The 115,723-nt window shown below is 34.9% G+C and overlaps 8 protein-coding genes and 1 long non-coding RNA gene across 13 annotated transcripts; 4 read left to right on the forward strand and 5 right to left on the reverse strand.

Annotated features, from left to right (window-relative positions):
• Positions 1-5,301: 5,301 nt before the first annotated feature.
• Positions 5,302-21,246, reverse strand: LOC136815834 (E3 ubiquitin-protein ligase RNF14-like). 3 transcript variants are annotated; one of them, XM_067072283.1, is made up of 4 exons: positions 21,126-21,246; positions 11,615-11,806; positions 8,507-8,669; positions 5,302-7,450 (listed from the first exon to the last, which is right to left on the reverse strand). In XM_067072283.1, the coding sequence occupies exons 2-4, from the start codon at positions 11,788-11,790 to the stop codon at positions 6,386-6,388; spliced, it is 1,404 nt and encodes a 467-aa protein (XP_066928384.1). In that variant the 5' UTR covers positions 11,791-11,806; positions 21,126-21,246; the 3' UTR covers positions 5,302-6,385. The 3 variants fall into 3 exon arrangements, with proteins under 3 accessions (XP_066928384.1, XP_066928385.1, XP_066928383.1); XM_067072284.1 differs by having other exon boundaries at positions 21,104-21,246; XM_067072282.1 differs by having other exon boundaries at positions 21,100-21,246.
• Positions 21,247-21,429: 183 nt separating this feature from the next.
• Positions 21,430-26,915, forward strand: LOC136815836 (large ribosomal subunit protein eL21-like). The gene is made up of 7 exons (XM_067072285.1): positions 21,430-21,535; positions 21,637-21,726; positions 23,784-23,845; positions 24,953-25,065; positions 25,529-25,606; positions 25,863-25,935; positions 26,806-26,915. Exons 2-7 carry the CDS (start codon positions 21,660-21,662, stop codon positions 26,893-26,895), a joined length of 483 nt encoding a protein of 160 aa, XP_066928386.1. The 5' UTR covers positions 21,430-21,535; positions 21,637-21,659; the 3' UTR covers positions 26,896-26,915.
• Positions 26,916-30,690: 3,775 nt separating this feature from the next.
• LOC136815837 (uncharacterized) lies at positions 30,691-32,039 on the reverse strand. Its single transcript, XM_067072286.1, has 3 exons — positions 31,895-32,039; positions 31,128-31,229; positions 30,691-30,955 (listed from the first exon to the last, which is right to left on the reverse strand). The coding sequence occupies exons 1-3, from the start codon at positions 31,998-32,000 to the stop codon at positions 30,756-30,758; spliced, it is 408 nt and encodes a 135-aa protein (XP_066928387.1). The 5' UTR covers positions 32,001-32,039; the 3' UTR covers positions 30,691-30,755.
• A 1,139-nt stretch (positions 32,040-33,178) lies between these two features.
• Positions 33,179-38,121, reverse strand: LOC136815838 (uncharacterized). 2 transcript variants are annotated; one of them, XM_067072288.1, is made up of 4 exons: positions 38,015-38,121; positions 35,836-35,992; positions 34,724-34,865; positions 33,179-34,154 (listed from the first exon to the last, which is right to left on the reverse strand). In XM_067072288.1, the coding sequence occupies exons 1-4, from the start codon at positions 38,049-38,051 to the stop codon at positions 34,062-34,064; spliced, it is 429 nt and encodes a 142-aa protein (XP_066928389.1). In that variant the 5' UTR covers positions 38,052-38,121; the 3' UTR covers positions 33,179-34,061. The 2 variants fall into 2 exon arrangements, with proteins under 2 accessions (XP_066928389.1, XP_066928390.1); XM_067072289.1 differs by lacking the exon at positions 38,015-38,121 and adding an exon at positions 37,350-37,515.
• Positions 38,122-39,794: 1,673 nt separating this feature from the next.
• Positions 39,795-46,538, reverse strand: LOC136815839 (apoptosis-inducing factor 1, mitochondrial-like). Of its 2 annotated transcripts, XM_067072291.1 has the most exons (17): positions 46,383-46,538; positions 46,170-46,267; positions 45,686-45,763; positions 45,283-45,341; positions 45,146-45,222; positions 44,881-44,996; positions 44,450-44,580; positions 43,515-43,602; positions 43,143-43,227; positions 42,940-43,010; positions 42,685-42,793; positions 41,947-42,054; positions 41,657-41,745; positions 41,122-41,262; positions 40,766-40,908; positions 40,459-40,621; positions 39,795-40,230 (listed from the first exon to the last, which is right to left on the reverse strand). In XM_067072291.1, the coding sequence occupies exons 1-17, from the start codon at positions 46,522-46,524 to the stop codon at positions 40,003-40,005; spliced, it is 1,926 nt and encodes a 641-aa protein (XP_066928392.1). In that variant the 5' UTR covers positions 46,525-46,538; the 3' UTR covers positions 39,795-40,002. The 2 variants fall into 2 exon arrangements, with proteins under 2 accessions (XP_066928392.1, XP_066928391.1); XM_067072290.1 differs by having other exon boundaries at positions 45,146-45,341.
• A 96-nt stretch (positions 46,539-46,634) lies between these two features.
• LOC136815840 (probable methyltransferase TARBP1) lies at positions 46,635-52,895 on the reverse strand. The gene is made up of 7 exons (XM_067072292.1): positions 52,271-52,895; positions 51,839-52,183; positions 51,487-51,541; positions 51,016-51,332; positions 48,368-50,870; positions 47,603-48,082; positions 46,635-47,482 (listed from the first exon to the last, which is right to left on the reverse strand). Exons 1-7 carry the CDS (start codon positions 52,394-52,396, stop codon positions 47,310-47,312), a joined length of 3,999 nt encoding a protein of 1,332 aa, XP_066928393.1. The 5' UTR covers positions 52,397-52,895; the 3' UTR covers positions 46,635-47,309.
• A 6,782-nt stretch (positions 52,896-59,677) lies between these two features.
• Positions 59,678-60,853, forward strand: LOC136815841 (uncharacterized). The gene is made up of 2 exons (XR_010847769.1): positions 59,678-60,420; positions 60,672-60,853. It is a non-coding gene; the product is annotated as an uncharacterized lncRNA (long non-coding RNA).
• Positions 60,854-68,935: 8,082 nt separating this feature from the next.
• Positions 68,936-98,811, forward strand: LOC136815842 (THO complex subunit 2-like). Its single transcript, XM_067072293.1, has 43 exons — positions 68,936-69,138; positions 76,353-76,417; positions 84,984-85,069; positions 85,288-85,339; positions 87,085-87,155; positions 87,275-87,396; positions 87,553-87,686; positions 88,060-88,226; positions 88,418-88,513; positions 88,854-88,949; positions 89,140-89,190; positions 89,292-89,464; positions 89,614-89,803; positions 90,164-90,199; positions 90,354-90,484; positions 90,608-90,709; positions 90,824-90,908; positions 91,138-91,231; positions 91,374-91,454; positions 91,720-91,816; positions 91,989-92,106; positions 92,280-92,459; positions 92,608-92,772; positions 92,903-92,956; positions 93,096-93,205; positions 93,480-93,606; positions 93,704-93,848; positions 94,279-94,436; positions 94,587-94,647; positions 95,560-95,627; positions 95,819-95,941; positions 96,091-96,275; positions 96,457-96,526; positions 96,639-96,686; positions 96,798-96,825; positions 96,919-96,976; positions 97,140-97,241; positions 97,496-97,647; positions 97,738-97,796; positions 97,980-98,021; positions 98,232-98,283; positions 98,475-98,526; positions 98,683-98,811. The coding sequence occupies exons 1-42, from the start codon at positions 69,110-69,112 to the stop codon at positions 98,504-98,506; spliced, it is 4,095 nt and encodes a 1,364-aa protein (XP_066928394.1). The 5' UTR covers positions 68,936-69,109; the 3' UTR covers positions 98,507-98,526; positions 98,683-98,811.
• An 80-nt stretch (positions 98,812-98,891) lies between these two features.
• Positions 98,892-115,150, forward strand: LOC136815843 (cleavage stimulation factor subunit 3-like). Its single transcript, XM_067072294.1, is given in 25 exon segments — positions 98,892-98,976; positions 99,152-99,265; positions 99,378-99,473; positions 99,576-99,608; positions 99,760-99,857; positions 99,993-100,059; positions 101,090-101,124; positions 101,279-101,339; positions 101,496-101,639; positions 108,019-108,181; positions 108,484-108,593; positions 108,961-109,077; positions 109,361-109,432; positions 109,583-109,684; positions 109,846-109,887; positions 110,010-110,051; positions 112,104-112,164; positions 112,311-112,374; positions 112,510-112,603; positions 112,762-112,866; positions 113,149-113,296; positions 113,455-113,549; positions 114,390-114,462; positions 114,933-115,022; positions 115,025-115,150. Coding segments are annotated over 25 exon segments (2,100 nt in total). The 5' UTR covers positions 98,892-98,952; the 3' UTR covers positions 115,075-115,150.
• The last annotated feature ends 573 nt before the right edge of the window (positions 115,151-115,723 follow it).

The following is a 115,723-nucleotide window of genomic DNA, read 5'->3' on the forward strand; positions in this document are numbered from 1 at the left end:
TCTAACGGTACCAAGAACTATGCAGAAATTTTTTCAAGGTTGACTCTTTTATTTCATAATCAGCCACTAGTAGTTTTTTATTCAAAAGTCTTATTTTATTTGTGACGTAACGTCAAAAAGAAGATGCTCAATTGTTATTAAACTCGTTGTGTGACGTCAATTTTTGAAATATGTAGCCTCCATGGAAGCTATATATTCGAAAATATTGGGCAGCAAAGAAACCAATCAAATGTCGCTATTTACGCGCGTCGGATAATAAATAGTTATGGCAAAAAGAATCACTGGTTTCTAAAATCCTCTAAATAGTAAAGTAAATAGCCAAAACTTGTTTTTTACCTTAGAAAAAATAAGAACAAATAAGAAAAATTCAACTCAAAGCAAAAAATAAGAACAGCCGAGCTCACAAAAATTTACTGTTTCTTTAAAAAAAGTGTATCCCTGAAACTGAGCATGACTGGGACAGCACCAAAAATAACAAAAGGACATTTTCGGCATGATTTGGCATTAAAATACCAAATTTGAGCTATTTGGACATAAAATGATATAAAAAGCAAAATCTTGAAGTTGCTTGGCATTTTTGGCTCAAAATCCTTAAATAAATTTTTGGTAAAGTCCGGAAATTTCCTAGCAACTCCCGAGCCAAAATTTGGGTTGCTGTAAAAAAAGGTGTGATATAGGGGTGGTATGTTAAATTCTCGTCCGGTGTTTTTTTAGTTTAGAAACTTGATAGCTTGATTTATAAGTTAGGAGAATTTTTATTATTAAAATTTTTGAAAAAATAATAATTAGATTACTGGGCCTTTATAAATTTAGCAGTTACCCCCAACTAGAATACTCTGGGACAGAAAAACGATACGCATCCCCTATAAAAAAACAATCTGATGGGGGCGGCGGTGCCGTCTTGGGGCTATGATACAAGACTGTTATCAAACCCGATCAAACCGATCAAACCCTATCAACGTTGCTTTTTTAAGGCTTTCCTCGCAACTAAGGGTGAAGCTCTTTCCAAACCAGTAAGATTTAAAATTGGTCGGAAACAATTTGAAGCACATTCATTCTACAAAGGGAAGTTTTTCCCCAACATTTTTTTTTCGCAAAAGGTTATCGTGTGACAAAGAAAAGTCTAAAAACAAAGAGAAGAGTTTTTTCTCCTTTTAAATCAGGACACCTCCAAATAATTCATATCAGTTTTATTGTGAGGGTCGAATTTATTTTAGATTTCTAAAAATTATTAGGGCATTCGACTTCATCGCGGATTATCGTGAGTATTGTATTGCTTAATTAAATACATGCAAATAAAGATTTTGATCACGGAGGCCCGGGAGGGTCACACCCTGTTATGACAGGTGCGCCGCTGAGGATGGAAATCCGAATTGACGAGTGAATCAGGATGATAAATTGAAAACTTAAGTTACGCCGAGTTTGTAATTTTAGGCCAGCCTTTTCGTGGTGCTATGTTCGTTTACGAAGCACAGAGGTTTTATTTGGAAGAAAGGGCTTGTGAAAATTGTAAAAATCACGAAAAATGGTGGTCAATCAATAATCATTCGACTACACGCTTTTTTTTTATAGGAATACACTTTATAAAAGTCCATGGAAATGCCCAAAAAATTAAGAATATGGTAGAATAACCATCAGGAATTTAGCTGAACTTAGATGCATTTTTAGATTTAACCTGTAGATTACCAATTTCGATCTTAACCTAAGAATACCGTAAGAATATTTTTGGATAATTTTCGTTAAAAAGTTAAGAATATCCATGATGAAATGAAAAAACACCATTCTTATAAAAAGAAAAGCGTGTATTGCTATCTGCTCGCTTCATATCGCTTAGGTTTTTTTTTTCCTTTATTTTACTCATCATTGCTGTTTAAATGAAACAACTTCCAAAAAAGACAGTTCTTTTTATTAAAATCAAAAAATCATTGACGTCATCGCAGTCTTTTGTTTATTAAGAAAACATTCTATTGATACTTGATATCTTTATTCGTTTATCAAAGAAGCAAAATTTTCTCACGCGCATTCTTTCTTTACATATTTTATATAAAGATAGCCATTTAAAACTAAAATTTTTCCGATTTGTTCTGAAGTAGTTTTTCACTAGAAATGATGATGTTTGTGACGAGACAGGGTATAATAAGGTCATCTAACGTGCTCTGGTTGTCTAGGTACCCTACAAAGCTTCAGAACCTCTTTTGTAGAGAAAAAAAACAGAAAACACATTATATTAAAGTTTATCTTGCCGTAAAGATGATTTCCTGGATTTCAGAACACACCTAAACATAAAGTAATTATAACTTTAGAGACTGTAGTGCAATATAAGTTTCTAGAAAATAGAACACATCATTGGTATGAAAAACTGAAGATCATACATGTGTCTCCTAAAGATTGAACACATATTTCTAAAAAATTGCTTCGTCATGCTTCGGAGATTAGCATTAGAACCTAAGAATACAATTCTTAGAGCATTTTTAACTGTAAATAATTGCCTCCCATACCCCAGTAATGTCCAGTAATAAGGCTCATCATACTTTCACAAAAATGCAATTTTATGCTTAGGTGCCCCGGGGGGGGGTGGGTACTAGCAAATGGTGCCGTTATGTGTAGCCAAGTAGTCTCTCAAAGGGGTACAATTCAAAGGTTAGTCTCTGAAAGGGTCCAAAAATCACGAAAATAAAAAATTTCTCACTCAAAGGGTCATGATTTCCAAATATTTTGACCAAAATTTGGAAAAAATGCATGGACCAAAATTTAGGAAAAGTCTCTCAAAGGGTCCCAAAATCACCAAAATTTTGTCTCTCAAAGGGTCGATTTTCGATTTTCGGCTCGGACATACCCGTCACCTCGCAAACCTAGTACCCCCCCCCCTACCTGGTGATCAAAATCAGATAAAAATAGGACAAATAGCAAGAGAGTAAGAAAGTGTAATGAGCAGCTTAAATATGGCACTTTTCTGCCCAAATTTGCTCAAAAAATTATTTTTTCGAAAATCAGGCTCCATCAGAAATTAAATATTACCATTTTATAGCACTATGCAAAAAATAAGAAAAAAAACCAAGCCATCTCGACAAATGCTCATTTTCCTAAATATGACAAAAGTTTTTCCCCAATAGAAAAGCCGATTTTTACAGCCAAAAATTTTTTTCCAGAAAAAACAGCTTGAGTTACGTTTTAGAGATACTTGCCTTTTATCTTTGTCCAAAAGATTTGAAAAAACTAATGAAGCAATTTCACACAAAGTCCAGAAAACCCCATTTTTAGGCACATTTTTGCCCAATTAATTTGCCCAAAAAAATTATTTTGAAAATCGGACTTCATCAGATTTTAAATATTAATTACATCAAAGTACAAAAAATCTGAAAAAATATCGATCGCCAGAAACGCTCTTTTTCCCTAAAAATGACATAAGGGAATTTCCCCAAATAAGAAAAACCGATTTTTACGGCCAAAAAAAATTTTCCGAAAAAAACTGCTTTAGTCACTTTTTACAGAACCTTGCTCTCCATCTTTCTGCCAAAAAACAGGAAAAACTTATGAAGCAGTTTTGCATCAAGTCCAAAAAATACTTATTTTTAGGTAGTTTTTAGGCCAAACTTGCGAAAATCCGTATTTTACGACGAAAAAAACTTTTCCGAGAAAAATTACTTCAGCCACATTTTAGGGTACCTTCTTGCACTCTATCTTTCTGTCAAAAATCAGGAAAGACTAATGAAGCAATTTTGCACAAAGTCCAAAAAACCTTATTTTTAGGTAGTTCTTGGCCCAAATTTGCCCCCCAAAAATATTTTTTCAAAAATCGGGCTCCGTCACTTTTCAGGCATTGCTATTTTGTATCACTGTGCAAAAAATTACAAAAAACTAATGAGCCAATCCCGAGAAAGCTTGTAACAGGCGAACGGACAACGGTCAAATTAAAGGACCTCCCGGTAGGTCCAAAAACCTAATTTCTTTTGACATTTAAGAAATTTTGAATCCACCACCACGGAGTATAAGTATTTAGACAGTAGACAAAAGGCCCTTTAAATTTCAAGTACACCCCCTTCTCACAGACTAACTGGAAAAATTGGCCTAAATATCGTCCCGGTGGATAATGAACCTCCCATTTTTATCCCCACTGTAAATAATCAAATAAACCAATCCTCACTGCAAAATACTATGCTATCTTTCCCACCCCCACTGAATTTTCTGACTTGAAAACAAAAAGAATTGAAATCCCTAGCCATGAAAAATATGGGAAATCAATCACATGGAGTTTCAGTCCGTTATTTTTATCCCCAATGGCTAGAAAAATCCTCCCAGGCGGTCTGTGAGAAGGGGCTGTTCAACTAAAATGTACAGCCCCACAAATGTAAAATTTATTTTTATCGAAAGTTTTGCCTGCCTGATCTAAACGCGATTTTAACACAGGTTTACAGAGAGAATCTCAGTTATTTTCACTATAAGAAGAAAGAATACTACACAGACGTGCATACAAGAGGAAGTAACCCAGCCCCTCAGTAAGAGACCAGAAACAAGTTTGGTTTCTTTGTTTACCTATTTCTTGTTTTTTTTTTCTTCTCAATTTGGCTACAGCGTACAGGTAAAAGTTGCATTTCCTTTCTGATAATTTTGTGCGAACTATTGAATAAATTGAAATATAGGATGAGATATAATATTCACATCAATAAGAAGATCCCTTTCAGTTCTCTTTTCTCAGGACAAAGGGGTAAAAATCCCCTGCGAGGTAATAATCTAAAGAAGGCATGAAAAACGGGAAACTTTTTTTAAAACCAACAGTAGGTTTCAATTTGCAAAATACCGCTTAAATTAAACGGAAAAGATTTTGCAAAGAAGAAAGTTAACTACCCCTAAAACCCAAAACATTTTATATCTATACAAGGGAGCGGGTGGACGAACATTTCCAGGGGGTTATCGGAGAAGAAATTCAAGGGAGTCTAAAGGAGTTTTTTCATTTTTCTAGAGGGTAAAAATATAATTCTAAAATTCCCAGGTTGTAAAGACTGATTATAGCTCTATCCTCACTTTTAAAGGTATGAGAATAATTTTTGTAAGGGTTTTTTGCGAACTTTGCCATTTCCAGGGGTCACTAAAACAGACGTGTTCATTTTAAAAGTGAACGTTTATACCCAATACATGCGAAACTGCTGAGCAATAACATTTCGCATTTTATAAGACCGTCAAAATACAACTTTTTTCGAGGGAGACCCTTGATAACCTCTAATCAAACTAAAGGACCTCCTCTTTCATGCTGCAGAAACAGCCTATTCAAACGCCACCCTCAGAAATACAAAACTATAGTAGTAAAATTAATATTCTTTGTCTTTGTCTTTGAAAATGGTTATTTCAAAATTTAAAAAGAGCATCGTACCTTAAATTTAAGACACACGTGGCCTTTGTTCGTGGAAATACGGTATAGACAGGTTGGAAGTCGAAAATATATACCAGATATAGGCCCTAGACCACCCATTTTCGCTCGGGCTTTTCGATTCCGTCCGTCAACTATTTTCCGAAACTTAAAAATTAAACGATGGTTAAGTCATTGGGAATTAATTCTAATCTACATATAATAATAATATCATTGAAATCTTAGTTATACAAATGGCTATATAATAAATATATCAAAATATAAATTTCTATCAAATGTAGTTTATAAGGGCACATCATCAGTTAAAATTTTCTTCATTCACTTTCTTTAACAATCATACTGTCCTTGCCTTCCCTAGATCATAATTTCTTAGTGAATCTGTTTAGCTATTATATTGAGAGTCTGCTAAATTCTTATTTCAAATTCAGAGTTTATAAAACTGCTATATTAGAGCACTCTATGAGAAGAAGATAAAAACCTTGCAAGTATTGGGCTATTCCAAAAAAAAATTGTGGAGGGTTTTTTTTTCCAACTCCCCTGAAAATTTTGGATATCAAAATATCCCCTGGAAATTAGGGATCGACACCATTGAGTTTAAAGCCCAAAGGGCTAGAGTTCAATCTCTACCCTTTCTCAGGCAAGAAAAAATGAAGCCTTAAAAAATGCACCGCATTTTTGACGACAGATTGAATCTAGCAATTCCTTTGTTTACGATTGATATTTTTTTCGAAATTTAGCGGTAAATTTTAGTTTCAATCTGTCATTTGTGTAAAAACCAGGTCAGTTTAGGAGAAGAGAACCCTCTGGAAACCTTTAATAACCCCCTTGGAAAATCTGAAAACCCCTTGCAAAATCAAGGCTCAGACCCCCCTGGAGTTCGTCAATACCCTTGTGTGGTTTAAAAATGGAATAGCCTATTAGTTAAGGTAAAAATGAAATTTGTATCATCGATAACCCAGCGAGCAATAGGTAAAAAAGATATAACAGGTGAAACAACCTAAACTACTTTAAAAATTTACATCAGAGGAATTGAATCCATCCATCCTCGTCCTCTTCTCCATCTTCAAACCCTCTAAAGTCTTGTTCAATCCCTTCAAACAATTTATTGTAACATTTCGTCTTTGGGTTATTAAAATGTGTGTACGGATTCAGTTGATTCAAAAACGCGTTGCAAAGCCAACAAAAGTTCGTGCGACACTGGAAACATGTCATTTTATTGCAACCATCTATTTTCTGTATACCGGCTTTACATTTGGGACATTTTTGCGAGAAACGTTCGAGCCAAGCTTCACTGTAACCTTCTTCGATCATTCGTTGGAAAACCTTTTTACCATATTTTTTAATCAACTCCTCTTTTTCTTCTTCAGTTCCATTGATATAAGTTTCCCTCAGTTTTTTCATCTCTTCAGAAGAAAGAGGACACTTTGCACGACCGTGATATGTGTTATGACACAAAATACAAAACACAAAGTGACAAGTTGGACACCGTGCCATGTCTAAGTCTTCCTCTCTCAAAACTGGAGCTTGGCATGCCTTCCGTGGACAGTACGTTATATCAGACATACATTCCAAAGTCCTTTGCAGCAATAATTTATCATATCTTTCAAACAACTCGCTATCAACCAACGATTTCACCATTGCAGGGTCAGCTTGCGTTTCACACTTCCCCTCAGGGCAAATCAGAGCTTTGACTGATCCATCATTTATCTGGACGGTAAAATATTCCGCCATACATTGTTTACAAAACACGTGTTTACACTGATGAAATTGAACACACATCGAACCAAATTTCTCGTTGAAACAAACACCGCATAAAATGTAAGAAGTCTTAAATAAGCGAGTCTCCTCCGATTGGTTATAGTCGATCAAATAGGATACCAGACCTGCCATATTGGCTATGTCTTGCACTGACCTTCCATCGACTCCATTTTTGGTGTTGTCCCGTGCAACCTCTAACACTAAACTTCCAGAGATCTCCAGAATGTCACATGTTTGTTCTGATAAGATGGTCGTCCATTCGTAAAGAATTTCGTTTCCATCTCCTTCAACGAATGCTTCATCTAACGCTTTGCAAAGTATTGAAATCTAAAAAGATAAATATTCGTTTTGAAAAAGTACACGAAGGTGAAGTAAAGATACTTTTCAACAGTTCTCTGACACCGCTAATGATCGAAGCCACCATTGAAAAATAAAATGTGTGTTTAGCCATAAACTGCTTCAAAAATTAATACAAGATACTAGCCGTCGTCGCAATTAGATTTGTTGCTGATCTAAGATTGAAGTTTCATTTTTGTGAAAATATAACAATAGCGTTCAGTTTGAGGTTGTTGTTGTTATTTTCTGCCCGCGGAGTTTGATTATTCGCCCGATAGTGTCATTTGGGAAAAATGGCACTAGAGGGCTAATAATCAAACTGCAAGGGCAGAATTGATGACAACAACGAACGAAAACTTAACGCTACTACTATTATTATCCATATCGGACATTCAAACAACGTTTTTTTCTAGCGTCAACCAAGTCTTTTCACTTCAATGCAATGTCTTCAACAAATTTTTAGCACCTTGCGAGCGGGCCGCAAATGACCAAAAAGTGTTTTTTTCTGACGTTAGTTTAGTCTCTTCGCTTCAATGCAACGACTTCAATCCAATTACGAGCGAGCCGCAAATAACGTTATTGCCCTATACCCGGGCGGTTAATAATATTTCAGCCCTCTGAAGCCTGGCGCTTTAGTTTCCTCAGCGCGGGTATGACAATTTGAGTCACAAAACCTTTCAATACCGCCCACCGATTGAATCTTTAATGGCTTACTTAATGACCGCTGTATGGATAATAATGGTAATTATAGCGCTACTCTACAAGAAGTTCATTTTTTTCTTCGTTTTTCTTCACTTTCTTGAACAAATTTTGAAAAACAAATTAGTGGAAGCCCATTCAAATATCTTTCCAACGATACCAACCTTTTTATTATATGACAAATGCTTGGAAACACTACACATTGCACACCTTTTTGACACGGACGTTAATATGTAGATTGTTAAATAAATTCGAAAAGTTAAACGAAAAGGTGAAATATGCCAATAAGAAATTCTAATTTTTCTTGTAGTCAATTCTAAGAAAAAACGATGAGATTAAAACTTTTACCTTTTGAACAGGTAGCCATTTACAAGATAAAGTGAATTCAGGAATTACTTTTGAAGGATAATTAGGTGGTAAATCAAAATTAAGAACAATGGGTGGAAGATGCTTGATGCCCAACTTTTGATGGTTTGCTCGTTCATCACTTGTCGACGCTTTCTCTTCGTCCCTTTACAAACAATTAGATAGTAAAATAAGTAAGCTTCACAAAATTGGCATTCATTAAATATCGCCAGTCTAATTAAAGTGATTACCTATCAGCCCCTAAGTGCCACTGCATCATTTGATATTACTCGATCTTTACAGTCCTGTACTAGTAGATCTAGACCTATATAAGAGCATGAGTCTGGTAATGTCACCCAAATAGGTGAAAAAATTTGGAAAAAATAAAGTTTTGAATTTCACTTTTATTCCTGGATAATTCTTTTATTAATGACTTCAATTTTCAGAAAACATAAGTATCAGGGCTTAATCAAACTGGCTTGGTCCATAAATTTAACCTAGAGTAGTTATAATCAGACAAATTTGGCAAAAAACTCTTTGTAGTTTACACTTTATTTGAGATAAAATATGCATTATCTAATACTTGTCTTAGATTTCAGTTCATGGCTAATATATTAAGCTGCATTGAAAAGCAATTTTTACCCTCCAGTATGGCATATTTTTCAAATTCTGACACTTTTTTCAAAATAAAATCTAAAATACTAAAAAATATTCCCATAAAGTTTGACTTAATGAAAAGAAAACTGGCTATGGTCAGGTAATTTCATTCTAGATTTGAAGGACTCATCACAAGGCTTCCAAAAAACCAAAAGTTTGCTATATTTCAGTTAGCCAATAAAAATTAGAAAATGAAACTTTGTTGGTTGCGGACATAACTTTTTGTTAAATTTGATTTAAAATCTGCAATAAACATTAAATTGAGTTATTATTTGGCTTTTAATACTTTGCTGTACTTGAACCAAAACTTAATCATTGAAATTTGTTGTCTTGAAAGGTCTTTGTAACTATGATTTCCTGAAAATTGAAGATTTATTTGTAAAAGAGAATCCAATCATACATAATTATTTGTTAAAATCTAATCTTAAAAGTTAAGATTTGAGCTTGACATCAACTGTTGTACATTTTCATAATCATTAAATATGATTTTTCCTTGAGAGTCACTAAACTTTTTCAATAGAATGGGTTAAATGTATAATAATGCTGTGTTGCGGACATAACTTTTTCTTCTTAGGGTAGAACCATAGAACATTATACATCATTAATTAAAGATTTTGGAGTGTCTTTTTCTATTGCCAAAATTTAAGGAATATTATAGAGACTAAATCTGACTAAATCAATATAAAACCAAAAGATTTGGTTTGGTTTGATTTCAGTTTTATTACATGTTTTTCTTTGAAAAGAATAAAAGAAGACTTATCAATGATATTAGAACTTTCTCATATTTCTAATAGAAGAACGACCCTCTAGAGGACACAAAAAATTAAAAAAACAAGGAAATGCATGGTTTTTACAAATGTAACTCTTTAGTATTGTCAAAGTGTTAGCATAACTGCTTAAGGGGGTCAAAAATCTGATAAAATACTTTAATAGTTATGTCCGCAACATACAATTTGCTACAGAATATGACTCTGTTTTGAACTATTGGAGCAATTCTAACCAGTCTGTAAGTGAATGTGTAGTAGATTATGTTGTGTGAACACTACACAATGAATTTAATATGCAAATTAATGCATGATTTATCCTTTATTCAAGCTCGCAGGCTCAGAACCATCATTTTCAAAGAAACAAAAAGGTTATTTTTCTGTTAAAATTTTAATTTTGGACCTCAACTTGGCATCAGAGTATTTGTTTTCTATTTCTAATAGCCTAAGCATTACTTCCATATAATAAAACATCATGCCAGCTTGCAAATACACTTTATCAGCAACATTTTAGATGAAATAGTTATGTCCGCAACATGAAATACATAGATATGAGGTGAAAAAACTGAAATCTTGCCAATAGAAAATTATCAGACTTTTTTCTGGTTTTAACCAACTTATAATGACCTCAAATGCAATAATTTGTCAAAGAAACCTAAAAATGGTGTTTGGGGGCTGAGAAAACTTCATGATTTGTTGCGGACATAACTTTTTGTTGCGGACATAACTTTTTGTTGCGGACATAACTAATTTTTGGAGAAACTATTTTGTTTCACCGTCTCCCAACAAATAGCCTTTGGGACTTCAAATTTGTATAAAATGACCCCAAATATGACCCTTGATATAGAAAAATGATTCAGTTGAGTAAGAATAACTCCTTTGAAAATTTAAAGGATAAAATAATGTGCGGACATAACTCAAAATTGTGAACGGAAATCGTACCCTGTTCACTTCAAAATGGAATATTTTTCAATGAAGGACAACTGGTATTTTAGTGTTACTTGGTTTGGTTCTCTAATGGATGGGAAGGGTTAAAAATCAAATAACTATAGATATTAACACTTTCACTTCTCTAGCAAATCAATTGTGTGCGGACATAACTTTGTGAACGGAAAAAGTTATGTCCGCAACTTTTTGCATTTATTCTGGGAAAAACTTCATTTTGAAAAATCTTTTTGTAGATTTTGTTTTTCATATCCCTTGGCTGTAATAAAAAGAAAAATTAAGTATGATCAGACATGATTGGCCTAGATTATTAAATAATGAACTTAGACAATTTGCTAAAAACCTCATTTTCCGTTCACATTCTGATGTAAAAAGCTGTCCTGAAAAAATTGTGTACTTTGTAAAGTGAAAAAAATGACTGTTTAAGCTTGCCAGTATCAAGACTGATAAAAAACATCAGCTGGTATCATTATTGCATGCACCTAGATTTTTCACTGGAGCCTTAAAGTTGAAAAGTTAACAAAACCGAAAATGGGTGACATTAGCAGACTCATGCTCATAAGTGCTACCCATGCCATTCTGCTTTTCACCCTGCCCAAATAAAAAAACTCAAATTTTCTTAGTTGAGACGCGCATAGAAATACTTTACTTTAAGGAACTAGACTTGATCTCCTTTTAAATTAGAATTGATTGATAGTGGAATTTTCCAAGGCAAGAAGCATTTTCAAGAAAAGGCATTACTTACCGACTTCTTGCATTTTTTATCTCTGGATAGAAAAATGAGCATTCCTCTGGGAAATTGACAGAAACAGATAGTTGGCCGCCAAAACCTTCTGCTGCTCTTATAAACAATCTTTCATCATCGAAAATGGATTCCAAAGCAGCTAACTCGTTTTCCTGACGTTCTCTGTCCTCACTCATATTGCATGTCTTTCACCTGCATGAATAAAACAAAGAAAAAAATTAAAGAAATAATAAAATCAAAAGCAATAATTCTTTAGACATTACTAACCACATCGCAGTTATAGAATGTACTCAACCCACAATTAAATGAGCTATCTCGTGGAGAGATCTTTACTGAATGGATATCCATAGTTCTAGTCTTCCAAGTCTAGCTGTAAAACTCAGAATTAAAGCTCTACACTTCAAACCTAAGTTAGAGTGCCTCCAAATTGTTTGTAGCTACAAGATTTTGTGGTAATTTCCCTTTTTTTCTCAAAATATTACTACCTTGATTGCATTGATTGTAGACCTTATTTTCAGAAATGACTTATTTTTCCACGAGGATTCCAATGATATAGGTTTCGGAGTAATTTGGGATGAAATATTCCAGAAAATCAAGATTTTCTGATTTCTACTATAACAACTTTTTAAAACGGTTTTATTTTCTAAACCCTTCTGAAACCCATTGTTGATACCATAAGTTTTCAAATTTAAAATTAAGGAGTAATTTTCTATTTTGGGTGACATAAAAAGTGGAATATTTCATCCTATGCCACTCTTTGAGTGAATGTATTGCTACTTTCTGAAAGAAACACTCTTTACTATTTACACTCATGTAATTTTCATCCTCAAAGCAATATCCATTAGTTAGTAAAACATTCTTTTGGACAACCCGTTTTTTATCAATATTTTTGGAATCTCATCCTTTTCTACTTCTTTCGTCGTTTTTCTTACATTTTCTAATAATTTACATGGTACACCATTTAAAAGTACAATTTCGAGACGGCATCTTTTATAGATGAGGAGTAATTAACTGTGGAATTTTTCATCCTAACTCCTAATTTTGTCCTTAAATTGTAGCTGTTCAACTCATCCAATCAAAGCCTGACTAAAAAAATCGGAATATTTCATCCTATCTCTTTTTCTCAAAATATTGAAAACTCGTGTAAAAGTTTTCATTAAGAAAAGTTGTCTTAAACAGGACATATCCAAAAAAGACAATTTGGTACATTCCAAAAAAAATACCAACAAGTGCACTTTAATATTTTTGATTCCCATTGAAGAATCATATTCTGGCTTTCATGCTATTAGATGCTGTTTTAGGGCTTTAGAGCTAGCATGTCAGTTGGGTGTTTAAGATAGAAACGATAGAAAAGCGCTGTCTTTATAAGGGCAAAGATGTCAAAGGTGTTTGAATAATGTAAAATTATATTGTGGGAAAGATTTTCGGATCTTTAAAAGTGATTTTTTCAATTTTTCATTGCTCAATAACATGAAAAGTTCTGAAATGAAATAAGAAGATCCTGCATCGATGCCGAAACACAGCTAGGAGAAAACAGAACCCCTGTTGTAAGTTTGTTTACATATGACTCGATTTTGCTAGTCTGCATTCTGACAGAAACCAGTTAAAAACAAAAATAAACGAGGCAAAGTGGGCCCACTAATTGTAAGGGTGTCTATTACTACGTGTTAGATAATAAAATCAACTTTTCTTTCCAAAAACGGCAAAAATTATTGAAAACAGCAATTTTCATTTATCTATTTTTTTTACTTTTCTGCTGGTTTCAGCATGTTATCATTGAAAAAATTGCAGTTTTTCCCTCCTCTATTTTCGACACCCTTATTAGGAAAGAAAATCCAAGGTTTTCCCATAAAAAATCTTGAATGTTACGGAAATCCTGAAGTTTTCAAAAGTAATAAATTGTTACAGAAAATCCATGTCGTCCACATGGGGGTAACAGACTATAACTTGAACTATAACTATAACCGAAACCTTGATTTCCTAAGTGTGTCCTAGTATACTGTCATATTATTCCTAACTCTAAAGAAGGGAGTCGGAATTAGAAGAGGGATGTCAATATTAGACCAACTTACGGTAGTTGCCGAAAAGAGAAATAATTGAAGTTTTTATCTTAAACATTTAACTGCCTGTGAGGTACCGTGAAAGGCCCTAAATCCGACAGCCCTGCCTAAATCCGACCCCCAAATAGCTGCTATGAAAAAAAATTATATGTTTACAAACATTCCTTCTCCAAGTTGAACAATAAACTATTGCAAGAGCTCTTGAAATAAAACACTTAACAAGATTACTATAATGCCAATATGTAAATTAATGTGATAAAAAAAGTGTGAGTTGTAAAAATAATTACCTCTATTTCTAATTATTCTGAATCTGTTATTTGTGTTTAAAACGTTAACAATTTTGTAATAAGGAATTATGTTTTGTATGAGAAGCAATTATTGTTATTTGGTTCAATAGACCTTTTCGCCTTTCCATTCGCAATCTTGAATTGTATGCAAAAATACAGGAACGAAAATGCCGTAGTTGGATAGTTGGAAAATATGTAAAACATATGCAAGTTTACACAAAGATTAAAAAGACAAGAAAGCATCTTATAAAGAAATATCATAATCATTAGTAGAACAATAAAAGATGGAATTTCTCAATCCAAAAAGAAATATTTACAGAAGAACAAAAGCCTTTTAGAAATTTGTTCTTAAAGACATAGCATATTTTGTTTTCATGCCATTAAAAAACTCCACAAAGACGGAGTACACACATCAAACTTTCAAAACACGCAAACTGAAAGAGCAGTAATTATGACGTCACACATCATCAATGTTCGATTTGATCATTTGGCGGCTCTATTCCCAGGAGAATAATTTACTGTCAGCCAAATAAGGATTATTTTTTACCTTCGCAGGTGATTTTTCAGTTTGAGTTTATGTCTAATGTTATGGTCTTTTGAAGTGCTTGTTCTACGAGATGGGTGAACATAATTATTTCTAGTTTTCAAAAGAAGCAAATTTAATCTTTCTTCTACAAAATTACACTTTAATATAAAATGCCAATTATGCATGTAAGTTTTATATTTATACTTTCTTTTTGCATATGTTTTGCATACTTTCTAAGGAAATTTCACCACCGCAATTTGGTCACCATAATTTTTGCATACAATTCAATATGGCGGATGAATTCAATAAGGCGAAAAGGTCTATTGGTTCAGTGTATCAAATCTCTCAGTTTAGTTGACACTTTGGTATCTTCATTGCGTCACATCACAGCAAAAGGTTTGTTTTTATTTTAGTTTGTATCTTTGAAAGACCCCATCGGATTTAGGCAGGGCTGTCGGATTTAGGACCACTCACGGTACTGTAAGTTGGTCTAATGCCCATTATGGGCATAATGTCAACATCCCTTTTCTAATTCCAAATTCCAACACCCCCATGGAATGGTAGATAATGGTAGACAGGAACCCGTCTGCGTATTTTTTTTTAATCTGATGAATACTTGACAGGTCAGAGCTGTGAGTCCGATTTTGGACTCAAAAAAATTATAGTGGGAAATTTGAATTTAGCGCTGTCCTCGCTTACTAAAATAAAAACCAAATTTCGGAACTTGGGCTTTCTTTAAGAAAGTGTGACCAGTGAAACAATAACAGGATTTGATTGGCTGTGTTTTCAACCGTTATTAGGATATGGGAAATTCAAACTGTCAGCCCATACCATGCTATATATTTCGCCATCAGTATATAGAATAAGAAATCATATCATGGATCTCAAGGCTAGGATGATGGAAGGTCGGAATCGCTGATAGAAAGTTTTTTAATTTGCTTACTTTATGGTTCAGAGTGATTAATATACTTGTTAATATTTTTCTGGATTTTTCAGGTGTTGAACATCTCTCCACTTATTTGAAGGTTTACAAAGTTGGTGATATTGTTGATGTTAAGGTAAACAACTTAAACATGTTTGTTAGCTTTCAAATGAACCCCATTATTATTACCTTAAAGGAAGAAATTTTGGCGGGAATTTAATTTGGCGGATGGCCGAAAAAGTTTTTTAGATGGAATTTAATTTGGCGGATGGACGAAAAAACTAAATTTGGCGGGAATTTAATTTGGTGTTTGTTGAAAATTTTATCCTTAAAATAGCGTAAAAACAGCAAAAACAATGCAAAAACACCTTAAAAGAGATCATATTTTCAAAAAGTTTAATTTGGCGGGAATTTAATTTGGCGGATGGCGGAAAAAAGAAATTTTGGCGGGAACTTAATTTGGCGGATTCTGGCCAAATCCGCCAAATCCGCCGAATTTTCTTTCCGCCAAAATTTCTTCCTTTAAGGTAGGCCTTTTGGGGGTTCCTACTCTCAAGGAGTTAGTTTCCACCATCCTTGTATAAATTTTGATCTAGGAAAGCTATGGACTTGAAACTTGGGCAGAAAATTTTCTCTACCATAAAAGGAAATCATAGAAAAAAATAGGTTATGACTTCATCACAAAGTTTCACAATCACCCCTCACCAATGAAAGCTGATTTAAGTTGAACAAATAAAGATTCTTTAACATATTTGACGGTTTTTATTAATATATATGCTAAAATTGACATTTAAAATCCAAATCATTTTTGAATAACTCTGACTTTTAGTAAAATCTTATTAAGAGAACTTGTGTAAATCTTTAAAGGGGAAGTTAAGTCATTTCTAGAGTACCCATTTTTTGCTGTTATCATCATTATATGACAATATCATGAGCCTCAGGTTACTTTTTATTCGTTCGAAACACTTTTTTCTACGAGATATAGCTCCCTCTTTTTTGCAATAAAAGTGAGTTTTTAAAGAGAACGCGTTTTTTAAAGAGGAATGGCACGAGCATCTGTTCTGACGTAATTTGCTCCAAAAGACGAACAGAAATTTTTCTTTTAAACAAAATCTGTACTGATAAACAGTGTTTTGTAAAGAGATTCTGCTAGACCTGGCTAGACATTTATTCGTTTTTTCAAGATTTCTTCACGTTTCTTCAATCCTATACTTTCTCATTCTTTCTAGCTACAAGATTAGTAAGTCCTTGACCTTTTGTGATAACTTTAGTTTGATGAAGCAACCGTAAATGCTAGATTTGTAGATGCGGAAAAAGCTTCGGCTCTCCAGGGGATAATGTGTCCACGAATAGTCCTCATCCCGATTGGGTAAATCGCTAATTCCGCTTGAATTTTGTGGCTGAAAATGATTCCATCGAGAAAAAAAAAGAATTGACATATCCCATTTAAAAGTCTCTTATTTTGACTTTGACTTTACTGAATGCGAGATTCAAAAGTTCCCTAGAAGATTCTCCTTCCTTTACTTCTCCTAGAATTTAGAAAAATATATATTTAACCCAGTTGCTTTCAGACTTCAATTTCCCACTGGATTAGCTAGCCTTTAGAAAAACCTACTGGTAAAAACAAGTTCTAGACTTAAGATATAGGGCGCACAACGTACGTTAGCATTAACTCACTAACGTTGACTTGTCATGAAATAGGAATTATTTAGCAACATTTTTCTCTTTAAAGAGCGAGGAATGGTCTAAATACAATTTTTATATCTCTTGTCTTTCGTGTTTCATAACTATAACTTTACTTACACCCTCTTCACATGGAAAGAAGTCCAAAACTTACTAAGCTTACTGGACCTTACTGAAAACACAAAGATTCTTTCACATACTTAGATATTGTGGCTACCATTGAATTTCTATTGAAAAAAACAAGGTTTTTGGATTCTAGTATGGTTAGACCGTATAAAACATCAAGTAATGAAATATTGAAAAAATCAGGGGTTGAAAAAAGTTTTGATCAGTTATGATACAGCTCTTTTCTACTACAAAATCGTTTAAAAAAGATTCTTTCTGGAGCAAATGACGTCACACGAAAGAGAGATTAGAAGAAATTTTAAACAAAAAGGGGGTCTTTTAAACACCGGTTTTTGCGTCTAAAAGAGTATGTGTTTATGAAAGATATATCGATGTTTAGACATTGAAGTTGAGATTTTCATGAATTCTATGATGTTAGGATTGGTTTTCAGGGAAAAAACATATACCTTAAAAATCACTTAACTTCCCCTTTAAGGGTCATAGGTCTTCTAGATCAGGTTATCAGGTTTTATGACTTGACTGTAAGACGTGACATAATACCCAGCTGTAATAGCTTAAAACTCAAAATTTTAAAATGCTGATAATTTCTGTACTATTTATCCAATCATATTCAAATTTTGACATGCAACGGGTATTGACAATGTTAATTAAAAAAAAAATTGAAAATGATTGATGACAAAATTGACTCATCTTCAGCATAGATTTTACAAAAAGTCTTAAATGGAAAATAAGGGGAGCCGACCATATTCATTTGACAACGCAAAACGTCAAATTGACGTTATTGAGGGGGTGGGGGGGTTTCAAAATTTAGGTTTGGCGTTATAAAAAATCAAAGGTATACCTTTTTGTGACAATCGCGGATACTTGTAACCACCAACCACACTATACTTTATAAGCTTTCCAAAACATAGTAGTTTATGAAATACATGAAAATTTGCTGCTCGCATAATCCCATTGGTTCGCGCTATGTTATCATTACATCATATTTTCATTGTTTGCGCGATCGAGCCAACCACATCGCACAAGTTGGCAAAGAAGGTGGTACGCCTAAAACACGGCACGGACCTAGCGCCAAGTGGAGCTTTTAATTTCTTTTTAAATAAAGATCATTAGTTAAAAGAACACATACACGCATGGGTACAATCAAGTACGGACTTTGCGAGGGAACGGGAAAACTTTGATGAAAAATGGCTACAATCTTTGGTAGACATCAGTACATCGCTTGACGTTATCTGTGGGGGGTGGGGGGGCTCAGAGGATAACGTCAATTTGACGGTTTGCGTTGTCAAATAAATATGGGCGGGTCCCCTAAAAGAAACTGGCAATTATGTTAAAGAAACAACTTTCAAGAATCTTTAAACAGAATCCAAATATATTTTTCGGCTATCGAATGCTGCCCCTCCTGAATTAACTAAAGTTTTGCTTAAGACAGCCTTTTTAGTGGAAAAAACAGTAGAAAAAGTGCCTTTTTGACCACTAACAGACGCTCAAAGCTATGCTCAACCGTTATTAGGATATGGGAAATTCAAACTGTCAGCCCATACCATGCTATAGATTTCGCCATCAGTATATAGAATAAGAAATCATATCATGGATCTCCAGGCTAGGATAATGGAAGGTCGGAATCGCTGATAGAAAGTTTTTTAATTTGCTTACTCTGTACCGTGAGAGGTCCTAAAGCCCAGCCTAAGCCTAAAGCCTAAAGCCGATGGGGTCTTTCAAAGATACAAACTAAAATAAAAACAAACCTTTCGCTGTGACGCAACGAAGATACCAAAGTGTCAACTAAACTGAGAGATTTGATACACTGAACCAATTGAACCAAATAACAATAATTGCTTCTTATAACAAAACATATTTTTTTATTGCAATATGCACAACGTCATAAATGACAACAGTAGTAACAGCATCATAAAAAGTAACGAGATGTTTTGATTTTCCAAAGCACACGAGCGTGCTCATTTTGAAACGTTACGTAATCAATCCTGGTTTCTATTACTTTACACTGGCACTTGGCTTGATTGCAGGGTTAGGACTTTGTGTAAGGATACATATAGACGACGTATATTACGTTATAATTATATTATAGATTACATGATAAGAATACTAATAGACAACGTATATTACAATTATTATGTATTACATGACACCTTGCTCCTATTCTAGTAAAGATAATATATGTCGTCAAAGAGTACACTTAAATGAAGAGCCATCCGATTGCGGGCCTTCCGTAAATCAGTCAGGACCTCTTTGGTCTTTTTTAACATTAGTTCGGATAGAATAAAAACATACCTGATCAACACAACCAAACCTTCTGTCTTGCGTTTACTCTTTCCTTCCCAACAACTTTCGTTTTTGCTTATGTAAGGTTTTAAAATCATCAAGTAATGAACCTCTTATAGCTTTATCTGAATAAATCTGGTTGAAGCCTTCTGTCAGGTTTCATTCCGTACGTTTTTTATCCACGTGGTGAACCGGTTTCCCCGATTTCCTGATAATTAAAAATTGGAACTTTCCCGTGGGCGCGATTGGGCGTACCGCCATCGCGAAATATTTTTCGTGAAAATTTACCGTATTCTAACGCTAATATAATCTAGATAGGAAACAAATATTAAATTTGATCTTTTTTTGTTCGTATTTCTAAATTTCAAGATAAAAGGAACTATCTACGAATTATTTTCTTTAACGGGCGTTGAATCGACATTGACATGTTTAATGATGTCATAATCAATGCCATGCATATTTTGTCAGCCTCGTGCATATTTTGTCAACATCCTTTTCATTGGATAAATACCACTAAAATATACAAGATAAGTAAACATAAATTTATCGCCCGCGAGCACGGCTTAGCTAAGCGCACCTCTCTTATTCATTATCTAAGAATTGAAGCGGGCAAAGATTACCGCGCGGCTGATAGCGGACGAAGGGTTTTTTGAAGATATTTTCAGTTATAATCCAAGGTAGAACAAACTAAACATAGAAAGGGGGTATTTTTTAGTGCTCTATACGATGATCGGTACTTTTTTTGAATTCTATGTTTAGATTTTTCTACCCAGCCCCGTTTCTATGTACGCGCGCCCTGTTGCTAAGACCTTTGCTTGAAATCGAAAGCGAAACCAAGATTATTTAGCGCACACTGCCGTTTGCGTAATATCGATAAAGTGAAATGAGGTCCTGACTGCCGTAAATAAACATCCGGACTTATAGGTGGTAAAAAGGGCGTTGATAGTTGCCGCCTCATTGATTCGATGTTTGTTATTCAAATTAGTGCTACCACATCCGCCCTTTTTTCAACTTTGCGCCATTTTTACAATTTAGTCTGTTTGTTTCTTAATGGAAACCAGTCCAAGTTGTTTCGTATTTTTCCCGCACAAGTCACTTTTATTACAAAACTGTTATCGTTTTAAACATGAGCAACTGATCCAGAATAAAAGGTAATTATTTTTACAAATCGCACTTTTTAATTACATTAATTGACATCTTGACATTACAGCTATCTTGTTAGATGTTTTGTTTCGAGAGTTCTAGCAATAGTTTATCATTCAACTTGGAGAGGGAATGTTTGTAAACATAGAATTTTTTTTCATAACAGTTATTTGGGGGGTCGGAATTAGGCTGGGCTGTCGGCTTTAGGACCTCTCACGGTATGGTTCAGAGTGGAAAACATCTTTTTCAATCAGTGATTACGATCTACCTATTTTTCCTCTGAAAAGGTGTCGGAATTAGACTGGTTTTAGATGATGAAGAGATGTCGAAAAATATGTCATTTTGCTGCAAAAATAATGATTTGTATTCCAAGACAGTCCCAAGAGTATGGAAAATGAATCACAAAGATAAAAAACACACCAAGGCAGCCAGATAATTTTTGGAAAGTGATTTACCTACTCCCTAACTGATTTGGATTCACCTTTTCTGCTCTGCACTTGTCCTTGGTGTTATTCACTTGTCTTGTCTAAAAAGTTTCTTCGAGTTTCCTTAAAATTAAAACATGTTGAAAACGAAAGTGGAGCCAGTAGCCAGTAGTGGTTTCAAAGGATAGCCTATAATCCTCAAGAATCAAAGATGAAAAGTAGGACTGAAAAGTTTTTTAATTATGCCTTATTTATTTTGATATGAACAAATAAAATGTTCTATATTTATGCTTTGTGTTTTATTTTAATATTACAAAGATTTACTATGAAGTAATAATGTTTTAAAGTATTGGAAACTTTTTATCATTTTTGAAGAATCCGGTCTGTAAAATAGATCTATCATAAATGTTCAATGCGACTTGCTCTTCTACCATAATTCTTTTTACGGCCGTCATCTTTACATGTGGTACGTTTTGATGATACACCTTCCTTTGAATCCCCTATTTTTGGCAATTCAAAGCTATGATTACGATGGACTTTGAGGAAATTTTTTACCTTTTTTTACAGCCATCAAACACTAGGAAGGCAAGATGACAAACCCTCACGGAAAACGAAGAGGAACCCGTTATTTGTTCTCTAAGGGATACAAGAAGAACGGTATGATATGATACATGTGTTATTCGACCAAACTATTATTAGAAACTACCCTCTATCAGACTTTCCTCTTTACATTAAATAAGTTGATTTCAAGATGAGAACATGGTTGTGATCTGCCGTCTTTATGCCCTACAGGGCCACTCGCTCACAATCCTTTTCGATATCTGTCTGTTAGGCTGCGGTCACAAATGAGTTGTGTTCGCGTCCTATGACTGACTCGCTTTCTATCTTGAATATCTGACCTTTTTCTAGTCGGAAAATTTGTCAGATTTTTTAACTATATTATTTAAAGAGTTTTGTAGATTCAGCGTAGCCAGCATTTTGATCATTGAGTATTTTTATAATTTTTATCTGCAGTTTTTCGAAGATTTTTTTTAAAGCGCTACACGACTGCTTTTTATACATATAGTATACATCTGACTATATATCTATAGTATATATACATCCAAAATAATCACATTGCAGCTTGTTCGCTCAACGATTCTTGTCTCCTGGGGGCTGTATAGACCCCTTTCATAATTTTTTGGCTTGTTTTGATTTTCTCGCTTAGTCTTCTTTTCTGTATCGTCTTTCTTAACAAAATCTGGAATAAAAGAGACAGAATTCAGAGGCAAAGTTTGAGTCATATTGCCTCTATCATCCAAATTTGTAATATATTTTATTTAGGCTAAACAAGGTAATCCAAAACATATGACATCACATGAAAGGGGTCTATAGTGAATTCCGAGGACCAGGTTGACAGACTGTCTAGGCCTGGGCCCAATTGATAGTTTGGTTCGATCTCAATCAAACGGAATCAACAATTGAACCAGTTGAACCAAATCAACGATCGAATCAGTCGAACGCAATCGACAGATTCAAATTCGATTGTCGTCTGGTCCTACTGACTCTAAATTTTTTCAGAAAAAGTGTTCCCCTTTGAGTTAGAAAAATCAAAGAAATTTTACCTCCTTTTCACATGATAAACTACTATCTCTGGGGTTCTTTATTAACTAACTGCTTTGATTCTTCTATTAACAACATCCAATTTGCACAAAAAATGTCCTGGTGTAACCCGTACTTAAAAACAAATATTAGGCACCTAGCTAAAAGCAGAGAGTTACAGCTGCATTCTTTTAAAAAGTACACGCCGTGAACGTCTTAATTATCAGGAGACGGGTGTAATTATCTCGTGAACGAGCAAACTGCGCATGATTTGATTGCTCCCAATGGAAAGAGCACAAAAAATTGATTCCATATGGTGATTTTCAGAAAAATCCACCGGTGGAATCAATCACAATTCTAATAATCCATAAGAACCAATCAGAAGTAAGAATCTGTCTTCTGAACAGAAGCGTCTCAAAAAGAAAAATGGCGGACATGAAAAAAATCAAGAGGGGCTTCCTTGTAGTGCTTTATATTAGGATTGTGATCGATTGCACCGAGAAATTTTGATAATTTTTTTAAAACTTTACCAATTCGAGGCTGCTCTTTCCATTAAAACTAGTTTCATAATGCGCGGAAAAGCCTAAAGCCCTTAAAATTGAGATCAAAGTTTTATGTCTCCTAATTAGGAGACGGGTCTCCTAATCAAGCGACCCCAAGCGACGTACATGTCTCCTAATCAGGAGGCGTCTCCTAATAAGGCGACTGTTCCTGACTGTCTAAGTGTAGAAGTTATCTTAAGTTCGCGTTGCGTGCCTTTGTGGACCTGGGTTTTAGGCTATTGTGGTTGGATTTCAGGATTGCACAATGACTTGAGGAATTTTAAAAATTGAGGTTTTTGGTGGGAAAATGAAAAAAGGCTTCTAATTTTCGACCAACCCATTTTTCAAAGCTTCTAGGACACGAACCAAACAATCGATTGGGCCTGGCCCTACATAAATGCAAAGAACAACAGGCCGTTTATTTTTAAATTCCATTTTATAATACAATTTTTATATTGACTGAATGTTTAGTTTTCCCTTTTTCTCATTGCAGTAATTCTTTTAGTAAGTCTATCAAGTTATAATTTCACATTTAGTACTATTTTCCCTTGCATTTCTTGTTTCTTGTTAATATTTTTCTGGATTTTTCAGGTGTTGAACATCTCTCCACTTATTTGAAGGTTTACAAAGTTGGTGATATTGTTGATGTTAAGGTAAACAACTTAAACATGTTTGTTAGCTTTCAAATGAACCCCATTAGTATTAGGCCTTTTGGGGGTTCCTACTCTCAAGGAGTTAGTTTCCACCATCCTTGTATAACTTTTGATCTAGGAAAGCTTATGGACTTGAAACTTGGGCAGAAAATTTTCTTTAGCATAAAAGGAAATCATAGAAAAAAATTGGTTATGACTTCATCACAAAGCTTCACAATCACCCCTCACCAATGAAAGCTGATTTAAGTTGAACAAATAAAGATTCTTTAACATATTTGACAGTTTCTTATTTTCCATTTAAGACTTTGTGTAAAATCTATGCTGAAGATGGGTCAATTTTGTCATCAATCATTTTCAATTTTTTTTTTAAATTAACATTGAAACTTGAAAGAAACACCTATTCTGTTTAAAGATTCTGAAAGAGAACTTTCAAGAATCTTTAAACAGAATCTAAATATATTTTTCGGCTATCGAATGCTGCCCCTCCTGAATTAACTTAAGTTTTGCTTAAGACAGCCTTTTTAGTGGAAAAAACAGTAGAAAAAGTTCTTCCTTCGTTTCAAGCATAAAACTCCTACTCTTTGTTTTGAATATTGAAATTCTCCGGATAACAAGCATGCGCACTGGGCTTTTAATTAAAAAATAGAGACTTTCAAAACCTAAGCCAATCAGCTGTGTTTTAAACATTCTTTTATTCAAAATCTCAATTGATAACAGTTGATAAACATCTTTTGTCAATAGCAGTGCCTATAAACAAAGAGTAAGGTCCAAAAGCCTAAGAGCCTGTCTATTCTGTAGACTAGGATCATCTGTGCTAACAAACTTCACTACATGTTCTTTTTTTAAGCGTACAAAACCCAAAAGCTGGCACGGAAATGCTTAGATCAAGAGATTTACGAAGCTGAAAGATGCTTTGAGGGATGCTTATATCCTAAGTAGAATATCCTTAGAGAAATTTCGAATAACCAGCCAAAAATAAACAAATTCTGAAAAGGAGGGCTCAAAGTAATGTTTAGCAACTATAACCAGCTTCAGCTCATTTAATGTTATTTTCTATATACTAATAAACAGTAACTTAGTAATAATCCAATTTTTTTTCCATTTTAGGGAAATGGTGCCTTCCAAAAAGGTATGCCTTACAAATTTTACCATGGCAAAACTGGTCGCGTTTTCAACGTTACACGAAGAGCTGTTGGTGTTGTTGTAAATAAACAATTAGGGTAAGGTAAATAATTCTCTTTCGCCTTGCACATCGACCTTACCAATTTGTCTTGAAAAATTGTCAGTTTTGATCATAATACAATGATGAAGCAAAATTATGAAGGACTTGTTAGGCAGAAGCCTGCAAAGGCTGAACCCACTGTTATTTTCAAGATTCTTGTTATATCAACTGCAATTTTTGCTGTCTGAGTATTATCTAATAAGTATTTTTCACTTAAAAACTATTTTTCACTTTTTAGCTATTAACTGTGAGGGTCATTCATAATCCACACAGTACACACTCAGTGAAAGGGAGAATATATTATATATATGACTATGTGAAGAAATCGAGATTTCTGTCCAACTATATTCACCCGGGAGATTGTTATAAGGCATCAGAAGTTGAGTTAGTTCTTGGACAATTTTCTTTGACATATCATCATTGTTTAGGCTTCCAGCTATACCTTGTTGTAATTTTTGTAGGAACCGTATCATTCCCAAGAGAATCAATGTCCGTATTGAGCATGTTCGTCATTCAACATGCAGAGATGATTTCTTGAAGTAAGTTTATTCGAATGTTTCATTAAAAGCGATTCTTTTGTACAGGCACTCAGCTGTGATGATTATTCTTTATGAAGGACTTGTTAGACAGAAGCCTGAAAAGGCTGAACCCACTGTTATTTTCAAGATTCTTGTTATTTCAAACGCTTGCTTGAAAGCAGTCTGAGCTTTAAAAAGTGTCAACAAGGTGTTTCTCTTTGAAAAACATTACTAGAAATATGAAATTTCTGTATACAGATTATATCTTTCATTTTAGCCGTGTCAAGGCTAATGAAGTCAAAAAAGCCGAAGCAAATGCCAAGGGAGAAAAAGTCGATTGCAGAAGATTGGTAAGTGAAAATATCCATCAGTTTCTAATTCAATCTTCTTTAAGTATATAGAATCTATTTTGCTTTCAAACAATTTCTATTTTCGCATTCTTAGACATACCAGAGGAATGTAAAGAGATGGAAAAACAGCTTTTCTGATTACTCAAAGTTCAACGATCACTTCTATTGAAAATTCTATTGTAAAAACGTTGATTAGGTCATTAAATGAAAGTCCAGAAAAGACGGCTCGCCATACAAATCGGACGGTTTCTACATATTTGACGATAAAAATGAAAATTTGTTTTTCCTTTTTTGCCGATTACTAGTTCAATTTTTTAGAATAAGGAGCAATATTTTTACCAATGTATAACAAAAGAAATTCTTAACGCAATGATATTAAATTGGTTCTTGTAAAACTGTCAGCAGTCGAATAAAATCAAGATGAAGTTATAATTTTCTCGAGCTCTAGCTTTCCATATTATGGTGCGGTCATGATGCGGTTATATCAGTAGAATCGCTAGGAAATTCTGAGCAAGAAGATATAGGTACCTTTTCGTATAGAAGAGGTGTACCCAAAATATAAGCCCTAAAAGTTTGCGCATAATCAGGCTTGAAACAAAAGAATTTTGTCACAACACGCTAATTATGCAGATTTTTTATAGCGACAACAAAAGAAACCTATTTACTCGACATAAACTCCCTTAAGGGCAACAGACCTGGTATATGACGAGCCGTTTTTCCATTGTTTTCAAGAAGCTGTTTTTCCATCTCTTTACATTCCTCTGGACATACTCAGCATTTTGTATCAAAGAAAGGTTTTCGAAATCCTGATAGGAAAATGTTATCTCGAGTAATTATATTTGATGATATGTATCTTTTTCTTTCTTTCAGCCTGTACAACCACGTGAAGGACACTTTGTTACCACCAAACGAAATGAACCAACGCTGGTCGAACCAATTCCATACGAATTCATCATCTAAATAAATTATCACCAACTGAATTAACTTTGCTTCACTTATCTTTCCCCATTTTACGGGCCCAATTAGGAGTGAACCTAATGGGGATGGAGCCATTGAGTTTAAAGCCCGAAGGGCTAGAGTTCAATCTCTAACCTTTCTCAGGCAAGAAAAAGTAAAGCCTTAAAAAATGCGCCGTGTTTTTGACGACAGATTGTATCTAGCAATTCTTTTGTTTACGATTGATATTTTTTTCGAAATTTAGCGGTAAATTTTAGTTTCAATCTGTCGTTTGTGTAAAAACCAGGCGAGCCGCTCAAGGCCGCGCAACTTTGGTTAGGATTTGTTGGCTTCGAATCCTACCAAGGGGATTGACTTCTAGCCCTTCGGGCCTACACTTCATTGGGTGGGGCTCATTATTCCTTTTCAGTAGGGGGAAATATGTTTTTTTTCTTAGGTCGTTCGATTTTATTAGTGAAAGCGCTTGTTATACACCCTTAGGCAGTCAGGTACTATTGCAAACTAGGAGAAATGCGTGTATTTCGCTTAAATAGGATGATTTATCCTAAATAAGATAAAATCGATAGCTTAGTTAGGAGAAATAGCAGATAAAGTTGATTTTCTGAACAAATTCAGAGATCCGCGTCAAGCATTGCATAAATTTAAGAAATTTGGAGCCAGTATAGTATGCTTGTGAAGTCTGATCCATCAGTCAGCGTGCGTTCAGAAGTTATTCAACTTTTGACAAACTTCAGATTTTATGCATCAAACTCTCTTAGTAAAAACTTTGCTCGTAACGATGTTTTGAAGAAATAGAAACTTGGATATAAATAAACTTATCCTATTGTAGTAGACACATTTGCGCAATTTACGTTTGTGTGGTTTGTGTCAAGGAGAATGAACACTTTCTCGTCCTTCGACACTTTTCATTCACGCTCATATTTTTCATACGGCAAAGCGTGTAACAAAAGCATTATTTCTCCTAATTTGTATATGTTTCATATTTTTTCACTCCGCACTGATAAGAAGCTAACATTTGGCCTAACATGATCTTCCTTATGAGTATAATTGATTCAGAGAGTTAAAAAGACGCGGATCTCTGAAGTTGTTCAGAAAATCAACTTTTTCTTCTATTTCTCCTAACTAAGCTATCGATTTTATCTTATTTAGGATAATTCATCCTATTTAAGCGAAATACCCGCATTTCTCCTAATTTGCAATAGTACTCGACTGTGTTAGGGTAGGGGAATCAAAGTAACTCGGGTTCCAATTTTTTTCGGACACTTGGTGTGATTTTTCGGACAAATATGACGGTCTCAGGTAAAAATTAATAAAAATTTTAGCTTTAGAAAACGGAGACCTGTTGTATATCTTTAGAAAGCTCTCAAAAAATTAAGATTAGAGATATCTTGGAAGTATGGATCATTGAGTTTCAAGCCCGAAGGGCTAGAGGTCAATCTCTTTGGTAGGATTTGAAGCCAACAAATCCTACCAAAGTTGCGCGGCCTTGAGCGACCCGCCTGGTTTTTACACAAATGACAGATTGAAACTAAAATTTACCGCCTAATTTTGAAAAATATATCACTCGAAAACAAAGGAATTGCTAGATTCAATCCGTCATCAAAAATACGGCGCATATTTTAAGGCTTCAATTTTTCTTGCCTGAGAAAGGTTAGAGATTGACCTCTAGCCCTTCGGGCTTGAAACTCAATGGTATGGATAGGTGATTTCTGTACTCGAGATATTAACCCTTATAAAACTGTTTTTCAGCCAGAAACAGCTGTTTTGTCCAGTTTTTGCGCTTTTTGAAGCTCGATATCTCGAGTTAGGTACTGAAATTCTCTTTGCTGAAATCACCTATACTCGCAATATATCTCTATAAATCTTAATTTTTTGAGAGCTTTCTAAAAATATACAACAGATCTCTGTTTTCTCAAGCTAAAATTTTCATTAATTTTTGCCTGAGACCGTCATATTTGTCCGAAAATCAAACCAAAGCATCAAAAAAAATTGGCACCCAAGTTACCTTGATTCCCCTACCCCTTAGCTTTAAATATATAATAAGTTCTTTAACTGATAAAATCGAGCGAATTTACAAATTTCCCCCTACTATTTTGGGTATATGATCTATTATTTTGCTCTAAATAGCCAGGTTTTGCAGGGTTTTGGTCATAAATTTATAAAAACCCGAAGGGCTAGATAGAGTGCTTTTTGCTAAAAAGTGTGCCGAGGTTAAGTAGGAAATCCTACCTAAGTCACGTGACATTACAATAGAATTTCAGCGCTTGACCAATCAGAAGCTTCGCGGGTTTTCGAAAACAATAGCAGCAACGAGCATCAATATTTTTTACGATATTCACTTTTTTTTGCTTGGAAGAGCTTAAAGCACGCCATCCTATAAATCTATGGTTTTGGTCTTTAATTTCGTTCTGAGGCTTGGGCTTGAAAAAGAGCTTTGTTAGTTTTTTTCTGAAATTCAGTACAAAGACAGGAGTTAGGTGCCCAAATTATGTTCCTGGAAAATTATCTTGAATGCTCTTCTAGAAAATAAATATAAAAATTTTAATAATGTTCTAACTAAATTTTACAAAAGGTAACCTACAAAAATAAAATTAAAAAACCTAGTTTGTTGACATTACCAAAATGTCGAAGTAAAAAACAGTCGATTTCCGCAATACGCCCCCCCCCCTGCAAATATGTATGTATGGTATGGTCACCGTGTGATTACTAATAGCCCTAATCATGAATTTATTATAGACACTGGAAAAACAACGTAGAAAACGGTGGAGAGCGAAGTATTGTCTTTCTTTTGTTTAAGAAAACAATCGAGGATCTAGCTTTGTCCGCAAAGGACAACTGTCATGGCGGCTCAAAGTTCTCTGATTTTGAAAAATGATTAATAATCTCTTTTTCTAAAAAGTCCTCTATCTTTATTTTTTTGTACTTTTACTCGCCAAAAATTTGGAAATAAATGCTAAAATACTTAACGGATACATGTATCAAATCTGTTGTGACAAAAACATCATCAGACAAGAAAAATCAAACAAAAGGTCTAAAATGACACAGAATTTTAAGTTGGCGATATCTTTCTAACATCTTTCTGATAAGAGCTAAGATCGACATATATGAGACTTGAGTGTCTTGGCTTCATCGTGGTATGAAAATATTTTGGAGGCTCGTGGTGGATCGGTGGTTTTATTGAGGTTAAATTTTGAAAATTTCTGGTGTCAACATTAAATTTTTCATACATAGCATGTTTTTCGTATCTTTCTTGCAACTTGAAACGTCATAACGACACGTAATTAGCAATTATTTTGATGCGTTCGCCTCTCTAAGGAAAACTTAATTTTCATTTGGGAAGTGAAATGGGGGGGTTTCAGGGGGTACCCGATTCCGCAATTCCGCCAATTTTTTCTCCAATTTCCGTCAAACCGTCTTAAATTGAACCAAAATTCCGTCACCGAAAATTCCTTTGAAATTCAATATTTTTGTCGAAAACAAAATTCCGAAATTCCGCAAATTATTTTGCTAAATTCCGTTTTTCCGCACTAAAATTGTCTAATTTTCCGTCTCCGTCAGAGAACCCAATTTCCGTAATTCCGTCTAAATTTTCGCCAAATTCCGCCACTCCGTCCGAAAAAAGGACCGATTCCGCTCCTCCACCAACCATGAACCCCCCCCCCTGAAATGACTGTGTTAAGACGAAAAAACTGATTAAAATGTTACGAAAAATCGTTTAATGAAGGAAGGAGAGTGAACAATAATGTCATTACTGCGGACAAGGCTCGAACATGAGAAATCAATGAAAATATAGCTCGTTGGTTATCCAGTGTCTATAATAAATTCTTGCCCTAATACATACTATTAACATCATACTTTAAAATTTAGTTAACTTTCTTTTTGGAAGTGCAGGGTTTTCCAGTCTTTTTAATACACAACCAAACTAAAGCCATCTGGTCAGTTGCCGTGACATCAGACGTCTGAAAATGCCCATCCATAGGATCACAATTCTCTATGGAATCGCGTTTGGAGGAGGCTCGATAGTTCGGATCTTTACAAGCCAACACCGTTGATTTTTCCATTGCTGAAAAAAGAGAATTTATGAATCAATGAATATCGCTCTATTTTCAAACACAGGTTCTAAAATTCCTCTCAAAAAATGATGTCTACACTACTAACTGGAGAATAAGTCCTTTATAATTATAAACTTTCGCATTAAATTTAACGAAAAAAAAAATTAAAAATGCCTTCCTTACCACCACAGTTGAAAGATACAACCAATTTGTCGTCACTGATTTTCGTCCCCTTGTATTGAAAGCCAGGACCATCACAATTCACTTTCTTTGATTCCATATGCACTAGATAGAGCAAATTAAGACGTTTGATTGGTTAGAAGGTTTCAGGTTGACATATACTTCAAATACAGGAAATATTATATTCCGAAAATGATAAACAGGTCCTTCTCGGAAAACATCATGTCTATTCACCCACTAGGTTTCCACAACTCTATCGTGGGTTTCCATTGAAACATTTCAAATATGCATGTTTGATAAATTAATGATCTCTTTATGCGCGATGCTCGTATTCTGTGAAACAAGACCAAACAGCAAGAATCTTCGTAACTTTTATAATACAGTACCCTGTCCACAACCCCCTTTTCACCAGAGACCCGCTGGAACCCCTTCCCACTGGAAAAAAATGGACAAAATATCGTCCTCGGTGGAAAATTATCCTTTACTAATTATGCCCTACTGAAAATATTCAAATGAACCAATCCTCACTGCAAAATATTTCATTATTTTTCCCATCCCCAGTGAACTTTCTGACTGAAAAATAAAATAAGTTAAATCCCAAGCAATAAAAAATATGGGAATATTTATTCCCATCGAGTTTCAGTCCGTTATTTTTACCCTCACAGACAGAAAAATCCTACCGGGTCTGTGAGAAGGGGATGTCTGTCCGAAAACAAAATATACTTATTTGGTTGTACAAATCCCAATACTTATAAACAGAAGATATTTACTTGGATCAGCAGGATAAGAGTCCCCCAGTGGAAAACATCTGATCGTTATCATGAAAACACAATTTAACAAAACTCCGACTATAAACATCCGATTTGCAGCCACCATTTTGTTTTGAAAGATAGTTCTGAGAAACGCCGCAAAAAACAATCTGTTTCTCTGTTCATTCAACCGTTTAGAATGTTTTTCAAAATGTCCATCAAAAGTCTATTTCAAAAAAAATCGGCAGTATGCACTTTTTTTAACTTTTCTTTTTGAGGGAAAAAATATATAATTAAAAGTTATACCTCGTTAGAAAGATATTTTCAAGCGGATAGATGAAAGCTTCGGAAAAAAAAATAAAAAAAAAAATGAAAACATTGAAAATGACGTTGAAAAATGCTTATTTTCCTACTTTATAAAAAATTATTTTGTGAAATTTTGTGCGAGATTTTGAACCTCGCTGATTTCAAATAGGTATTCATTCAGATTTCCATATCTCTTTTTTATCAGAAGTTATAGCCCCTTGTAACAGGTTCATTTCGACCATTTTTATCAATTTATCACCAATTTGGCCCTTTTTGAAGGGCTGCAACTTTCTATCCAAAAAGACATTTAAGTTTCAATAAAGTAGACGATCCTATCGTCTACACAAGATCACTAAAAAAGGGAATAGTTTAGGAGAGGCGTGATAAATTCGGGTGGAGTAAGCAATTGCGGAGATGTTTACAGTGTTTTGTTCCAAAACTCTACCGCCACTTTTTTCCCGTAAACCGCCCTGACGCCCGAACTTTTTCCCGCGTTTACTGACCTTTAAACGGACGATAGTATCGTCTACAATAAAGTAGAAAAAGTCTTCTCTTTTATATCTCCTGATCATCTTCATTTTTCAATTCTTAGATGATTCTTCAAAGTTTACACACCAATGCACTAATAATTATATTTCCAACAAGCTATTACATTTAATCCATATATTCTTCCCTAAGAAGAGCAATGTTTAAAGAAGTACAGAAGCTAATTCTTTTGGAGTGGACTTCATCATATTTGATTTATCAGTTGTTTATGGTTTTCAAAACTTTCAGAGCTCGTAGATTTTAAGGGCATAACGCTTGAAATGAAATGATAAATAACGCCTAAAATAAAACTTTTTTGAACAATATTCTGCAACCTATATTGCATCTTTTCTTCAGTTTCAGGCCAGTCTAGCGCTAAACCTTTTTAAAGACTTTTTTAAGGGCTCCTATTTTATCATAGAAGCTGCTATAGAAAACATTTTCAAAGTAAGATATTTTCAAACTACATAATGATTTACTTTGTACTAAAACTAATTCTTTATTAGAAAAAATATATATATACAAAAATCTTATCGATACAATTTTGAAGAATCTACAAAAATGAAGAACACTCGTAGGGAAATATATCTTCTGTCATTTCAGGTTAACATAGGAAGTATTTTTGCGAAGACTAACAGTGCTTTAAAACTCGTTAGAATCACACTTGACCATAGACATATGAATATTTAGACTGTGCTTGACTAAAACTATTCAGCAATGATGGAACAGTAAATCTTAAAAAAAACTAGAATGAAAAAGACATGTTTTTTCACAGGGAAGGATACAGCCGCAGGGTACTAACCCTGATTTTCAGAAGGAATTGTTTTAGCTACCACCACCCCCTTTTTAGTAAGTGGTATAACCTTTTTTTAACCAAAATTCAGTATCAGGTACTAGCTTGAAATAGGTGATATACCCCCGAAAAAAATGTAGTACTGGGTACTAACTTTTCTGAGAATCAAAATTAGACAAAGCCACCCAGTTATGGGTCGGTACCCTGCGGCTGTGCCCCGCTGGTTTTCCATTGATTCCTCGCATTTTTAGTCGATAGGGTTGCAGATTCGTTGGCACTTAAAGCTGTGATTAATCCTAGCTTAACACAACATAAAGTTAAAAAACAAAAGATTCTAACAGGAGATTCTGTCCAAGATTCTCTCCATTGTGAAAGCAAATAAAACCATCTTTAAAACAAAATGTTTTAATGTGTGAAATCTCAAAGATCCAACATGTATCTTGTCCGACATATTTCCGTTCACAGAAAACAAGGGGAGGAAAATTCAGCCAATCTGAGGCCAGTTTCATCTTCAGTCCAACGCCAAACAGAGAATCCTGGGTAATTCAAGTGATGTGTTTGTATTTATGAAGAAGCTATGGGAGTATTTGGACCACTTTTTAATTTGACTTTCATGAACTCTGGACGTTGAGCTTCCTCTTCTTTTTGTCTCTCGTCCTGAAAATGAGAATGAAGAAATATAATAGATCATTAGCACTTTCAACGAGATGTGGGACAAGAATCGAATCTTCAATCATTCACAGACAAGAATGAACGAATCCAAAAAGTGTGCCGTAACTATGAGTATATACAGCAGAAGGTTACACTCCGCATCATGGATGGAAAGTAAATGAACTTATTTCCTATCCAGGACAATTGCCTTTAGCCTCTTCAGAGTCTTACAAATCCAAAAGATTTATGCGATATTGCTTCGAAAGCCTCGAGGGCTAGATTTGAAACTCTTGAATGAGAAATGAAGACACTTATTTCCCATCTAAAACGCGTGATCCGCATGGTTTTCACACAAACGCTTAGACTGAGAGCAAAATTCATCGCGTCAAATTTAAAAAATATTTCGCTCGGAAGCAAAGAAAGGGCTTGATTCAATCAATCATTCTAAATGCGACACAAATTTTAAGGCTTTTCTCACTTGAGAAAGGTTGAAGATTCCTTTCTAGCCCCTTCGGGGGTTAAAACTCAATTGTATACGATAAGGTTTGCTGCCAAGGAAATACTTATAAACATACATTATCAATAGCTTGCGATCGGGATTTCAGTTTTGCGAAGAGTTCGTTGTTTTCTTCATGATCTTTTTGTTGTTGTTTTTTGGCAGCACTCGATTTCAGTTGATGTTGTTTGGCTAAGAATTCCGGTCGCTGCTGACGATCTCTGAAAAATAACCAAAGGAAGAATTTATTAGTATGTGGTTGAAATTTGGCACAGAGGTTCTTTACGTATTGTATTGTCCCAAAAAAAAACAGGAAAAGCGAAAACGAATGGAAACGTCATTTTCCGATGACGTCACTTTTTAGCCTAAACCCAGAAAAATGTTTTCTAAACGAAATTTCTATTGTTCCCTTCAAGAGCAATGTATCAATGTGTGTGGATTTGTTGGTAGTCTTTAAAACCAAAAAAAATACCATTTTGTATTTACAAGGATTGGCGATCCGTTGAATTGCTCAAAATAGGTTCAATTTTTTTTGGTTGTCCTAAGGCCTAGGAGCTATGTGTTAAATTTCAGCCACGTGGTTTCGCAGCCAAACCGAACTATTATTTCAGCGTGGATGTTAATTACTCTGTACCAGAGTGTATCTCGCGTTTATCGCTTCGTAGTACACGCAGTTTGTTTGATAAAAAATTCCTGTACAAAGACCTCTGCGACGAAGTGCGATTTATAAATAGCAGCACTTCTCTCATCGTCTCCCCCTCTCTCAGCAGCACTTCATCGCAGCGGTCGGTTTGAAAAATCTCAAATGAGAAAACACAATGGCAACAGACCCTCTACGGCAATGAATTTTGAAATCAGTCGTAGATACTGGGTCTTTGCACAGACGACATGTTGATACCTTCATTTAAATTTTATACTCTCGGGTACCTAATAGCCGGGGGGTTGGAATAAGCAGGGGGGCTGGATAAAATCTCAAAATTTAATAAGCGGGGTTTAATAATGTCCTGGGTGGAAAATGTTTGAAAAGGAGGCTAATACAGCAGAATTAAGACAAAAAAGGGAACTTTCAAAAACATTTTCCCAAAAATTAATAAGCGAGGGTGTTGGAATAAGAATGTCCTGGGTGGAAAATTTTCGAAAAATTAATTAGCGGGGGGGGGGGGGGGGGCGGAGTAAGTAAACGACACTTACTGTTTTGCTCTGAAGTTAATATCTTTGGAGATTTCTTTCATGGCATCAGACATATTGTTGCGGATGTAGGACTTTGTGACAGGTTGTTGTGCGTTTTGGTTGTAATCAACAGGTGGCAAAGAAGGTGCTCCTTCGTAATCTGGTGCTGGGATTTCCACTAAAATAAGAGAATATAGCGAACTATGAACAATCAACCTCCAGGCAGAGGTAATCAAATCGAGCTTCAGAGTTGCACATTTAATCTACACTCAAAATAAAATATGACCATCTCAACAAAACTAAACACTGCATCTATACTCTCGATGAATTGGAAATAAACTTCGATAAATTTTCAGCTTAAGGATCTTTCACAATCATGATATATAAAGAAAGCATTGAGAAACATGAGTCTCATGAGAAATTTATTTCAGGTATACAATGACAAAAACAACAACAGAACAACTAAAAACAGACTCCTGGATTTCAAACTGCCTTTGATTCTGATAAGTCATTCGTAGCAAAATACCAGCTTTCTAGCAAACATTATTTAAAAAAGCCGTCACAAAGTAAAGAGCTGGCAAAAGGGCATTATCATTGACGTCATTTAGTGGCGAACTTGGAGGCAAACTTATGACAGTATACATCATGAAGCCTTGCCATGTCCATGTAACCTACGGTGAAAACTTTTAAAAAGCTGCGAAATAGGAACAACGCATCGAAAATTAATTTCAACATAAAAATCCTTTTCTATTAGCTAAACTAAATATGGTTAGATCTATCATTTCCCATCAAATTCTTCTCGACTTTTCTGTCTTATTGATTTTTCTTGTAAATACCTGATCAAACATGCAAACACTTCAAACGAGTAGTAAATCTACGAAAATTTTAATCATACATGAATGCTCCTAATTATCTTCCTACTGCCTTGATATTAGAATAAGGAGGAAATTGCCAATCACTGGTTAATCACTGGTTAATCACCCGGTAATCTCTTGACAACAAACAATACTTTAAACTACTAATTATTCACAAGTGTTATAAGATTTTCATCCATTTCCATTCAAAACTTTCATCGAGTGAATCTCATATAGTGAGAGGTGAGACTATAATAAAGTATATCCCTTGGAAATCCTAACACACTCTCCTTTAAATAATTAAGGAATTTTGTATGAGAGATTTCCTTTTCCCAAATTTTCTTTCTTTTTCCTTATTTTGAAGAAGAAGTTTCAAACTGATAAACTGGTAAATAAAAAATGAAAGAAAAAGAGGCTGAATGGGAAACAAAGCAACTGGAAAATGTGTTCCCCATCATTCACTTATTCTAAATCCCTCAATAAAAAATGGATTAAATGATGAATAAAATTACGTAAAATATGCCAAGGAATTCCTCTCAAGCTGTCTGAAGAGATTTTCTATCTATGACCTTCATCATAAATTGACTATAAATTGACTGAACTAAAACCTTTACTCGTGGATATGGAACTATTTTCATTCTAAGATGAAAGATACTAAACAAACAAAACAAATTTTAGTACCTCGATGCTGTTTTTGAGCCATTGTTGTTACGTCCAAAACTACAACTCTTTCTTTAAAAGCTCGAAACGACTTTGTACAATTTCATCTGAGGTTTTGTAAAGTATTTGTCAGCAATTTCATGAGAAAAAGGTTTAAAAAATAAATTACAATAAACGATCTGTCAGGCTATGTAAAATAAAGCTATTTTATCATTCTGAAAATATTTTTATTACATTATCGCTCGTCGACGTTTTGGTTGATACATTCATCAGATCTGTGACGTCATCAAGAATAAAACGGCCCCCATTTTATTATAACTATGATAATCTTATCAGTTTGAAGGATTAAAAACTCTTGTCAACCACGTTCTCCCAAATAAGTTTCAATTCGAAACAGTCATGGAAATTCTCATAAACTCTACTTTACACTTTCTAGATGTTGATACAAAAAAAGTCTAAAAATAGTCTTTAACTCACTCTAAAGGTTACCAGAGTTCATCGCAACATAACTTCAATTGGTCAGTTACATCAAGATTCCTGCATTCTCTCTTTAGCAGACACTCAATACGCGGAACTAATGTTGAAGGCTTCATCAAAAAGCGGACACCTCTTAAATCCGGTTCAAGGCGTTCACATTATTCAAACACTTTAATGTTTACTGCTTGTATTTTTGGTGAAAGTGTTACCTTGTGTTCTGTTGGTGAGTTGACAGAGTCCATCCATGGCTTCTGCTGTATGGAGTTTCTTGTTTTATGTTTTACTAATATACTCTGAAATAGGAGAAAGAAAGGTGGAAAGAACGGTATAACTTTAGACCTTGCACCAAAATACAGTAATGTTCATAATGTATCATTCCATTAGCCCACTCATAAAAAAGTCGCAGTGCTTCGTTGCTCTATAAAAATAACAGTAAAAGTAGTTCGGCAAGGACAAAAATTTTCAAGGACACAAGATAAAGATAACGAAGTACAAAGAGCTTTGAGAAAAGGGCACTTAGATTTCACTCAAGTGGGACGGTAGTATCAGAGAAACAGGAAAACATCTAACAGTGAAGTTCAGAAAACTCAGATGAGAAAATAACATCGAATCAGAATGAAGAGTATACTGATCACTTGAAAACTCACAATCTTCCTTCTTATTGGAGAAAAACTCAAATGGAGTTCAGACATGAGAAAAGAAAATAGGGCTGCAATGAGAGAAATCGATACTCTTCTCGCAGAATCTCATCTTACAAATTACAGTAATTTGACCCTCGATCAAAAACCTCTTTATAAAGACGTTGAAAGAATACGAAGGAAAAATAAGGTTTCACGAAAGGTTAGGAAAGCTGAATAAATTGTAACAATTTCTCTCTCGAAAAAGTCAATAATACGACATATTGCAAGCGTGGTGATTGAAATCAGCAGAAATGTCATGTAAAGCGATCATCAAAATTTTTGTAAAAATAGAACATATAGCAAAATGATGCATTTATACCACTTGAGAAAATGTATTTATTGCTTTCAAGTACTTTTTTCCATAACTTATGTCAAAAAAGATCTCGTGAATGCATCAAAAAGACTGATATATGTATTCATAATACCTCCGACCACCCTTTAGATAAACCATCGAAATGAACTAAAGAGACAGTTAAATGTTGATGCCCAGGAAATGATCACCTGTCAAACCATGATTTCCGCTTGTGAAGTAAAAGAAAGCTTGTGAACGAAGAAAAAGACTAACTATTAATTAAGGGATTTTTTATTGTCATTGGTCTAACCAAGGTTTTCATCGGAGACGGAAAACGGATTTTTCATAGCAATTTTAGAACATAACATCTTGAAATTTCGGTGAATTATGCAGAATTTTAAGACGGAGATCCCTCCTTATTCACTTCACAAAGACGGAAATCCTTCTGAGACGGAAGAAGTTTCAACACTAATTGATGGCTGATAAAGGTTTTACGGTTCTTTCATTCAATTATTCGAAGTAAAGCTAAATAAAATAGGTTGCTTCAAGAAAAAAAGGATGACTGGCTGGACCAGAGTTCATTTTTATACAAACACGTCCCCCGTCTGACAAAGATTTTCTGAAAAACAAACAAAAACTCAAACTCGACAAAACCAGCAGCGAAACTCAATCAAGCATTCACATTCACAAACGTATTAATGTAGAACACGAAAAAGATATCCCACATAGTTAGATGCGAGCCTTTAAGCGGAAATTAAAAATGAAATGAAAAGATAATGATTAAAAAGAGCTCGTGGGTATGCTCAGCATGTTTTTAATCAACCTTTTCTGCACTGATAATCAACTTGACAACGTGTTGAGTCAGAGTTGTTAAAATTTATTGTGCTATAGAAGGCGGAAAAACTAGTCAACATTAGACACAATAAAACAAAGTAAAGATTTCATCGGGAAACCAAGAAGAAGTTTATCACACTCAAGCGGCCTACAGTGTTTGATTCCAATAAAATTTCAAACAAGTTTCGATTAAAATTTCGTTTTATCACTCTAAAAAATAATCTGTACAAAATATTCTCTCGTTAAAGAAAGAGTTTCTATAATAATTTAAACATAACAAATAATTGCTTCATCATGTTGTGTTAATTCAAAAAGTCGGTCATCTAAAGGGTATTTGTTGTGGTGTGGATCGGGTATTAGTTATGGAAAATCTAAGGATACATTTACACGTTCAGTGTAATTTGAATGCTTTAACGAGGGCGTTGAAATCGTCATGGTCTTTTCCCTCAGTAACGATCTTCCTTGCAATGGGCATTTGACTGAAAATGTTCCATAATAAAATACCAACCACCTTCTTTTCACGTGTATAAAAAACAATTCCTTTCCCAAACGATTCTTCAGATCCCTCAGTTTGTGCTGCCGGTGTTTCCACTGCGACTGCGCTACCTTCACTTTGTGCCTTTGATAGAATAGAGGAAAGAAAAAATTATTAGATTCTTTCCTAAGCAGGTGAACTAGATTCTCACGGAAACCAGGCCAGCTATAAGACGTACATTAAGCGACCAACTCTTGTCAATGATACACTTACAAAAAATTTAGATAGCGAGCGACTAATTACCAAACTTTCAACGTAGTTTCCAGGTTTTTGCGTAAAATAATACTAACACACGAACATAAGAGCACTTACGACATTTTCTGATTCCGCATCAGAGCGTACGCTTTCACCAGTAGCTTCTTCAGAACCTTTTGGTGTGTCACTGGCTGTGGCTTTGGCCCAAAAACCAACAGTGGGCAATGAACTATCACATACACCAATTGCTTCGTATCCTACCTCTGGACCTAAATCACTCCTAAAATAATTGGGAAACAATTGGTTGAACAAAATACAGCTTTTGAACAAACATTGAACAAACAAACAAACATTTATTCATTTAAAAAAGAAAGGCACAAGTAGCACGCGACACAAGAGAACTGGGGAGGAGAAATTAACCAACCAAAACATGGATTGATGTTGATAACTCTTTTTGGCACCCGTCATATTTTCACCAGCTAATCTTCCACTGACGACAGCGTGATCGTGATGTTCTACTCGGCGACGTCCCAAGTTGATGTCGTAGAAACAAGCAGCATCTCCAGCCTAATGAAGAAAAAAGTTTGAAGTCAAAACTAATTTTAATTGGTCCAAACTAAATTATTTGGCTTGACAGGATGCTTTAGAGAGATCGCTGAAACATAATAATTATTTCGCAAATCCTCCTCAACGACGCTAACTTTGATTTATCTTAGGGTAAAACCCAGTCCCAAGAGGTAGCAAATAACAAATAAACCATGTTGAAAGGGGGTGACTTACCACCCAGATATCAGATCTTGCTTCTAATTCTGAATTGACTCTGAAACCCCCTTGTTGTGAATCCACCTCCAGACCAGCAGATTTTGCAAGTTCCACATTGGGTTGAAGGCCCACGCATACAACAACATGGTCTGCCAACGCCTGAATGAAAAAGAAGAGAGAAAAAAAAATCGCAATTGTATGTGAGATTGCTGACTCTCGATATTAAATCCGCGCGAAATTTTCACGATCAGATAATCGGCTTAAAATTATCTGTAAATCCAAATGTGACAAAAATTGACGTTTTCAAGACTATTCTTAACTGATTTTGGCTGATTCGCGGAAATAAATCCACGCAAAGTATTTGAAAATGCCGAAACTTTCGCGATTTTTTAGCACACGAAATAAATTCTCGTGAAAATTAATCCGATTAAAGAAGTACTTCATTGCTCTTAGAACAGTGGAATCGTACTAAGCCTAAATTGGAAGAATTTGCCATGGTAAATTCGAGTTTATCTGTGATTAGAGATTCTCAGATTAAGGACAGCTTTCTTACTTCTTCACCACTATCCAATGTCAACTTGACTTGTTTTCCTTCGCTTGAGGTCTCTTTCACTGAACTCTTCGATAATATATTGACGCCCTCTAAAATGATGAGTGATTGGCGAGAGATTAAGGAATCATACAGGACAGTGTGATGTGTAAAGTTGTTCTTTATATACGAAAATTATCCAAAGGTTATTTAATCCACCTCATTAAAAAAGCTAGTCTGAAACATCAGCCCAATTTTGAGTTATATTACTTATGGCAGAAGATATGAACAAGAGACATTTGCAACGAGCTTACCATTTTTGACTTTATTTGTGGTCCAGTCACTGAGGTACTTGGGAAGCACCTTCGCCATATTTCCTTCTTCTGGGTAAATTTGTGTCACCTTCAGTCCTTTTTTCTTGCCTGAATGGTAAAAGATGTGATAGATGTGATAGTTCTTAAAGCCCTTTTAAGTCCCTCATAAAATGTATAAATTCCTCTCTATTGACTTCTTTCTCCTTGACACGTTCGCTGACAAGCCATTTTCAGAAATCGAAATTTCATCCTCTTGAAATTTTATCAAAAGTTTGACTTTCAGCAGCTTTCAGAGTGTCCTGTGGCCTAAATTTTGCTTTAAATACTTTCAAATTGTATTCCAATCAATGCAAAATTTTACGTAGATTCCAAAAATGCAATAAAAATATGTTAGTTTCTGTATCAAAATGTATGGCTCTTTGAAGTACTGCCGATATTTTAATCACTCTACTACGAGTATACTCGCAGTTGGCAGCAGCGAACGTGTAAAAACCTTTTTCAGTTATCGTCCAAAAAAATTAACGATCCCCGAGGGACTATCTTAGTGTGGACCGAAATCACCAGGCATGGCCTTACATTTTTGCATTGAGAACAGTGCGAAATCCATTTGAATTTTAACTTCTACTTCTTGCGTGTATCGTGAGTATAAATTAACATTTAAACTGTTATTGCAAGTGAATAATTATACCGCAATTGCAAGCTTTCCCTTATCATTAAATCAGAATATGAAGGACCTACCATGGGAGGCGAGGGCACATGCTAATTCACTTCCTAAGAAACCTCCACCAACAACGGCCACATGCTCTGCTTCACTCACTGCTGATGTCAAACTCTGGAAGTCTGCTATCTGTAAAGGAAGAGAAAGTAGATGGAAGAGAAACCTCGAAAGACAGTTGTATGGTAACCAAGAGAATTCAGTAAATAAACAAACAAATCCTTACTGGCCTAAATCGCAAATAATATGATTTTCGAAGACAAAAAGAAAGATCTTACATTTCTGAAGAGAGTTAATTTATCTTTGACGCCTTGAGTATCGAAAACGCTGAGCCCACGTGGAGTTCCACCTGGAAGAAAAAAATAACATGCAAAATATTTAGACAAAAATTTGAATCAAAGAGACCAAGAAAAGAGTTAAACCTCAAAAAGTTCGCTAACAGAACACAGCTTGAAACAAAGAAACATGATATGCTGGGAACCTGTTGCTATGAGTAGTTTTCCATATTTGATACTTTCTCCACTCGCCAAAGTCACTTCATGAAATTCAGGATTCACTTGAACGACCTTAAAAAAAGAATCATAATATTAAAAAATATGTTCGATAAAAATCAAGAAAACAAAAATTTTGTTCAATTTATTGTAAAAGCTTTTCGACTATCGTCATCGTCAGTACAGTAAACAAAATTTTTGTTTTCTTGATTTTTATCGAACATTACTTTGCATGGCATTAATCATTCATCATTAAAAAATATGATTTGTTATCCTGTGGTGAATGAGAGTAGACAAGACGTGTACTGCCAACTTCGATGACAAAGGAAGGTAAAAGGGTTTACAAACTGAGATAGGTTTACCTTTTCGCCAGTAATAACGGAAAGAGCTCGATCGCCTTCATTGAAATCTTCTACTTTAGTGTAATAATCTTCACCTTCGAAGAAGACACTGAAATTGAAGTGATCAAATATTATACACAAACTAATCTCGTAACAGATCATCCATTTTGAGCATACCACGCTCTGCTCTAAAGGGATATTGCGAATGAGAAGATCTGAACTGATTGTCAAGTTAAAACATTCGAAAACCGCATTGCTTTTTGCTTGAAAACGAAAACGAAAGCGAGAGCGACTGGGTTCTAATGTTTATGTTTGTGATCGGCATTCAATTTTGGTTCGATTGTTTTGCTTTAACCAGTCACCGCGCTCCTTTGATATTCATCTCAAATCTAGATGAAAAAGATCAAAGCGGTGCGCCAGCCTGGGCAGGCTCTCTTAAGGAGCCATTGCCTTTAGAGTGAATGCGTTCCAGAGTGGAGTAATCAGAATCTGCTCGAAGATCATACACAAATCGATCCTACCATCGTAGGAAAGGAAACTGTTCTCGTGCCTACCATTTGCAAAGATTTAAAAAGTATATTGTTTTCAACAGTTCTGCAATCAAACCTGCCTTTTTAAATTTACTTATTTACCCCAAGCGCTGGAAAGACTTTGTTATGCAAATCATGACCTATTATACGTTCAATCTGCGTACAGTAAATAGACGATATCGACTTTACCGAATTCTCCCCGAATGATTACCCATGATGCATTGCGCAAAAAAATTCACGGACGATAACCCAAACCCTAACAATGCATCATGGGTAATCATTCGGGGAGAATTCAGAAAGCCGATATCGTCTATTGAAACTATTGATTCAAGTGTTTTGTCAAAAACAGTCAAAAAAAACAATGACAGCAAGTAGTTGCATTCTAAAGAAACTAATAACAGATCACTGACTGCATGAAGATCTAACCTGCGTTCTTTACCATTCCATGACTTGAACTTCAATGTTTCGGTGACCTTCTCATCTTCACTGAACCATAACTCCTTTGAAAGAGGTGGCCTCATGTATGGCAACGCATTCTCTTCACCGATGATCAGAATCTGTAAACAAAGGTTGAAATGTTTCATTTTTGACCACTTTCTCTAATCAATGAAATCGACTAATAAGTAATGTATTTTTTTACTTGTTGACAAATAAATGTAGACTCTAATCAGCTTGTTTTCTGGTATAGAGCACTTTGTATAACAGAGATTACATTTATCCTTCTGAAACCAACAAAATAACTAAAGAGACAATATGCAACAAACTTTTTCAACCGAATCCCCATAATGAATTCCATAAACAAGGCGAGTCCATCGGTAGATTGGGAAACGTGGGGAAAGCTTTCAAACGAACTTTACCTTTGCTGTTTTATCCTTCTTCCTAATGGCTCTACAAGCCGCATGAGCAGCCGTGCCTGCACCAATGATGACGTATGTAGCTTCTTCGGGATATTTACGAAGAGGGGTTGACGGCTCTGAATGTGAAAAATGACATATTATTTCAAAGAAGTGAGTGTAATTTTTCTAATCAGAGACAAGAAAATATCTAACAGGATTCAATGTTGTAAGACCCAAAAAATTAGACCGAAATGTTCGAAATAAAAAATTTAAATAGTAAATCAACCTTCCACGATTTCTTCAGAGGAAGTTTCAGGTGTTTCAACAACTTCGGTAGGTGTTTGTTCTTGGTCAGTAGAGGTAGCAGCTTCTTCTGTGCCAGCTTCTTCTGTGGCAGCCTCTTCGGTAGCAGCCTCTTCTGTGGCAGCCTCTTCGGTAGCAGCCTCTTCGGTAGCAGCTTCTTCTGGTGCTTCGGCCACTTCCTATAAAAACAATTCTAAGGTTGAAGATAGGCTTTATTGACGTCCATGAGTAGTTAGTAGTACACACTTTTTTGGGCTGTTCTCAATTTTTTGAAATTTTCAGTAATTTCAGAAACCTGAGGCTTAGGATTGTTCTTAATTTGTTCAAAAGTTTCGGCAAATTTTCAGCTGCGTGCTTTTATAAAAAAGCGTGTAGTAAAGAAGCCTTTATAAGTCAAACCTTGTTGACCAGACTTTACACAAACCTGATAATAATACCATGAGACATTACTGGGCAAACATCTACCTAACCAATAGTAATATGAAAAGAGGCTCCTTTGAAAATAAAGAAAGCAATACCAAACCTCTTCGACTTCAGCAACAGGTTCAGGTTCTTTGACATCTCTTGGACCCTCGTATTCGGTATTTGTCATGTAATAACCCTGAGATGGAAAAAGTCCAAAACAATCATGATATGCAGTTCGATGTCGTTGATTTGAGTAATTATGAAAGTACTTCGTTAGTGTTCAAAAAAGTAACATTATCTTTAACATTAACATGAACGCTATTAACGTTATCTGAACACTGGTTAGATAAATGTAAGAGTACTACTTTGTGGAATATTTTAAACTCACTTAAAACCTCTATCTTGGAGAAACCTTTCGATATATACCGATTGATCAAAAGTTTAATATTTTTCCGAAAGGTTGACATGGAGGTAATGTCTCATTTAAAAAGGAGGGTATAAAAATGTTAGAGTTTTTATCGTCATCATCATTGTTCGACTGCAGTCGAAGTTAAAAAAACGTTGTTGCAATAATCGAAGAAAATTTAAAAAGGAAGACTTACCATCATTCCGGTGGCACCAAGGATTCCCATTCCTGCTGCAATCAACATGGCGTCATTTCCACCTCCACTGGAACCACTTGTTGCCATGCGACGGATGCCTGAAAACCATTATGATATTCAAAATACGGTATCAGAACTTTTACTTTTAAAATTTGAATGAAAAATTCCTATTCGTTGTTTGGAAGATTTCTAAAGAGAAAGAATTATCATTACCTGCTCTAAGAGCTCCATGGTTCGTCGGAGTTGCACGCAGCTGATTCGTCTGCTGTGCCAGTCTGGAGTAATTTCTGCGTGAATATTTTGCTTCTCGAAGAGCTCGTTGAATAGTCTGCTGTTGACGGATTATTTTATACATTTTTGTTTATTTTTTCTGAAGGAAAAGAAAAACATGATAAAATATTTAAGGATGTTGGAAAAGTTATGCTCCAAATTTTAAATGATCAGAATCAACAGTTCGTTTACAAGGCTAAAATAAGAATAGATCGAATACATATCTTTTCTTGAAAATTTAATAAAAATTCAGGGATTTTCTAGCCACTTCTTTATTCTTAAAACTTATTAAGCTTCTAATTTGAAAGTCTAGTTAATATTTTGGACCTCACTAAGAATTTTTAGGTAGCTTAAGCCCTTGGACTATACATCTGAAAAAGGGTGTCTAGAAAATCCCTTTAAAAGTGTAAAATATGTCTATATTGTTTCAAAAAATGGAATCAAATAATCAAATAAAAAAGCACTCCTACTCCTTATGCAAGTTTAAATGTTGAGTTCGATAGAACAGATTCCATATTTAACCCCCACGAAAATTTTTCCCATTAAAGTAATTAGTCTAAAATCAACGCTCGTTAACTTCAAATAAAAACAGATACGAGAATCTTCTGTTGTATGTAAAATTAAAAAAAACCTATCATTCCCAAATTCAAAAATGTCCTAATATATTTCAAAAGTATTTTACAGTGGTCAAAGCAAGATTTTCGTCTGAGACGGAAAATGGATTTTACACATCAAATTAGCACTTATTCTTGATATTTTGGTGAATTATGTCGAATTTTGAGACGGAAAAGTCTCTCTATATATTTCTCTGAGACGGAAATCCGTCTGAGACGGAAGAACTTTTAACACTGTTTAAAAGTTTTTTAAAAATCATAAAATAAAAAAATAAATCAGTCTAGTTTTCATTATCGGCAATGAATGTTGTTTGCAATATTCCCAGATCATAATGGCACCACTGATATGAACATTCAAGGATCGAATAATTCCAAGTTGAGGGATTTCAACGCATTCGTCCAAAAGTTGGATTATTTCGACGGGAATGCCTGTGAAATGAAGAGCAAGAATGTTAATGAAGGAGAAGAAAAGTCATAGAAATCACAAGTAATAAACTACCCTGTTGACAAATGTCACTTTTATGAAATCTTCTTGAAGTCAACAATTACCTGTTTTTTCGTTGCCAAGCACCAAAACACTTTTAGGTGGAAATTTGAATTGTCCAATCATTTGACTATTTGCAGTTTGTTCAACGCCAACGATGGTATAACCTTCATTTCTCATCTCGTCTAAGTAAGAGGCCAGTTTGATTGGAATGACTTGTTCGATGTCTAACCATTTCTCTGACGTCACACTGAGTGATTTGAAAGAAGGATCACCGAGGTATCGGTTACTTCCAATGACTAGCCTCTTGACACCAAATATTTCTGATGTTCTCGCAAGACCACCAAGGTTTGGAATCTTATCAACCAAAACAGCACATAGTATGAGGTCTGAAGAACCTAGATCCTTTTTTCTACTAAGCTCTGATTGAAGCATGAGATCGTCAGAAGGGATGAGGTTCCAGGGCATGATCTTCTTCTGTGTGTCAATATATTTTTCTTGTTGTTGCTGTTGATCTGAACGTCTCTTCTGCTCTGTCTTTTCACCTTAAAAAGGAAAAAGAAAATTTAAATCAAAGACTGTAGAATCAGTCTTTAAGCAAGAACGAGACTCGTCGAGCTATTCCAAAAAGAAATTTACCCCAATTTCAAGGTTGCTTTTGGGAAGGCTAACTTGGATCTTTCTTAACTTTCAGAGATGCCCTAGACTTTTTGACGTCCATTAACGTCCCCAAGATTTCCTTCTTTTTGAGGGCATAACAGCTATTTACAATCAAAGATAAGTACAACCCTGAGCTCATATAGTGAAAAAAGATCTGATTGCAAACCAACCTGTAGTAACTTTTTCAGACTTGCTGGTCACGTTCAATCTTCTGATTATCAGTAATGGTGCATTAACACTCTCCTTGTTTTCAGGAAGTGTGAAACAATTTGGTTGAATCCATTCATCTCCTAATACGGAATGTTCCTTCAGGAATGTGTGGAAGAGGATTTCCAGATTGTAACTTGTCACTGCATTGAATGTGGAGACATAAAACATTCTCGCAAGCTCCTTTCTATGTTTGACAGCTGCTGTATTCTTCTCTGATAAAGTGAAGCAATGAGGAAGAAAATGGTATTTCTTGATGAGTTCTTCGTCACCGACAGATTCAATTCGTTTGCTCATCAATTCCAACAAGACGTGAGAGTGGACCCTTGATGTGAGATGCTGACACTGGGCCCAGGGCAATATCTTTAAAACGGTTTTGTCAACAATGTATTTGAAACTGTCATCTGAGATAGATTTGGTGAGTTGAATGAGAGTAGAGAGGATGTAAGTGACAGAAAAGATTTTCTTCTCAGTGGCAACATCGAACTGCTGAATCAGCAAGTCGACAAGTTGAGGTTTAGTGAGGAGGATGAGTACAATGACCCACTCGATCAGATACTTGACTGAAGGCTGGTTGTCTGCTTTGCAACATGTAAACAGCTTTGGCAGCAATACAGCAAAATCAAATTCACAGGGTAGTTTTGGTAGCAGGATAAGAACGGCTTGCCAACAACGAAGTTTTTGACGATGAATCAGGGAGTTTGCATAGAAACATTTTCTAACGATTCTTTGGTCAAAATCAGTGAGTGCTTGGATTAGTGAATCTGCAAATTTGGCAGATTGGTTGTTTTTTGGAAGGTGTAAGATAAAGTCGACAAATGATATCCTCACTTGTTGATCGTGTTGTTGAAAAGACTTCATTCCTGGCAACTGATCAAACTCTTCACATTGTTCTAAGAATGTGAATAAGCTATGGAAGGGCTTCTCCTTCTTCTGACGAAGTGGGCCAAATGTTCCAATTTTAATGAAAACATCTATATACTTTTCCAGATAGGAAATGTTGGAAGGGTTTGCAGCAATGATCTCATTCCACGAGGAAAAGAAATCCTCAGCTGCAATACTTGTCACTGCCATTTTACGTTCGCCGAGTTCGAAAACAGCATCCCAAGACTCTTTGATTCCTTCAATAATGTTATCATCATCGGTACAAAGTAGTTGTTTGTGCAGGATGGCCTGAATGCAGTTTTTGTAAATAGGCCAAAACGTTTGACCATCTCGAATGTGATTGTTGATGATCTTTTGCAAATTATCAACCAAATCCTGCAACTTATCACTTTCCTTGTCAAATATTTGAATGAAGTGTTTTGAGAATTGTGTCAAAATTAATGTTGATTCAGTCGATGCCATTGAAATATCTGACTGAAAACTTGAATACAAAGCTTCTGATTGCTCTGAAGTAACACCAGGTTGAGTTTGTAAAATATGGTTAAAGCATGACCACGCCGATGATATAAACATATCACAATTGAATTGGGATTCCTTTGATTGTGTCGCAAGGGTTTTACGGTCAAAGCTAACAATAAGTTCAATAAGATATCCTTTTAAACTCTTTAAATGTACTGAAGAAAGAGTTTTCATTACTTTTGAAAGCAAATTCAAATTTATAAGCAATTCAATTTCAAATTTATCAAGATTAAATCGTGTCATCTTTTCAGCAACATCTCTGTTGAACTTGGTCAATAGCGAGCTGATTTTTGTGGAGTTGTTGATAAATGAGGACAAACCTCCCATGACATTTATACATGTTATTGTAATTTTTTGATTAATGTCATTCTCGAAATCATCAGGGAAAAGTTTCAGTTGTACACATTGAATGATGGAGCTGGATAGATCTAATAAATGATTCTGTGCTTGATCAGTTGCTGCAATATTTGTATATTTGTTCAATTGCATATCAACGTATTTCAATGTTTTCAGTACCTTTTCTTGAGATACATATGGATTGGTTGGGATTTTCTGTATCAAATCCTGAATGTCTTTCAATATGTTAATATCAAAGGGTACATCTAAGTTCACAAGTACTTGGATAATTATAACTACTTCTGAGCAAATTGTGTTTGCCATACTTGATGTTGTTGATTCATCCAAATACAGTGTAAGTTTCTCCTTTAATATTTCCCTCAACTCCGCTTGGTCACTTCTTTGAAAATATTTACACCAAACTTCCCAGCATTTTGAATTTAAAGCAAAAACTTTTGAACGATAAGCACTTGATACTAATGACAAACATGTTTGAAGTTCAGGTTGCGTTGTTCCGAGATTGGTCGAATAAAAGTTTGAAATGTTCTGGAAAATGATTGTCTGAAATTGTTTACTATAAATGGGTATTTTGGTCATCAGAAAACTTTGAAATTGTTGCACATGAGATGGAGAAAGATTATGTTTCAACTCTTGTTTAGACAATGCCATTGTGATGTAGATCAATGCAATCTGGTTGAATGTTGAGTCAGACAACTTGCTAATAATCTGAAAAAGAAAATGTATATAAAGTCAGCTCTTTAGAAAATATTAATCTAGACATGCAGTTGTGATGAACCTTCAAACATAATCAAAAAATGGCAGCAAAAAAGTAAGATTGAAAACATTAAATTTCTACAGTCATATAGTTTACCTTAGAGCAGAATAAAGCACATTGTTTTCCATCCAGCACACCAAAACAAGAAAAGAAGAATTTTCTTAAAAGTGAAAGTAGTTTTGGAGGGTCTCCAATAACAGTATCTTCTTCAGTGCAGTACAGAAATATATTCTTCAAAGATTCAAACAATTTATCAAAGATAAATCCATGGCAAGATTGAGCCAAAAGAGGAAATCTATTGATGTCTAGACTCAAACTGTATTTGACAGCCCATGTTTGAATAAGTTTGGATTCGTGAGCCATAGCTTTTTCCAGGATTGCAAGAAGCCAACTATGATGTAACATTCCATTTACTAAAAAATAAACGGTTAAACTGGGTTAAAACTGATTATAGTTTCCAGAAATGACCATTGAGTTATGATCAGTGTGGACATTTTTAAATCTTCTTCAAGACAAAAATCAGTGGCTAGGCATTTTTTAACTTCAATAAATCTAGGTATAACTAACCTGATGCCAGAAGTATTTCATCCACAGTTGGAAGCACAGGATTGATCACATGAACCTGATCAAAAAAAGTTTGTTTGAAACAAAAGGATATCATTAAAGTAACCTCATTTTGACAGACAGACAAAAACTATATGGACTAACAAATAATGTAGATTGAGAGTGCAGAAGTCCATGTAAAGATAACATTTCCTTTTATTTCTAAAACCTTCCAAAATAAATTTATATTCAGAAGAACAAGAATAAAGGATCAAGCAGAAAATATTTCCACTACTATGTTGAGGTGAAAGACTTTGTAGAGTCTCATATTTCTTGTTCTGAAAATAATAAAATGCTATCAAAAGAACATGCATACTTGTTTTTCTTCTAGTGTCTCTAAAACAAGGGCAACTGATTTCCAAATTTTCCACAAGTTTTCATGTTTATTTGATTCCCAGAAAACGAGTGAGTGTCCTTCAATAGATTTTGTTGTAAATGATTGTTGTTTTGAAATGACATCCAGAATATATTTGATGACAAATAAAGCCCTTTTACGAGGTAATGGGTCTGAGCAAACTAAGCCATCTTGCAAAAACTTCCAAAAGTATATTTCTTGGATTATATTAGAGGAGGATATTGTATCAAGATGAATTGCAATTAACAAAAGGAGTAAACTGAAATTTTGTTGTTGGTAAAGAACTTCCATTGAAGCCACAAAAACCTAAAATAAGAAAAACAGAATTCAAGACTAATAAGGGCTAAACTTCAGCGTACTGTATAGATTTTTTCCTTTAATGTTTTATTTTACCTTTTTATGTTCCTCATTTCCAAAGCTCAAAAACAGGGAAGCTATCTGATTCAAAACGACAAAGTCTTTTTCAGTTAACCATTCCATCAACATCAATCTGCAAACCAAAGGTATAAACCTGTTCATTATTTTGATGACAGACGATAACTTCAGCTTTCATTGAATCGCACAGAATCTTCAACGTATGAACACAGTCCCTTATTTTTGCAATCAAAGAATCATCAAATGTTTCAGTTTCTGATGATTCCAGAAGACTTGATAAAGTTTTTGTGACTTCTTTGAATGTTGTGTTGAAAACATCTTCTACTTCTCTGAGAATTAATCTCAAAATCTCGTTCAAGATCTTATCATATTTCAACTTTTTTGATTCATCATCCAACTTTTCAATTGAAGGTTTCAGCAATGACAAAATGTCACAACTAAGATTGGCAAACCATTGTTGGTCTACTTTGGAAATTAAATTCCCAGAGTTGATGAAATGTTTGATACATATCAAAAGAAGCTCAATTTCACTTTCCAAAGAATCTCCTTCTTTTAATTTGTATATAATGGATTTGTAAACATCTTCCTTTTTTAATGCGTCCAACATCACTATCTAAAGATGAAGAATTCTAAGACTAAAACACAAATAAAAGAACAAAGGCCCTTCATTCTTTCTGTGTGGTAAATCTTTGAAGATAACCCCAGCAAAATAAAGAAAACCAATCTGACACAGGCTGACGAAACTCCATTATCATGATGAAGAGAATAAGTTATAAAGTTTGGCACTCATACACAGATATGACAAAAGGGGGAGAATTTCTTTGTCCCAATTCTAAGCAAAAAATAATTTAAAATAATTAGACACGTCCAAGAGAAAAGCAACTTGATTTGGAATAGCCAACAAGCCCAAACTTTATATGGCACTCTTGGAATGTTAGGCAGTTAAAAAAGGATTTGAAATAACAGTTGGACATGAGACAGGGTCTGACCCAAATTGCGTCTTGTCCATTCCCAAAAATCATATTTTCAAGCAAAAGCAACCTTGATCAGAGATTTTGTCCAACCCACTTAAAATCGTTATCTCCAGCCTTGTTAAAAGGTACAAAAGTTTATCCCCAACCCAAGTAGTGTCATCTGCAAAATCTAGCCAAGGTTGATAATAAGTAAGGTAAGAGCTAGGAAGCTGTAAAAACATACTTGAGCTCTCTAACTAATGACAAAATAGGCTAAAAAAATGGAAAAAGTTTTTTTACTCCCTGGAAACGCTAAAAATGTCAATAATGATAATTTGTTTTTGTCGAGTTATTGAATATTCTAAAGCGTTTTAATTTGTTAGAGAGGGTAAAAACTGGCAAAAAGCCATTTTTTAGCTATTTTTCTCTCTAGGCAAACCCCCAGAAATATCTTTTGGAATTTTTTAAAAATAGTTTTACTACCACAAGTTGGTAGTGTCAACATCTTCTAATTTCAACAGCCTTCTTTAGAGATATAGCAAGGTTGGGATTGCTGATTAAAACTATTTTTCTTTTCTTCTGTCAATCAGTGGGGGAACTTCTTAAAACAATACGTCACAAAAAATCTGCGATAAAAAATTAGCAAAAGAGACTAAAAACCGGTCTCAAATCAAAACCTTTTTCTTTCTTGAAGCAAAAACAGAAGACTTTAATGGGCCATTTAGAGGTCCTACACAAAAAAGCTTGCAAATCTTTTATCAGAATTAGGCAGATAAGGGGAGAGGGGTCCCACTTACATACTGATTTATAAGCACCTTAACGCACAAATTTGAACTTTTGAAAGCACAGTTTTGAATTAGTTTTGATAAAAAAACTATTTTTCATTTGTGTGCTGATTTTATTTAGCCTTTTCTTTCTTCAATATGTTTCAATTCATCCCATCATTCTAACTTTTGCTTGGATTAAAAATATCAATGAGGGTATGAAAAACAAACTCAATGGTTCCAACCGGAACACTAAAAGCCTAAAAGCTAAGCAAATTATCATGTTCATATTCTTTCTGCTATTTCTTAGAAAATGGCTGATCCTGGGTGAAAATGATGTCACACAGTTCGATCTATACTAGAATTAGAATCTAAAGTTTGAAGCCAGAACTTCTTATGCCGGGTCATCAGTGGATAGTATTCAATTATCATTATCCTTTATTTTCATTTCTGGAACTTTTGAAAAAAAGGAGAAATAAAAAAATTGTATTATTTACTGCTCTATTCACATAGTAACTGAATTTGCAAGATCTTCTACATGGCATTTTTTTGCAAACTTCAAAAAAGTAATTTTTTTGTTTTTGTGCCTCCGTGCAGCATTGGGTACAAAGTCCAAATATGCATTTCCCATGAATTTATATGAAGTGTTATGTAGGCAGTACATACCAGCTGAGTGTATAAAAAACGGCAATTATTTCTCTTTTCTACAACTATTTCCGAAAATGGCAATTTTTTTAACGATAAAATGCTGAATCAGCGTAAAAGTAAAAAAAGTAAATAAATGAAAATTGCCGATTTAGGCAATTTTTGCTGTTTTTGGAAAGAAAAGTTGATTTTATTACTGAACACGTGGTATTTGACACCCTCACGATTAGTAGGCCCACTTTGCTTCGTTTAATTTTGTTTCCAACTGGTTTCTGTTATAATGCAATGCAGACTAGAAAAATCGAGTCATTTGGGGGTTTCGTTTTCTCCTTCTGGCTGTGTTTTGGCATCGATGCAGGATCTTTTTACAATTTTTTTTACAGATCTTTTGCCCAAAAGAGCAACAATTGCCGTTTTTATCTTAAACACCCAACTGTATATTATGTCAACTATTTAAACGCTCTTCACCTCTTCTTCAGGAGCTGGTTCAATAAAAAAAGCTCCCCTTTTTGATTCTTCCATCCACCAGACAAAATGGTGAAGGCTTCTTCATAAACGCAAAGACATAAATATATTTTTTGGATCCGGCATGCGGGAATAGTGTCAGGACCTGCAGGCGACCTGGTAGGGTTGGGTTACGTATTAGATTGGCTAGGAATTGGGTTATTATCAGTTAGGGTTAGGGTTGGCGAGTTCCTGTATGTGGCCACAATAAAAAAAAATCATAACCGCACTCACTGTCTTTTTTTACTGTTTTTGCCTAGACGATATAGCAAACATAGTAAGTATAAGCAGACTGTGTCTTTAATTGGCTCTAAAAAGTTTCTGCGTTGGTAGAAATTTCTCCAACTTTCAACAATGATAGAACACACCTATTTAAACCAAATTAACCAGCGCATTTTTTGTCTTTCTATTTCTTCATCTTCAATGAAGCTCTCAAAGTCAAATAGAATTTTAAGCACAAAAGATATTGTTATAAAGTTGTGAAATGCTGTTTGCGCTTTCGCTACGGTGGGGTGCATGATGTAACTTGCGCGGCAACAAACTCGCCTTCTGTTGGCTGATCATATTGGGCGTTTTGGCGTTACCACCCTCAAAGCAGCGGGCGGGCGCCTTTATCATTCCGCAACTCTGTCCACCATTTTAAATGAGTTAACAATAGATCCAAAAGGGCGCCCTCCTCGTCAAGGAAGATCATTTGCTTTGGTCTCCGGCTTTGGGAAGTACCGTCAACTGCTCTAACTTGGGACTATCTGACAAAACATGGGACGGCAATTCAGCCACCATTTCACCGAACCTCCAAAGTCATTTGACTTGAGTTAATGAACGGCGTATTAAAAAATACACGATATTTCTCTTTCGTACCAAGTAGGCTTTTTAAGTCAAAATTAAAAAAATCTGTAGTGAAACACACAGTCAGGCACATCCTGGCAAATGAACGGGGTATTTCACTTGTGATTGGTGTCAAATGCAAGGGGTCGAAAACAAAAGTGATGTTATACTGCTGAATACCCCACGCAATTGAACCGGATTTGAAATATTTTGCTTCATTTTGAAGAACTGCATAGATGAAATTTTTTTTCCATGGGTCATTTTTTTCTTCGAAGAATGAAGAAACTTTTAACAAAAAAATAAAGTTCCCAGTTTTCTTCCTTTTTTCCCATTTTCAGTTTGAAGTTCATTTTTATTTATTTTCACGCTTTTAGCCTGAGACGTCCTATCTCATTTAAACTGGGTGACGAATACCCCATGCAAATGCTCACCCCTTTCATTTACCAGGATGTGCCTGACTGACACACGCGAGTGTCTGCAACGTAGTAAATTGAGAACAAATTAGTGGCAAAACGATGGAGCGTTTGACGTCACTTGCACAGCAAGTTACACACTCATTATTTGTTAATCCTTATTCTCCAATATCGGCGTCCAGTCATTTTGAATGAAAACAAAAAAGTTAAAAAGGGCGCGCTATCCAGTGAAAGTTATCGTGACATGTTATGACAGAAAGTGTGGTTGATAAACTTGGTGAAAGTATCAAAACAAATTTGTTGTCAAAGAGATTTAACAGTGTAAGTGAAAATACAGACCAGAACACAGAATATCAACAGTCCCATCATGTTTCAACCAATCGTCCCAAGTTAGAGCAGTTGACGGTAGTAATGTTTTCGATTGTTTTCGATACACTGCTGTTCCCCTCAGGCAAAATTGTCGATTCTGTAGAGGTCACGAAATTGCCGAGTACAGACGTCGAAAAAAAAAAATTCAAAATGGCTGCCGAGCGAGCACTGACAAAAACAAAAAATCAGGAGTTTTCATTTGCCTACTACAGCAGAATAAGACAGAGAAATGCAGTAAAATAAAAAGTAAACAAACCTTGAACCTTTTGTTTGTCAAAATAAAGAAAATATTCTAGCTGCAGTAATGTTTACATTCAGAAATAAATCCATTTTCCACCAGACCTACAACAAGGTTTCAAACCACGCTGCGGCATTACTGGCAATGAATTCTGACTTAAAAAATCTTGGTCCAGTTCCCTGGAAAGGGTATGATTACACTTCCAAATGACTTTTTTTTACAATAACATTTGTCTTCTCACAAATCCAAAAATATAGGTTATAAAACCAACACGGGGGTCAACATTCTTTACAACAAACCGTCAAACTTTATAAAGATCAACCATGTAAATGTCACTTGTTTTCCTGATATTTGGATAATATTAAAACCTTTCTGTATATATTTGGTTCTTCAAAACCATTTCCCTTTCCCGCAGCAGGCTTTAAAGTTCATGTTGACCCCCGGTTTTTTTTGCGCGGTAATCTAGAAAGGCCTTTAGTGCGGTATAAACAAATGATTTCATTGGTTTAAAAAAGTCAAAACATCAAGCTATATCACGTGATCAGAATCATGATCGAACTAAACGGAAGCCGTGGTCATATGTCATATGATATTTTCCCGCGTTTTAATAATTTAGTAAACTCGACCACGTATCAATGTTTTGATTTTTCAAGCGGGGATTTCTGTAGAATGATAAAATATGGCTTGGCTGGAATGGACACCATAACAGCAGTGGATAGAAAATGATAAGAAACTTAAGTTTACAAGTGTCATTTAGTTTTTGCTGGCTGATAGAATGGCAGGATCCTGGGATGGCGGCTTCTCTAAAACTGGTTGGAGCTCGAAACAAGCACTATTTTATGATTTTCTCTTAATATAGTCTGGTCTGTAGTTTGTACAATATAAAAAGCCATCAGTAACGCTTTCTAGCATGAATCTGTGGCGAAGTGGTTAGGGTGTCGGATTTCTGATCAGTGGAACTTTACATTTATTAGTTAGTGGGTTTGAATCCCACCGTTGTCGATCTTTCGGTAAGTAGGACCCTGCCGACACATCGGACTTAACGGTGTAAAATGAGAATTTTTTTTACCACCGGACAATTTCTACACCGGACTTAAGAAAGTCGGATGTCCGGTGTCGGAGAAAGATATTTTTTCCCACCGGACAATCAAAACACCAGACATGACCAGTCCGGTGCGTCCGGTGTTTCTTATTTTTTGTTTCATAAATGTCCGGCGTCCAAAATTCCCTGTATGCAACACCGGACAGCGAAAGGACAGTGTAGCTGGAACCTCGATAAATTCCAGGATTAGAAAAAGCTATACCTGTTATCTTTTTTCTTTAAAGAATCAACAAGCCATCAACATCGATAAATTCCACACATTTCCTCAGAAACTTTTAAAATCATCTGCCATTATGACTTTCTTGAAGCCGTTCCGAAGTGAACCAATCGGGTTATGTATCGGAATTCCTATGGGAGTTCTTTTCCGAAATTTGTAAAATAGCTAAGTCAGCCAAAAAACTTTTCCCGGGGGTTTGACGAAAAACAGAACTGATATCATTTGTTTTTTATTTAACCAGATATTTAAATTTGGGCTCATAAATACTTAAATAAATAAGTTAATAATATTCAATATACTATTTGTATCTCTTAGAAAATAAACACCTACAGACCGACATTGTTTATCATTTGGAATACCCCCGTATTTGGACCATTCTATTGTAGGCGCAAAATAGGGCGGAAACTAAGTAGCACCCTCAGTGCAAGATTGCCGCCTCATCTTTATTCGCCCGCACGAGAATGCGGGCTAATCATTTTTTTCTCACGCGCTCGAGGGGAAAAGGAAAGTGATCGATATTCTTTGAAGGAAAAACGTCAGAAACAAACCCAAAGACCAAAAGATGTATTTTGTTGTTGAGAATCGATCCTGTGAAGATGAAAAAATTTTTGCTTTGTGTTTTTTTCGGAACGCTGAAAAACTCTAATTCGATCTTCCTTTAAAAGGTAAAGAGGTTGCGAGATTTGGGTTAGCGAGGCAAAAATTGCTAAAAAGCTGGTAAAATCGTAATCCTCAAAAATCGAAGTTCCATCCTCACTGAAGGATACTTTTTGCCACCGGATAAATACACCGGACAGTCCGGTGCGTCGGCAGGGTCCTCGGTAAGTGAATCAATCAATCGGAAAACATACCTAGAAAATAACTCACAAACAACAAAGTCCTAGAAAGTCAGAAAAACTATGAACTAGAGACTGAAAAATATGAAATAAGTCCAAAATCTTGGTCTTTCGTCTTTATGAAGAAGACCAGAGGACTATACCATTGAGTTTCAAGCCGAAGGCTAGAGGTCAATCTCTAACCTTTCTCAGGCAAGAAAAATTGAAGCCTTAAAATATGCGCCGTATTTTTGATGACGGATTGAATCTAGAAATTCCTTTGTTTTCGAGTGATATATTTTTCAAAATGAAGCGGTAAATTTTAGTTTCAATCTGTCATTTGTGTAAAAACCAGGCGGGTCGCTCAAGGCCGCGCAACTTTGGTAGGATTTGTTGGCTTCAAATCCTACCAAGGAGATTGACCTCTAGCCTTCGGCTTGAAACTCAATGGACTATACCTGTATACCAGACAAAATATTGTTATCAACATGTGTCCCATATCTCCGGTACCATTTTAAGTTCAAATTCCAAATCCTGCTTGATTTTTAAAGTTACGGTAGCCGACCGGTGTAAACAATCTTTTCGAAAAGATGAAAGTGAAAGTGCAAAGATGGAGTGCAAATAAAAAAGAGATTTTATTTTTTGTGTCCTCTTTTTGTTTGTGTCTTGTGTTACTTTTAGAAAGCTCTTATAACATGTATAACAAAAAAGGAATTGAAAGAAGACACCTTTCTTAAGCTAGAATAGAATACAATAATAAATTCATGGATCACATAGAAACAGCAAACATATCATATAAACACACTATTCTAAGTTAGATCAAGAAGGACGATTTCAAATTTTAAAGATGGCTTTTGGTGTGATATGAAATCACAAAACATCAGAAAGGAATTATTAGAAACAACTAGCTAAAGAAGTATGATAATATGAGCAACGTGAGAAACACCGAAAGCAGTGGGGATAGTAAACTTGATAATGGCTACCCTTTTAGAGATGATATCATAAACTTTTACTTGAAGTACAAAGGGAAAAAATATTACTTTGAATTCCCTGTTTTAATTGACAGATCCTTTTTATTGAGAGAAATCAAGACAAGAACTGGGGTTCGCGGATCTTTTTCACTCCGATGGCAAGAATGGGGCGAAAAAAGTCAGCAAGAAAAAGAAAAGTCTACAAAACTGAAAGAAAAACCAAAAAGATTAGCAGACGTTCATAAAGAGGCAAAAGGCGAAGAAATTTGCATTCATTCCACTTACATCACTACACTTGCTTTGGTTAAATTCTGTGGTTATACGTTAACAATTATCGATGGAAACGATAGTAAGAAAAGTTTGAAATTGCCCACTCAAGCTATAATTTCAACTCAGTTATATTCCAGTTCTTAAAGTGAATTTTTCTATTCACTAACAAACTCGTGTGTTTTAGGCATTGAGTTTTGGTTTCTTTAAGTCAGTTTGTATCTTTGCACAGATCCAGCAGGTGTACATAAGCATTGGACAATTGGCCAATTATTTGATGCAGGGTTGTAAGATTTATTACGATCGATTTCAATTTCCTTCTTTTATCTTAAGGTGGTGGTGATTTGTCAAGAAGCGTTCAGTCACAAATGACGATGACCGAATACAATAGAAAGTTGATCGAAGAGAGGCGAAAGCCTTTTGATTGCCCACCATAATATATTTTTTTGTAAATATCTTAAGCAACTTTTTTAAACAAGCGAAAAGCAAGGAGGTAAAGAACGGTTTTCTTTGAATTTCAGCCTTATTTGTTGCATCGAAGAACATTGACCATCGCAAAGAAGAAAAAATTAATCGTATAAATTTTAGCGAGACTAATTTTAGCGTATATTAGCGAGTCAGGAAAATCTTGATTTTTTTGGATTTATTTTATTTTAGCGAATCACGATTTCAAAAAATTTCGCGTGGATAAATTTTAGCGACTACTTATATTACATTATTGACTGAATTCGTTTTCTAGCATTTCTTTGCACTGAAACCCTTCCTATTGATAAAAATATAACAAGGCAGTATAACCAGAAATTTCGCACGGATAAATTTTAGCGATCTGTCGATTCGGTGTGTTTTAACAAGATTTACTTTAGCGAAAATAGGGAAAACTCGCTAATACGTTAAAATTAGTCCCGCTAAAATTTCTACGATTAAAGTGATACTCTTATCTTAATGCCCTTTAAGAGCTCTAACCATATAGTGAGAAAATAGATTTTTATAATTGCAGATAAAGCCTTCGTTTTTTTACACTTTTAACCAGAAGAAGTTACCTTAAATCATCGACATAAGCCAAAAGCTTTTGTTTTGAGACAAAGAAGCCGTTAGCTTTGCAGCTAGTTTTGGCCTGTCGATCAAAAAATTTTGCTGAATTTATCAATTCCAATTATTAAAATTGAGCATGTTGTTATGCGTTTTTGACATAATCCGAATAGAGAAAACTTACTCATTCTTTATTTAACCAGGGATATGTTATAGCGGAGCTGGATGAAGGACGAGAATTCCTTAGCGGATTGCTTCTTTGTCTTTTCTAATGTAAACTGTTCATAATAGAAATCCATCTCTGTCCCCTAGAGTGTTTTGTTTTTATAAGAAAAATGAAGCAGACAAAGTATTCAACAGTACGTTTGCATATATTTTGCTATGATGTTCCCGCTTTTCATCAAAATAATATTTGCAAAAGATACCCCAAAAGCTTCTTTGTAAATGAAATCTAATTTTATCAGCGTGTGTTATGAATTTGAGAAGCTTCCATGATTTCTCTTTAAAAATTTCGGATGTAAATATTTTGACAAATATTGTTTCAATTGACTTGAAATTTTTTCCATAATCAGACACACCGACTTGCTATCTGAAAATATCAGTTAGAAAGTGAGGCACCCCGCGGTGTAGCGCGGTATTTCAAATGAAAAAGAGCTATTTATAATCTTACAGAAGAAATTTCTTATAACTTTACTAATGAAAACAATGTTTTTCATTTTTTTAAATTGTCATTCACCAATGTTTTACAGACCCTCTTGATAATTAAAAGTTTTTAATCGTGAACAATAAATGAAGCAGCAGAATCATTGGCTAAAAAGAAATCCAAATTTCACGAATTTGTAATTAAAAAAGTTTAATTTCATATCAAATTTTAATGTCAGGGACAGAGATAGAACAAGGCTTTTTCAAATGTGCGTTATCCAGCTCCGCTATAACATATCCCTGATTTAACACTTTTTAAGACCTGGTTGGTTGGTTGGTACAATAGTAGTCCATGGAGTTGGTCTACGAAATGGTCGCTTCATACACGAGCCTTGAAGCATGGCAGTCCTCGAGCAAGGGTTTTTGTTTCGACTGGCTTGGAGGGTCATGAGACGTGCAAAGTCGTAAAACCAGAGGTTAAAAGTTGTCAATTAACTTTGTCTGTGTGCGAGAAAATCAACTCGCCAACTATCCAATCCAAAAAAGCTGTGATCTTTCACTAAGCACTTTTTGCATAGAAACGAATTAGAATTACGACATTATTACAATACTAGAGTGGTCCTAGACGTCATCACAGACGACTTTTCTTACACCCAAAATATTCATAATTAGTGCTAAAAAAAGGCTTTCAAATTCAATTCTGAAAGAAATTGATTCTTACAAAAAAAGGAAGAGAACTTTTTAAATTTGATTTTCAAGTAGAGCTTTCATCTATGAATCTGTCGAAATATCGACATTCCAGTCAGAGGATATGTTCAAATTGGCCACTTGTCGGTTGTTTAGCCTATCGGTCGTTTAGACAATATCATGTAGACTAAACAACCGACGATCGGATAATTTGAACATATCTATGAGTTATGACTATGATAATTGAATAAGTACAGCGTGGAATCATAACTCGAGATCAAGAAATTTCGAGTTATGGAGTAATAAGGTTTCGTTTACAAGGCATTTTGGTAACTGATGAAAAACCATAAAACTTGCGTGCTTGTTCAAGTTAAGGACAGACATTCGAGTTCAGGTTCGACTTAATGAAGGAAACTCCACTGTATATCATTGTATATAGGTCTGTTTCTGCAACACGTTTTTTCGACCTTAAAAATCTCTTTTTGATCAAATTCCCTTTACTAACGTTGTTACTAAAAAGGGTAACAGGGGGTAAAAACAAGGTAAAGGTGGTAGAAAGGGAAAGACGGGGGTAAAAGGGGTAACACAGGGTAGCAGTGGTAACGGGTTGAAGTTGGTGGCTCTGAGGGGTCAAAAAAAGTGACCTGTGGCGTTCCTGTCATTTTCTTGACAAAGAGGCACTTTTGACAAAAATAGGGGACTTAAGTGTGATATCTGTAATATTTATTCCAAATGAGATGCATTTAATTTTAATATGAAAATATAAAAATTGTCAGGAGGCTAACGCTAGGAAGGGCAGCTTTAGAGACACAGTTCTCACCAATTATTCTTGTCCTTATATGTTGACAAAATGATTCTTTAATCAATCTCAGGAAAGGCTTTGTCACTGATACTGATTGATTTGATTAGAAAAAGATAGAAATTGACACCCTATTCAATAGCTGTCAAATGGCTGTGTCACGGTTGCTGAAACGACCGTCATCCGCTCAGACACCCCTTAGTCTGAATTTGAGACGATGTGAAAAGGACGAAAGCAGAGTTGGATTGGGACTAGCAAGGAAAGCAGACCACATCAGTTCGGCAAATTGCATAGATCCGCAACGTTGCAATATTCCGCAACGTTGCGGTTTTTCACAGCAATTCCCCAGGGTTTCGCTGCTATTTTACGCAACGCTTCCAATTGAAGCTTGTGGTTGTGATTTTAAAAATTATGAGCGCCTACCAATTTTCTTCTAAACACATGCAAAATCAGGCAAAAACTTGCTTTCTTGAACAAAGTAGCGCTTTTTTGAACGAAGTAGCATTTCTTTCAAGAATGATTGTGAATAATTGCTAGGTAGGAAATTAAAATGCTAGGGTGAAAAGTTTCCTTTTGGGTTGTTCTTCAAAATGCACATTATTTTGGGGCCCCGGTCCAGGCCCTGTGATGCCGATTTTGGTCCAAAGGCAAGGGCAGAGCTGCGAAATTATGCAGCAGTAAAGCTGCGGAATTTCGCAACGTTGCGGAATATCACAACGCTAAAGATGCAGAATTTCGCAGCGTTGCGGATCTGTGCAATTTGCCGAACTGACATTGTGCTCGGGCAAGTTAAGGCCTGTGCAAAAAATTAACGAATCAAATAATGCGTGACGGTCAGTTGTTCCACCCCCTTTTTGGGAAAATTTTTTGGTTTTTCTCACTCGTCATATTAATGTCTTTTCAAAAAGTCCTGGGCCAAAAATTGTGTTTCAGCCATTTTGGTAAAATTAAGGAAAAACACTTTTTGCTGACGTCAGCAAAAATCAAGAAATTTTCTTTTTTCCTCAAAAAATGCTGATGTATTCAATTTTTTGGAAATGAAAGATAGTCATGAACCCTACCTATGTACAAAATTTGAGCTTATTTCGATAAAAATTCCAGGAATTGATATACTCCTCTTTTTATATGTCTATGGTATGAATGATGATGGTAGATCAAACAAAGTAGACTAGCTAGCGAGTCTCGGAAAACACGAGTTAAAAAACACGAGTTAAAAAACACGAGTTACAAAAAACACGAGTTACGTTAAACGTGACGTCATCAATGGGAAATTATGACATCACAAGTAGATAATTTAACTCGTCAATTTATGGTGCACCTTAAACTGACGAGTTAATTAACTCGTCAATTTATGGTGCACCTTAATCTTACGAGTTAATTAACTCGTCAACTTATGGTGCACCTTAAATTGACGAGTTAAATTTTCATGAAACCAAGTTGGTCAAAAATTCTAAAATTCAGATTAAAATAGGCATACGATACATTCAATATATTGTTGAATTGAAAATTATTAGTATGCAAAATAGGTTCATTACGAGTACAATTTAAAAATAATGTTTTGCTAAAAAAGAATATTTTTAAATGACGACATAAAAAGGAAAACGGTTATTAAATGAATTAAAAGATTTATTAAAAGTGACAATGAATAGAATTATTTTCAGGAATCGTAACCTCTTTGTTAAAGTTCTATTTTTCGATTTCCATTACGCAATCGAGAATTTTCAACATTTTGCTATACTAGCAATTAGCTGTCGCTATGAATGCCCCGCCGATAGCAGATATTAGCCCAGAGGAACTTAGTCATGAAGAGAGCAAGGGAATCATAATCAAACTATAAATTGGTGAAATGAGTCTTCATAAAAAGTGCTCAATGTTACTAGTGCTGTTTAAAGTTAAGAAGCACGAGCCGATGCGGTTAAAATTTTCTCAGTAAGATCCATACATAACGAAAGTGTCAATCCAAAAAAAACATGTTTAATCTACCCTTTCTGATGCAAAGTGACTTAAATTAAAACCATTACAGGTTTCGCAACATATTAAGAACTAGAATGATATCAAAGTTGATTTTCTTCAATCACCAGATAAAAATCTAATAAAAATCCCTTTTGAAAACCCAAACATAAGAATGTGTACTGTGAAACTGAAAGTGCTTCCCTTTCATAAAGAATATACATAATGCAGATTAAAAGGTGAATTTGAAAATGAAATTGAATATAATTTCAGTCATTTGATTTGAAATTTAAAAAGTAAGTAACTTTGGACTGGTGGCATACTGTAGATATAATTTATTTGTATCAAAGGTTACTGAAAATATCTGAAAAACTTTAACAATCTTTATACGTGTTTCTGCAAAAAGTTTTCAGTTAGAATAAAATTTCTTCATGGTTACTAAAGATATGAATTTGATAGTTGCTCTCAAAATTGCCAGGGGAATTTTCAGATACCGTGTCCTGTTGTAACCACCGTCAACATGGTTAAAAACTTTTCACTTCACAGGTAGGTACAACATTGTGTTTGTATTTTATTGGACGTCTGGTTCTAAAAAGTCAAAAAGTTTGTTCAGTTTTGATTTGAGCAAAGTATACTCCTGCGTTCAACATCAATACGGTACAATGTGCCGTGGTGGTATTAGTAGAGAGAGTGTTCGAGTCTGTTCATAATATGAGGCTGAAAATCTTTGGCGTACATTACATATCGAAGTACCGTTCTGACAGTGACATAAACAGCATTTTCAAAGTTTGCTTTTTAAGCTTCAATATTGGCGTAAAGAATTATTCACAAAATAGCATCAAATACTTCATAATCCATCGTTTTTCGGCTTTTTTTTCGCTTCTGTTTACATTTTTCTGCTCGCTGCTTCCCATGCACAATCATCAGTCAGGCATATCCTGGCAAATGAACGGGGTATTTTTCACTTGCGACCATTGGCAAATGAACGGGGTCAAAAACGAAAGTGACGTAATAGCACCGAATACCCAGTTTAATTGAACCGGGTTGGAAATATTTTGCTTCATTTCAAAGAACTGCATAGATGAAATTTTTTTTCCATGGGTCAATTTTGTCTTCGAAGATTGAAGAAACTTTTAACGAAAAAATAAAGTTCCCAGTTTTCTTCCTTTTTTCCCTTTTTCAGTTTGAAGTTCATTTTTATTCATTTTCACGCTTTTAGCCTCGGACGTCCTATCTCATTTACACTGGGTGACGAATACCCCATGCAAATGCTCACCCCGTTCATTTGCCAGGATGTGCCTAACTGATCATTTTTTTTTGCTGTAACACTGTGTGCTTCAAATGTCCACGAGAATGAATCAGTTCATGTTAGTCATAGTATATTTTCATTGGCATGTCTCACTCACTAAACCTTTTGTAAGAAACTCGATGTTGGTACCAGTTTTTGGCACGTTTTGGCGCAAGGCTTACTCTTTGAAAAATTACTTTCGGCGCATGCAATATCCATATAATTATAGGGTACTCTGGGTTTTGTCTTTCCACCAAAAATTTCAATTTAATTTCCTTCAAAATGAAATCACTATATAGGTAAACAATATGAATTAACGGTCAATTTCCTTCTTGTCTATGCCTTTATAATATCAGCAGGGTTTCGTTAGAGCAGCGCATAACACTCTGTCTGTGTGTGTGTGTGTAACAAACTGTCATTGAAGATGTGTCCATCGTCCATTCTGACAATTGTATAAGGTTTGATCTAATATCAGTAGTTTGATAGTTATTCATTCAGTAGCAAACAATGTCCCTCAAGTAAATCCAGTTGAGCAAATACGTTATAACCAAGCAAAAATCTTGTGTGCTGTTTGTTGTTTGTGAAAGCTTTTAGCTGTGTGGACTGGCAGTGCAGACGGGAAGCTAGTACCTTCTCTGTCCGTGCATAGCTAGGAAATCAATACAAGTAGCAGCAAAAGAGATATCGAGCGCGAACATTTTTTAACCGCGCGCGGCCCGCTCAGAATCGGACGAAACATGAATATGAATCTGAATCTGAATCTGAATATTTTTCTGGCGAGCAGGTCCGCTACGTGAAGCAACAAAAGCCCCTGCGGGGCAATAAAAAGCCTAAATTTAGTCTATTTTCATCCTTTCTTAGGGTCTTTAGAGGTACATTTTCAAACCCCCGGTAATTAGGCCCTCCTGTTTATTAAATTTTTCCGTTCCCCCCCCCCCGTTTATTTGGCACCTGAGAGTAACTTTTTAGAATTTAATTACGTCTTTTATTCGGCTCAAAGTGACCGTTTTTTTATGGGAGAATGGAGATGGGCACTTAGATCCAGATTTAAAGTCGACCAAAAATCAGTAAAAATAACATTTTTCTTTTTAAACTTCAAAATTAGTAATTTTAATTTTAAATCTCTACAGGAAACAAAACTCTATACATATGCTCCTCCAGCATTTGAGCCAGCCTAAATACTTTTTGTCAACTTTGTCAGTTAAAGACTATAGAATATTATGAGAGAAAATTACCATTCCAATAGTTCTTTTAAACTAAAAATAGGCACAAAAAATAATTCAACCACCATTTTAGAATTTTTGACCAACTTGGTTTCATGAACATTTAAAGGGAATAGCGCTATACTTATAGTAGGGGTCGGAGTTGCTGGTAGTTCCATGGTATACTCTGAAATACATGCTGATGTCAGCCCGAAAGCTGATTGGCTTAACTGACAGTTTTACGTGGTTTGAGAGTATAGCTAAAACTTTGTTATGTTTTCAACAGTAAACGAAAGTGAATGAAGACAAAATGTAAACAAAAAGATTGCAAAGAAGTTTTCGAATAAATTCACAATAGAATGTCTTCATTTAAAAATAGAAACACTCGATTTCATTCAAAAGAAAAAGACATTCTTTTTTTCTTTCAGTTTTATGTAAGTCTTTTTGTGTTGTTGTTGAACATTATAATAAATTATATTCACTTTTTTGAATATATTTTTTGGAATAAAGTCACTTTTGGTTTTTGTTATGATCCAGCACTCCTAAATACTCCTCCGTATGGGTGTTTGTGCCAATGCTAGATCAGCATTTCATAAATATACCATGCGTCGTTCCCTTTGAGGTGCACCATAAAAGGCCCCATAAATTGACGAGTTAATTAACTCGTAAGATTATAAAGGTGCACCATAAATTGACGAGTTAATTAACTCGTAAGATTATGGTGCACCATAAATTGACGAGTTTTTTAACTCGTGTTTTTTAACTCGTGTTTTCCGAGCCTCCTAGCTAGCGATTTTTCGACCTAGCAAAAAAGTTTCTGCTCGCAAAAGTTTTTATCTAAAGTATTTCGTCCTAACCATTTGAAGCGAGGGAAATCAAAAACCGAGGATTTATTTCATAAGCGATTGAGCTCGGATTTCGGAGCTCAGTCGGGTTCATTCTGAAAATACTTTAGATATCTGTAGATCTCCGGAGCGTCTAAAATCGAAAAATATATCGTATAATACTACAGTATCTTCAAATTGAAGCCGACTGAGAGAGACCCGCGATTTTTTGATCATGCTGGACCTGTTTTTGCTTTGTCAACCTCAAAAATAATACGAACATTACTGCATCTACCAGTCTACTTGCATCTAGACTAAACTCAACTCAAGTATCGCAGCGCAAGACAAACATGTTGGAAGAATCGGTCTACAAGCAATTGTAAGAACCTAACTGTTTTTTTCACCTGTAAATTCTTTAGTCAATCAATCTTGGAAAACCAGACGACTTCCGCGCCCGATAGGATCGATCATCGGAACGGCTCGATGACGGATCGATATGTGATCGATGGATTACTTAACGATCCGGATAGGAGATCGATAGAGGATCGATACTCAAGATTTTTTAAGCTTATGATTAGTTATTGATTATTTATCGATCTATCATCGATCTTTTATCAATCTTATTGACCCTATCGACTCATACTCGATTTACAATCGATAACAAATCGATTAACGATCGATGACGAATTGATTAACAATCGATGACAAATCGATTAACGATCGATGACGAATCGGTATACTCGATTGAAATATATACTTCGATAATGGATCAATAGAGGATCGATACTCAAGACTTTTTAACGGCTGAATTTTCCATCGATCTCCTATCCGAATCGTTAAGTAATCCATCAATCACATATCGATCCGTCATCGTGCCGTTCCGATGATCGATCCTATCGAGCGCGGACGTCTGGGGAAAAGGATCCGTTGGGTGGTTGGGTGTTGACAACAGACAGATAGTGTGGTCGTGTTACAAAAATACAGGCTCTTTGTAGGAAAAAAATAAGATCTAGCTGAAACTTTCTCCAGACCTTCTCTATAGGATGCTTATACCTCAGGAAAAAATCCCCTAAAATCCCACTGGTGGAACATCCCTTTTTTAGACAATTTCTATTTTCCCCAGGCAAAATCCTAAACGACCCACGGCATGGCCCGAACATGTTCGGGCCTCTTGATTAATACTTTTTAAAAATGGCCCGTGCAGTTTCGGACCATGTTCGGGCCAGATTTTCGAAAACTTGCTACGATCGCGCGTTTAATTTCAGGACCCAATATTTATATTTTAAATTCCTTATTTTAGCAAACAAATTTAAAAATCTTCATCTTTATTCAAATATATATTGTTCAAATATAAGATTTAATCATCTATTTTCCAATTAAGTTAGGAAAATTATTAAAAAGAATGATTTGAATCTTACATAATATGGTCTTCTTTTTATTCTTTATCCCGTTCCCTTTTCTCGTGGTCTTCTCCTATTCGAAAGCTCTCAAAAAACTATATAGAAGACTTTTAAACGGTTATACCTTAAGGGAAGAAATTTTCGCGAGAAGAAATTTTCGCGGAAGAAATTTTCGCGGAATTTAATTTCGCGAATTTGGGCGTAATTCGCGAAATTAAATTCCGCGAAACACACCAAAATTGTTAAATCGCGAAATTAAATTCCGCAAAATTCGATTTTTTTTCTTCTTCTTTTATTTTGTTGCTTTTGACCAGGTATTACCAAAAAAGATGGACAGAATTGATTTTTAAGCATTATAACGTGTATTTTTTATCAAATATAAACAAATATAAACAACTCCGTGGTGCTTAAAAGTCAATCTAAGTTGATAAATTCTTCTCAATCGCGAAATTAAATTCCGTGAAACTTTTAAAATCGGCTCATTCGCGAAATTAAATTCCGCGAAATTTGCCGTTTTGAAACTCTGATTCGCGAAATTAAATTCCGCGAAAATTTCTTCTCGCGAAAATTTCTTCCCTTAAGGTAGCCGATTTCCTTACCTAATTTGAGATATTTCATGCGCAAGCTCCACTTTTCGCCACATTTTGGTCAAAAATTGACCATACATATCTTCTGCGTGAATTATCTTGAGTTAGGTAATGAAATCGGCTACCCGTTTAAAAGTCTTCTCTATAGTTTTTCGAGAGCTTTCGAATGGTATACTTGATAATGTCTGGAAATAAGTTTGAAATTTTCAAAACATTTTGCCCCTTAGGCTTTTGCCTGGGGAAAAAAGAAATGTCCCAAAAAAGGGATGTTCCACCAGTGGGATTTTATGATGTAGACAGTCCTTTATTTGTAAAATGGGGAATTTTCATAATGGTACCCCAAGCGGCAGTGAATTATTCACGGCAATGTCTAAAGCTTTAAAAGTGGAGAAACTTATTGGCCTTATTCAAAGACACATAGAGAACTAGCCGTATTGTATAAGGGTTGCGAAGCGATCCAGACTCCACCTCAATTCGCAAGTTGCTAGAAAAATAAAAGACACTCTAAAAATCCCTCTAAAGCCGCTAAAGAGACAGGGTCGTAAGCCTTAATAACGGTGCCTTAATAAAATCGAACGATATTCGTCGAACGATCAACAATCGAACATTTTTATTCGAATTGTCTGTCGAAATCATCAAAACATAAAAATAAAACAAAAACAAAAATGTGCAAAGATGGCTTGTTGGTTCTTGGGCTGTTTTGATTTATTTCTTGACAAATTCGACAAATATGATTACCTCCGTACTTCTTTATCATAGAATATCCACTTGGCAAGGTAAGTTTCGTTCACTAAAAGAGCACTCTTGCAAAAACCTCTCATTGATTGACCTTATTTGATATTTGATACTTGCTGTTAAAAGTCAAGGAATGATGATGATCGTTTCTGTCACCGTTCAAACTATTTTTTTCCATTTATTTAACAGCAAAATAAACATTTTAAACCGAAGAACCCACTGCTTAGATTGGTTAGATGCGTGCTGCCCGCGCGGCAATTTGATCAACTTCAGAAGTCCGTGTTTCGGCTTCCGGTATTTTTTTTGCTGTTCACTGCTAGGATACACCATTTTAAAACAGCATTTTTCGCAGTCCTAGCTACCAAACCGAGAAGACTTTCGTGGCTTCAAGCCAAACCATCCAAGGTCATTTTGACAAAATCATCGGTTTGAAGATGTGATTTATATAGCAAATTTTACGTGCACACAATATAGCAAAACTGCTTCGCTTATAAATTCGCTTCGCAAAAAACCCTTCCGCAGATTTTGAAGAAATTTTCAACATAATATATCAATTAAAGGTCGCTCTATGGCGCGCCAAAAGGCTTTTTAATACCAACTTTTTTTTTTGATACCAACTTTTTTTTTATACCAACTTTTTTTTTTTACCAACTTTTTTTTTGATAGGGCCCTTAAATTTTTTTCCAGGGAAATAAAGTCGGGCGAAACCTGATAGATAACTGGAATAAGTTAAGGCAAGACACGGGAGAAGATAGACTAGGTATTAGTCGGTTTTTATCAAATATAGCTAGGAAGACAACCACGGATCGTACTCTCCTCCCATGCCACCCCTTTAAATAAATCTCGGGAATTTCTCAATCTTCTTTTAAAAATTGACAGGCTAGTTTACTAGTCTAGGGCGAAGAGAGTAGCGTGACAGGAAGAAATAAGTTCAATAATGGATGGAACTAAAACAAATACAGCATTTCTTTGGTAATCGGGATGGGAGACTACTCGCATTATTAGTGAGGTTAAGTAAATCGACAAAATCACGACGACGAACGAAAATTTAACAGGCTAGTGAGTTTCGACCAATCAAATTTTGTATTTTCACTAGCCTATTACATTTTTCGTCTGTCGTCGTGATTATCCTGGTATGCTTAACCTCAGTATTAAAGCCCCATCTACATCACACAAAAGAAAATAGGAGTAAACGAGACAATAATGACGGCAAAAAGTGTGTTACTGGTATTAAGCGCCGTTTCTACCAAAACGGACAGACAGAAGGAAACACGGACAAAAAAATAGTGACACTCTCTTTAAAGGCCCACTCGCTAGCGCTGGGCCAAAAAGTTGGTATAAAAAAAAAGTTGGTATCAAAAAAAAAAGTTGGTATTAAAAAAAAAAGTTGGTATCAAAAAAAAAGTTGCTACCAAAAAAAAAAGTTGGTATCAAAAAAAAAAGTTTAGTACCAAAAAAAAAAAGTTGGTATCAAAAAAAAAAGTTGATCGAAACATGGGACTGTTTGATATCTGGCCTGTATTTTCACTTACTGTTAAATCTCTTTGACAACAAATTTGTTTTGATAACTCCACCAAGTTTATCAATCATACTTAAGTCAGGGCCTCCTTGGTCTTTTATAATATTAGTTCGGATAGAATAAAAACATACCTGATCAACACAACCTTCTGTCTTGCGTTTACTCTTTCCTTCCCAACAGCTTTCGTTTTTGCTTAGGCGGTCATCGAAAAAATGCTCTGTTCGCGTCGCAATGGGTGTTAAAAATGCATGCGGGCAGACAGGCGGACGAAAAAATTTCCAGGTTTTTTTTAATCACGTCAGTAATTCAGGGGTGGGTGGTGACACGAGCAAAACAATTTTTCGATGGCCGTCAGAGCAATTGAGAAAAAAGCTATACTTTAAAAGAACAAATTGCTTTTTCCGGATTTTTTTCCGCATCTCCGCACCGGAAAATCAGCGGAAAATATGATACAGACGGGTGACGCGAATAGAACAATTTTTCGATGACCGCCTTATGTAGGTTTTAAAATCCACAAGTAATGAACCTCTTATAGCTTTATCTGAATAAATCTGGTTGAAAACCTTCTGTCAGGTTTCATTCCATAAGTTTTTTATCCACGTGGTGAACCAGTTTCCCCGATTCTCACAGTAATCAATGCCGTGCATATTTTGTCAGCGCCGTGCATATTTTGTCAACATCCTTTTCATTGGATAAATACCACTAAAATTTACAAGAGAAGTAAACATAAATTTATCGCCCGCAAGCACGGCTTAGCTAAGCGCACCTCTCTTATTCATTATCTAAGAATTGGAACGGGCAAAGATTACTGCGCGGGGTGATAGCGGACAAAGGTTATTTGAAGATATTTTCAGTTATAATCCAAGGTAGAACAAACTAAACATAGAAAGGGGGCATTTTTTAGTGCTCTATACGATGATTGGTATATTTTTTGAATTTTTTGTTTAGATTTTTCTACCCAGCCCCGTTGCTAAGACCTTTGCTTGAAATCGAAAGTGAAACCAAAATAATTTAGCACACACTGCCTATCGCGTAATATCAATAAAGTGAGAGGAGGTTCTGACTGTACTTAGGTTTTCTTCGTTCCAGACATTCGCGTGTGTTCCCCACTACAGATTTTTTTCATATTTCGATTTAAAAGCCTACTCGATTTAAAAGTTGACCCTGTCATAGTCAGTCAGGAGTTTTTGCCTAATTAAGAAAGTAATTTACAATTTTTCCAAATTTCCTAATTAGGAATTGACCTTCCTAAAGAGGAAAGGAAAACTATTTTCATAAATTTTGCAAAAAATACAAAAAGTTGCATTTTCCCAACGCAACAGCATAATTTGATAGATACTAACCTCATCCAGAGGATTTGGAAGTTTTCAAATTGTATTTCAAGCGGGTGCTTGAGATATGGCTTTTGAAAAAACACTAACCTGATAAGACCCTTTCTATATGATACCGAAACAAAATTTCAAAATGTATGTATATAATGTAAAGTATATGACTGACGGTATATATCAACGCTCCGCCCATTAGATTTCATATTTTTTTGCACATGCTCCACATCAATTTTGACTTGCTAAAACTAAATGGTCATGGTTAGAACTTGCGATAATAAAGTGATGAGAAGAAAAGGTACCGTGAGATCGGGTAATTTCCATCAATGGAGGCTAAGATGCATAGCCCTCAAATGAAGGACCTGGCTGGTCATTAAAATACAAGTTAAATCAAAACAAAAATGGAAAAATAGAGCTGTGAGCGGAGCTGTATAGTTCATTTGTTTTGAAATGTTGCTGCTTTGATTGGTCAGTCATTTGATGGCTATGCAAGTTTCCCTCCACTGATGCAAGTTACCCGATTTCACAGTAACTATTTTAAAGCACTTTCCTAATTTGGAAAGTTTTCTTAAGTCGGAAAAATCATAAAATACTTTCCTAATTAGGCAAAAACTCCTGACTGATAGTTTATGTTTATGTTATGGTGTCGATTCTAGCCAAGCCATTTTTTATCGCCATGTGTCCTGCATTTTGTCAGTGTAGGTGAAACTTCAATATTCCAGGATTATGATTTTACCAGCTTTTCAGCAATTTTTGCATCCCTTACCCAAATCCTGCCTTAAGGAAGATTGAAATAAGAGTATTTCAGCGTACTGATAAAAGCGCATTGCCAAAAATTTTTCATCTTCACAGGATCAATTCTGAACCACAAAATACATCTTTTGGTCAATGGGTTTTTTCTTTGATGCCAGTAAACATTTCAAAAGTAGTTTATTTACATTTTTCTATTATTTTTTTAAAATATTTTGCAAATATAATGGAAGCAATATCCAAACTCAGACTTACCACAAAATTCATGAGCCCACACCCCCTTCTATTAACATCGTCGTGGCAATAAAACTCAATTTCAAGATAGAAAGCTTCGTCACTGTAAATATTCCATCGCTGTTTTGCAGCCATCTTTATTTTCACTACGACTCATTTTATTTCCAAACTTTTTCATGAAAATTCCCGGAATTTAATATCTCAGTAATATATAGCGGCAGTAAAAACTGGCTGCCTGCAAAAGTTCAAGGGCTATGCGAGCCACCAAGCAAAGAGAACCCGAAACATAAACATTGGGCCGTTTGTTTTGGTTTACAAAACAGCCAAAGCAATCAAAAAGAAATATGACAAAGTAACATTTGGCATGGAATGAACTTCTTTAAAAATTGATATTTCTGGTGAAAATTTCTTTGCCATGAGTAAACGTCTACATCCTACACCCCTACCCCCTGAACGTCTAATCGATGTTTTTGTAGCAAGTTCGAGCAATATAGATGAAAAGATTTGGTACTTGCCAACCTTGTACTAATTTGTAAGGACAACTGCCAGCTGGTTGGTTAAAATTGGCTAGTCAAAAACAACTAAGTACCAGGTACTCAGTCAAGTGGCCAAAGCTGTAAATTCACTCAAAAACTGATTTTCAACTTGTACCTTGTGCAAATTTGAACTAAAATGGCAGCCATGACCAAAAAATTTTGGTCGGCAAGAGAAAGATCATTAACAATACCTCAGTACTGGTTCCAACATTATTCTAGAAAAACTTTAAATTTTTCAAGGGAAGTAAAAATATTTTCTAATTTTTGCCTGTTGTGCAGATCAATACATTCAATGGGGTTGGCCAATTTTGCACTACTGACCTTAAAAATTGCCCAGAATGCCTCACAATAGGCATAAATTTTTACAAAGAAACACTGAATCTTGAATTTTCTAACTTTGCCCCAAAAATGACTGTTGACATTCCACCCTAACCAACTTGTGTATAGTAAACTATAACTACTCATTAAATAGTTTATGAATAATTTTCAATCTTTTGTTGCCATTAGCTTGGAAAGATGTGCATCATTTACTGGAAATGAACTAAAAGATCAAAGTGCTATTCATAAAGATGGTAAGTAACCTCATTTAATATGTTTTATTTATTGTTTCGTAGATTTTAAGTATGTTGCTTTAATCATGTATATCACCAGAACTGTGTTTTGCCTCAAAATCTAATTATATTCTTTCTTTAACCCTATTCGGCCTGGGGGGGGCTCTTTCTGTTCGGGGGTCAAACTATTGGTAATAACTCCTGAAATAATAGAGCTTTTGCCGTGATATTTTCTGTAAATTCCTAACTTTTATTTAGCTTCAAAATAAAAAAAAAGATTTGACACCTAAAAATTTTCACACCTTGAGCATGAGGACATTTCTGACAGTAAGGTGTCACAAAAATTGACACTTTTCCAATACAAATTTATTTTTAATGTCAAATATATCATTTAAACCATAATTTATTGAATATTTATAGGATAAAATAAGCATTTTAAACTCTTTTCAACTTTTTTCTAAAGCCTTTGTTAGAATACAATAGTTATTTATAACAACAAAGGAAATTTTCAGTTTTTGCTCACTTTAGGCATGATGAGTGACGTCATTAAAAAAATGAAAACTTTTTTTGTCAAAAGTTACCTTACATGACAAGGATCTTGTGTGCCAAATTTCATCTAAAAAGACCCACTAGATCAAAAGTTAAGGGGTGGTACAGGAAAAGCCCCCCCCCCCCTAGTTCTAATAATAATAACAATAATAATAATAATAATATGCCTAGCCTCGGTGCCGAGTAAAATACTAAGTTTATATACATATGTCTACTACAAAAGGGTAAATACTATGAAAACTATCTTCTTTTTTGTTTTTTTGTTCGTAGCTCTGAATACGTTTTTCATTTAACTTTGTACATACTTTCTTTGTACCAGAGCGCCATCTAGTTCTGTTCAAAGCAAGTTTAAAACCCCCTTAATTAAAACCAGCTGTGGTGTCTTTGAAAAAGCAAATAAAATTTGCGTTAATTTTTTGCGTGTTAATTTCAAGGCTGTTGAATACTTGCCTAGTAATATTCGTGTAATAAGGTATTATTATTATTAATTTATTTTCAGTTAGTACATAAACTAAAGGACCTAACATCCTAAATAGTTGCAGCCTTAAACCGTTACTAACAAAATCCAACTTTTATAAAAATAGTCAAAAATATCTACCACAATTTACATATTGGGGAGGTGCAAAAATCGTTTGGCAACATTGTTAATTTGCCCCTAAATGTATTAAACGTTGCAGAGCTTTTCACATCTTTAGAGAGACGACCCCAAACGAGGGAGCCAACAAAACTTAAAGATTGTAAGCCAAACTTAACTGTGTTAGCAGGAGGTAACATAAGTTGCTCTCCTCGTCTAAGTTTATAGCCCGAGGTTTTTGTGACAAAGAGCTCAGCTAAAAAAGGCGGGTTTAGTTTTTTAAGAGTTTTATAAATTTCCTCAAGAATTTTATGAATAAATTTGATGTGAAAAGATGCAGTTCTAGATAAAGTTAATAATTGATATAAATTAGAGTCATAGTTTTCATAAACTACGCTAAGAGCTCTTCGTTGAATTTTCTCAATTTGTTTGTTGTTGTGTTTTACAAAAGTCATCCAAATTAATGGGCAATAATTAAAATTAGAAAAAATATAAGCGTGACACAAGGCCTTTGCTGTTTTAAGAGAAATGAAGGGGCGGATGCGCCGAAGAGCGCTAATTTTATTTCCCGCCGACTGGCATTTTAATTCAACATGAGAGTTAGAGCGTAGCTTATTATCAATATAGATACCTAAAAGTTTGACCTGATTTTTAACTTTAACTTTGATATTTCCTATATTAAACGTAGATATAGGCTCAAATCTACCAAGAAACATAACTTGGAACTTTCCTGGAACTTTCACGGTCAGATAGTAAGAGATCATTCAAAAATATGTTAAAAAGAATTGGGCCTAAAATGGATCCCTGAGGGGCGCCCATACTAATAGATAAAAAGCTACTAAGACTTATTTCCAATTTTGACTCTATGGTAACGGTTTATCAAATAATCATATATAAACAGTAGACTATTGTGGTTAACACCATGTGCTGCTAATTTTGCAATAAGTAAATCAGGGGTAAACAATCGTAAGCTTTCGATAAATCTATAAGCATTGTACCCACAATATTTGAATCGTGCCCTTTGCCAGAGATGTAATAATTGCAATAGAGCATGCTGCGTACTGTGTCCTTTTCGAAAGCCACACAGAAAATCTGAAAAGAAGTTTTCTAAAAAAGGATTTAATTGTTGGGCAATGATTTTTTCAAATACTTTGGATACTCTAGGAAGTAGGCTAATAGGTCTGTAGTTTTTAACACTTGTCGGATCGCCTGCTTTAAGAACCGGGGTAATTGTAGCTCGTTTTAAGGATTCCGGGAAGATAGTCTTGTCGAGACAAGAGTTGAAGCAATCTTTGAGTGCAAAAGAACAAATATTATTAGACTTCTGTAGGATTTTGGTGCTTATTTCCCCACATGTAGATTTTTTAATATTCAATGACATAACTAATTTATGGACAGTCCTCGAAGGAGTTGACAGCAAAAACATTTTTGATTTTTATAATGCTAGGATGGTCTTAGGCTGCACGCATCCCCTCTGATATGATTTGATATAGGGGATGCGTATCGTCTAAAATATTTCTGTCCCAACTTACCCCCGTCTTTTTTTGGACCTACCTCCGGGTACCCCGGTGGAGGTTCTATAAATTAACCCATGTCCGTCCGTTCGTTCGTCCGTCCGTCCGTCCGTTCGTTCGTCCGTCCGTCCGTCCGTCTGTTACCAGCTTTTCTCAGGATTGGCTCATTAGTTTCACTGATTTTATGCACAATGATGCAAAATAGTAATGCCCAGAACGTGACGGAGCCCGATTTTTGAGAAAAATTTTATTTGGGCAAATTTGGGCCAAAAACTACTTAAAAATAGGGTTTTTTGGACTTTGTGCAAAATCCTGTCATTACTTTTTTCTGATTTTTTGTACAAAGATGGAGGGCAAGATTCACTAAAGAATGGCTGAAGTGGTTTTTCCCGGAGAATTCTTATTCGGCTTTATAAAAAACGGATTTTCGTATTTTGGGGAAATTCCCTTTATTAAACCAAATGTGTCGCTGCAAGCAATTTAGAGCACATTCAAGATCGGCCAGGATCGGCCAAGTAATTCTACGGCCCAAATCGGCCTAGTTCGGCCAGGTCCGGTTCGGTTCGACCAAGGCCGGTCTGGATCGGCCAATAACGGCCAGGTCCGGTTTCGTTAAGTTACAAACCTGATAAAACAAAAACAGTGATGTTCGGCCAATGTAAGACCGGTCTAGGCCGATATGGTCCGGTTCAGGCCGATACGAACCGGTCCAGAACGTTTTACGGAAGCCGAAATACTGATTATAAGCAAAATTGTTTTCAAACAGTTTTTTCGTCATAAATGACATACTCCCCTGTATTTCATAACCTTGACTCGCTCGCTCTTATGAATCCATTTAGAAAAGATTATTAGAAATCCTCCTTAGAATATAGAATTGCACTGTGTCCCTTCGTTAGTTTATTTAGACATCCCTGTTTCATTTACATATATCTCCCCTGTTATAATACTTGCATGTCAATATCTTTCTTCGTATTTCATACACAGCTAGTAAAGTAACACCAAAAGCAAAAGGAACAATTGGTTGTTTCGACCTTTTAACTAACGACAGCACAATCTCTGAAAAAGAAACTGTCACATGCCTTTTTCCTTTGCTGATATTCCAATAATACAGTTATCTTGATAATTTATAATCTTAATTTTTGGCTCATGAAAAATTATTCTCCTAACGGTTTTCACTCTAGTGAAAACATAAAAATAAAAATAATTCCACCTTCTTGCTTCTGTTGTGGTACTTTTCCTTTTGCTTTTGTTTAAGAGTCAGAGACTTTTCAAAACATTTGAACGTTCTCTGGAGTTCATTCGAACACTTAACAAATAGATTCGAAAGTTTTTAGGCACTCGAAATTGTAAACAAAATATTTACAGTCATTCGAGAAAGATTTGCTTGTTTGTTTTCAGACCGGACTTGGCCAAGTTTGGCCGATTTGGACCGGTCTAGATCGGCCTTTGTTTAGAGAAAAGATTAAGAAACATGGCTCAGTTAAGATCGGCCTAGATCGGCCCAGATCGGCCAAATTCGGCCAGGAACGGTCCAGACCGGTCCATATCAGCCAAAAGTTCGGCTTTTTAAGGATCGGCCCATTTTCAATGTGCTCCAAATCGCGTGCAGGGACACAAATAAGAAAATATAGCTTTTCTCAAAGTTGACTAATTATTTTTTTCTGATTTTTTGCACAATGATGCAAAATGGCAATGCCTAAAATGTGTCGGAGCCCGATTTTCGAAAAAATATATATTTGGGCAAATTTGGGCCAAAAACTGCCTAAAAATAGGGTTTTTTGGACTTTGTGCAAAATCCTGTCATTACTTTTTTCTGATTTTTTGATTTTTTGTACAAAGATGGAGGGCAAGGTTCTCTAAAGAATGGCTGGAGTGGTTTTTCCCGGAAAATTCTTATTCGCCTTAAAAGACAGATTTTCGTATTTTGGGGAAATTCCCTTTAACAAAATAAGAAAATATAGCTTTTCTCAATGTTGACTCATAATTTTTTTCTGATTTTTTGCACAATGATGCAAAATGGTAATGCCCAAAATGTGACGGAGCCAGATTTTTAAGGAAAATTATTTTGGGCAAATTTGGGCCAAAAACAGCTTAAAAGGTTTTTTTAGCCTGAATGGCTTAAGTGATTTTTGTATTTGGGGAAATTCCTTTTTACCATCTTACATTATTCAACACACAAGCTTTATTTTTCCATTCTGAATTGTTGTACAATTGTTGTCACTTTTTTCTTATTTTCATCTGATGTTAATCATTAGGTAGGTCCATTCAGCATGTTGCTTGTTTTTTCTTTTTTGATTATGCGTCATAGCAATACAATGACTTCTTTTTTTCTTTGTTCAATGAATGAAAATTGATAATTATGAAAACAACAGCACAGTGACTTCATTTTTTTCTTTCTTTGATTGGATGTGACGAAATTATGTAAATTTATGCAAATTTTGGTTACCCCAAATTTGAGGTAACTCTCGGACGAGAATTTCATACACGATACACATCCCCTATAACAAAATAAATTCTGGGGATGCGTACAGCCTAGGATGATCTGAGTATTTTGCAATAGCATTGAGCACCGGATTGTTGTAGATCGGCTCGGCATATTGCGGCCACTGATATATGTCCAGTGTCTTAGTTATACCATTGAAATAAATATTAAAAAGTTCAGCAGTAGTAGAATCACTATTTACAATTTCATTCTTGTCAACTAAGATAATCTTTTCCGAAACGGTATGCTTATCAGAAAAAAAGGGTTTGCAAATTTCCCAAAAGTTTTGGCTAGAATTATCAGTATTTGAAGCAACCGTTTTGAAATAGTTTTTTCTTAATTTTCCTATTGATGTTACAAACATGATTTCGCTGTTTATGATAGGCACGCATATCAGAAAAACGATTTGAACGGTAGTAGATGTTACGAAGTCTGAACCTTTCAATGATGGCTTTTCGAAGGGTCCTGTTTACATGGGGTTTTTCATTCCCACAAACAATTCTCGTTTTCCGAGGTGCATGCCTATCTATAACAGTTACAAATTTTGTCTTCGAAAGACTCGATTTCAGTAATTTTTGATGAAGTTATTTGTAAAGACAGATCCGTCAAAAAATTATTCTCAACAAAATTTTTATAGCAACGATAATTAATTTTCCTAGGTGGTAATCTAGAATATCTAGAGTGTGAAAATCACTAAGACCGGTATCCCATGTACCTGTCTTCTGCAACCCATATTTTTGGACCTACCCCGGTGGAGGTCCTATAAATTCACCTCTGTCCATTCGTTCGTTACCAGCTTTTCTCGAGATTGGCTCATTAGTTTTTTCTGATTTTTTGCACAAAGGTGTGTAACTATAAACCCTCGAATGTGACGGAGCCCAATTTTCAAAAAAAAAATTTTTGGGCAAATTTGGGCCAAAAAACAGCTAAAAAACGGGTCATCAAAAATTGGATCATTAATTTTTTCTGATTTTTTGCATGAAAGTAGGGTACCATCATAGGTAAAAGATGGCTCAAGCAGATTTTTGCAAACAAATTTTGTTGGCTTAAAAAACGCATGTTTATCTATAAGAATCAATATTAATAAGCATACATCAATGTTCTTAGTCAAATTACTCAATTCTTTGATGAGATTGATGTTTTTTTTGCTCATGAAGGCTTACTTTTGAAGAATATGTGTGTTTAGACATGAAATTTTAGTTACTTGGCGTGTTTTTATTGAAAAACTGGCAACATTCGATATTTATTTATAAGCACATTATCAATTACTTAGATATTAGCTTTTCTCGGGATTGGCTCTTTGACTCTTTATGATTTTTTGCACAAAGATGCATAACTATAAACCCTTGAATGTGACGGAGCCCGACTTTCGAAAAAACATTTTTTTAGCAAATTTGGGCCAAAAAACGGCTAAAAAACAGGTTTTTTGGACTTTTGAAATTGGATCATTAACTTTTTCTGATTTTTTTGCATGAAAGTAGGGTACCATCATAGTTAGAAGATGGCTCAAGCAGATTTTTTCAAAAAAAATTTGATGGCTTAAAAACCGCATGTTTATGTATAAGAATCACTATTAATAAGCATACATCAATGTTCTTATAGCCAAATTACTCAATTTTTTGATGAGATAGATGTTTTTTTTTTGCTCACAAAGTCTTGAATATGAAAGAATATTTTAAGAGCATGAAATTTTGGTTTCTAACCGTTTTTTTTATAAGAAACAAACGACTAATTTTAATAGATCGTCACTATTGGGGTTCTGAATGATTGTTTAATGGTCACGCTCACATAGATATCAATTATAATGTTTTAAATGCATAACCAGGTAGGTCTATCATAAGTATCACTTGTTTGGTTTGAAAGTATAAGATCAATGCAACTTCCTTTAACTTTTTTGAAGCAAGTTTTCGTTTTGGTGTGACAGTATAATGAATTTTCTTTGAGAAATTTATCTAAGATGGGGTGGCTTGGTTTACAGTTGAAATCACCAATTAACATACATTGCTCAAAATTAGAGTAAAAATCTAAGATATTTGAAAGTAATTGAAAGAAATAATCTAGCTTTTGAGTTTGGTGTCTGTAGATAAACACTATAAGCCACTTATGAGATTTTAGGCGTAGCTCAACAGGAATAAGCTGGATATCCTTGGGTAAGCTAAAGTCTTTGAGATGTCTTGAGGAAATTCCATCACGAACGTAGACAACTAACCCACCGCTCGTAGATGAAATGTCTAGCGATAAGGGGGTTTGTACCCCTTTCGTACAATCTGTAATTTTGGAAATGAGCAATTTAGTTTAGACTCAGCTATACATAGGATATCAAACTTATTTCCAACTATTGAATTTAGGCCTTCCATTTTATTTCTAAGAGAGTTTATATTTAAATAACCTAGGTCCACGTTCTAGCTCTTTTGTGGATTTTCATAAAAGTTGGATTGACTTCGTCAGTCATAAGTTATACATTTGAAGTTTTTTGCAAGAATGGTCGTATCTTTCGCATTGAGATACAGTCTGCTACGATTAAGATGATATTTGTTGATATTTGAATTATCAATAAAACCAATATTTCGCTCCTCACATTTCGATTTGAGTTCCTCATTTATTAACCCAATTCTATTTTTGTGTTTGTCGTCTCGAAACGTCAAAGAAGAGATAACCACTGGGATTCCATTTGTATCATGGCAATGTATCGCAAGGTCTAGGATGTTTTTAACGATCTGCTGGTTGTCCTCTGTTTTCCTCAGGTCGTTTGTACCAACATGTATTATTAGTTGGTCTGGATTTATTTCAAGAGTGGGTTCGGCATAGTCAAACATTTGACTTGTTGTAGCCCCAGCGAATGTTTTAACGATGACATTTTCTCTTTTGGTTAACAATAAATGTCCTCTGACTTCCTTTACTATTGAATCGCCGATGATTGCAACGTACCTCCTCTTGTCTGTTTCCTTTCTGTTCGCATTCTCATTTTCCTTCTTTCTATCTGTATCATTGCTAAAGTATTTAAATATGATTACATTCGATCTCACTTAATTGCCATAACATCTAAAAACTCTTAAAAGTGCTTCAGAAACATCCAAAAAGGTTTTCGTCTGCATTGCTATCTGGTTAAATTCACTTGTTTTCTTTTGGAAAGCTCTCCAAATTTATAATTCTAACCCTGTAATCTATATTGCTTTTATATATAGAGAAGAGCTTGTATGTGTGTTTAAGGGTTTTAACTGTTTTAATGTATTTTCTTTAGACATGAAGATGGGCATTCAGTCTGAAATTGTAGTCAAATAAAAAAAACATTAATTGCTGGCTCAACTTTTATCTGATGCTTTTATATATTTCTATATTCCCAAACACTACAAATTATAAAGGAATTTAACTGCATACAGAGGAACTGCAGTGCAGTGCTATTGGATTGAAGAGGTTAAGTCAAATATAACTGAAATCTGTAATATATTATCTTTTTAATTCCATTAGACATCAGAAAACATGTTCATCAAGTCATTTGGTCTGGACTCAAAAATGAAGTCACAGATATTGTCCCTGTTTTAAAAGAAGCAGCAGTAAGTTATACAATTTTGAATAATTCATGAATAGTGACAAAGATATTTAAAGTGCCCTAATTTGGTGTTTCTTTGAGTTTATTTTCTACCTTAAACCAACCTTTTTTTCAGGAACACTCAATTGATCGGCATTATAATGGTTTAAGCTATGGGGAAAACATTTGACCCTTTGATTTTGCCATTTTTTCATAGTTTTTTTTTTTATTGTTTTTTTTTAGAAAAGCAACGAAAGGCTAATCTCCATGTTTGCCGATGTTCTTGCTGTCATTGGTAATCAAATTATTTTTTATTATTTTTGGACCTACCTCCGGGTGCCCCGGTGGAGGTCCTATGAATTAACCTCTGTCTGTTCGTCCGTTCGTTCGTTCGTTCGTTCGTTCGTTCGTTCGTCTGTTACCAGCTTTTCTCGAGATTGGCTCATTAGTTTTTTCTGATTTTTTGCACAAAGATGCAAAATGGCAATGGCCAAAATGTGACGGAGCCCGATTTTCGAAAAAAAATCATTTCCGGCCGAAAATGCCGGAAATATGCCGGAAAAACCGGTTTTTTGGCATTTTCTCAAGATTTCATCATTAGTTTTTTCTGATTTTTTGCACAAAGATGCGTATTAGCAATGCCCAAAACTTGGCCGAGTCCGATTTTTGAGAAAAATTTTTTTCCGGCCGGAAATATGCCGGAAATCGCCGTTTTTCTGGATTTTCATTGGACTTTTTCCATATAATTGGTTGTTTTTTTCATTCAAAAACATTATTAATAGCAATGCCCACCATCAAGCATGTTTCAATTTTCAATAAAATAGATTTTTGAAGCCGGAACTTTCTAAAAATCGCCGGAACAGCCGATTTTCGCCGGAAAGACAGTATTTCTTGAATTTCTCGAGCTGTACTTTATATTCTTTCATGAAATTTTGCACAATGATGCAAAATGTCAATACCTAAATTGTGACGGAGCCCGATTTTCGAAAAACATCTTTTTCCGGCCGAAAATGCCGGAAATATGCCGGAAAAACTGTTTTTTTGGCATTTTCTCGAGATTTTATCATTAGTTTTTTCTGATTTTTTGCTCAAAGATGCGTATTAACAATGCTCAAAACATGGCCGAGTCCGATTTTTAAGAAAAAATTTTTTCCGGCGGAAAATGCCTGAAATATGCCGGAAATCGCCGTTTTTCTAGATTTTCATTGGACTTTTCCATATAATTGGTTGTTTTTTCATTCAAAAACATTATCAATAGCAATGCCCCCCATCAAGCATGTTTCAATTTTCAATAAAATTGAGTTTTGAAGCCGGAACTATTTTAAAAGTCGCCGGAACAACCTATTTTCGCCGGAAAGACAGTATTTCTTGAATTTCTCGAGCTGTACTTTATATATTTCTATGAAATTTTGCACACTGATGCAATATGACATTACCTAAAATGTGAAGGAGCCCGATTTTCGAAAAAAAAATTTTTCCGGCCGAAAATGCCGGAAATATGCCGGAAAAACCGGTTTTTTGACTTTTTCTCGAAGTTTCATTTTTAGTTTTTTCTGATTTTTTGCAGAAAGATGCGTATTCGCAATGCTCAAAAAATGGCCGAGTTTGATTTTGGAGAAACAAATTTTTCCGGTTGCCGGAAATCGCCGTTTTTGCAGATTTTCATTGGATTTTTTCCTTGTATTTCTATGTTTTTCACACAAAAACATTATTGATAACAATGCTCACCATCAAGCATGATTCAATTGTCAATAAAACTGATTTTGCGACCAGAACTTCCTATTTATTTTTTCCCTACAACCCTTCTCTCTCCCCCCATCAACAATCAATGATGAATTTATTGTGTTGTGTATTTTCGCTAAATGCTATATTTTCTGACTGATTTTTTTCATTTTTCTTTTTGCATTGCTATCAATGCTAACTAACTTTCATCATCAGGTAGGTCCATTCAGCATGTTGCTTGTTTCACTTTATAATTTCTCAGTTTTAAATGTTTGTGATCGATTAACCCAATTCAATTCAATTTGATTCTCATTTTAGATGCAGAAGTCATCTGTTTGGAAGAAAAGAAAATCAGAGAGAACTTTATTTCATTGCTGTCCTTTATAGCTGTATGTATTTCTAACACTTCTTTTTTAAATCTCTTTCTGCTATCTTTCCTTACCATGAGAACCAAAAATATTTTAAATTTTGAAAAGCAAAACAAAACAATTTGCTTCTCTTTGTTTAGAATGTTATACCTGAAAGTGTATTAAAAGTGAGACTTGATCCTGAAACATTAGAGCTTGCTGAACTAATACCGAATCAAAAAACATTCAATGGGAAGCTTGTGAAGACAAAAACTAGATTATTGTAAGTATTTTTATGTGTCCGTAAATGAATTTTGATTGCTAATTTTGTATTATCATGATATTATCATGTTGTTTTCTTTAGAGCTTACAATAAATTGTTTCTGCTTTAAAAAACATTCAATATGCTTTCTTAATACACTTTCTTCTTGATTTTAAGCTATAAACAACAGAAATTCAACCTATTTCGAGAAGAAACAGAGGGTTATGCAAAACTCATCACAGAATTGACAAGCAATGAACTTGGAAGATCCAGTAAAGACAGTGTCATGCAAAACATTTTTTCTCTACTTGGTAGAATATTTTTTATGCATATTCTTTGATGCCCCACTATTAACATTTCACTGATGATGGCACTGGAAAACATCTTAAATAAGTTAAAGCTTCTGTCATTCAAATCCAATTACCTGTTCCTTCCCATGTTCCTTTTAGTTCATAGAAAGCCAAGTGGGCTGGTCTGGAATCTCATGTCAATGAAATCAATCAAAAGACTGTCTAAATCTCCTAGAATATTGGGTTATCCGTGTTAAATATCAACTCAATCTAAGTATCTATACTTTCAACTAATGTTTCAGGCAAATGACTCCCCTAATATAACTTTGTAACTAGCCTACTTGTTGTTACTTTGAACAGAGGTTGTTTATATAAGGCATTGTTCTATTTTCAGGTTTCTTCAATCTTGATCCAAACAGAGTTTTAGATGTTTTGCTTGAAGCATTTGAATGTCGTGTAGACGAAGATCTTGTGTTTGTGCCCCTGATAACAGAATACCTCAAACATTGTAATGTGTCTGGATTTTGTCATCTGATTGGTTTCAAATTTCAATATTACCATGTAAGATTGTAGTCTGAATGAAATATAGAATATATGGTTCCTCAAATTTACTGCTTTAGCTAAAATTGCAAGTTTCAAGTCAGATCAAACTAATTTTCAGGGATGTAACTGATTGTTGAATTAATTTCATTAAAGTAGATAGTGTAAAATGCATCTAACATTAAAAATTTAAAATCTTCCTTTTCTTTTAGCAATCAATGGATAGCAAAACACCCGAGTCTTTATATAGACTCACTGCTTGTCTTTTGCGGAATGACTTGATTCAACTTGAACAATTATACCCTCATGTATGTAGTATTGTTTTGCAAACTTGTCTTGTTTATGTTTTAACCATAGTTCTTTTAAGCGTAGCCCTCCAATGAGAAAGCACCTAAAATTTAAAGCACTAGAAGGCTGTCTCTAACTAATAATTGCTGTTCTTTTAAAGAATGCCACATCCCAAAGGATTCTTTCTAGTACTGCCTACAATCAATACAGAAATATAACAGTATTTATACAATACAAAATATTTACCACTATCCTGGTGTCAATTTCAAGCACAGGATTTAGCATTTATCTATGTTTAACTGACTCCTTTAAACATCCTGTGTATTTTATTTCCAAATGATACAATATATTTCTCTACAGCTGAAACCCTCTGAATCAGAAATTGCAGACCTGAGTAAAAAGCATATGCAATCTGCACATGAAGAAGCAAAGAAACTGACTGCTGTTATTCTCTCGGTAAAACACAATAGACTTTTCCTCAAATAGCTAGGGTTATGATTTTCACAAATTTTAGGGTAACCTTCTCCTTCAGGAGGTACCACAATTTGTATGACTGGATCTTGGGGGGAAATCTTGAATTGGACCTGTGAACTTTTGGGTCATTTTTTGGTCAAGGTTTTGAACTTTTAATCATTTTGTATTTTAGGGTACTCCGGAAGATGAAGATAAAACATTGGACTTGAAGGATGACCCAATGGTAAAATTTAATGATTATATTTTATCTTTTAGAGCAATCTTTAATGAATCAAATACTCAGCTTAGAAAACAAGGGATTTTTTTTTAATTTAACATTTTTAGGATATTGATAATCAGAAGTTTGGTCTCTGTCTGGCTCTTTTACAAAGCGGTGCTTGGAAAAATGCATTGACAATCATGAATCAACTACCAACTTCATATTTTTTATCTTTACCAAATGTTTCCAAATCAATTTGTAATCTCATCCACTGTACAATCGAACCCCTATACAGAAGGTAAATCTAACAACAATTGTATTAGATTTTGTGTTGGTTGATATTTCTCAAAGTGACAATTTGATGTTGATCATTCCAGTGTATATATTCCTTTCCCAAAACCACCAGGAATCCACCAAAAACTCACCAATTTTATTTTTGCCTTTTAGTAAGTTGTGCCCAAAGGGTGCTCTTGGAAATGTATACCGAAGTCAAAGAGGATTTCCTCAACCCTGTTTACAATACAGTCAGTTAACTGATGATGTTTTTCCAATGCTCTTCAAACTTGGTCCTTACCTTTCTTACGATCCTGTTTTATTTGTAAAAGTTGTACGTGTTGCAAAAGGATTTATCAAGGAGGTGAGCATAGAATAATTTTCTTAAAGCTAATGTTATTTTAGAATGATTTTTGGTACTTTATTTAAAAGAAATCAGATGATATGAGATCTTTGGTATGTAGATTCCTCTCACTATTTAGAAAATATACCCATAACTTCTTGTGTACTGCAATTATTTTTAAAATCAAAGGTATTCAAGTTACAAGTTTTTGGCTTTTAACAGGAAAACAATATATTTTAACCATGTAAGAACCCATCTCAATAAGAGATTCTAAATTGTAATATCTAGACTAAAAAAAATCAGGGCCAAAAGGTTTTACTCAGGATTGCAAAAGCTTTCTGATTGCCAAAAATCTCAAACATCTTTCTTTCCTTTTATTAGTATTCTCAAGCCAGTGACATTCTCAAAGAGGGCCTGGTAAGTAATGTTTGTTTTTTTTGTAAATAGAACAAGGAGTTACATAAGTAATTCAAAGCAAATTAAATTTATGTTCATTCATCATTTTTATTTATTCCTTGTTTTCTGATTGATTTTTTTTCATTCTCTCAATTTTACAATTTATTTTGTTTAGAAACAAGTTTATGCAGGTATGCTGAGCCTAATTGATGAAGTTCTTTTTCCCTCGTTATCCCTGCTGGACTGTAATTGTTGCATCGCAGAAGAACTTTACGGCTTAGTAAAAAGATTACCTTATGAACAAAGGTAAATATATTATTTTGTATTAACTTGATTTCATATATTTACCTCTTTTTTATTTTTTACTGGCTCGCATCTCTGGGAATTTGTTCTTTTTTATACCAAAACTGAACTTGTAATATTTTTTAGATATCACCTGTACGCTCTTTGGAAGAACTATTCATACTATACACACCCACTTCTGATTGTGGTGAAGGCTAAAACCATAAAAAGAGCAAAATACATAACAAAGTATGTACATGAACCAGCGTTTACTTTTTTTCATCTTATTTCCTGTTAACAAGATTTTGTATACATAAATGATCAAGGATGATGCAAAAATATACAATGTTTGTTTTTAAACAGGCGATTATCCAAAGAAAATGTCAAACAGTCAGGGAGGCAGATTGGAAAATTAAGTCACAGTAACCCATGTGTGCTATTTGATCATGTAAGTACTCCTTAGCAATCTTTATTCCATTCATTTTATTCATATTCTATAAAGTGCATCCTCACACTATTTGGTTGATTTGATATCTCTCATTTCTGGCAGGCTCAGGACCAAGTAATAGAGGCTTCATTGTTGCACTTAAAGTATTAAAATGGAACATTTTATAACAGCTATCTTAAAAAAAAAATTCAATAGTCTTATTTTAATATTCTTATTTATCTTTTTCTAGCTTCTTGACCAGATTCAAAGATATGATAATTTTATTGGTCCGATGGTTGATTCATTAAAATACTTGAATCCATTAGCTTACGATGTTATGACTTGTATCCTTTCTCCAAACTTTTGTTTTCTTTTGATCCAAATTTTGAATCATGAAAAAAGATAAGACTTCTTTGCTCTTATTGATGCGATTTAAGCTATTATGATAAAGATAATACCTTAACAAAATCCAATCCAACTGTACAGTTTGTGTTATCGAAGCCCTGGCAAACCCAGATAAACAAAGGATGAAGCAATCAGATACCAACCTTTCTCCCTGGCTTCAAAGTAAGAAATTGTAATGAAAGCTATTTTCATTGGATGCACTTTTCTCAAAGTGGGTAGACCAATGAGCAGATAAGTTGGTATGGTATAAATTTCAAAAAAAAACTATGAAACTTTAGTTTACTTCTTTTATCATTTTAGGCTTAAATCTGATAATTTTACTTTTGTGCTTAAAGCGTCTACCGACTCTAAAATTACAATCTTCTACAAATCCTTAGCAGTTTTGTAACAATTGGCTCTTTTGAAAAATTTTGTCTTCACTTCTTAGGTTTGTCACAATTTTGTGGTGCAGTCTTCAAAAAGTATCCAACGGATATTACTGGACTTCTTCAATACATTGCAAATCAACTGAAAGCTGGTAAAAGGTAGAAAATAATTGAGTCAAAACAATGTCTACTCCTATCTTATTTCAGAGAAAGGAATGATTTTTACAATCACTTTTTATAGGCTCAAAAATACCTGATCATATAAAGTGCTTTTGACTATGTAATTGTCTGTCAAAAAATTACTCAAATTTAATTTTGAAATCCCATTCAGTTTGGATTTACTTGTACTAAAAGAAGTTGTTCAAAAGATGTCTGGTGTGGAAGCTAACGATGAAATAACTCCTCAACAGTTGGAAGCACTTGCTGGTGGAGAACTTCTTAGAGCTGAGGTGAGAATAATCAGGTTAACATAAGAAGTACTACATAAGAAGTACTAGCACAATTCAAATTTTGTTTTCCTTGAACATATTTATTCTCTTAATATAATCCTGTAATAATGTCTTTGTGAAAAAGAGAATCGATGCCAGTTGCTTTTGATCATTTTCAATGGTTTCATTCCCAGGGTGCTTATTTCGGTCAAATAAGAAATACAAGGAAACCATCAGCTCGTTTGAGAGATGCATTAATTGAAGGCAACTTAACAATTCCATTGTGCTTGTTGATTGCTCAACAAAGAAATGCTATTGTTTATGTGGAACAAGAGGCTGGACATTTAAAACTGGTTGGCAAACTTTATGATCAGGTATATCAAAATCAAACTTCCATCTTATTTCAACGAACTGTCCAGATTGTGTTAAAGTATTTAGGAGTACTTTATGTGAATATAATGAATGTAAATCTAATTGAATATCTAGTTAAATGAAATTTGCAATGATTTATTTTATCTGTAGTGTCAAGACAATCTAATTCAATTTGGCGGTTTCTTATCATTGCAACTTGGAAATCATGATTATCAATCAGCTTTACCAACGTTGGATGAATTTCACAATACTTATGGAATCACTCCTGATATATCTTACTTCTTGAAAAGACCCTTTTATCAAAGACAAATACAGGTACTTACTCACATTGATTCTTGATTAAATTTATTTCAAACTAAATATTGTTTCCCGTGAAGCTTTTCCAAATCAATATAAGTACAATGAAGTGCTTATTCAAAATAATAAAATAATTTTTTTCTTTTAGGAAAAGATGTCAACAATTAAACAGGAAATGGCTGACCAAAAGGAATCCAGACGTGTAAGTAAACCCTAACCATCCCTTTAAAAAAAACTTTATGTGAAAAGCAGTTTTTATTTGCATCAGCTATAGTTACTTTTGAGCGAAAATCTCAGTATATCTGCACCTCAGCTTATTTTCATTTTCTTTTTTTGTTTAGGGCACAGAACTAATGAATTCAAAGTTTTGCGAAGCATGTGATGGAATATTCAGACCAGTCGTCGAAGCCTCAATTAATCTACAACAATCGAAAATATGGAACAATTTGAGGTAGGATTGGGAAGTTGTTATTAGAACACAATCACTACTATAATTACCCCTTGATTCATTTTGACCATGAAATTGCCTTTTGAGAAATGCTCTTAATTTAAATCCCATATGGATTCAATAATACCAGATCCTTATGTGATACATGTACATTCAACTTTAAGCAAAACATCGGATCATCATGACCCTGTATGGCCCTGTATTTATACCATCTTGCCTCGCCTTATATTTCTCATTTCCCAGATTGGCACGCACTAGTTTATCTCTTTCTTTGCAGTCCTCTACTATACGTGACATTTTGGTCATTATCGATGTATGATCTTTACACACCTTCTGATCGTTATGATGAAGAAAAAGCCAAGCTGAAGAAAAGCATCAACGAAATTGACGACAATAAAGAATTTGTAAGTCATTATTTACAACGGTGATCAAGCTTCATTTTTTATTCAAGAAGCATTTCATTTTTTTTCCTAATGACAAACCAAAATGTTGTTTCTTTAGACCTCATCATCCAAAAAGAAGAAAGAAATTGAGCGTTGTAAACTTCTTATTGAAAAACTGGAGGAAGAGAAGAAAGCTCAATTGGAACACAACAAATTAGTCCTGACATGGATGGAATCCAGAAAAGATAGCTGGTTCCCTTCAAGTAAGAGATGTTTTTTAACGAAGAAGTCATTTTGAACTTGATGAATTTTTTTTGTATGTTTGCTTGAAATGAACAGAAATAGAAGACTGAAGATGAAATAAGCTACAATCTCCGCCATAATTATTTGACATAAAAGGGATTCTTTCAAAACCGCAACTGGTTTTTAAGTGCGGTTGGAAAGTATAGTTTTCTAAACACTGAATTTTAAAATGAGACTTAAAACTTAGTACCTTATGATCTCAAAAATTTAAAAAGTTGTGAATATAGCCTGGAAGCCCTCCAAAATAAAAAAATCCAATGAAACAAACTGGAAATACTGAAACCACAATTCTAATCCGACCTTTAAATTCTGAAAAACATTAAAATACCCAAGATATCAATATATTTCGGCGATGATTGTAGCACTCTTTTCTTTTGCACTTTTTTTTAGAAATTGCGAAGGGTGAAACGATCACACAGTTCTTACAACTCTGTGTTTTTCCACGCTGTGTTTTCTCTGCTGTTGATGCAATGTATTGTGCTAAATTCATTCAGACTGTGCACTCTTTGGCTGCTCCTAACTTTTCGACGCTGATTTGCTTTGACAGGGTACGTTAAATGTCTTTGTGTTTATTGTCTCATCTTGTTTGTTTGTAACTTCTTTTTCACTATTATTGGTTTCCTTTTTATGATCTCTTTTGGATACGTTTTGATGGCTTACACAATTTTTGCAACATCTGCCTTTGTTTGTTTTAATAGACGTTTTCAGATGTATCATACATTGTAGCCAGCTTGACCGAAAATGAAGCCAGTAGATATGGTGAGTGAGAAAAACCAAAGTTGTGTTATTAGTTAAAGTTCTAGGACCTGTCAGTAGGTCCTATAAATTTTTTCTGATTACTTGCAAAATGCAAAATGGTAGTGCTCTAAATGTGACGGAGCCCGATATTTGAGAAACATTTATTTGGGCAAACCAGAGCCAAAAATTGCCTAAAAAAGAGGTTTTTGGACATTTCACAAAGTTCCGTCAAAGATTGGCTTTAGCTGGCTTTAGGTACTCTAAAAAGTGGCTGAAGTAATTTTTCCTGTTCACCTTAAAATACGGGTTTTGATTTTCGCCTTTTACTGTCTATATGCAGATAAGGCTACAATATTAAAATAACCCCTGTATTAGATGATTATTCTCAATACCTAATAATTCGAAAGTGGTAATAACTTGAATTTTTGACCAGCGATGGATATGATAAGTCAAATTAAACTTACATTGTTATGATCCAGCAGTCACCTGACTTTTTGGCTTCTTTAATAGGTCTTTTCTATGTTATATTAGGCGAGACCAATTTAATTTGTTGTTCTACGGGCCTGGTCGACCCTATTTTTGCTAAAATCAAAAAAATAATAATGTTGAATTTCCACTCCAATAAATTTTACACACTAATTATTTGTAAGAATCAAATTTGAATAAAGCTGAAAATTAATTCAAGAAATTGAAAATTTAGAAGATCAAGCATTCCATACACTAAGATTTTATTATGATCTTCATCGAAGAAAAAAAAAGTGAATTTTTGAATAAGAAATCTTTTTGGAAAACATTTTCGGTACTTTACTAACTCTGATAAATGAAAAAATTATTTTTATTTTACCGACCGACCGACCCATATTTTACTAACGATCTGCCCGTAGAACAATAAATTAAATTGGTCTCGCCTTATAGTTGATATATAATTTTTAGGTCGGTTCTTGTGTGCTATGCTTCAGATGGTGATGAGATGGCACAAAGACAAAAAACTCTATGAAAGCGTAAGTAAATTTGATATGAAAGCGTAAGTAAAACTTGATATGAAAGCGTAAGTAAAACTTGATATGAAAGCGTATTTAAAATCAGATAGATTTGATACCTTCAACAGCAATCTTATGTTTTTAATGGTTGTTGGAAACGGTTTGTCTTAGTTATCATTAACCTTTCTTCTGTTTTCTATTCTTTACTTTAGGAATGTGCAAACTGTCCTGGATTTTTGACAGTGCTTAGAGCTACAAACGTTGAGAAAGCTCTTTACTTGGATTACGAGAATTTCCGACATGTTTGTCATAAATGGCAATACAAATTGACTAAAGTAAGAAACGCTCGCTCCCGTTACTGTAAATTTTGATAATTTTTCACTACAGTTTCAGAACAAGTAGATTTGAATTATTGGAAAGGCGTCTATTTGTATTGGTTTCAATAAATTTCCACTGTGTATTTTCAAACTTTTTTTATTCTTAGGCATTGATCCTTGGTATTGAATCCAAAGACTACACACAAATCAGAAACACTTTGCTTGTGTTGATCAAAATCCTGCCATACTACCCACAAGTTTTGAATCTCGGACAAGCTTTGGAGAGAAGGATTGAGAAAATTATTGAAGAAGAAAAGGATAGTCGGCCAGACCTTCAAGCTTTAGCTACCGGGTTTGTATTTGATTATTTTTCCACTCTCAAAATGCATTACATTGTCAAGTTGCTGAGTATTCTTTGCAATTCTTTTGCCAATGATATAGTTGAGATTTCAATACATAACTTTGCTACTCAGTAATGACTACCATAGTATGTTATATTATTTTCTTTATCATACTTTCGTCCTTCGTTCTAGATACAATGGTATGTTAAAAGCAAAGAAATCCACCATGATCCCTGAGGGTGAATTCCATCTCAAAGAAAAGGTAAGCCGGTAAACTTGTTGTCTATGGTAGCTTTTTTTAAAGACAGTGTTTCTTTTTTGGTTGCCCTCTGAATGGTCAACTTGTCTCACTATAACAAACAAATTTTTTCTAGGAAACGCCGAAACAGCAGAAGATAATCCCTCCTTCTAAGATCAAAACTGTAAGAATTCTTTTTCCATTCATTTTACAACGTCCGTTTCAAAAACATCCATCCATTTGTGGCGAGCGTTGAACGTTATTGTAATTATTTTTGGATCTTTTCTTTTTCCAGGAACCTGTCGATGAAACAACAAAATCAGGTCAGTTATAGAGCTTTCTTTCCAGAAAAGCTTATTTTTTACCTTAGAAAATGACAAACAGTTAATGTGGAGATATTTCTTCTCCTCTTTTAGAAAAGAAAAAAGAAGACTCCCAAAAGAAGTCAAGCAAAGAGAGAGAAAGAGGCAACAGGTTTGAGATATTTAGGAATTTTTCCAAGCTTTAAAAAGATCCCAAAACAACACTGCTCCCATTGGTGCAAACTCCCCATTTTAAAAAGCTGACCTTTCATGACCGAGACATATTTTTCAGCCCATCTTATGAATTAAAAAAGAAACTTTCTCTATTCTTACAGCAGTGAGAAGAAATCGAGCAAAGAAACTTCTTCATCCAGTCAAGCATCTGTTAGCATCAAAAGTGAAAGAGAAAAAACCCTCATTGATGAAGACGGTGACAGGTGAGTTGGCGATGACTACGGATTCGCTCCGAGTGTAAAACTCTTTCTCTTTAAGTTCGCTTTAACAATGTTTCGAAGCATATTCATGTAGATTGGAATTTACGTGAAACAATGAAAAGCTTTATTACCTAATAACAAATCTTTCTTTCATCCAATGTTTCTTTTAAACTATTTTGTTACAAACGTACCTTGACAACACGAAAGTTATCAAGCTTTAAAACCTCAGAAAAAGTCTTGATACTTATTTTTTTCAGGAAGAAAACATCTCGTTCGCCGAAACTTGCATCCAGTGAAAGAAGTAGCAACAAGAACGATGAGAAAATTGAACGCAAGGAGAAGCTGAAAGAAAGAGCAGTCGGAAAAGAAAAAGAAAAACGCCCGAGAACATCGTCGCCGCCAAACGAAGGTTAGTTAGGAAGACTACATTTTCGAAAAGTCTGCATTTTCTGAGAAGTTTTTTAAAGTATATTACTGCATTCAATTTTTTGTCTTTCAGAAAAGAAGCGCAAAGTGGACGATTATCCAGTCTCACCAGCCAACACCTCCTCCTCAAAAGTAAGTGGACATAAATTTAGAGAATTTTGCTCTCATTATATTTTATTTATTATTTATTACATTTATGGACCGTGGTGTACTTCATACAAACGGATATCGATTTATTCCGAAATTTTGATTTTACTGAGTGCAACCGTCTGGTGATATGATTCATTGATGTTTTTTCTTACATAATAATTTCAGAAAGAAAAGGAGAAAAGCGAGAAGAAATCTGAACGGAAAAGGGTAAGGGGAATTATTTCCATTTTTATCTAATTTTTCGAGAGATACCAGGGTACAGGTTATTTTATTTTAAAAGTACTGTCGCATAATGTGTCAAAAATAAATTAACATCAATATTCGCCTGATTCACCACTAGCTATCTCAATATTCCTGTTACTCCCAATTATTAATTTTCTTTCATACCGTCAATGACATATTTTTCACTTTTTTTAGACAAGTATGGATGCTGATTTGAAAGAAACCAAAAGACGAAAAGACGAATCGAGTAAGCAGAATATTTCAAAATTGATCTCCGAATTTGACATTTTGATAATGGATAGCAAACCAAGTCCCTTCCACCATTCTTCGAAAAATAACCGACGAAAAGAGCACTCACGTGGACTAGGCTGTATTTTTCTTTATTTTTTTATGATGCCTCATAAGAGAAACTCATCAACATCGTTTTACATTTTGTAGGCCACGCCAAAACCAAAAGCAAGAAGCATTAAATCGTGGGAAAAGAAATCAAGTTAGGTATGAGTCCTACTATCTGCTTTGATATTTGTTGCCATTTACTTTTACAATTTTTGCTACTGAATTATTGTGACAATTGTTCTGTTATTAATTGTTTTTTCCTTTGTTCGAAAGTAATTTCTTAAATATAAGGAAATATTTCTATTTTCAGGTCAAAGCTGAAAGCACAAATGAAACCATACGTCGAGAAAGAAGCCCATTCATAGAATTTTAGCGTTTTTGTATATTTTTTAATTTTTAGAAGTTTTTTATAGCTTTAATCGATTATTTTGACCCTTAACTACTTTGTTACTTTTTCAAATTCATGTTATGAATAAACTATTCCCCATAAACCTCTAAAACAACTTTGTTAGAATCGAAATGTATATTATGTTCATTTTTCTAGGGCTATAAATAAAATATTTGTGGACAAATCTCCAAGATGGCAAAAGATAGCACTAAAAAGGTATCAAATAAATCTTTTTAAGTGTTTATATGTTATTAGATGCTTATTCCAAACGGCTATATCACCTGCAAATTACGGCTATTTTCAATTTGATATTCAAGAGTAAGATTAATTATCGAATCTTTTGATCCATTTAACCACACTGAACATATTCTCCTTCAATTTGTCTTTTTAGGAAGGTTTAGTCACTAAATGGACGCTGTCAGATCGTGGTCGAAAAGCGGAGAGTATTTTGTTGGATAACCCGTACGATGTGGATGCTTGGGGTGTTCTCTTGCGTGAAGCACAGGTTGGTGAGACGTCCATACCTTTCCGTGTTTATCTTTTTAACAGACTTCGATATCCATACAGTCCATAAGTGGACTCATTATAATTAATGCTTTTTTGTTGCTACATTTCAGAACTATCCTGTTGACCAATCGCGTGATCTTTACGAACGACTAGTCAGTCAATTTCCAACCGTTGGAAAATATTGGAAGTTGTATATTGACCAAGAGGTTTGCTACTTTATTTTCAGTGGAATGATCTATATCCTTTGTTTTACACTTGACCCGTTATGTTCAACAACGACGAATTGTGATCTCTATTTTTCTTTTCAGATGAAATACAAGAATTTCGACTGTGTTGAAAAGGTTAGTGGCATGTTGATTTGGCATTTAATGTTTTTCATGTCCTCAGTGTATGTGATGCTAGACCCTCTTCCCTTATCAGTTTTAGCTTTCGCACCTTTAATTTTTTAACTTTACTTCTTCTCAGCTTGATTTCTTCGCTGTTTCGTTTCAGTTGTTTCAAAGGTGTTTGATAAAGATTTTGAATTTGGACTTGTGGAAAACCTATTTATCGTATGTCAAAGAAACCAAACAGGCCCTCTCAAGCTTCAGGTATACAGTGAAAAAATTGTTTTATTTAGTGTTTTTGATGTTTTACTTCCAACAGTCCATGTAGATTAAACAAAGAGAAGACCCTTCCTTTAGAAGAGAGACTTATTAATCATTGAGTATTTTTTTTTCTCGCAGAGAAAAGATGATTCAAGCTTACGAGTTTGCGATCGAGAAAATTGGTTTGGATTACGCATCATACCCTGTAAGTAACGATCGAAAGGCTTCTGTCCACGTGCTCGTTTTACTTTTACTAGCTTTTTGGAGGTAGAATGACATTATTTTCACAGATAAATGTTTGAACTGCAATGGTTCATAAGGTAAAATCACAAAATATATTTCGAACATTCACGTCCATCATCAGTTAAAAAGTAAGCTACAAGCAAAATGTTCGGTTATTTCTAAAAAATTGAAAAAAATCATAAAATCACATGGGAGTATAAAACAAGTATTAAAAGAGAAAAGGAAACAATTAAGTCATAAAATTGTGCATGTACATATAAAAACAATGTAATCCTCAAAAATAGATACATATACCCAAGGCTATCATTAATAGCGACAATGGAATAAATAGTATTCAAATCTTAATGAGCAGCTGTCTGCTTTTAAACTCATCCTTGGTGTTTGAGGTCTGTTTATTTCCCTAATAAATAGTGCCTCAATGTCAATAAGTGTACTTCTCCTTTGATTGTAGAGCCTAAAATTTCAAGGTCCTCAAATTCAGGTTTTCGTTTACAACATCTCATGAAATGCTCCTTACTGGCCCTTCCTTTCTATTTCTGTGTTCTTTAAAGCGGGTGATCACGTGTCGAGCAGTTTGCCCACAATAGCAAGAATAATCTTGGACAAGAAATTTTTAAACTCACTCCACTTTCAGTTCTCTTTGATAGAAGGTTTAAGGCTAGAAAGGGTTGTTTTGAGCTTTCTAAGTGTGACCACTGGTTGTACTGGTGCTCCACACTTGTGAAGATGGTTAATAAAGTTATCAGTCACTTTACCACGATATTCCACGAATAACTTTACTTTAGCTTGCTTTTGTTCTGGCTCCTGGTTTGACGTTAACAATTGTTCGTTTTCTTTTGAAATGATTTTCTCGATGGTTGAAGAAATGATTGGGTCATAGAATTCTGGTGGATACTGGTTCTTCTCTAACATCGACTTAGCCCTTTGAAGGCTTTCATGAAAGTGGCGCCAGTGACTGCAAGCTCTGTCATTCTTTTCATTTTTTTTTCTAGATTTGGTCTGAGTACATCAACTTCTTGAAAGCAGGGTATATGTTTGATTATTTTATTTTCCTTCAAACTTATGATACATGAAACTTAAGAATTAGTGAGACATGTCAACTCTGTAGTCGTGCATAGTTGAAGTGAATCCATCTTGCCTTCAAAACTTTGTTTTCATAGCGTTTTTCTTTTTCTTTTTAGGGAAGCTCAAGGAACGTATGCTGAAAATCAAAAGATCTCACAAATTCGTAAAGTCTATAGTGTAAGAGACCCTTTCCAATGATGTTTTTGAGCATTTAAGGCTCAAAAAGCTTTCTTTCCATTTATTGATATTTATTCCGAAGTGTCAAGGTCTTAGGAAAAGTAACATTTCCATTGACAAAAAAAAACTAAAAGGAGCCTTCATATTATCTCATAGAGAGCAGTACACACGCCCATCCACAGCATTGAAGCGTTATGGAAAGAGTATGCTCACTTCGAAAATTCCATCAACAAGATGCTGGCTGAGAAATTGATACATGAGAAAACAAGGGAATATCAAAATGCTAAACGAGCCGTCAGGGTAATTATTTTTCTATACTTCTTCGTATGTTTATGAAGAATTTTGTCAAATTATTACGTTGACTTTCAATGTAAAGTGCCTTATGCCTGGTACACTGATGTAATTTTTCTTTTCCACCAGAGAAGATTAATGTAGTCAGAGATAACACATCATTTTTCTATGAATATTTCGGCCAACTGGCCTTTTTCAACATAAAAATGGATTTATTTGACAAGGTTTATATACTAATTCTATATACACAAGGGAAAAAAAGGTATATTGACAATTAAAAAGTTCATCTGAGAATAAAAGTTAAAAAGGCGTTAAAATGACGGTGTAATGTACAATTGTAATTAACGAAAATAAATTAAGCTCGGGAGAATAAATAGGGTAATAAAATATGATAAAGTAAAGAAGTTTTTTCTCAAAAGAAGTTAAATTCCCGCCTGACAAGAAGACAAAAAGAACTAAACAAAAAAAGGGAAATAACCTAGCCATAATCGATCATCACTTCCCTCTCATTCAAGCCCTGAGGCTCAAAGGTCTGGAGTTTGTTAATCCAGAAATCTTCGCGTACCCGAAGACTCTGTTCATTCTGGGATTGATCGATTAGTGTAAAATCCCAGTCCTCCATACCATTATGACCCTCCTGACAAAAATGAGAGTGAAATGACATTTGAGGCGCTGTTTCACCTGAACGCATTTCCGGAAACAAGATTTATAGTTGTTAAAATTTTCTAAATTTTACGGTGCTGCCTACATAATGTTTTTGACATGATTTGCATGTCACTAGGGGACAACATGTTCAAGAATCACAGTTCAACGGACACCTGATTTCGTACTCCTCAGATGTTATTGAGCTCCTAAAAAGATTTTGTTTTAGTGATAGAAGGACATATCAAGCAGCGTGTTTTCTGACATGCTTCAGATTGACCTCCTGTCTTCTTAGGTTTAGAGAGTTTGGATCGAACAAGAAGGTCTTTGAGGCTTTTGCCTCTCTTAAAGCCAACGATAGGCACGTCAGAAAACACCTTGCGATGTTCTTCATTCGCCGCTGTGAGGAGTACATGAATGTCTCGCAAGACATTCTTAATGTTGGCAAAGGCAGGATGATAGGTTAGATTGAAAACCAGTTTACGTCCACGAGCTTTTTTATTGTTCTGCTCTCTGAAGAGCAAATCATCTCGCTTCGGTTCTCTGGCCTTCAGAATTTCTCGACGGACTAGTTTGTCACTGTATCCTCGTTTTTTTAGCCACAGTGCTAGCTGGTCGCATCTGAGGTCAAAAAAAGATTGTTCTGAACAGATGCGATTTAAGCGTAGGCCCTGGCCATAGGGAATGGCCTTTTTTGAATGGAATGCGTGGCACGAGGATGCGTCTAAATACTGATGGGTATCAGTGGGTTTGACATACAAGTCCGTCACTAACTTATCATTAACCCTAAATTTGGACATCTAAAAAATTGACAAAGTCGGAGAATATTCAAAGGTAAATTTGATAGAGGAATGGAAATTGTTAATGAATTTCATGAAGTCTTGGAGGTGCTCTTCCCCATGTTCCCAGATCATAAAAATATCATCGATATATCTCCACCAGGTCTTAGGTTTTAACTCGCAAGCACCCAAAAGCTTCTCCCTCCAAGTCAGCCATGAAAATAATAGCATATTGAGGGGCCATTTTTGTGCCGATGGCAGTGCCCCTCTTCTGCTTAAAAAATTGACCATTATGTTCAAAATGATTGTTTTCTAGAACACATTCAGCAAGTTCAACCAAAGAGTCAGTTGAAATGTTTTTGTCTTGCCTTTGGTCAAGTTTTTTTCTAACAGCTTCCAAGCCTTCATCATGAGGAATATTAGGATAAAGTCCTACGACATCAATAGTACATAAACAACTTCCTTTAGATAATTTTGGAAGCCCTGATAGTTTTTTGTAAAAAATGATTGGTATCCTTAATAAAAGATTGGACTGTTTTGGCAAGGGGCTTTAGGTGATAATCAAGAAAGGCCGAGATATTTTCGGTGTAGTAGCCACAGTTAGAAATGACTGGCCTCCCAGGGACGCTAGATAGACGCTTGTGGATTTTTGGGAGAAGATAAAACCTACCCAACCTGGGATTATTGACAAGAAAATAATCTAAAGTCTTATCACCAATGTCACCCCTAACCTTTATCTTCAAAAGGCAACTTTCAATTATATCAATGAGACGACTTCCACCTGTGTTATTAAGTTTTTCATAGACATTCCCATCCCCCAGCTGTGTTTCCGCTTCCGCTAGATAATCCTCCCTGTCCCACACAACCACAGCTGAACCCTTGTCTGCCTCTTTGATAATAATTGATGAGTCGTCTCTTAAAGTTTCTAAGGCTTCCCTTTCAGGGCGTGTAAGATTGTTATACGTCAATTTTGTATCAATATTATTTATCTCTTCTTCCAAACGGCTTAAATAAACCTCAATGGCTGCATCTTTGCCCCTAGGATTAAAGGAGCTTTTTTTCACAAAAGGATTTGGAATAAACTCCCGGTCATCATCCCGAAAAAACCACCGCAGCCTAAGTTTCCGACCAAAAACTTCAAGCTCCTCCTTAAGTTTATTTTTATTAACTCGAGAAGGAGTGGGAACAAACTTCAAACCCTTTGAAAGAAGAGATATTTCAGCTTTTGATAAATTTCTAGATGACAAGTTGATGACGTTTTCGCTTACAAATTTTCCTATATATCTTTCATTTGTATTTTTATTGCAACTATTGTCACCCATTCCAGTAGATTCCAGGGTTACCTCTTCAAAATTTTCCGATTCTATGAACTCCCCAGTAGAACTGTTGCTCTGAACCGAAGTTTCAAGGCACGAGTTATCAACAGACACTGACGAGGTATTGCTAGTGTGGTCCAGGGTGAGCAAATACACCATATTTGTAAAGTCCTCAGATAGCACTTGTCCATAATCAAGGAGAGAGCTAACGAAGTCAAACTGTTCCTTATGCTTATCCATCCTTTTCCCCACATCAGATAGTAAAAATTTGTTCTCACCACACAGCTTCCTTAATTTCTTCTTTTTCTTCGCCAAGGTCTTTACTTCCAACTTTTCCAAATCAATAACTAATTTCACGAGCCAATCCGTCATTACATCAACATCCGTCCTGTTTGCAAATTCACTGACACCATCCCAAAAGTTTGTTTCCAAAGAAATTCGTCTTTCATTGATACCAATAATTAAAGTTTCCAATAATTGTTTCTCAGTGTGCAAGATTGTCTCGTTCCATGTTGCTATTAATTCGCCATCTTCGAAAGGAATGAAAGGTTGCTTTTTCAGAGCCAGGCCAGCTGGTATGAGGTTGAAACATTTGCAAGTCTCGAGGAACGAAATATGATAAAAGTAGTTCAATGCTTTAATCCCACATCTGTAAACGGACGCATAACTAAACTCATCCTTGTCAAATAAATCCATGATAAAAACAAAGAGTACTGGTGCATCAAAATATCTTGTCACAGTAAAACCAATTTTCTCCGTCTATGCGAGAGTGTATACAATATAATGTAGTCAGAGATAACACATCATTTTTCTATGAATATTTCGGCCAACTGGCCTTTTTCAACATAAAAATGGATTTATTTGACAAGGTTTATATACTAATTCTATATACACAAGGGAAAAAAAGGTATATTGACAATTAAAAAGTTCATCTGAGAATATTAAAGTTAAAAGGCTGTTTAATAAAAATGATTTGTTTTACACAATTGTAATTACAATTGGAAAAAATTCAATTAAGCTCGGGAGAATAAATAGGGTAATAAAATATGATAAAGTAAAGAAGTTTTTTCTCAAAAGTTAAATTCCCGCCTGACAAGAAGACAAAAAGAACTAAACAAAAAAAGGGAAATAACCTAGCCATAATCGATCATCACTTCCCTCTCATTCAAGCCCTGAGGCTCAAAGGTCTGGAGTTTGTTAATCCAGAAATCTTCGCGTACCCGAAGACTCTGTTCATTCTGGGATTGATCGATTAGTGTAAAATCCCAGTCCTCCATACCATTAAGACCCTCCTGACAAAAATGAGAGTGAAATGACATTTGAGGCGCTGTTTCACCTGAACTGCATTTCCGGAAACAAGATTTATAGTTGTTAAATCTGTTTCTAAATTTTACGGTGCTGCCTACATATTGTTTTTGACATGATTTGCATGTCACTAGGTAGACAACATGTTCAGAATCACAGTTCAACTGACACCTGATTTCGTACTCCTCAGATGTTATTGAGCTCCTAAAAGATTTTGTTTTAGTGATAGAAGGACATATCAAGCAGCGTGTTTTCTGACATGCTTCAGATTGACCTCCTGTCTTCTTAGGTTTAGAGAGTTTGGATCGAACAAGAAGGTCTTTGAGGCTTTTGCCTCTCTTAAAGCCAACGATAGGCACGTCAGAAAACACCTTGCGATGTTCTTCATTCGCCGCTGTGAGGAGTACATGAATGTCTCGCAAGACATTCTTAATGTTGGCAAAGGCAGGATGATAGGTTATTGAAAAAACCAGTTTACGTCCACGAGCTTTTTTATTGTTCTGCTCTCTGAAGCAAAATCATCTCGCTTCGGTTCTCTGGCCTTCAGAATTTCTCGACGGACTAGTTTGTCACTGTATCCTCGTTTTTTTAGCCACAGTGCTTGCTGGTCGCATCTGAGGTAAAAAAAAGATTGTTCTGAACAGATGCGATTTAAACGTAGGCCCTGGCCATAGGGAATGGCCTTTTTTGAATGGAATGCGTGGCACGAGGATGCATCTAAATACTGATGGGTATCAGTGGGTTTGACATACAAGTCCGTCACTAACTTATCATTAACCCTAATAATTTGGACATCTAAAAAATTGACAGAAGTCGGAGAATATTCAAAGGTAAATTTGATAGAGGAATGGAAATTGTTAATGAATTTCATGAAGTCTTGGAGGTGCTCTTCCCCATGTTCCCAGATCATAAAAATATCATCGATATATCTCCACCAGGTCTTAGGTTTTAACTCGCAAGCACCCAAAAGCTTCTCCTCCAAGTCAGCCATGAAAATAATAGCATATTGAGGGGCCATTTTTGTGCCGATGGCAGTAGAGAAGATTATGTAGTCCACAACTCTCTGTGAAGATGATATAATACATTTTTTTTATAAGCATACAAAAATTCAAAAACTGGCTTTGAGATGCTTATATCATAAGCAAAACTTTAAGAAATTTCGAGAATCCGGGGAAAAAATAGCCAAAATCAGAAAATGTAGGCTCATGTAATGCTATAAGCATATGCTTAAATTTAATCTGAGCCTAGATATGCGATGCTTATAAAAGAAACATGTATGAAATATGAAAATTAATCATCCAGTGATTAAGACCAATTCCCAGCTATTTTCTCTTCTCAAATTTCAAACAATAATAGACATATAAGGCATAGTTTATTGGATCTAGATCTTGCAGTGAACACGCCTTTAATATTGAAAAAAACATATATGTTACATTATAAAAATAGAATTGGTTACAGTAAGTATTACAGTGGTCATTTGTGTAAATTTTGACACCATGCTAGCTAATAGTAATAAAAAATACTTTTTTAGAATGCATGGTTATTGTTAATATCCTCTAAAGTAATATACTTGTATTGTTGAAATAATTTTACATGTTCAAATTCATCAAATGAAAATATATGTATTAATACGTAGAACTTGAGAATAATTAAATTGTACTGGGACGAAGCATGCAGCGTAAAAACCCCAGTGGCTGTTTATTCTGGAGGAAACATTATCTCCGACCAAGGCATCCGTCACGCCGACCTTCGGAGGTTAAAGGTCCTCCCACTTTATAATGTGAAATATAACATAAAAAATTCAAAACATTTTATAAGTTTGGTTTCTGGTATAAATTTCTTTTATCGTTTCAAATATCCACGTGTGTCGAATTTTTGTAATGTAACGTATTTTGCAACTGTGTAATTCGAATGAATGTCTCAATGATAGTTGTGTCCCGGTATCGCTCCAGTAGAACATCTTGATCGTTGGGTCATGGTTGCCCAGCATTGATAAACGGGTTTTCCAGGTTCGGGAGCGTTTTAAGGAAAAGAAATAGCATTAATGTTATAACAGTAAACTTAATTGTGAAACTTAACTTAGTTTAAGGCGTATGCAAGAGCGAGGATTGACAAGCTGACAAGCATCTTCTTTAAAGCATATTGCATGCGCAGTTTGTTCCAATCTGCGCAAGATGGTAGATTTTCGTACGAAAAACGCGGAGAAGCTCGATTTCCACCTTTCTTCGATCGTCGGAAATCACACCAATATACAATCAATACAAACCATACCATATGATGGGTTGGATGGTCAGTTGACGAGCATTTTATTCCATAGCCCCATAAAAACCTCTGCATTTTCTGTAGGAGATCGAGTCCATTCTTGTGGGTTTCAATCGTTCGATTCCAGCAACCCCTCCAACTGGCAGCCAGTTCGAAGCATCTCAAAAAGCTTTGTGGAGAAAGTACATCAACTGGGAGAAAACAAACCCCTTGAAATTGGATGACCGAAATATGGTTATCAAAAGAGGTTTGTTCTCTTCAACATTTGAATTTGACTTGTTTGTTAGTGCAACCATGAGATTTGAGTGGTTTTTTTTTCATGTGCCTTTTTAAATCATCAAGAGTTTTTCGCTCATCTGACAATGGTAACTAAACTTTATCTGAGATTTTCAATAATTTTACAGGTCATGCAAGATGCGATCACCAGTGTTCCTGTTTAAGTTTTTGAAAGGTCCTCGTCATACTTAAATGTTTGAAATTTCTAATACTTTTTTAACTTCACTCACCCTCCCATATGTAATCTGAGGATTAACACTTTCTTTTTTTTAGTGATGTTTGCATTCGAGCAATGTTTGTTATGTTTCACTTTCCACCCTGATGTTTGGTATGATGCTGCTTCTTATTTCGAAAACACTGGCCGTGATCTCATCGAACGGGGGGTAAGAATGTTCTTTCCAATAGATTTCTTATCATTCCTTACGGTCGTGTATCCTCTTTCGAAGTAGTACCGAGTTTATGTATGTGTGTTTTTCCCCGACGGATACGGTAAGGTTCTAATTTGTCTACATCCTGACTAACTGAGGACGACGGTAAATCAGCATTTTTACTGTCCTCGATTTTGTGGGTCAAAACTGCGGGTTGTTCCAAATCGCTTCAGTCACTTTACCGTCCTCAAAAGTGCAATTACATAAACTCACTATTAATGCAGATCGGTTTCGTGGTCTGGTGGAATAATTGAACCTCTCGACTCCTCCTCCAAATAATGCATTTTTTTCTGGAATAACGTCTCTTATTTTCCTCTCATAGGACATGCAAAACGGTCAGAAACTTTGGGAAGAAACAGTCGCGTTATACGAACGAGCAACCTCGACCTTCCTCAAAAATAATCTTCTTTTGCATTTCGCTTACGCTGATTTTGAAGAGGTGAGCATGAAATTGTTTTCCTTAATGTCTGCTTACTCCTTCTTTAAATTGAGAAATCATCATGGTAAAAGGTTATCCCAAAATTGCGTATAACGTTTAAAGGGACATAACGGTAGAAAAATGTAAAAAATTGCACGAGACACGAATTCGAAAACAAAACAATTAGTATCATGGTTTGAGTTTGTCAAAAAATAAACTTGTAAAACAATAGTATATCTTTTATGTCCTTTTGCCTGCTTTGGCGTCTTTGAATTGTGTCTAATGAACGTTTCTTTATTTCCAGAGTCGAAAGCACAATCAGAAAGCACACACCATCTACAACAAACTTCTTCAAGAAGATATAGACCCAAGTTTGGTGAGCTCCTATTGAAAAGTTTACGCAACCGAGATGACTTCTTTCGACTTCGTTCCATTCTTTGGCTCTATACATCTTCACACTTTATAAGTCTTTTGTTTTTATCACCAGTATTTAGTTTAAACCATTCCCCTTCTCTATATTCCACAGGTGTATTGTCAGTATATGAAGTTTACGCGAAGAGCTGAGGGCATCAAAGAATGTCGTGCTATCTTCAGGAAATCGCGCGAAGACAAACGCTCGCTCTATCATGTAAGCCAGTCCAATATTTGGTTTATGTACTTGTTAAATGAAGTGTTAAACTTTAATCAGTCTTTGGAAAACGTTTTATGGCTTATTACTGGGGATATTATTAACTCTCATTCCCTTTTCCTGCGAAAATGATTAACCAATGATTTTTGTCTCTTTTTTAGGTGTACATCTGCTCTGCACTGATCGAACACTATTGCAATAAGGTAACTCATCCCATTTGCGTTGCAGGAGCTGTTAGATGAATTTTCATTGGATGCCCTTACGTAATCGTAAAATGAGGTATAATAATATGGTGTTTAATCTTACTTTTTTCTTTAATGTTTAGGACCCAAAGGTGGCAACTAATATCTTTGAACTTGGGCTCAAGGTAACTCTTTTATCATTGATGTTGTATTTGCAACAGGAATAGACGTATGAAGGGGGTTCCAACTCCAGGAGTTACGCTGTCAGGCGAGGGACCCGATCATTATAATAATTGTCCTTAACTCTTTGTGTTAACAGGCTAATTTTTGGACCAACCTCCGGGTACCCCGGTGGAGGTCCTTTAAATTAACCCATGTTCGTTCGTTCGTTCGTTCGTTCGTTCGTTCGTTCGTTCGTTCGTTCGTTCGTTCGTTCGTTCGTTCGTTCGTTCGTTCGTTCGTTCGTTCGTTCGTTCGTCTGTTGCCAGCTTTTCTCGGGATTGGCTCATTACTTTTTTCTGATTTTTTGCACAATGATGCAAAATGGCAATGCCTAAAATGTGACGGAGCCCGATTTTCGAAAAACATTTTTTTCCAGCCGAAAATGCCGGAAATATGCCGGAAAAACTGGTTTTTTGACATTTTCTCGAGATTTTATCATTAGTCAGTCAAGGACACCTTCAAATTAGCCTATCATAGGCTGATTAGCCTATCATAGGCTATTTAGACTATTTTATATAGGCTATTTAGCCGAAAATCGATAAAAACCTCGATTTCTGACGAAATATAAATAGTCGCGTCTTCTCTAAGGAATACATGGTTTCTCATTGTCAGAAAAATGCTCATGAAAAATTTTGACTTTGGATCAATTTTGGTTTAGGATATATTCCACTTTTTTGGTACTGCCCATGCACAGGGTAAGAAAATCGGGCTTTTTAGAGAAAAAAAAGAAAGAAAAAACAAACATGTATTTTTGCACACGGCACTTCATTATAAGAAAATTTGCCTATAATCGGTTAGTTAGCCGATGGATAATAGATTTATTTATATATTTCTGTTTCCAAAATTGAATGTCATATCAGTTTAAATGAAAAAGATTCTTTTGGCTTTGGGCAATGAAGTAATGGTGAAAAATAGACGCGACTATTTATATTTCGTCAGAAATCGAGGTTTTTATCGATTTTCGGCTAAATAGCCTATACAAAATAGTCTAAATAGCCTATGATAGGCTAATCAGCCTATGATAGGCTAATTTGAAGGTGTCCTTGACTGTTAGTATTTTCAGATTTTTTGCACAAAGATGCGTATTAACAATGCCCAAAATATGGCCGAGTCCGATTTTTTAGAAATTTTTTTTCCGGCCGAAAATGCCGGAAATATGCCGGAAATCGCCGTTTTTCTGGATTTTCATTGGACTTTTTCCTTATCATTGGTTGTTTTTTCATTCAAAAGAATTATTAATAGCAATGCCCACCATCAAGTATGTTTCAATTTTCAATGAAATTGATTTTTGAAGCCGGAACTATTCAAAAATCGCCGGAATAAACTATTTTCGCCGGAAAGACAGTATTTCTTGAATTTCTCGAGCTGTACTTTATATTTTTTTATGAAATTTTGCACACTGATGCAAAATGACAATACCTAGAATGTGACGGAACCCGATTTTCGAAAAACATTTTTTTCCGGCCGAAAATGCCGGAAATATGCCGGAAAAACCGGTTTTTTTGACATTTTCTCGAATTTTCATCCTCATTTTTCTCTGATTTTTTGCAGAATGATGCGTATTCGCAATGCTCAAAACGTGACCGAGTTCGATTTTTGAAGAAAATGTTTTTTCCGGCCAAAAAAGCCGGAAATTTCTGTTTTTGCAGATTTTCATTGGATTTTTTCGTTTCATTACTTTGTATTTTTCAAACAAAACATCATTTATACGAATGTCCACGATTAAGCATGGTTCAATTTTCAATGAAACTGATTTTGGTACAGGAACTTTCTAAAAATCTCCAGAACAGCCGAGAATCGCCGGATTCCATGAATTTCTCGAGTTTTTCTCGTATTATTATGCATTTTCATACTATTGTTCTCATTCTTCAATTGTCTTATTACATCAATCTTCAGGTAGGTCCATTCAGCATGTAGCTTGTTTCTCTTGCTTTTTATCGCCCTTTGAATGCTGTTGTTGTTTGACAAACTTTTTGATTTTTATGTTGTGTTAATTCATTCTTTAATGTTTACAGAAATATTTTGATTGTGAAGATTACATCAACTCGTACATTGAATACCGAATGGCTCAAAATGGTGAGATAACACTTTTAAAGTTCAAGGGAATTTTCATGTTCAATCTTCGCTTATAAGTTTAGCTTATTAACAGGTTCTTGCATGTCGACCCTGGTTAAGCATGTATTTACATTTACATTGCTATATACTTCTCATTTTCTCTACAGAGGATAACAACACTCGTGTATTGTTCGAAAAATTGCTTAACATTGTTCCAAGACAACGACAAAAGTAAGCTGCTTCATTATTTTACCTTCTCATTCACCATGGGATGAGTCGCCTTTGAACTGAAGAATCCCTCATTTGAAGAGGTCGTTTGGAACTGGCCATTGGACTTAGATTTTCATTTTCGTTTTTTTTTTCTAGGGCGGTTTTGAGTCGTTATATGGAGTTTGAAGCCAGATTTGGTGATTTGAGTGGAATCTTGAAGATCGACAAACGACTCTCTCTTTCTCCTCAAGTAAGTCAAACAAACTATGTTCTTTTTTTCGTCCTTCTGTTTCGTTGCTTCCTTTATATTCACCAAATTCCCAAAATCAATTCTCTTGGTCGTATAAATTAAAATGTTTCTTCTTCTCGCGTCTATTGAAAGAACTTGTAAATATTCCATTTTTTCAGGACGGTGTTGAAGAGCGTGACCATTCATTGCTCATCGATCGATACAAATATATGGATTTGTTGCCATGCAACACAAACCAACTCAGAAGTCTCGGATACACTCCTGTAAGAAGAAAGGATCAAATAATGTTCTACTTCAATTAAACCTCTACTTCAATTGAATAAGATAGGAGGAGTTTTCCTTCGATACTATCTTAAGATATTTGGATTCGTGGTCATCTTATCTCAAGAAGCAGAAAGGAATACTTAAATAACAGTCAACAGTGACTTCTTTACAGAAGACATTTCGATAAAATTTCTTCCCCTCAAACTAATAAGTGAACATATAAACTTTGTAGTGCACCACGAATTGATTTTGTAATTCCTCACTGTCTTTCTCTTTACTAGCGTTTGACGGGCACCATCACTAAAGATTCTTCCTTCACACCAGCACCTGCTGCAGAAACGACCATCAAACATGAGCAGAAAGTTCTCCCCAAACCAGACCTCTCACAAATGAAGCCTTTCAAACCCACCGTGCCAACTGCTGCCAGAAGTAAGATTTACCTTCAAGCCTCGCTCCATCAAGTGCTTTTAAGAAATGTCATTTCTTTACTAATAAAAGCCACAGTGCCGTGGTTTGGAAGCGACTCTCCATAACTAACCAATGTGAAATCATACTAAAAAGTAAAACATTTGTTTGTTTTTTTTCAGTTGGTCCAACAGCTGTATCAACAGGTGGTGTTTTCCCGCCCCCGCCCGCCGTTGCTGAACTGCTCACACAACTTCCACCGCCAATAAGCTTTAGAGTAAGTAGTTCTTGAAGAAAATTATGAAAGGTCACGCTCCAAGGGTTGGTCATTTTCACGTTGTTGTTGACTGATATGCATATAATATGCTTTATTGCATCAACACTACATCAAGACTAAAATAAAACAAATAACATGATAATAACATGACAAAAATAAGATAAAGCTTAAAAAAGGATGCTAAGAATCATTATATTTTACTTCATGCTTGGACTTAAAAACTAAAAAAATGTCCTTAAAATCTGTTATAATCTGTAATGTCACTATATAATGAAATCTGAGGTTCAGGTTGTTCTTATTTTGTTCGTAGGTTTTTAGTGAGGTGCTCGCTACGTGATGATTTACATTTCCGGGTTTAAATTGCGGTTACTTGAAATTGGCATGATGCTGTTCGCGACGAAAATTTAAATATTTTTATCTTCAACCGTTATGCGACTACTTTAACCGGATTAAATTTCGCGAGATTAAACTTCGCGAGCTAAAAAAATCGCGAAATTTTCTGGATTTAATTTCGCGAGTCAGAGTTTTGAAATATTTCGCGTGGATTTAATTTCGCGAATAAGCCAGAAAACAGCTGAAAATAGCCATTTTTTGCCATAAATGGAGACTTGGAACTAGTTTCTCCGCCAAAAATACAATTTTAAAAGTTTTGTGGTGGATTTAATTTCGCGAATCAGGAATCTCACGCGTGTTCGCGAGTTTTAATCTCGCGAAAATTAATCCGATTAAAGTATAAGTTGTAAAATTTTTCCCATCTTCTATACGAATACACTTCTCATGTCATCTCTCCGGAAAATATTTTTTTCCTTCACGATAAAATTATCTTCTTTCTCCTCTTAGGGTCCGTTTGTCCAGATCGACAAATTGATGGAAAGTCTCGCCAGTATGGCCGTGGAAGAAGAAACACAAAACGGTGAGGATTTCTTATCTTTAAGATGGAGTCAAAAACTTCGATCGGATTTCTTCTTCTTTTGAGCTTGTCAACATCCCAATTTTCAATGGATTTAATGATTTTATTCGGAAACACAATTTCAGCTAACTTTTCATGGTACCCCAATGAATCAAGTCCCCTTAAAATTTGACTCGTACTCCTACTAACATGAAATTTGATTAACCCTTTCTCCGCTGTAGATTATATTGAGACCGACTTTACCTAGTGATTTTGTTGTTTTCGAGTGGTACATGAGTTCCGTAGTTATCGGAAGGGGGTTAAAAAGGGGCAAAATACAAGAGTGGGTGTTAATCTCAATATGTGTGTGCAAACAGGACACGCTTTTTGGATGGGAAATTAGCGGATTTATTTCCCACTCAAAAGATACTCTAGTTCGGGACTCATTGAAAGTCCTGGCTGTATTTGTTACTGAACTTTGCTACTATTTATAGGAACCACTACAACAGAGAGTGAAAAGCGTGGGACGAAACGCCCCCACACAGGTGACAGTGATGACGAAAGCAGTAGTTTCCAACCTCCAACGCAGACCTGTATCGAGCACGCCAGCAAAAACGACTGCAACCTGTTGTATAGATTTTTTACCAAAAACTTTCATTTGTAAACTAATTTTAAACTTTTTTTAATGAAAAATATATATCTTAACAAAGAATTGTTCCTTGTCAGTATGTTTTTAACATTTTTTGGACCTACCGCGGAGGTCCTATCAATTAACCCTTGTATGTCCATTCGTCCGTCCGTTCGTCTGTTACCAGCATTCCTCGGGATTTGCTCATTAGCTGTTTTCTGATTTTTTGCACAGTAATGCAAAATGGCATAACCAAAATGTGACGGAGCCTGATTTTCTAGAAAAAGATTTTTAGGCAAATTTGGGCCGAAACCCCGCTCCCCCCCCCCAAAAAAAAATAGGGTTTTTTAGACTTTTTTTTTTTTTTTTTTTTTTTGCTTCATTAAAGTCTATAGCTGGCAGTGTTTTTTCAAACCTCAGTAAATTTTGATAGTATTTGAATCAAGTAGCGGTTTTGTGCTCGTTGAAAACCCAAACAGGAGTGGGATAGTGTCATAATGAAAAAACTCAAAAAATCGTATAATGAAGATTGAAAATTAAGAAGAATTAACTTCTTCATTCAATAACTGTGCTATAGTTATCATTTTCACACGAGTGACTCTTTGATCTTAGAACATCATTAATGTGAAAAAATCTTTCAGAAAAATTTATTCCATG

The sequence above is a fragment of the Clytia hemisphaerica genome, unplaced genomic scaffold (assembly GCF_902728285.1).
Source record: "Clytia hemisphaerica strain Z4C2 unplaced genomic scaffold, Clytia hemisphaerica genome assembly, whole genome shotgun sequence".
In the NCBI taxonomy this organism is placed as follows: domain Eukaryota; kingdom Metazoa; phylum Cnidaria; class Hydrozoa; order Leptothecata; family Clytiidae; genus Clytia; species Clytia hemisphaerica.

What these genes read in the sequence shown, in the direction of transcription:
- LOC136815838 (XM_067072288.1), bottom strand. Translation starts at nt 38,051, where the DNA reads ATGGATGGACTCTGTCAACTCACCAACAGAACACAAG. An exon ending in ACTCACCAACAGAACACAAG is followed by an intron (nt 35,993 to 38,014) that starts GTAACACTTTCA and finishes CTCTTATTTTAG; the next exon opens with TGGAAATCCCAGCACCAGAT. An exon ending in ATTAACTTCAGAGCAAAACA is followed by an intron (nt 34,866 to 35,835) that starts GTAAGTGTCGTT and finishes GTTATTTTTCAG; the next exon opens with AGATCGTCAGCAGCGACCGG.
- LOC136815839 (XM_067072290.1), bottom strand. Translation starts at nt 46,524, where the DNA reads ATGTATAAAATAATCCGTCAACAGCAGACTATTCAACGAGCTCTTCGA. An exon ending in CCGTTATTACTGGCGAAAAG is followed by an intron (nt 43,228 to 43,514) that starts GTAAACCTATCT and finishes TCTTTTTTTAAG; the next exon opens with GTCGTTCAAGTGAATCCTGA. An exon ending in CAACATCAATCCATGTTTTG is followed by an intron (nt 40,622 to 40,765) that starts GTTGGTTAATTT and finishes CAATTATTTTAG; the next exon opens with GAGTGATTTAGGTCCAGAGG.
- LOC136815840 (XM_067072292.1), bottom strand. Translation starts at nt 52,396, where the DNA reads ATGAACAGGTTTATACCTTTGGTTTGCAGATTGATGTTGATGGAATGG. An exon ending in TGAAATACTTCTGGCATCAG is followed by an intron (nt 51,333 to 51,486) that starts GTTAGTTATACC and finishes TTTATTTTTTAG; the next exon opens with TAAATGGAATGTTACATCAT. An exon ending in GTGCTTTATTCTGCTCTAAG is followed by an intron (nt 50,871 to 51,015) that starts GTAAACTATATG and finishes TTTCTTTTTCAG; the next exon opens with ATTATTAGCAAGTTGTCTGA.
- LOC136815836 (XM_067072285.1), top strand. Translation starts at nt 21,660, where the DNA reads ATGACAAACCCTCACGGAAAACGAAGAGGAACCCGTTATTTGTTCTCT. An exon ending in GTTGTAAATAAACAATTAGG is followed by an intron (nt 25,066 to 25,528) that starts GTAAGGTAAATA and finishes TAATTTTTGTAG; the next exon opens with GAACCGTATCATTCCCAAGA. An exon ending in TGCAGAGATGATTTCTTGAA is followed by an intron (nt 25,607 to 25,862) that starts GTAAGTTTATTC and finishes CTTTCATTTTAG; the next exon opens with CCGTGTCAAGGCTAATGAAG.
- LOC136815837 (XM_067072286.1), bottom strand. Translation starts at nt 32,000, where the DNA reads ATGGTGGCTGCAAATCGGATGTTTATAGTCGGAGTTTTGTTAAATTGT. An exon ending in CTCTTATCCTGCTGATCCAA is followed by an intron (nt 31,230 to 31,894) that starts GTAAATATCTTC and finishes TGCTCTATCTAG; the next exon opens with TGCATATGGAATCAAAGAAA. An exon ending in TGTATCTTTCAACTGTGGTG is followed by an intron (nt 30,956 to 31,127) that starts GTAAGGAAGGCA and finishes CTCTTTTTTCAG; the next exon opens with CAATGGAAAAATCAACGGTG.
- LOC136815834 (XM_067072283.1), bottom strand. Translation starts at nt 11,790, where the DNA reads ATGAGTGAGGACAGAGAACGTCAGGAAAACGAGTTAGCTGCTTTGGAA. An exon ending in ATAAAAAATGCAAGAAGTCG is followed by an intron (nt 8,670 to 11,614) that starts GTAAGTAATGCC and finishes TTGTTTGTAAAG; the next exon opens with GGACGAAGAGAAAGCGTCGA. An exon ending in AATGGCTACCTGTTCAAAAG is followed by an intron (nt 7,451 to 8,506) that starts GTAAAAGTTTTA and finishes TTATCTTTTTAG; the next exon opens with ATTTCAATACTTTGCAAAGC.
- LOC136815842 (XM_067072293.1), top strand. Translation starts at nt 69,110, where the DNA reads ATGTTGGAAGAATCGGTCTACAAGCAATT. An exon ending in GAGAACTTCTTAGAGCTGAG is followed by an intron (nt 92,107 to 92,279) that starts GTGAGAATAATC and finishes TTTCATTCCCAG; the next exon opens with GGTGCTTATTTCGGTCAAAT. An exon ending in AGATAGCTGGTTCCCTTCAA is followed by an intron (nt 93,849 to 94,278) that starts GTAAGAGATGTT and finishes ACTTTTTTTTAG; the next exon opens with AAATTGCGAAGGGTGAAACG.